Raw genomic sequence first — 144,179 nt, forward strand, 5'->3', positions numbered from 1 at the left:
GACCAGACGCACGATGAAGGGACTCTTGTTTGTACTTGCGTGTTGTAGAACTTTAGGTGCGGTAATAGAACTGTTGGGAGAAACACAGGTATATGTATGCACGTTCGATGGTTCTATTGGCATCTGCTGGAACTACTCACTCGGACTCTTTTCTTGTGTGTGGTTCTAAGCTACTATATTGGAGCGTATACTCGTACTGAAACCATTATACACTAAGAATCAGCGTCGTCTCTCTAATCTTACTTCTATGCAGCTTGTGCCAGGTGCAGCAGCCTGATTCTGCTCCTTCTGGCGGCACCCGGGAGAGGCATCGAAGAAGAATTTTGGGAATATATTATAATACCTTTGAGAAATTTTCAGTAAAACATAATTGATTGATGCGTCAAATGACAGTCTCACTTATTCAAACTACATCGACAGGAGGTGCAGAGCAAGTAAACAATGATGAGATGAAAGGCGGAGAGGTTTGACGTGACTCTGTCCTGCCACACCACAAAGGGGAAGGAAAGAAAAGACGCAGGCAGAACAAACGGAGGCTGATAATATCATAATGCAGATAATTTTATGAGACGACCTGCACTTAACGCCTGGCACTCGTCTCACGTAGAACTGACACGTAGCACACGGAGTCATGAATTAGACACACACACACACCAATGCACATCAGTTGCACACACTTCAAAGATTGGCCTCCACAAAAACACACAACTTGGAGCACAGCTTTCGCAGCGCTGACGCAAATCTTACTCTGGGCGTCTTAACGGAAGCGTGTTAGTGAGACGTAATATTCTATTTTTTCTGAAGAGCAACATTTTTCTAAAAGCCACCAACGACGAACGTCATCTCTTAACCGCCATTTACTGCGCGTAAGAAACGCACCAGCGAGTGAGCAGAAGCCGTTCAAAATACTCGAATGCGGTCACTGGCTTTCTTTGCTGCAAGCTAAGAGACCTGATACCCAGCAAAAATTTAAGCAATAGTTTTATGGGTACCTGCGCGTGCACGCAATGCAGGCAACGCAGGTAACGATGTTGCTCGCAGCGATGGACGACCAGCACCCTGTGATCACATCCGCAGAGCATGCATTTGTCCTTGCAACAATTAGACAACCCCGTTGGGCCTGTGATTTCATAGAAATTGCCAAGCAACGACACCGCGGTGCCCCTGAAGTCCTTAGTCTGGAACGGAAGCAATGCCTTTAGTTAATACGTCTCATCCCACCTACCGATAGGCCGGCCTCCTATACACTCCCATATACCCACACATTCGCAAAAGGAGTCCTGTACACCCGGCTCCCTAAAGCGTGCTACTTCAGAACGTCTTCACGAAGAGACGAGGTGTCGCTACCGCACAGCGTCTGGGTTGTGAAGATTGTCTACCTTAGTTGACGGGAGCGCACGCTGAGATCTGTCTGTACAGTATAAAAAAGGCCACGCTTAAATATATCCTTACAACCAGTTTTAGGCGTGGCGCGCATGTTTAGGCACGAATCGTGTTTTCAACATCTCGTCACCGAAAATACGGGTGAGCGTCTGTCCTCCTAGGGTCAGAACAAATCATTATGGTCGGTTCAAGCTGTCTCCAAGCATGAGGCATCAGCCTAAGCGTGGCGATCGCGAAACACATGCTTAGATTTGCACCACAGTCTTCCCCGCCAAGCTTTATTCGGTCGACGCTCCCGCCGCCTTCAGCTGAACACGCGAAGCGTTTGTTCAGACAGAAACAGCTCAGGCGACTCTCCCGTTTTATTAATTCGAATGTGCTAGAAGCAAGCGTTCCTTGACAGATGGAGTTGCTTTCAAACGTATGTACTTAGTTCTGTCACATTTCCTCACGAAGCTCACGTCAGGCAACATCTGTGGCGCTCCGAGCAGACGGTGCAAGAATAGCCATTGGTTTATGTTTGAGGGTTTAACGTTCCAAAGCGAATGAGGCTATCAGGGACGCCGTAGCAAAGGGCTCCGGAAATTTTGACCACCTGGGGTTCTTTAACGTGCTGTGACATCGAACACGGGCCCTTAGAATTTCGTCTCCATCGTAATCTGACCGCCATGGCCGAGATCGTACCCGCGCCTCTCGGCTCAGCAGCCGAGTGCCATAACCGCTTAGCCATCAATGCGGCGCAGGAATAGCAATTGTGACTGCGCTGAGTGCATGCGCGATACTGCGCATAGTACGCGCGCATGCGCGCTTGGTGTACGTACTGCGGCCATTCTCCCAATCATGGGCGGTTGGAGTATCCTTGCAAGTAGAATGCATTTGTGTGCCTGCCACTGTTGTGCATAACGCAAACTCCTATTGGTTTTTTTTATTCCCTTTGTATCGGTTTGTAAGACTTCGCAGCAGGGTTCAGAAAAGTAATTGCTAAGGGCTGTGTGTGCCTCTCTTACACGTTGTCGGCCGCCCGGGACAAGCCGAGAGAAGGAGCGCCGGCATAGGAGGAGGAGGAGGGAGATGTCGCTACTCTTAGTTTATTTAGGGGTTTAAGATTGGCGCTGGTGCAGCACTCCCGGCGTGCCGCTGCTCCTGGAGTGCCGGGGTTCGAGCCGCGGATGCCTCCTCTGTCTTATTTTACAAATACGCGCATACAGCCGTGACATCCGTCGCGGTTGACTGTTGCGTGGCGGGGCGCTGGCACTATCACCTGCATCGCCGTCTTTGTCCTCTGCTGCTCCCACTTCCGTACAGCTCACCTGCCGCGTTGCGCTTCCTCCTATATGCGCGCGCTCCCCATGCAAACGTGTTTCGCATGTGTTCTTTCACTTTTTAGAGCGCAGCTCTTAGGCGCCCGTTTCTGCGTTTCGCGGCGTCGCCGTCGCCGTTGTCCGTTGTAACCAGCCGTGGACACTATTTAAGCTGCGAAAACAATGTAGCGGGAGTTTAGAAAGGAGAACGTAAACGCGCAACCTCTTCCCCTCCTTAGGAACCGGCGCGCCTGTGGGCGGCGCAGCTGTGCATAGCAACCGTGACATCACACAGCAGCGGTAGAACGAGCGCGCGCGCGTGGGTAGTGGCAGCTACACCGACGCTCCTTCTCCAGACGTCCAGATGGACAGTTAGGAGGGGGACAAGAGATTGGGGTGGAGGGAAAGAGAGCGGGAGCCGGTTAATAGAGGGGACAAAAAATTGCCGATGATTACGTTACTTCCTAATGCGAATATTGAGCGTAGTTCATCAGCTGTTAAAGCTTTTCGATAGATTGAGGAAAAGAATTCGACCAAGACATGCATGTACGATTACAGACAACTTGTTATTTTTCACACATATTCCTTCTTCAAGAAACACTCCTCTAACATTATTGCTTGTCATGAAGGAAGCTTTGTGGTCGGAGAAATAGATGGGTATATGCTCGACTTACTGCAACAAAGCTTGGTTCTCAAAGACGACGTCTGCGCAAGTATTTCGCGAGGTTGTCACAGCTGTGGCAGCCGTTACGAGCGAGACGAAGGGGATGTTCTTCCGCATAAGTGGCAAGAAATTCCCGCTTGTCTTTATATCTATATTAAAGTCCCCACTGCGGCGGCGCGAACGGCCGCGTCTTCTCGGCGGCGGCGCTTAGCCTGTGTCTCAGTGACGCGCACTCCTGGATCATCTCGACGGCGGCGACGGGAAGCTTCCGCTTCGGCAGCATGCACCTCTGGATTCTGGTGGCGACGGCTCTGGGCCTGTGCTCTGGCAGCTCGTTTAGCAGCAGCGGCAGACAAAGAACTTCCGCCGGTTGCCTTGCTCATAGTTCGCAAAGAACTTGCAGAGAGTAAACAATTTATATAGCTATGCGGCTATATAGCTATATAGCTATGAGGCGGCTATGCGTTTCTGCTCGGGCGGTTTTCACATAATTTCGCGCATTTGCTGCGTGCGTTCCCAGACGCCCTTAGAGCGTGGGGGTGGGGGTACCGGTCTTGGACACAAAGGAGATGCGCCAAACTCAGCCTGGCTTGCTCAGCGGAGGCTACCTATCAAGAAACGAGAGGTTTTTGGTCAGTTGGTGCCCAGCTTCCGCCGGTCGCAAGCCAGAGAATGAGTCGGAGGCAAAGGTTCACAAAACAATGTTTATACAGCCGTGAGACGATGCAGAGGATTTCAAAATCACTAGTAAGAGCCCATACAAAGTGATTAACAAAACAATGCAACTCGTACAAAGATACACTTGAGATAGAGTACAATACGAAAGAATTATTGCACTTAAAGTGCATTACCACAGGAGATAGAGGCAAACAAAGAAAACAATTTGCTCACTGAAGCTGAAATGGCGGCTCGGGCTGGCAACGCCCTTCATATACAGGCTCGTTCCACGTCTGTCTGTTCTTCGTGCCAAGGCAGGCATGCCCAAACACACAGTATCGGTTGTGCAGTCTCCTTCTTCTGGCGCTGGGCGCGCGTCCTCATTGTTCAAAGACCGGGAGTGGCTTCGACGAGCATCTGGAACTTTCTGTATAGGCGTCGCCGCTGTCGTGCGAGTGAAGAGGTGGAGAGCATCTGTTAGCGCACGCAAAGGCTGCGCCCTCTCTGTCAACATCGCGTACTCATGGGAGAGCGGGCAGCTACACAAGCAAGGCTAGTCGCTCTCCAGGGGTTCGTTCTCCCCAGTTTTACGACGCGCGCCGGCGAGAGCCATCCGCACGGCGCTGTTTTTTTGTTTGTTGCTAAGGAGGGGACGAGGTTGCGCTTTTACCCTCTCCTGGTTACAACGGACAACGAGAACGGCGACGGCGACGCCGCGAAACGCAGAAACGGGCGCCTAAGTGCTGCGCTCTAAAACAGCCATTAGGGTGTCAGAATTTTCCGCGGTCCACGTGTCTGACCAGAGCTTGAGGACGGTGGTACGCATGCGGGTGCGCACTGACAAGGGCGACAGCCACGACGGCCGCAGGAGGCCGCACGCCGACGCCAGTGAGGCGGCCCAGTCTGCGAGGTCGTTGCCCCGGGTAGCACAATTTTGCGGGGACATGATACAGGAAGACAGGACGCTGAAGAGAAATGGCGGCATGAGTGCGCTTGATGTCTGAGACGCGTAACTCCTTCGTGGAAATAGAGTGAAGGGCCTGAATGAGAGAAAGGCAGCCAGAGTATACATGAAAGGGTAAAGGAGAGGGGGCGCGCCGGGAATAACAACAAGCCTCATGAAACGCAACAGCATCTGCGCAGACGGGACTAGAGGCTGTCTCGAGAAGAAACCGACCCACGTTCCGCAGCGCGCCAGAAGATGAGAATGCGACGTAAGCAGCACCCGCAGAGTGGGACCTATAAGAACCGTTCATGAATATATGAGGGCCGGGAAGGGAGGACTGAGAGGGAAAGTGAGAAGGAAGAAGACGAGTGAAGGCAAACGAGGAAGCCAGAGAGGGATGGTCGCACCAGTGATCAAAGCGAAGCAAGATATCAGAAGGTAGATAAGTGTGACCTCAAAGTTAACAGAATCTACACCGTTTAGAAGGTTATACTCCGCACAGAGGTGATCCAGTTCCAAGGGAAGACGGGGTACCCAGAGGAGTACCTGAAGCGCAGCTGAATGCCTCAACTCTATGACGCCATAGCTTTAATGGGCTAATGATGCCCCTATATGCTGAATTTGTCATTTTATACTTCACAGTCATAGGTTGTTGATAATCCTTACAACACTCCTCGCGCAGTGGTCAAGCGATATGCGTCACTTGCCTGGCATGGCAGGTGCTACCATTGATGGCGCTTGTGAGTCCTTGGTTGCTCATTCCAAGCAACCTCACGGTCACGAGAAGAAGCTTCCGTCAAATATCGGCGAAAAACGAGAAAGGGGCTTTTGTGCTGGCGCACGAAAAAGCTGGTTCAGTGTCGTTGGTTGTTCGTTTCTGCGTTTCGCGGCGTCCCCGGCCCTTGTCGTTGCCCGTTGTAACCAGGAGAGGGTAAAAGCGTAACCTCCTCCCCTGCTTATCAAGAAACAAAAAAAAAACACGCCGCGCGTATGGCTGCAGGGCAAAAGCCTCTCCTATGTCTCTCCAATTAACCCTGTTGTTCGCCAGTTGCGGCCACCGTATTCCCCTAAATTTCTTAATCTCATCCACCCACCTAACTTTCTGCCGCCCCCTGCTACGCTTGCCTTCTCTTGGAATCCGCTCTGTTACTCTTAAGAACCAGCGGTTATCTTGCCTTCGCATTACATGCCCTGCCCAAGCGCACTTCTTCCTTTTGATTTTAACTAGGATGTCATTAACCCGCGTCTGTTCTCTCACCCACACTGACCGCTTTCGATCTCTTAACGTTACATCTATCATTTTTCATTCCATAGCTCGCTGCGTTGTCCTTAACTTAAGCTGATCCCTCTTCATTGGCCTCCACCTTTCTGCCCAATAGGAGAGTACCAGTAAGATACAGCTGTTGTATACTTTTCTCTTGAGGGATATTGGTAAACTGCCATTCATTATCTGAGAGAACCTGCCAAATGCGCTCCACCCCATTCTTATTCTTCTAGTTATTTCTCTCTCATGATCGGGATCTGCTGTCACTACCTGCACTAAATAGACATATTCCCCTACTAATTCCAGCAACGCTCCACCAATTTCGAACTGCTGCTCTCTTGCTAGACTGTTGAATATTACTTTGGTTTTCCGCATGTTAATTTTTAGCCCCACCGTTCTGCTCTGCCTGTCTAATTCATTGATCATGCTTTGTAGGTCACGTCCTGAGTGACTTAACAGGGCAATATCATCAGCGAATTCCAGATTACTTAGGAACTCCATTACTTCTTGTCCCCAACTGTTCCCATTTCAGGCCATGGAATACCTCCTGTAAACAGGCAGTCAATAGCATAGGCGAGACCATGTCTCCCTGCCTGACGCCTTTCCTGATTGGAATTTTACTGCTGACTTTATGGAGAACTATGGTAGCTGTGCAATCGTTATAAATATATTCCAAAATTTTCACATAACACTCTTCTACATGCTGATTCAGCAATGCCTGCATGGCTCCTGACGTTTCTACTCAGTCGAATGCTTTCCCGTAATCGATTAACGCTATACGAGGTCTGTTAGAAGAGTATCCGACCTTTTGCCGAAGAAAAAAAACTGGCATAACTGGAGCGTTAGAAACCCAATCACCTTCAAAGTAGTCTCCTTGGGACTCCACACACTTCTCCCAGTGGTGCTGCCATTATTGGAAGTACTCTGAGAAGACCCCTTTCGGAATAGAATTTAGCTCAGCCGTCGTTGCAGCCATAATGTCCTCTCTTGTCTGAAATCCCGCTCCTTTCAATGGCCTCTTGATTTTGGGAAACAGCCAGAAGTCACAGGAGGCCATATCAGGAGGAGTATGAATTTAGTGCGAGGAATGTGCAGGAGCAATGTCATGATGGAAGCGCCAATTTTGTGTTGACCTCAACTTCGGCCTCTTGCGCCGCAGAGCACCACGCAGGCGATGAAGGACATCCCTGTAGTATTCTTTTGGTCAATGCTTACTTTGTGGGGTGCGTACGCGTGGTGTGCCACACAGAGGGAGTCAAAGAAAGCAGTCAGCATTACTCTGACATTGCTGCGCACTTGGCGGGCCTTATTTGGTCTTGGTGACGTGGAATGCTGCCATTGTAACGACTGGGATTTGGTTTCCGGGTCGTACCTGCACACCCAAGACTCGTCAACAGCGATTATGGTGTTGATGAAGCCGGGGTCACTGTTTGTGGAATCCAGCATATCCTGTGAGACTTCAACACGAAGCTGCTTTCGCTCCACCGTGCGCAGCTTCGGCGCGAATTTCGCTGCATCTTTCTCCATGGCCAAATTTTCGGTGATAATGGAATGTGCAGAAAAATTGGCGATGTCCACCTCTTCCACAATTTCTCGGATAGTCACACGACGGTCCCGCGTCACCCCAGCGTTCACTTCGGCAATGACCTGGTCATTTTTGCATGTTGATGGCCGACCGGAGCATGGCTCTCTCTGCACCGATGTGCGGCCGTCTTTAAAATAATTGTACCACTGCTTAATCTGTGTGCTGCTCATAGCATTCTCACCGAAAGCCGTCTGAATATTCTGAACGGTTTCCACTTGGCTGTCGCCTAGTTTCTGGCAAAATTTGAGGCAGTAGCGCTGCTCCTGTCGCTCCGCCATTTTCCTTGCAATAAAAAACCGACGAGAGCACTGCGCACTGCCTCACTCAAACGCTGCGTGCCAGTGACTAACGCTATCGGCAGGCGAGAAAAAATTTGTGCATGCGCACGAAGGTTCAAGGTAGGCTGGTGCTGGCGTGCTTGTTTCAAATCCATCAGGTGTTCGTAAAAAAAAATAAAGTCGGATACTTTTCTAACAGACCTCGTATATAGGGGCTGGTTATATTCTGCGCATCTCTCTATCACCTGATTGATAGCGTGAATGTGGTATTTCGTCGAGTATCCTTTACGAAAGCCTACCTGATCATTTGGTTGATTGACGATTATGGTTGTCCTGACTCCATTAGTGATTGCCTTAGCAAATATCTTGTAGGCAACGGACAATAAGCTGATCGGTCTGTAATTCTTGAAGTCCTTGACGACTCCTTTCTTATGAATAAAGATAATGTTAGCGTTTTTCCAAGCTCTGGGTACGCTCGAGGTCACAAGGCATTGCGCATACAAGATTGCTAGTTTTTCGAGCACAGTCTCTTCTCCATCCTTCAACAAATCTGCTGTTACCTGATCCTCACCAGCTGCTTTCCGCTTATGTAATGCTCTTAAGTCTTTCTTTACTTCCTCATTTACTACCAGGATGTCCCATTGTTGTGTTCTACTGCCTCTCGATTATTGCCTGTTTATTAAACTGGTGCAAATAGCAAGATGAAAATCACTCAGCAGCGGCAATATCTTTCTCGCACCTTCTCTCTTACAATCGAACATTTCTTAGCGCGTGTGAGTGATGGAAAGCAAGCTTTCTTACATTGGTAGCACACTAGGTAAGTTAGCAAAATTGAATGATATAGGTGCAAGGGTATCAAAAGCCTTCGTATTGAAAAGGCTGCTGGTATGCGAAACGCGCTGCTCCCGGGTTTATTGTACAACACGGTCCCGAATATCGTCATATCTGTAAACCCTATCGCTTATGCTCAGCTTATAATGTGACAACCGAAATTTGCGTTCGCCTGCTCTAGCCTTCGCTTCTTCACTCAGCCACTTGCAGTTTTGAAGAAAACTCTCCGTCAATCCATACTTTAGGTGAAGTCACGTCCTTCGATTTCAATGCGTTCTTTATTACGGAAATTTTGCTTCTGCAGTCTAAGAGCTTAATTATATCAGGGGTTGCTATCAGAGTTGCGCCTACCGTTAGGATGAAGGCGCTCAATTTCTCCCGCTTCAACCTTCACTGTGGATGGCAAAAAATTCCTTGGAGATTCTTTCCTTGTCTTCCCAGTTTTAGTTGCCAGCTCTGGTAAGCTCTTAATATCAAGTCATTTCCTCTACGGCGATTCATAATGTCATCTACTATGTCCGAAGGCCCACCGTGCAAAGTTGCGGGCTGCTCCTTATGAGGAGGTCACCTTCCTCCTTGCTCATTGAAGTTATTTCCCGTCAATCCCGTATTGTCGCTTTCTAGCCGCAGCATCTATATTCATAATCAAGTTACGATGTCTTGCAGGGCGACTTTCTTCCGGGGCTTATGCCATCGTCGCGCTCCTGCCAGAACGCCGTTGCCTTCCCCCGCTGCCGTGAGGTCGCCGTCCCTCTACAGACAGCGAGCTCCTCTCTCGTGCGATTCTCCACTGTCTCGGCTGGCTAGCAGCTCGAATACGCTTTGGATATGTCCTTGAATCCAGTAATCCGGCTGTAGTGTGGTCCCGCTCGCATGGCTGTTCCTGACAAGGCCCAACTCCGAAGACCTCTGGGGTGGGGAAGCGGACAGTCGTACTTGATGTAAGTGCAATGCAAGGAAGTGGCTCTCACTCTGCTGCGGTGGGATGAATGAATTTACACTTTGTTTCACTAGTTCGCTGTGATTTGAGCGCTAGGAGTACGCGGTGGCGGTCAGCGGCACAGCATTCACTTTTCGCGCTCGCGAGCCAATCACGCAGCTCTGGCTGGCGTCGCCTAGCTCTTGTATTTACTTCGCTGCTCAGAGGGTGTGAGAAGGCTCGAATTACATTTCCTCAATCTGAAGGCTTGTTTCTTCATTATTGCCTCTAAATACGTTCGACGCACAATTGAGAAGCCAATGGGGTGCGTTTTTTGCTGTGACTCGCTACCCTTATGTTTTTCGTCGTGCCAAATACACCCAGATTTGTAAAATGTTTTCTGCACATTCCGAAGCGGACCACATGCACTGCAATCTAGTCCAGAACTCTAAACGGGGCAGTGAAGCGATGATTGCTAGTAAGAGCGCCATTCGACAGTAACCTAGGGTGAAAGCGCACCGCTGGAGAAGTGGTGAGGGTCACTGCTCGGAAGCCTGACGGAGCAACGAGGACCGAGGATAATACACACAAAGCGCTGCTTTTTCTAATCTTTTATTAATACCAGAACGACTTGGCTCTGTGCTCACCTCAATGTTCGCTTTCGTTTCAGATTAAATTTATAGAGAAGACATTTCAATTGTCCACATAGCGGTTTCCCATTTTGAAAAATATTAGAGCGGGTATATCTCGGCGTAGCAGTGTTTTGGCATCCAAAAAAGTATTCAAGATTTCAGTGAGGGCCGCCTTTGCTCGATGCCCCATTACGAAGCAGTACAGAAAGCATTTAGCAGGCCTTGCAAAGGTCTTTGCAAATATACAAGGAAAGAATGCTGCTACATATTTGCGCATGTCCTTTCAACGCAATGCGAGCGCGTGCATCTCTTGTTATGCAAAAATTTTGATTGATGTCATTTTTCTTCCGCTATGCTTCCTTTACAAAGCTGCAGGAAATTTATCGCTATTGCAGCGAAAGCTTTCCTACGGGAACTCGTGCATCGATCGCCGGGTGCCTTGTTTTGACCTTCAGCTGAGTTAGAGGTCAAACCATGAAATACAGAACAATAAATACAATTAATATCCATGAATGGGAGTCGAACCAACGGCTGCGCGAACAGGTCCCCTATGAAGGGCGCCCAGCTAGACAACCAGGCTATCGCCGTTTTTTTCTTCCATGGTATTTATTCTACATGGTTATGCACAGGAAGGATGTGCGTGTGCGTGTGTGTCCGCGTGTGTGCGTGTGTGTGTGTGCGTGTGCGTGTGTGTCCGCGTGTGTGCGTGTGTGTCCGCGTGTGTGCGTGTGTGTGCGTGCGTGTGCGTGTGAGTGCGCGTGCGTGTGCGTGTGCGCGTGTGCGTGTGCGTGTGCGTGTGCGCGCGCGCGTGTGCGTGCGCGTGCGCGCGTGCGCGTGTGTGTGTGTGTGTGTGCGTGCGTGCGTGCGTGTTTGCAGAACACACACACTGTTTACAGAACACCTAGGGAGGTGCTACCTGGCACAAACTTGATAGAAATCATAACAGAAGTAAAAGGCCGGCAAGGATATACAGCACGTCAGGAGAGGAAACCTATCCGGTAAAAAGTCCAATCCTTTGTAAATATCCGTTACGTGCAGCAACATTCGGCTAAAATGAATTCTGAGCGAAACAACAGGTTCAACGTTGTGGTCTTGCATGCGCGTTTTCCAAAGGCCATGAAGTGCAATCAGAAGAATCATATCACAGGATTTTGGGTCAAGTTGGATAACATCAAGGTATCGCACACTGTAGGAATTCAGCAGAAAATCTTTCTGTAGCGTCTTCTGCAGCACATCTCTCGAGAAAATCGCGTCTTTGCAGTCTATAAAACAACGTTCCATAATTTCAGACACATTGCACTAGCGGCAGTTTACAGAAGACACAAAAATGTTTTTCCTGTCGAGCCACGTGTTGACAGGGAGAGTTTCGGTGTGTAATTTATAGAAAAATGTTTTGGTGTAAGGATAAATTGCCATTTTACCCGCCTCCTTTAAAACGTCATGACCCGTGAGCCCAAAGCAGACAGAACGATACAGTTGGGGCGGGAAGAACATCGTTATCAAAACCGTGCACAGATTTTTCCGCGAAACAGAATATAAGTACTCATTTGAAATCCCAACTGTCAAAAACCGCACGGAGGCGTAAACTTCATGCATAAAGCCTAGTAAACAAGGGCGTTGAGTAAAACTGGAAGAAGCTACTAAGCTCGGAAGTATAGTTATGAAGTTAACCTGTAAGAATGCTATATTAGTAGGATGGAAACAATCACGAAAAAAGAAAAAAAACGGGCAATCAACTGTCTCACAAACATTCAAATTAAGTGCGCATTACTGGAGAGAGCGGGTTCCGGCCGTCGAGTGTTATGCTCAGAGTTTTGTCCCGCATCGGCTTTCAATTTTTTGTCGGGCCCATGCTTGCAACACCTTTCTGGCAACAACAATTTATTACGCACTCCAGGTCCTTCACAGCGCCACCCATTACATACAGCGCTTCCATCGTATATTTGCGACGTTTATTTCGTCTTCTAAATTTGAGCCCATGCGGCGTGAGAGCATTTTAAGGCTTGTTTTTTGCAGGGGGACTCGGCCTGGAGCACCTGTATGTGAGACTAGGCTATCGCCGCAGCCAACGCGCCTCATGTTAGACTGCACCACGCTCTCGCGCTGTGCAATGCAGAGCGTTGTCTTCATCAACTTCCATCTGCTCCGTCCCGCGGCACTACCTGCTCGCCGTCGTCTTCCACGCAGCACAAATTCGCGCGTTCGCTCCGATTTGAATGTAGCGAGCATTCTCTGCAGTTTTTTCTACCGTCTGTGAGAGAACTAGCTCTCATATTGCAATATGATGGCGTACCAAATTTGCTCCTGATATTTTCTTTACACTGATGAGAAGGAGATTGCACACGTGTTAATAACGTTCTTTACAACATAATTGCATTTCCGGTGCCCATTAGAAGGGGAAATTTCTTCAGCTCAATGTGCGAAAGGTCGGAAATCTGCTCGGTCATCGTGACAATGGTGGGGCCACACGCCCGCGGTCCGATGCCTCGAGTAATGAGCATGTGCTGGCTTTAAATAAAAGTCATGTTTTAATCAGCCATGAATTAGGGACGTGTTCCGATTGAACACGGATCTTACTTGAGATTTTTCCGACACACCTTTGTTCTTTTTCTTTTTCCTCCGTTTTTTTCTTTCTTAGGCTCACGCTTTTAAAATTTGTTGTATTTACCTAGTCGTGCCAGCATCGACTCTTGCACACGCGCCGTAAAGACGACGGCGCAGAAGGCAAAGAAGATTGCCTCGTGTCGTTCGTTGCACCCGCTCTTCTCTTCCAGCTGTCCGACTGTGGTCAAAGGCTCTTTCGTCGATGGGACGCGGCCACGCTGTATGTGTCTGCCTAACGCCGCTAGATCAGCCAATGGCTCGCAGACTTCGCGCGGCTGAAGAGAGTCGTGAGCACAACGTGGTTATCTGGCCGTTCCTGAACAAGGAGTCAACCACTGCGACGGCACAGGCGGTGACACCACGACCAGCGCGTTGTCATCTTGGCGGTCGCAGGTCTCCGAGCTTGCCCAACACCCGTTCTCTGCCCGGGGCAACCACCCCAGACTCAGGGCACTCGGCGCTGGCGATGGATGGCACCAGCCCGCTCCAGGAAAAGGACCGCGGACCCCATGAGAAATATCCCCCCGCAACTGGACCCATCCCGGCAGAGCCGTTTACCAACCTCCCAGTCACCGCCACGGTAAGGCGTTTTCGAAAATATCTTTCCTAAGTTCCTGCCAATAGACTCCTTGGCTGACATCATACTTCGTCTTAACCAGGATACGCACTGCATATCTGAGAATGACCAGCAAGCTTGCTAAGGTAGCACTCTTAAAGGTTAATTTTCACTTTTTTCTTGAAGCGAGAGTTTCACACAACAAAAAACGCAGACCATTTAGCATCGCTATGCGCGGAATATCTTGCAGTATAGCGTTAGTTTCTTGAAGTACTTAAGCTCCTTCCCAGTTAAAGGCATTTGACTTGAAGGCCTTTATTTCGGAGGTGTCTACTTTGAAACCATACACACAGGCCTTCACTGAGGTGAACGCCTGATAGGTGTACATACCTGGCATATTGCAAACCGCCTGCCTGCCAAACAGCAGGCTTCAGGGACATAAGTAGGTACGTACTGTACGTAAGCATGCCCGAAATCGGAAATACACCGAATAGTTCTACTGCACTAAAATTAGAGGGGCACTTAAGCTCCGCCTTCAGAGTATATATGCGGAATTAGAGATTCTCTACTTAACATTCAGAGATCCGCGGTGGTCCTCATTCCTCTTCTGGCACAGTGGCCGAGCGGTGAAGCGACGCGCCACTGCACTTCGATGGAACATGCTGCCACTCCAGGAGATTGTTCAACACCGAGTGCTCTTTCCGAGCAACCTCTCGCGACCAGTTTGTTCGAAATCCGGCGGCCAACTTGTGATAACACAACACGACCGCGTGACCTAGCTTAACCACCTCCCACCTAGGTTGCCTCTCTGGGGATTTTTGGCGGATTTTTCGATCGTGATCAGTGACACCGACTGCAGACGCCGACGCGAACAACGGACAGCAACGACGAGCCGCCGTATATGCGACACAGGCGCGTTAACGCTATCTGGATAAAAGGGGCGCGTACGAAATTATTATATGAACCATTAGATGGCATCTTCTTCTGAAGAATGCCACCTTATTGAGAAGTACCTGTCTCATAAATCACAAAACTCTACCGACGCTGGTTTGCCGTCTATAAACTACGAATTGTGCAATTGGACGTGGGTGCTTTTCGCCTACCTTAAGTTACCCGTTAAAGTATTATTTGCAGAGGTAGCTGTATAAATCGCCTCAACATTTTTATTGCAGTCCATAAGCAAGTTATGGCCCGCAACCTTTTTCTGGCGTAAACCATTGTTTGGGGCTGTTCAAATCATCGTGTGGATGTTGGCGGCCATGCTCAGGATGGCGTTGGCGTGGCCGACCTCCACCACCACGACACTACTGGAGGTGCACCGGTCTGGAGAGCGCATTCGACGGCGGTGCTCTTAGGACGGGCCTTTGCGGGGCTGCTGCTGCTGTGGCCTCTTCGGTGCGATTTTGTGAGTATCGTTGAACACGCGCATCCACACTGCGTCCGAATCTAACAGGTGGCTGCATACAGCTCCTAGCGTAGTTTCAAGAACTATGAAAGGGTACAGCAATGGCGGCTCTCGCCGTCAGGCAGTGAGACGAAAATCCTTGCCGCTGATTTATCTGCCTCAAACGTGCCAAAGAGGAGTGTGCTGCCAGTTAGGAAACACCTAGAGGGACATTTAGTTTGTGGGTTTATTTACAAGATATGAGACCGGAGAATATCAGCATGCGCTTTCTTACCTATTTCAACTTTTCGATGATTTCGCTAGCGACATGAAAGCCGCTTTTATTTCCAAAATAGTTTACTTTCTTCCCTACATTTGCGTATGGTCGATGCCAGAGAAAAACAGCGCGGCAGTCTGTGACATCCTGCTACACGGTAGTGGCGAAGGCGGTGGCCTCCTTCTATCTTATCCTCACATTATCTTGCGGCTGCAGCAATTGCGGACAGGTAGAGAATCCGCCTCGAGTGCAACATGACCGCGGTTCGAATCCCGGTTCAGCCAAATTTCTAGCAGATTTCAAAAAAAAAATTCTCTCCGTGTCGATAGAACGGCATAGCCAGGCCAGGGGTGCGACCTCTGCTCGGTGCCCAGAGTTGACAACGCCCTAACTCACCAGCGCAGGGTTTGGCCACGCCATGCTGGCGTAGTACTCGGACTCAACCTTCTGTTAACAATCCAATTCACGCTCGGCGATCAGTCCCTAGCGGCTGCGCAGGAACTGACCAAGGCGGCGGTCAGAGCCGTGATGCAGCGGAGGTGATACTCGTAAGAATCTCGGGCTCCAGGCAGGGCGTCGTTGGAAACTGAAACTCGCAACGTTAAATGCGAGAACGTTATCCAGGGAGGCTAGCCTAGCAGTGCTGTTCGAGGAACTAGCGGGTATTAATTGAGGTGTCAGAAGGGTTAGTGAGGTTACAACAGTTGACGCGTACAGGGTACTAAGGGGTGGGCACCCAGTCTGCATTCATGGATGAGTGGAGAAACTAGAACTAGGTGTGGGATTCATTATCAATCAATATATAACTGGAAACAAAAATTAGTTCTTTCGTATTAACAAGAGGGTGGCAGCTATTGAAATTTGGCTTATAAGAGGTGAAAGCTGACGATGGCGCAGGCCTACGCGCGTACAGACGCGGCTAAAAAAGACTAGCACACATGACGAAACACCAGAGCACCGGAATGACAACGCGTGGTTCTGCGGGTGGCGAAGAGGCTGATAACGAGAGTGCCGGGCCGTTCCCATTCTGCTGTATTAGGGGGGTTCAGTGGACTGCCACGGACCAGCAAAATTACTGGCTAAAAGCAGCGCTATCATCAATTGTTCCCTCGAGTTCCTTTTGACAGATCATCGCGGACATAAAAAAAACACTAATAAAAAGAAGCCATCTTTGCCCATGACAACCCAGCCAAAATAAATTCTGACAACCGTCAGAATTCGCGCGCGGTGACGTCACGACAATTTGGACCAATCGGAAACGCGGACAAATACGCCTTGCTCGTTGGTAAATTTGTTTTTGAGGAAAGGAAATGTATCTCTCTCATACCTCGGTGGACACCTAAACCTCGCCGTAACGGGAAGGGAGGAAGATGGGAGTGAACGAAGACACCGTATTCACTAGATGCACCTTTGTTCATTCGAAACCATCGAGCTGGCATGGCGGAGTGGTAGCGTGCTCGACTCGCACTCCGGAGACCGGGGTTCGATTCCCAAGCTCGGCTAATTTCTTACTCGGCTTTATTTATTTATCTGGTCTGACTAGAAAGGTTAATTGGACTAATTGGTTAAGTAAGCAATTAACTAAACTCAGTCAAACTTACTTGGAGCATCACTATACGATCCCTTTAATTGGTCGCATGGTTAGTTGCCAAAGTAAAATTGGCCCCGTTTGAAATTCGCGCACTGTGACGTCACAACCGTTTCGACCAATTGAAAAGCGTGACATTCCTGTCGACAGCTCCTGCTTACAACGATGAGGCATTAAAGGCTTCCGCCGTAATAAAAATAAGCCATCTTTACCCATGATAACCCAGCCAAAATAAATGCCGCATGCACAGTCACGTAGCCTCGGCACTTCAACGCTCGGGCGGTGGCACGCTTGATAAAGCTTACTTCCTGCCGTCCCCCACCCCCCCCCCCCCCCCGGCAGCAAACATGGAAATGGCCCGATAGGCAGGTCTGCGGACCGCAGCGCCGCGTGGTGAGATATCCCAATTCTGATCGCCAGTGATCTGCGCTAATATTTTTTGGTCGCGACTGTACGTGCAGCCACGATGTCCAGGTCGCTGAAAGCTTCTATGAAGACGTTGTATCGCCAATGAACAAAGTAAAATCACAGCATACGGTATTAATGAGGGACTTCAATGTGATGGTAGGCAAGAAGCAGACCAAAGACCAGACGGTTCGCGACTATGGCATAGGCTCTAGGAATATCTGTGGGGAGCTGTTAGTAGAGTCCGCATAGGGAAATAATTTACGGATTATGAATACCTTCTGCAAGCGAGACAACATAAAGTGGACGTGGAAGAGCCCCAAAGGTGAGAATAAAAATGAAATAGCCTTGTACTCTGCGCTCACTCTGGCACCGTGCATAATGTGAAGGTCATCGGGAAGGTGCGTTGTAGCGACCACGCAAGAGTTAGCGGCCAGCGTTACAGATGTGGAGAGCAGATATTCGCCTTTAACTGAGGAAGAATACCTTAATCTTTAAACAACGAACGAGAATTCACACCTACCGTTAGAGTGCGCAGTAGAAATAGATGGTATGATGGTTCCAGGGATACCGGCAAGGTCTCTTAGACAAATATCTGATTAGGAAACTCCATATCATGAAAGCGTCTAACCCTACAGAGAAAATAGAACCAGCAGAGGTCTCAAGTTAATAAATATTTGCTATGTAGCCGACATAACGAAGTTTTATAACGAGAGAATGAAGAATACTCCAAAGAACGCAAAAGCTGTTAAGAGAAAATTGCATATGCAAAAGCCAGATGTATGCGATAAGAGAAAAAGGGTAATATCATTAGCAATACTGATAAGATAGATAAAGTAGCCAAAGAGATCTATACACCCCAGGTGGTCGAAGTTTCCGGACCTGTTCACTACGGCGCCCCTGATAGCATTAGTCGCTTTGGGACGTTGAACCCCCATAAACCTGAACAAATGTACAGAGTAGCCAAAGAGACCAGACCGTGAATAAATGAGGCGCAGGCGAACAGCAATCGGGCGTCCCGAAAGCAATGAAAGAGGAAGTAAAAATGACTTAGGACCACGGCAATGTGGGAAAGCATCTGGTGGGGATCAGTGTTTACAAAGGGAATCGCTAATAGAGTCAACAGAATCTTAGACTTCAATCAACCCAGTGATCAGGGAGGCTTTCGTTAAGGATGCTCGAGTATAGCCCATATGCACGCTGCCAATCAGGTCATACAGAAATGCACCGAACGCAACCAGCCCCCGTATATAGCGTTCATAGATTAAGAGAAAGCATATCATATATCAGATCATATCAGAATATATCATATATCAGATCATATCAGAATATATCATATATCAGATCATATCAGAATCATATCAGAAAACCTACGTTGGCTACATTGGTAACGTGATTTCGTAGCGCCATCATCAATCTGCACACCGGATTGTGAGCACACTGTACACCGTAGCAGGCGACAGTTAAATTAATGATTGGCCGCGAGAAGTTGCTCTGGACGAGCAGCCTGGGTCGCACAGGCCCCACCAGTGGCAGCACCTGCCATCGCAGGGCATTGAAGCATCGCTTAATCACTGCACTACTCCGCCAAGAGTGATTTGGGGATTCGCAGTGATCTTTGAGTGTAAAGTAGAGAATGCAGTTCCCCATAAGCAATTCCGCATTTATGTCATTAAGGTGGATCTGAGGTGTTTCCTCCAATTTTTCAAAATTTTCGCTCGAAAGCACTCCTTCAGACGTACCCACCTCGAGCAAGAATCTTGTGTTGTGCGATCAAATTAACTTGGGTAAGCTCGGGAAATATCGGTGGAGCGCCACGCCAGCTGTAGCCAATGGAAGGAGCGCGTGGCACCAGCTGCTTCTAGAGTGGAGAGAGGACGATGAATATCAAGAAACGCGGTTGTGTGTACAGCCGCCCAGATTTTTAATAATATAGCGCGAGCGGCGACCCAACTGCTGGTCACCGGCTTATAATGGCGATAAGCGTGCAACAAGGCGAGAGTTGGCGCACGCGCGCGAAGGCAGAGCGTCGTCTGCTACGCTGTTCCGAGTACGAGGACACACGCCCTGCCGCAATATCAGTTCGCGAGATGACGCCAAGCCGTAGACCGCAAGCGCATGATTAATATGTGGGACTGCATGAGACGTGATTTCTTTATCTCTTTTTTTTTGCCTATTACGGGGGGCCAGCCTGGCGATGAAAAGTTATGATAAGAAAAAATAAAAGGAAAGAAACTCTCACATATTAATCATGCGCGTGCGCTCTATGGCTTGGCGGGATCTTGCTAACTGATATTTTGGCAGTGTCCTTGCTGAAGAGGAAGAGAAGGCGTGCAACATGGACTAATATAACCATACACATGCAATTTTCGTTCTTGTACTAACCAAGTGTATACAGTCAGAACTTGTGATACATCAAGAGACCTATAGATAGCCGCCACAAATAAGCTTTCTTCTGGGTGTAATCCGTGTCAAGTGAAAACTGAGGAATCAGATGCACTGAAATCGCGTTCCATGTATCGATTAGGAGACGTCCTTTTCCCAATAGGTGGACCCCCACGAATGCTGCAACGACATACCAATGTTGCAAAATTCAGTCCTTAGCATATATAGAAATCAAAGCGCGCTTTCCAGTAGGTCATCAGCTATCCAGTGCAGATGTTAGAGTGGTGCTCTGAGTAGGCCGTGGAGCTAGAGACAGCTTTTTCCGTTCATCATGAACACAACTACGGAAGAAATGAAAGGTCCCGAAAGCCGTTTCTTATCGCCCTTTCTCTTTACTGATTTGCGTCTTCCCGCTCGATGCCTTTATTCTTACCGAAAGGACCTCCTAGGTTCCGCAACACCTGCCGTAGACACTTAACTTACGACTGCGCATTTTTTCCGAGATTTGTATTGAGGCCAGACATTACACGAAAAAGCAGCATTCTTCTGAGCTGTTCAGACTACATTGAAACCCACACTTATGTACTCCAATTGCGAGACGACCGCTTTATAAGACTAGGCACCTTCTCTAGAGAAATTCTGAAACATATGGCGCCCAGTGGGAATAGAGCACGAGAAAAAAAATTCGCTGTGGTTTGACCAATTGCCATCTCGAGTGGAATTGCGGAAGAAACGGCGCGGCAGTCGAAGTGGCGGCGGCGCCTTTGAGTCACCCGCGTAGCGGCGGAGTCGGCGGTGGCCCCAGCGCCGCAGCTGTGCGCCGTGTGACGTCACTCCTCCTGGAAAATGCACTACTGGGGCAGCAGCGATGACACCTCTGAGTCACCCACGCAGCAGAGGAGTCGGCGGCGGCTCCGCGCTCCTCTGACGTCAATCGCTCCTCGTGCTTACGCAGCTGGGGCTCTCCGGGGCTCCGTGAAAACGCTCACACTTAGCGTAGTGTTGCTTTCGCAACAAAAGGCTGGTAGTAAAATCTGCTGCACCCACTGGTCATGTCTAAGCTTTTCCGAATAGAGCATCAAAGCGTAAACGTGTGTATAGCGATGAGGTGTAGCCCTCGACCGTAACTAAAAATGAATTGGCAAAGTGATTTTTGAAGAAAGGAAATGGCGCAGTATCTGTCTCACATATCTCAGTGGACACCTGAACAGCAACATAGGGGAATGGAGGAAGGTGGGAGGGAAAGAAAAAGGTACTGTAGTGGAGGTCTCCGGAGTAATTTCGAGGATCTTTAACGTGCACTGACACCGCACAGCACCCGGGCGCCTCTCGCGTTCCGCCTCCATCCAAACTAGGCTGACGCGGTCGGGTTCGGACCCGGGTTCTCCGGCTGGGTAGACGAGCGCCTTAACCACTGAGACACCGCGGCGGGTCCGCAACTGCGCTTTTTCATAATACAACATTTTGGGCGAGTTGGTTACCTACATTCATTATTACAGCGCACAGACGGCACGGAAGAAGGGGACACAACAGCGCTGAAGGCCCAAGACTTCAAGCGGCCCGCGCACGCCCGGCGCGAATACCACAGCACCCGTCATTACGAGCCCGAACAGGCGACGCCGCCTTTGATGGGCAAAGCGCCCGGAGCCCGCCGGCAGCCCAAGGCGGATAAGCCGCTTCCTCAAAAGGGTCAATGCAAAGAGCCCGCCGGGAACAACCGACGCATCAGCCCTTCGGACGACGCCTGCGCAAGGGGTCAACAGCAACCTGCCAGAGGCGGTTGTCATTCGGCCGGTCGCAACCGAAATCGCTCCAACCGCCAATCCAACGGCCAGAACCAGTGGAATAAGGACAGGGCGAGACCAGACAATCCGGACGGTGGAAATCGCGGCGGGGGTGTGGCCGCTCACCGCAATCCGGGCACTTACGGCTGCCAAAAGGCGACCGGAGCTTCCAGACTGACAAGCCCAGCCGACACAAAAGCAGCGACGCCTCTGCCGCCCCTGCCACCGTCTCGAGGACGTCACTACAACAACAAGCAGAATGCAGGAGGCGAACAAACGCAGGCCCGGAGGCAGTTCTCTATCACCAGGCCGGGTCCTCAACCGGTAACCCCTCCCGCCGCAGCAGCGACCGCTGCTCCTAGGGCGGCAACAGCCTGCAACAGCACCAACAGGTCTCCGACGCATAAGAATAAGGGCCCGGCCTCTGGCGATCCTCAATGCCCATCGCGAAGGTCCTGCCGACAGCAACACCAACAGAAGCAGCGGTCAGACTACAACCATCCCCTCAACAGCCGGGTTAACGCTCTGGCGGCGGAGACGTCTCCGCGGCAGGGCTCCCGCGATGGTCAGCGTTCTGCACGCGGGGGTGTGGCCGACGCTTCGCCCGAGTTCAAGTTAGTACTAATCTAACGGCGGTCCCATGACAGTCGCTTGACTTTGGGACCCTCGCCTGTATACTGAATTTATGTAACCAATATGTACCCAATAAATTCTTATCTTAAAAAAATCTATCGCTAGGAACCACCTCAGGTATGTCGACGTGCGTAAACTGTGACGCATCAGCTGTGATGGGTGATGACATTGTGATGATCTTTTTATGACACGAGGGCGGCTGTAACTGAAGAGCTGCTGGGAGAAGGCTGACGGTCAACCGGTGCCTCCAAGATATATTAGGTAGGTGAATTTTTGTTTTTCGTTCTCGCCCTGTTCCGCTAGTTATGCAGTAGGAACAAGACCGATGCCTCGCAGTTGTGTAAAACCTGCAAAGAAAACGCATAACGTATGCAGATTTTATAAAATAGGTTGGGTTAAACGCCAAGTTGCAAAGCAGAGAGAACAGGAAGAAGAAAAAAAAGACTTAAATGGTGTGCAGGGATTAACAGCGGTTAATCATTGTTAAAAGCTTTTGCAACATCGCTGTGTGGTATTTTACTTCGCTGTAGTGAGCTAAGTCGCACTGTATTTAAGTGGAGGCTTCATAGTTCCACGTATCATCGTAGCGTCCGTTCGTTCGCGCTCAAGGCCGCAGCAGCGGGCCGTTATCATTTTTAAGGCGAAAGCCTTTAATGTCTCATCGTTGCAAGCGGCAGTTGTCGACATAAATGTCACGCTTTTCAATTGGTCGAAACGGTCGTGACGTCACAGTGCGCGAATTTCAAACGGGGCCAATTGTACTTTGGTTAGTAACCATGCAACCAACTGAAGGGATCATATAGTGATGCTACAAGTAAGTGAGACTGAGCTTAGTTAAGTGCTTAGTTACCCAATTAGTTTCAATAACTTTTCTAGTCAAGCCATATAAATAAATAAAACCGAGTAGGAAATTGGTCGAGCTCGGAAATCGAACCCCGGTCTTCGGAGTGCCAGACGAGCATGCTATCCACTCCGCCACGCCAGCTCGATTGTTTGGAAAGAACAATTGCGCGTCTAGTGAATACTGTGTCCTCACTCACTCCCATCATCCTCCCTTCCCTTCCGGCGAGGTTTGTGTGTCCACCGAGATTTGAGAAACAGATACATTTCCTTTCCTAAGAAACCAATTTACCGACGAGCGAGGCGTATAGAACCGAATGGGCGATGGCCTTCTATGGACTCCCTGGCAGCGTTGCCGGACGCTGTCGCGTTCCATTCTTAGAGGCAAAGCTTAACATCTTAACCACACATCAGTGACCGCACTTTAAGCAAAAAGTGCACTCCCCCACCCCCTGAATTTTGACGGGTGCCCACCGAGATATGCGAGACAGTTACTGCGTGATTTCCTTTTCTCAAATACAATATTCATATCGTTCATTACGGGCCATCTTTGTCTTTCTTCTTTCACTCCCACTTCCTCCACGGTACAGTTCGGGTGTCCACGGAGATGACAGAGAATTACTGCGCCATTTCCTTTCCTCAAAAAGCGTTGCGTTCAAAGGGCAAGGCATCGCGCCAAACGGGTGGTGGCGTTCCATGGACTACCTGGCAGCGCTACAACACGCTGTCGCGTTCCACTCCTAAGGGCGAAGCTTAAGCGTCATTAATTAGCAGTTAATTAATATTCAGGCATTAATAAGTAATTAATCATTAATTACTGACTTGTCATCACTTAGTAATTGATACTCAATTACATGTGACGCCACCAGTGCCACAGAAGCAGTCAAAGTGGTGCGGAAAACGCTTTCGCCTCTACGCACTTAAGACAGTCGAAGTGCCCCCTGAATTTTTGTTCGTAAGGCAAGAACCGACTTGTCTAATCTCGATTGATCGCAGCGATGAAGAACTGCGTCTACGTTATTCCACGTTACTGACAAATTTTGACCTGTTATCTTGAAGTTTCTTTGCTGGTTTTATATTCAGCGATGCAGCGTGCGGCGGGCATTCGTAGTTCGACGACTGACGTGCACGTTTGTTGCTTTAGTTTTTTCGGGGGCAAGTCAGCCCAAATAAGGACCTTCATTTGCAAGTCCTCTTGCTGTCTTCCTGACCGGTGGACTGCCGTCACTGCAACATATCAATAGGAACGTATTTCCGCGAACATTTCTATTGCAAACTATGGAAGAGCACGTAGGCAGGAACACACCGAATCTCTCAGCCGTAAATTGCAGTGAATATAACTTTATATATGTATCCCAGTTACCTCCTTGAAGATTAAAAAACATATTAGAGATCTCTCTACTTTTCTGAAAAGCCCTGACCTCCTTCCTTTTTCCTCCATAAGTCTCGGCAACTGAAATTTTATATCCCACAGGTTAGTGGAAGCATTACGGTGCTCTTGGCTTTGACCATGTACCGGTGTTTCAGTGAGTATATTTTCAAAAATCTATTCAGCCATAGGCTTCTTTGGGGGAAAAAATATGGCTTTTGCCGCATATTGTTACCAGTGTTCGCTGACACCAGAATGCCTTTCTTCAAAAAGAGGCAAAAATAGGCCTATATTCAGATATAGGCATTTTGGGGCAAAATATGGCTTTTGTGGTGTAGTATTAGAGATTTTGCGGACACCAAAAATCCATCGAATCATTTGAAGAAGTAAGCTGGTTAACTAATTTTTAATAAATATCTTTTAACTAATGAAGTTAGGTGCCTAGTTGAAATGATATATATATAGCCTGTCGACAGTAATTGCCATAGCGTTTTCCAGAATTTCGAAAACACGATTATCCTTGGCGCTGTCGCGCAAGAAATGTCCGGTTTTCTTCTAGTTTCGTGCACTGGAGCGGTTCCTTTGCTTGCATGCTTTCGTAAGCGCATCTATATTCGCAGCATGCAGCCAGAATTTGTCGAGCCACCCTGCCTAGCGTAATCGCATTTTCTAAATTCTGAAAACTAATATGGGTGCTACTAACGAGCGGCTACATATCTCTAAATGCAACTAGGTGCCTAACTCTCGTAGTTTAAAGATTAATTATTGAAAAGTAGATAACCAGCTTACTACTTTAAACCAAGCACTGCTTTTGTGGTGTCCGCCAACACTGCCATATTTCCGCCTCAAAATGGGTATTCCTGAAAATTTTAGAGTGTTCACTGAAACACCCTGTATACACCTGCGTAAGAGCTGAAGCTCGTTAAAGGGGCTCGTAAAATGGCATAATGAAGTTGCAGTATGCAGCCTTGTTAAAGCCCACCGCTTCACTAATATTGACCAGCAAGAATTTTTACTTCGGTTTATAGAAGCTGAGTTTTCTGTAGTTAAAATCCTTTGTGAAAACCTACAGTCACTTTTTGCACATAGGCAGGTCGGCGCTCTTACGCCAGCCCAACCTGCCTGAGCGAAGCTTCCTGACCCGCAGGAATTACGCTGTTTATTGGTCGCAGCCGTGGTAGCTGGTTAACGTCTGAAAGAATCTCACCAATAGCCACCTCTCAAATTGATTACGCAGGTTCGAGCGACGGAGGAGGAAGCGGGCATGAAAAAGTCGCCGGGAAGAGCTCGGAAACTCGATAACGTGTAGAATCGTATTATTAATGCGAAGACAATTCTAGGCTATGTCGGCGTGGCCGTTTCACAAAAACGTGTCCGGAAACTGTGCCTGCAAAAAGTGTCCCCAGCAGTTGTGATGATCGCAAAAAAAAATATGTCGATAGGATGATTAGTTCATTATTAGAGATAAAAATGTCAAAAAAGCGCCGAAATAAGGGGGGCATCGATATAGTGAGTGGACGGGAAAGCCGCCCTAGACAGCCATAACAGTGGAAAAAGAGGCAATAGAACGAAAAAAAAATTCAAATGATTTTGAAATGTATTTCATCAGTGATAGTTAATCGAACAAAAAAGTTTCATTGACATAGATTATTCAGTCAATTATCAGAAAAACCGTGCATTTTTAAATAAGCTGGACGGGAATATAGAAAGTGAACGGGAAAGCAACCACGGTGTCAAATTTGAAAAATCGAAATCATGGATTAAGATAAAAGAAGGTATAGCCAGAGTAACTTAATCGATCCTTAAATAAAGTTTAAGATAACTACGCTAATAATATAGTTAAATTAATTATCAAACGATAAGAAGATTATCGCGAGAGGCAAAAAGAGGCGGCGAGGGCCGAGGAGGCGTCAATGCTTTCTCATTTTCAAATTGCGGGCTGCCACAGTTGTCTGTAATTTTTGGGTGGAGGCGGGGGGCTCAGGATTTTATGAGAGTACAATGCACTGATTGTGCTACTTGAAGTGCTCTCCTTGGAAGGTGTTTGAGAGCTGTTTTAAGGACCACGTCCCAATTTGAGAGCCAAAAAAAATAATTCGATTGAAAGTAACTTCGTTTCACGTGTGCAAGCATTTCCTCGCGTGGCACGATCTTCGGGGAGATACCGGATCCGCGACAGCTGCCCGTGACACGCTGTACAACCATGCCGAAGACGCATCGCTCTGTTCGAAATGGAACTGCAAGCACTGGGTGGTTTCGCTATCATGTCATTAGAGTGAAATGCCAAAGACATGCCATGCGTTGGCACAAGAAAGGATAAAAACGTTAAAACCATCAAACCGCAAAATCAAGACACATGTGGGAGCAAGCGAGCGCTACGCTTCCCTTCAGCCAGGCGCCGCCTGTCGGCGCTGCTGGTGATGCGACATGGCCGCGCAGTGGAGGCAAGGTGTCGCTGAATGATGGCGTTGATCGCATTGAAGCCTCAGGGGAAGGTATTTCCAAACTAGCGTCCCCGACTTGTAAGCCTAATCCTGATTGGTACCGGTTCACTAAATCAGAATACCCTCGGAATAAAATGAAGGTTAGACTAATTTGCGCAATGCCCATGGGAGCGAAGTTGCAGGTCGAATGCAGGCTAGGACAGAACTGTGGAGCGCGAACAACCATGTAAATCTCGCGCGAAGCACTATTCGAAAAGAATGCGGGCAATTGGGCACAGTTAAGACATTGTGTTAAGACTGTCCAGTTTAACACTAATATTTGCAAAAATATGAAAAACCTACATTCTTTATTACAGCGCAAAGACGGCACAGACCAATGAGGGGACACAACAGCGCCGAAATAGGGAGGACGTCGATATAGTCAGGTATGTTCATTAAACACCTATGGTATGTACAGGAGAGCTGTCATTCTAAGCCAGCAAACCCGACGCGCTCGGACAGTCAGTGCCTTCAATTGCATCCTCGCCAGCTCAAGCTTTTGCTCCGTCCGCAGTAAAATAGCTTTCTGTCATGTTTCACACAAGGACAGTTCGTGGAAAATTGTCAGTGCGCTAAATACGAGTCTGTGGGCACAGCGATAAACTTAAAATTAAGGGACACCGATCTGAACCAAACTCCCGTCACATCAGAAGTAGCAGCATATACCCTGGTTGCCAGCTGATGCAGGTGACACGAATGGCTCCAGTCAGGCAGTCAGGCGGCCTTGGGGGTGTGCAAACATGCACCGCGTTCACTGCGACGTCCGCCGGCGAAAAATGGTCAGGTTGGTTTTCTCCCAAAGCCCATTGAGGGACATGGAGCGCCGTCGCGACCCATCGTCCGGCAGATCGTCGCCGGCACCTACGGGCGAAGCGTCGGCCACACCCCCGCGTGCAGAACGCTGAAAAGCGCAGGAGCCCTGCCGCGGAGACGTGTCCGGCGCCAGACCTTTAACCCGGCTGTTGCGGGGAGCGTTGTAGTGAGACCACTGCTTCTGTTGGTGTTGCTGTCGACGGGACCTTCGCAATGGGCACGGATGATCCCCAGTGGCCGGGCCCTTATTCTTATGCGTCGGAGACCTGTTGGTGTTGTTGCAGGCTGTTGCCGCCCTAGGGGCAGCGGTCGCTGCTGCGGCGGGAGGGGTTACCGGTTGAGGACCCGGCCTGGTGTTAGAGAACTGCCTCCGGGCCTGCGTTTCTCCGCCTCCTGTATTCTGCTTGTTGTTGTAGTGACGTCCTCGAGACGGTGGCGGAGGCGGCGGAGGCGGCGGAGGCGTCGCTGCTTTTGTGTCGGTTGGGCTTGTCAGTCTGGAAGCTCCGGTCGCCTTTTGGCAGCCGTAAGTGCCCGGATTGCGGTGAGCGGCCACACCCCCACCGCGATTTCCACCGTCCGGATTGTCTGGTCTCGCCCTGTCCTTATTCCACAGGTTGTGGCCGTTGGATTGGCGGATGGAGCGATTTCGGTTGCGACCGGCCGAATGACAACCGCCTCTGGCAGGTTGCTGTTGACCCCTTGCGCAGGCGTCGTCCGAAGGGCTGATGCGTGGGTTGTTCCCGGCGGGCTCTTTGCATTGATCCTTTTCAGGAAGCGGACTATCCGTCTTGGGCTGCCGGCCGGCTCCGGGCGCTTTGCCCATCAAAGGCGGCGTTGCCTGTTCGGGCTCGTAACGACGGGTGCTGTGGTATGCACGCCGGGCGTGCGCGGGCCGCTTGAAGTCTTGGGCCTTCAGCGCTGTTGTCCCCTTCTTCTGTGCCGTCCTCTCGCTGTAATAATGAATGTAGGTAACCAACTCGCCCAAAATGTTGTATTATGAAAAACCGCAGTAACGGACCCGCCGCGGTGTCTCAGTGGTTAAGGCGCTCGTCTACCCAGCCGAAAAACCCGGGTCCGAACCCGACCGCGTCAGCCTAGTTTGGATGGAGGCGGAACGCGAAAGGCGCCCGGGTGCTGTGCGGTGTCAGTGCACGTTAAAGATCCTCGAAATGACTCCGGAGACCTCCACTACAGTACCTTTTTCTTTCACTCCCACCTTCCTCCATTCCCCTACGTTGCTGTTCAGGTGTCCACTGAGCTATGTGAGACAGATACTGCGTCATTTCCTTTCTTCAAAAATCACTTTGCCAATTCATTTTTAGTTACGGTTGAGGGCTCAACCTCATCGCCATACACACGTTTACGCTTGGATTCTCTATTCGGAAAACCTTAGACATGACCAGTGGGTGCAGCACATTTTACTAGCAGCCTTTTGTTGCGAAAGCAACAGTACGCTAAGTGTGAGCGATTTCACGGAGCCCCGCAGAGCCCCATCCGCGCAAGCGCGAGGAGCGATTGACGTCAGAGGAGCGCGGAGCCGCCGCCGACTCCTCTGCTGCGTGGGTGACTCAGAGGTGTCATCGCTGTTGCGCGAGCAGTGCATTCTCCAGGAGGAGTGACGTCACACGGCGCACAGCTGCGGCGCTGGGTCCACCGCCGACTCCTCCGCTACGCGGGTGACTCAGAGGCGCCACCGCCACTGCGACTGCCGCGCCGTTGCTTCCGCAATTCCACTCGGGATGGCAATTGGTTAAACCACAGCGAATTTTTTTTCTCGTGCTCTATTCCCGCTGGTCGCCATACGTTTCAGAATTTCTCTAGAGAGGGTGCCTAGTCTTATAAAGCGGTCGTCTCGCAATTGGAGTACGTAAGTGTGGGTTTCAATGTAGTCTGAACAGCTCAGAAGAAGAATGCTGCTTTTTCGTGTAATGTCTGGCCCCAATACAAATCTCGGAAAAAATGCGCAGTCCTAAGTTAAGTGTCTACGGCAGGTGTTGCGGAACCTAGGCGGTCCTTTCGGTAAGAATAAAGGCATCGAACGGGAAGACGCAAATCACTAAAGAGAAAGGACGATAAGAAACGGCTTTCGGGACCTTTCATTTCTTCCGTAGTTGTGATCATGATGAACGGAAAAAGCTGGCTGTAGCTCCACGGCCTACTCAGACCACCGCTCAAACATCTGCACAGGATAGCTGATGACCTGCAGAAAAGCGCGCTTTGAATTCTATGTATGCTAATGACTGAATTTTGCAACATTGGTATGTCGTTTCAGCATTCGTGGGAGTCCTCCTGTTGGGAAAAGGACGTCACCTAATCGATACATGGAACGCGATTCAGTACTTCTGATCCCTCAGTTTTCACTTGACACGGATTACGCCAAGAAGAAAGCTTATTTGTGGCGGCTATCTATAGGTCCCTCGATGTATCACAAGTTCTGACTGTATACACTTGGTTAGTACAAGAATGAAAATGGCATGCTTATGGTTATATTAGTCCATGTTGCACGCCTTCTTTTGCTCTTCAGCTCTTCCTTTTTGTTATTAAGCTGCTCTAGCTGAACGCGAAGATATCGCCATGATTCTGAACGAGAACAGCAGCGTGCATGCTCCTTTTCGTATCGTTGGATATTTTCGTGAAGACCTGCATGCAAGCCCCAGTTAAACGAGGACGCCAGAACAAAGGCGAATATGGACATTTACTCACCTAATAGCAGCGCAGAGAATCGCTGCAGCAATCCAGAAATAGCCAGCACGGAGAGCACTGTGGCCAGAGGCGCCCTCAGTGCCGGCACAGGGCACCAAAGTAGCCGTGATGATGGTGGCTCGCTGTCACAGCCCACTGGGAGATGCATGGAAAGAAAGACAGGCGTCTTACCCCTGACAAAAGGCCAGGACGGAGCTTGGTCGCTGGCTGCAACAAAAAAAAAAGTGGTACGGTTTTACATGCGTTCTAAAGGGGGGGAGGGGGGGGGGTGCAAGAACGTACCTGGATGCCTAGGATGTTAAATGAAGCCCTTCACAAATATCCTCCAAGAAGAATTTTTGAAATTAGTTTCGTGGAAGCTGGGCTATCTGTAGTCAATATGCATTGCTGGATCTTCGCCCCTTTCCATCGACTCTGGTCCGTTTTTGCGCTCTGAAATGACGGCGCTCCTCCGCCGGCCCCACTGACTCAGCCCCTCCGGCGGTTGCGTGAATTTGGCATGGCGACAAATCACAGCAGTCCGCTGCTGACGTAACGAGCGCGGCATGACGCGTTGCGTGTGGCTTGGGGCAAAAACCAGAAACCGATGGTAGCCGCGAGGCGCGGCAGCTGAAGTATTAGAAATGTATAATAGATTATCGGCTCGCCTTTGAGGTTATGTATGCGGCATGAATGCTCGGTAGCCTGTATTGTACATAATGCAAGCATTTTATAGCCAACCTCAAAGACCCTTTTCAGGTAACCTTTAACGTAGTTAAGCCTAGTAGACATGCGAGAGCATACGTTCATTCTAAATCTGCTCTATCTGTCTGGTACCAGCATGTACAGCCGCCCTGATTTTTAATAATATGGCGTGATCGTCGACCGAACTGCTGGTCAGCGCCTTATAATGGCGATAAGCGTGCAACAAGGTGAGAGTTCGCGCGCGGGCACGAACGCAGAGCGTCGTCTGCTACGCTGTTCCGAGCACGAGGACACTGCCACAATATCAGTTAGCAAGATCCCGCCAAGCCATAGAGCGCATGCGCATGATTAATATGTGGGAATTTCTTTCCTTGTATTTTTTCTTATCATAACTTTTAATCGCCAGGCTGGCCTCCCATAATAGGTAAAAAAAAAGAGAGAGAAAGAAATCACGTCTCATGCAGTCGCACATATTAATCATGCGTATGCGCTCTACGGCTTGGCGGCATCTCGCAAACTGATATTGCGGCAGGGCGTGTGGCCTCGTGCTCGGAACAGCGTAGCAGACGACGCTCTGCCTTCGTGCGCGTGCGCCAACTCTCGCCTTTTTGCACACTTATCGCCTTTATAAGGCGGTGACCAGCAGTTGTCTCGCCACTCGCGCTATATTTTTAAAAAATTGGCCGGCTGTACACACAACCGCGTTTCTTGACATTCATCGTCCTCTCTCCACTCTAGAAGCAGCTAGTGCCACGCGCTCCTTCCATTGGCTACAGCTGGCGTGGCGCTCCACCGATATTTCCCGAGCTTACCCAAGTTAATTTGATCGCACAACACAAGATTCTTGCTCGAGGTGGGTACGTCTGAAGGAGTGCTTTCGAGCTAAAATTTTGAAAAATTGGAGGAAACACCTCAGATCCGCCTTAATGACATAAATGCGGAATTGCTTATGGGGAACTGCATTCTCTACTTTACACTCAAAGTTCACTGCGAGTCCTCAAATCACTCTTGGCGGAGTAGTGCAGTGATTAAGCGATGCGTCAATGCCCTGCCATGGCAGGTGCTGCCACTGGTGGGGCATGTGCGACCAAGGCTGCTCGTCCAGAGCAACTCCTCGCGGCCAATCATTAATTTAACTGTCGCCTGCTATGGTGTACAGTTTGCTCACAATGCGGTGTGCAGATTGTGATGGCGCTACGAAATCACGTTACCAACGTACGACAACGTTACCAAGTACGTTACCAATCACGTTACCAAGGTAGACAACGAATTATTGCCCACAACACCTATGGCATCGACGATGACGACGCCGTATTTTCTGCATGACGAAAAGTTTAACGCTATCGCCTTGAAAGATAAGATAAAACCCGCATTGGAAACTCTGCAGTGAACAGACTAATGCAACGCCAACACATGGCCGCTCGGGGTCAAGAACGAGCGAAGATCGCCACGGCAAATCGTGCGGCGCTCACATTCAGTGCGCAGGCGACGCCTGTGTGAATGCAGTGTCATGATGGATAGTTAGTGTGAAAACGATCCACTGTAGCCTCGTTCTCAGATTCATATTCATTAGCGGCATGCAACGAGCTTTTTCGCCGACAGCAAATGTTCCGTAGTAATAGGCCTTTCATGCAGGTTTTACCTTCGAAAGTTCGCCGCAGCGAAAAGAATTTGCTTGCTTTTCACGTCGAATTCAAATTGTGAGCGAGCCGCAACGGGATGCTCTTTACGAAAAGGGCACCGGTTGGTGAATTGCAATATTAAATAATGGGGACTCAAGTAGTAGAGTTTCGGGCAATTGTGTTCGCGCTCGGCCGGCATTTTTATATAGGACTATTGTTTCAAGGGCAAATGTGCAGCCGAAGCGAAGCGAATACGCAGTCTATTCACGGCTCACCACTATAGGTGACGGCATCTACACGCTAAAGTCTTTGAACAAGGTTATGGGAAAAAAAAACGCCGTGGCGGTGGGCGGGTTGTCGACTATTGCCTATGCAGGGATGGCTACACTCCCAAAGCCAGAGACCTATGCTGGGACGGGTACGTTCCCAAAGTCAGGACAACTCACGACATCCGCGGTCCTTGTTCTGGAGCAGGGTGGTGCCTGCCGTCACCAGCGCTTTGTGCCCGTTGTTTCCATATGTGTAAACGGACACAGGACAGGCGCTGGACGAGCTCGGAGAAGGCCCACCGCTAAGATCAAGTTACCGCGCTGGTCGTTGTGTGACCACCCCTGCCTTTGCAGTGTCCGGCTCCGTGTTCAGCGACGCCCAGCCATTCCCGTTGCAATGAGGGGCTTGTTCAGCGGTGCCGGGTTCGCGAGCCATGGCTTCAACGAACGGCCGGCGGCCCAGGAGTACAATATGGCCATGTCTCATTGACGAAAGGTTTTTTTTTGTATGAATCGAACAACCGGAATAGGAGAGCGCATGCAACGAACACCACGAGGTATTCTTCTTTGCCTTCTACTTCCTGTCCTCTCTGGCGCGTGGGCAAGAAACAATGCTGACAATAGGTGGCATGTGCAGGAACATCCACAAAATTTGTATACATGCTTGACCTATAGACGAATCTAGAGATCGAAAAAAAATTAAAAGAAAACAGTACAGCGATCTCATTCACGAGACTGGAAAAACCAAAAACCCATGTATCACCGCAATGAATCACTTACTTCATGTGAAAAGCTTATTAAACAGACGCTTAATCTATGCCATTTTATTTCTAGAAACGGGTTCCCGCTTTCACACCACGTCTATTTGTTAATGGATTCACGCGGTGTCAGCTTTGTTGATCGTTGCAAGGACTTGAATCTGCGTGCATCAGTTAATTCTATGTGCGGCTTATCAATGAGAAAGTATAGCGAGGTAATGAGGCTGCGTGTTCGCTAAAGGCGCAGAAGTGCGCCCGCCTATCAGTAAAAGCATTGGTTTTTTACCTAATTTAGGCGAAGCAGGGCTTCTTTATATTCAATGAAGTTTGTTTTCTGCAGCTTGAACCAACGCCGCGAATGGTTGTTCCTTCTTCAATACAGCACCCAAGCCACGACGCTTACGCCAAACCTTAGCTCCCTCCAGCACTCGACCTGAAAAGCTGACTCCGCAGGAGGTAGGGCGCTCCGTGTCTCCTTGCCTGTAATAGATCTGAAGGGCACTCTCGCTTATTCGAAGGGAGCGAGTGCTTTCCGCTTCGCTTTCATTTCCCAGTTACGGGTTCGGCCTCCTGCCTAAGGTGATCACAATGTACATCGCAGTCGAATTCCCTTCTGGCATTGTCGGGTCCGTTGCCTAAGTAAGAGAACCTTTTCGTCTTCCCCTCATTGATGGAAAGTCTTTATTGTTCTTCACTTTAGGAACGATTACGCCAGGAAATTGGAGCTCGTTGTGGTATAATTTTTCATGTCCGATTTCCTTCTTGCAGATCAGCATTATATGAGCATTGCTATATGAGTCTTGTGCTGTAGAAGCAGCGCCTGCTCTATTTTTACAATGCCTACCGAGTACGGCCCATCCGACTGTCCAGTCGCTTTTTCTATCCTCCTTTCCTACTCTCCCCCACGGGCTAGTCTTCGCGCCTGCTCTGCAAGTGTGGGGGAGAGTGGAATCTCAGTGGCTACTGGTGACGGATAGCGGACGAAGACAATATTTGCAACGTTCTCTGTTTCGCCGTGAGGCGGCGCTTTGCACTTTGCATTTCTCATGGTCAGCAGGCTGCCTGTCAGGTATGGACGCGTCATAGAGCGCGCCGTTCGTGGTGCTGGTGATCATGGAGCCGCTGTAGGCGCTGGCTTAAAAAGGAGTCACTGAGAGTGCAGTGCAGCGAAATTGGCATTGCAACGGCGGAAGGATGTGGCGGCTTGTTCGAATGATGTTCGTCTTTTAGCTGCAACGCGTAAATATTCTGGGAGAGGTACTAAAATTGCTTGGCGCAAACGTGAAATTATAAGTTAAGGGGAGGCAAATGGGAGGATGAAATAAAGAAGGACCCGCCGCGGTGGCTCAGTGGTTACGGCGCTCGGGTGCTGACCCGAAAGACGCGGGTTCGATCCCGGCCGCGGCGGTCGAACTTCGATGGAGGCGAAATTCTAGAGGCCCGTGTATTGTGCTATGTCTGTGCACGTGAAAGAACCGCAGGTAGTCGAAATTTCCGGAGCCCTTCACTACGGCGTCTCATAGCCTGAGTCGCTTTGGGACCCCATAAACGAAACCAAACCAGTTATTTCCACTAATGCACCAATTCGTACGGAGCTGCAGTGATTGCACAACTATCCTATACAAATACTTGGTGAAATTGTTGTCTATTTTACAGCACACTAGCACGACAGAAAGGCAAGAAATATTAACTGTTGTGAAAGACGTTTCCGTTCTTAGTCACACCCTCTGTCGCAGACGCACGTTAGACAAGAAATAGTAGCACTTAAGGCTCGTAAATAGGCTGGTTTCTTAATGGGTAGCGACTAAGTTGGTCGGTTTATGGGGCTTAACGACCCAAAAGTGAAGGCTATGAGAGACGCCGTAGTGGAGGGCTCCGGAAATTTCGACCACCTGGGGTTCTTTAACGTGCACTGACATCGCACAGTACACGGGCCTCTAGAATTTCTCCTCCAAAGAAATTCAACCGCCGCGGCTGGGATCAAACCCGCGACTTTGGGGTCAGCAGCCGAGCACCATAACCACTGAGCCACCGCGGCGGCGTAACGACTAGGCTTTGTGCTGCACCATCTTGGGCATCCGCAGGTTTCTGAGCTATGTAGTTATGTCTCGATTTAGTGTAGCTTACATCTCTTCAAATGAAATGAGAGGCGATTTCCAACGTCATCCATTTACAGTCAGAGAAAAGATGTCGGAGTATATATATAGAAAAAATTCCCGAATTTTCGGTTCTTTATCCTCGGTTCTTCTGAAACAATTGTCTGCAGTGTATTCTGTTTTCTCCTAGCTCACTGCAACATGGATAGGTGTTGACGATGCATTAAGACGGCTGTGAAAAAGCGAAATTTTAATCCTTATTCATTTTAATAAATTCATTTGCTTGTCTGGAACTCATTCTCCTATCATAGATAACAGCATGCTTGACAAGGTAATCTAGGGTCCAAAAGAGAACGTGACCACTAAGGGAGTAATTAGGCGTTGACAATCACCCAAGCGTAGCCATATGATTACAACGGAACGCAACCCAGCCGTCTCAGCAGCTTCGCAGTTGAAGGTAATTTTATCCTGGTTTGGGGGATCGAGCGCGGGATCACCGCCTGTCCAGGGTAGCCGCTCTGCTAACGTAGATAATAAAGACGGCTAGCAGGTATGGTAGGACGCGACCGAATTGAAGAACAAACCGAAACGCGAACAGCGCGAACACAGTGTATGGAGGGGCAACCCCCAACATAGCGTAGATTTCAGTTAGGGAATAATTACTCCACACCATCAACCTGATCGCACCCATAAGGTTACATAGGAACTTTGGGAGATTGCCCCGCATATATGCACTACAAAAGCGTCGAATAACACTTCAAATCGCGTGCAAAGCCGTAAGAAATACTGAAGGAAATGTCGGAGATCAATTTTTATATAACCTCCTGGACTTTCGAGCCTCGTGTCTCAGCCAGCTGCATTTGCAAATGCGCACGTGAGCTGAAGGCTCCTGTAGGACACTCAGCCGCCCTGCTTCGTTGAGGTGGCGAATGTTGAAGGTTTCACCAGTTTCCCTCGCTGCGACCGGCACCATGCTGTGCTATTTCGTATTGCTTATAACTGTACGTAATGAGATGTGTGAATTCATCGGTTAAAAGCAGACGCAGAACGTAGCCGCCCCTGCAACGTTACTCACGCATTCAAACCGGCCAGACTGCAGCAGCAGACGGAAAGACCCCAGCCTGGAAGCATTCGGCCAAAGACGCCCCAAGGCTGCTGCGCGGCCACCCAGTGTTTGGCGGTGGCAATCGGCCCAGACGACGTCGGCATCAGCAGAGCCACCGCGGCCCATAGGGAGATGCGTGAAGCCCAAAAGGGATTTTTTGCCTTCAGAAGAGTCTGTGGGCCAGGCAGTGGCCGTTGGCTGCAAGAGAAAGGTTAACAGGCGATGCATGTATTGAAAACTGTACCACACATGTTCCAACGGGGTGCTCTGAACAAAAGAGAAAAGGACCGTGTCCCGGAAAAAATTTCGTATCTCTTTGACCGCCTGCCTGTGTTTCTCGACGATATTTTCTGTTATAAAAACAGCATGTACTTGTCAATCAGGTGGAAGCCTTACGTTAGTGGTCACGCAGTCCGTAGTGCTTCGTATGATGGCCTTCACACAAGGATGTTCTTTTTATATCGCTGCTGGCTCAAAGGAAAACGTGCAACGTAGCTGCGCCGTGTTGGGCTAGGTTGCAACATTTCACATGTTCAGAAATGCGGTATGGTACGTGGAATTTAATTTTCCAAAGCGACACATGGGCAGTGAGGGACACAGTATTCATGATACCTCCGGCTTTATTTAGATCACCTGCAATTCTTTAACGGGCTTTCGCATCGCGCAGATGTTTTTGCAGTTCGCGGCCATCGAAATACGTCCGGCGCCGCCGACATCGAAACCGTGGCTAGAGGATCAGCAGCAGAACGCCAAAGCCACATGAGGCACTGCAGCTGGCAGAAACGCGGCGTATTGACTAGTAGGTGTGTACAGCTGCCTCGGCCAAGTTAGCGGGTACTTATCAAAGCAGCATCGAAAATACATCACCGTGGTGGTCGCTGGGAAGTCGGCTAGCGGTTCTGCCGGGCTGGATGCTCCCAGGTGCAGGTGCTTCCCGCGGCATCCGTGATCCTTGCAACTTCCGGCAACCAGAGACGAGAGCCCCGTGAGTGCAGTCGCGGAACTGGAGCAATGAACGTCTTTGCGGGGACTCGGAGACCGGGGGCTGCCAGCGTGAAGACGGCCAGCTGGTCGTGCTGTGGCCAACCATGCCGTTGTAGAAGCCCGCGTCTTGTGTAGAGCCGGCCAGACATCGAAGAGGCAAGCAGGAACCTCCTCCGCCGCACCTATGCTGCGGGCCATGCGTTGAAGGAACAGCGGCATATGCGTGCTCCGTGGCGTGGCTACGTCTCTTTTACGAAAGGGCCTTTGGTCTGAATCAACAGCTCTAACTGGAAAGCGGGTGCGGCACGCGCCCCACGACGAAATCTTCTTTGCCTTCTGCTGCGAGTTTTGCCGCGTGTGCAAGAAACAATGCTGCCAAAGGTAGCATATGCTGGTGCAGCAACGAATTTTAAGACCAGGGGACCTAGAGCGAAAAAGCCGCGGATAAGAAATTAACAAACAGCTGAAGAGGGAAAAATTGGAAGAAATAAAATGCCCTTTTTAGAATGTGTCGCTAATTTCATTAAGACGTTATCGCGTCCGCGCTGCTAGGACAAGGCGCTGCTAGGACAAGGCGACAAGCGAGACATCACATCACAGCCATCTCGACATACGTCTTCGGCATATCGGCGTCGATCGGGTTTTATGCGCACTCCAGCTGCGCGCGCATGTGGCGCCATCTGCCAGTCCTCCCGCTCAAGAGTTGCTTGGGCTACAGGTCCAGGCGACTGGGCAGTTTCACGACGCGTCGGTTTCTTGCCATGACCATCTGTGATTGCAGATTCTGGAGGTGACAGCTGGTGACGACTGTCCTTTAGACGAATTAAAAAAACATCGCTTTTATTTCTCCTCCAGCCCCTAGTTCGTTTTTGTCTCGTTTTGAGTGTTCGCATTCTGGTTCTTTTTCTCGCGTTTCATTTGCTACTGATATTGCGTACTTTGCAAGCAGCTCCGCAAAACAAAATTTCAATGAAGGAAGCAGCCCGCTGATCTCGCTTCATGCTGGGTTGTCTGCGCTCCGCCCGTGTCGTTACGGGGTCGGACTGCACCCTTGATCACAGCAGGGGCAACGCAGACGACAAGCGAACCTACGAGGTGGACGCGGCTTAGACGGAACGGAATGCCTGAGAGGCGCACACTGTGCAGTATTATAACTTGGTCCTGCGAATATGGGAGGTAAACGACGAAATCTTCTGCCGTTGACTGTAAGCCAGGATATGACAAAGGAAAGTTGTTCGCTCTGCAGTGGAGCGTCGTTACCTCACAGATGCTGCATGTACCAAGCTGAGTTCAGGAAGTTTTATAACTACGCACAGTATCAGGATGTTGTGCGAGGTCAGGTGAACGGAATTATTCCAGCGCCCCCCACTATGCTCGCTCTCTCTTAGCTCATCCGCAAATACCCGGCGTTAAACCCGACATACCTCTCCCTTATTCTGATGAAGTACTAATACTCACTACAACGCTGTCAATGGAACACACGAGAAAAAAGTGAATGAACAAACGCGGAACAGGTTTGCACTGGGAAAGCGCTCAACGCGGGAAGTGAGCTCTATGGAGTCGGAAGAAGCAGAGTACTAACGCGGCGACACAAATGATGGCGCCAACGCACCGCCACGCGGCAGGCAACCGCGATGCATGCCACGACGCATGCGTGCATTTGCAAACTAAGGGAAAGGAAGCGTCCCCACCGGGAATCCCGGCACGGCCGGATCAGTGGCATGGCTATAGTGGTGTACCAGAGCCAAGGATAAATCCAAGCGCCATGTACTAAATGCCCTCTCCACAAGCTCTCTCCGATGTAGCAAATCTGAGCCCTTCTTATGAGCGGAGTCGGTGCTCCTACCTGCCTCCGTGGACAGGGGTGTCGACCTTTAGGCGTGGAGGAAGCTTGTCACGGTAATTTCTGCAAAGGATCGAAGATTTTTAGAAAAAATTGAGTTTAGCACTCTAGTGTGCCGTCCTCGTCTTGACCCCTCTGTTGTTTTGTACCACTACAAAAGTTAACATTGTCTGCATTATTAATTGCATTTGGCTTGTCAGAGCTTCAAACGCTCTCAAGCAGTTCTTTCTTGGCACTTGATAGATTGAGATCTAAAAAGAAAAGGAGAGAGAGAGAAAATAATTTTAATGAGAGGAAAAGGCGGAGAGGTCGGCCGGTGGTAACATGGCCGTGGCCTGCTACTCCAAACTGGGGAAAGCGAACGTGAGGAAAGGGAAAGGGCGAATGAAGGTTGATGATGGCATAATACAATGAGTTTCATAGGTGATGTACACGCACAACACACACTGGCTCGTATTCGCATCGCGTTGAGGAGACGCACGTGAAATTCATGTCTTGAACACATACCGACGCATGTCATTAACAGATACTGCTGTAGGGGCTCCATGGAAACACATCTGTGCACTCTCACGCATGTCAGACCGTAAACCGAGTAAGCCGTGTTAACTCCGTAAACTGTGTAGGTAGTGCACAGAGAGTCACAGACGGGTATCTAGGCCTGTTTCACATAAAAACTTGAGCACGGCCTTCGTCACACAGCACCAGTCAGCACGTTCCGCCGTGGCGCCTAGAATAGATTCTTCAGAGAGAGGGGTAGAGTCCAGTTGTCTCACCCTCGCTTCCAATGTTCTCTACTCATCAGTGTAGTTCGGGCACTCGCAAAAAACATGCCCAATATTTTATGAAGTGTGGCACTGTACGAAATTTTTGGGTTAGTTTCATTTCCCATATTGTGAAGGTAGTGTTTGCTGTACGCAACGCCAAGCCGTAACCGGTGGAATAAAGTCCCTTGACATAGCCTTACCATAGAGGGGACATGAAATCGTGATCCGGCGTCAAGAGATGCGGTCCTGTTGATGGCTCGAATCGTTCTAGTGCAACTGCATTGCGGCTTGCACGAATTGAGCCAGCAAGGCTCCAATGCCTGATCTGGAAAAGGCTAGCCGAGCCTCGGCATCAGCACGCTCGTTTTCCGCTATGCCTCAATAGCTCGGTATGCACTGAAGATTTATGATATACCGGCGATGAAAATCCTCAGCTGACTAAAGCCTCTTGAACCAGCGGCTCGCGTGTCCTTGTTTTAACATAAGTTTGTATGACCTGTAATGCCGATCTCGAGTCGCAGAACATCGTCCATCGGTGCGCTGACACCAACATAACGTACGGCTTCTCGTATGGCTGCGAATTCGGCTTCCGTAGATGACGTTTTATGGATTAGCCTGAAACAATGACATAACAAATTTCTTGGAACTATCACCACTGCAATGGAAGAGGTGGTAGTCCCGGATCCGTCCACAAAAAAACATGCTGGGAGTGACCATAAATAGATGCAATGTACGACAACGCCAGCTGTATCAGACCGACTGTTTGGATGTGCGTCTTCTTTTTATCCCTGGAATGGTTGTACGTATGTACGGTTTCGGTACTGCCCAAAGTGCCACCTCCGCAATCTGGTGTGGCATGTAGTTCGAAGGCGCCGCATTCCACTGCACCCTGAAGGCTTTGGAAAAGGCTGAATCTGGACACATAGCACTAATATTTTTCAGGGGGTGGCGACGATGCCTGCTCAAATGTCCCAAACACATACGAAGTGGCTCCTGTAGAAAATAAATTAGGGCTGGGCAGGCGCGGGCCTCGTAAAATACGCCCCATGTAGAAGTTTTGCGTGGCAAACCCAAGAAGACTCTTAAACAACGAGTCTGCGCGCTGTCAAGCGCTCGCAGGCCTGATAGTGTGACACCCGAGAGAACGGGTGCACTGTATCTGAGAAGACTGACTACCAGCGCCTGGTACACGTGAAGTAAATATCGCTCAGAGTTATCCCCGGACTCCTCTGCCATACAGCGCACAGTGATCGTAAAGCTGTCGAGTTTTTTCTTGAGATAAGAAATGTGCTTCGTCCGGGACTGGTTATGGTCTATCGTAAGACCTAAGAATTTGTGATGTGTTACTTATGTAACAATTTGTCCCCCGATTGTGGCCGCATCACGCAGAAAATGGCCGGCTGCATTACGCGGTCTCAAAACTATTCTAACGGATGCTTATACGTCTTAAATACTTTTGAGATCGGATTTGTTACTGAGTTAGGTGCATACTAAACGATGTGCTGTGTTATGTGTGATTTTATTCCGCCATTTTTTTTTAATTTTGCATGACGCGGTCGTCTTCTGCTTTCGTCTTGTGTCTCTCTCACCCCGCAAGTGTAGTACTGTGCAACGTGCAATGCTCCCTCGGCGGTGTATTCAGCGGTTGCTGCGAGTTGCTAGAGGAATGCCATTAATGCTCCCTGTGCCCGCTGAAAACTGAGAGTGGATTGTCAACTTCTAGCTGTACAAATTAATGCGATAACATTACAATTGCCGTCAAACCGATACCATGCCGTTTTCGCTTTTGTCACAGGATTCGCTGATTGGTGGAGCTACGTTGTATGACCTTGTGACGTCATCCCAATGTGGCCACTCAAACAAGTGATAACCTAGCCACCGTGTTGTAAGCAACCTCCCAACGTGACAGGCGGCAATTGTATTCATAATTCTTCGACAGATGTCACGTGACCTTCTGATGCCATCAAAACCTTCCCTCCGGGCTGTGAATAACCTAATAATGTACAGCAACCTAAAGGAAAAATCAAAAATAAAAGAAGTCATATATGGAAATCCCGCCAGCGTGAAAACACAGGTATTACCTGCTACTGCAGCTAGAAGCACAAATATGATAAATGTATGGGCCAAAATTGCAATACACAAACACGCACATACACACGCACACTACCACACGTGCACCAACACACGCGTGCAGTGCGCGTACACGGATACACACCCAGGTTGCAAAAGAAGCTGCTATAAATGTGAAATCAAATGCTATACTACCCCATTTCTTTCAGCCGCCGCGGTGGCTCAGTGGTTATGGTGCTCGACTGCTGACCAAAAGACGTGGGTTTGATCCCGGCCGCGGCGGCTAGAATTTCTTTGGAGGAGAAATTCTAGAGGCCCTTGTACTGTGCGATGTCAGTGCACGTTAAAGAACCACAGGTGGTTGAAATTTCCGGAGCCCTTCACTACGGCGTCTCTCATAGCCTCGCTTTGGGACGTTAAACCCCATACACCAAACCAAACTAAAACCATTTGGTTACTGGGCAGTTGGATATGCATGTCACAATTCAAAAAATAAGGCGCTGCAAAACACACGAGATAAGATAGGACAACCATTGTTTATTATTTTGAACATTGATTTTGACAATTCTTTTGAAGCCAATGTTTTTAGGGTTTTAAGTGTGAATTTTTAATTTTAACTATGCCGTGGCCTAGTTATTACACATGAGCTACCAGGGAGAATAGAGCTGCAGTTTTTATACTTAGAAACTTGCATTCCAGGTGGACCATTTATGCAGGGACTACTACCCCGGAACCTGCAAGGAACTGTTACTCTTCGGCTCGGGGCTTTCTAAAATTGCGAAGCAGGCGATCGGATCTTTGTGCTCCCAGTCTGCGCTCTCCGTGTCCTGTTAGTACCAAATGCAGGCTACTGTGAATGATCGTTATGACCGACTTTTGTACGCTGGCTTCCCTTTGGTGGTGTTAACTGCAATAGCCGAAACCCTCCTCCAGAAAACGATGCGCGGCACTCCACCAAAAACGTGTTAAGATGGGCGCACAACAGTGAAGCCTGAAGTTATGCCGTATGTGCACAGAGTGTCGCACAATCTAAAGAAAGTTGCGAACAGGCACAAGGTACCTTTGGTGTTTTCACCACCAATGCGCTCGCGAGATTGATACTTCATTCCTGCGCCACGGAAGTGCCTGGCTGCAAGACAAAAACATAGCACTGAGCCTACATCCGGTACGTGGTGGGAGTGCTGTAATGCACTGTATTATCTTTTTTTCGGCCCCCTTACAGAATGCCCAATGGGCCTGTAAGGTATTTCAAATAAATAAATAATAATATCTCCATGAGTTGCGGAATGTCGTATATTAGACAAAGAGGGTGGGGCATTAGTGACCCCGTTAGGGAGTACGGCAGTAGTGCAGAGAATGAGAGAAAAAATACGCTAATTTTGTCCAGCACATTGCCACTAGTAAGTGGGAGGCTCGGCTTGAGGAAGCGAGGATTCTCAGCAGGAGCAAGAGCGAAAAGTTGAGAATTTAGCTTGAGGAGTTTCACAACAACAAAATGCTGATATGTGCGTAAGCGATCCGTCAAGTAACCTGTATATGGCGGAATTTGATTTTCTGTGCCAATACCCTAGTGCAGTTCGATAAGGGGTGTCTTCTGATAAGCATCGAAGGAAATGATTGCGGACGGTTCTGCGTTTTTTAGATGCATGTAGCTCGATCTCCGAATAGACAGTTGGAAGTTGACGCCTCTATCGTCGTCCAGTCTCGTATCGTGTACTTTGCTGAGCCTTATAGTTTGAAGTGTAAAAGGTGATACTTTTTATCGGTAGCATCAAAATATTTAGACTAAATGATTGTACTAAAAATACAGAAATTCAAAAAAGGGAAACGAAATCAAGCTTCTATAATCTGGAAGCAGGAGTTCCCTGTATCATTCTTAGGTACGCAGGAATACGGTTTCGAAAGTATAAACGCATTGCACGAGAGTACAGAAACATAATCATCATCAGACAGACTACGCACGAACCAGATGTTCGTGCCAGCTGTACCACCTGTGCCAGCTGCGGCCACCCTATGCCCCGCACACTTAATCTCATCCGCACACCTAGCTTTCTGCCACCCCCTGCTGCGCTTGCCATCTCTTGGGATAAAGATAGCTACTCTGCCCTTAATGACCATTGGTTATCTGTCCCGCCGTGGTACCTCAGTGATAACGGCACTCGGCTGCTGGCCCGAAGGATGCAGGTTCGATCCGGGCAGTAGCAATAGAATTTCGATGGAGGCAAAATTCTAGACGCCCGTGCACTGTGCGATGTCAGTGCACGTTAAAGAACCCCAGGTGGCCAAAATTTTCGGCGACCTTCACCACGGCGTTTCCTTATAGCCTGACTCACTTTGTGGACGTTAAACCCCAATAAACCAAAACAACTGTTGGTTACCTCTAATTTGAATTACAAGCCTGCCCAAGCCCATTCTTTCCTCTTGATTTACACTAGGACGTCATTAACTCGCATTTGTTCCCTGACGCACTCTGCCCTCTTCTCTCGTAACGCTACACCTTTCATTTTTCTTTCCATAGCTTGCTGCGTTGTTCTCAACTGCAGTTGACCTTTTTCATTATGGCCCACGTTACTTACCCATAGATGACTACCGGTAAGGTACAGCTGTCGTATATTGCTCTGAGGAGAGATATTGGTAAACTGCCATCTATGATCTGCAAAGTGCCGCTCAGAATACATTTATAGAAAAGCAAAACAGAAGAAAAAGGTAACACTGCACGCACAGGAAATAAAATTTGGCCTCTGAATGGGATTCGTCTTCGGTCACTGCTGTCTTCTCGCCTATGGCCTTCTAGCACAGTTGGTATAAATAAATTTTGCCCATGCCATCCCCGTTCTACGAGTGCGATAAGGCTATGTGATTCCACATGGCTGCGAAAAAAAGTTTATCAAGCAGAAACGCTTTTCCTCTCCGCGGGACACGGCTGCTAGAATGCGAAGCGTGTCTCAATGCTGGCGCCGTGTAGTCCGCATCTAGTAGCGCTGACAGTGCAGCCCTAACTCTTGCCGATCCACGGAGCATCAGTGAAAGGGTTTCAATAGCACCGCCACGTCAAGGGAAAGCAATTTCATCCAGACGACCGCGAAGGCTACGTCTTAGGCATGTCGCAAGTAGACGCCTATAGCTCACATCTTTTACGGCAAAGGCGAAGAAGTGTAATGACATAGGCGAAGAAAAAAGCCCCTTAAAGCTCTATACTCAGTCGCATGGACAAAGTGATGCTCCACCAGTGTCTCGAGAACATGCACGTCGTAATGAATGACTGGACGAAACCTGCTGCGGCAACAAAAGAAGGCGCTTCAACACAAAAGTGTGTCGTGGTCTCTATAAGCGAGAAACCAAAACCGCACTTTGAGAAAAGTAGATGGGCTGAAAACACCCGCTTTTGTTGAGCAACTTGGTCAGACCATCCGTGGCATCAAAAAACCCACTGTAAACCCAACACTTGAAAGCGCAGGCGATCGAGAGGATTCACATCGTGGACAGGGTGCAGCACTCCAGAACAATCACAAAGTCATGACATCTGTTGCAGTTCCTGAAAACAGCTATTTGTAACAAGAAGCTAGAGCTACCTCGAAAGGCCGCAAAGTATGTCTAATTCTTTACAAGCCTAGTATAGACATGCAGCGTTATGGTGTAAAAAGGCAATATTTTTACGCCTTTCCATAACAAGTCGAGTTATCCTGAACTTACTATCCCGCTTTTTCGCATGCTAAGAATTCCAGCCGGAGGTGACAAGTTGCCGAATGCAACTCCAATACTTTAGCGTGAGGGTATCGGCAACCATCTTTATTTTATTTTATTTTCTGTCAGTTTTTATCTGACGGCCATCAGTAATCAGACGTTCATATGATTGCCACTGAGGTTAAAGCGGGCTCCATATTTTAAGTCCAGGTCGTTGTGTCAACTGTCAGAAGTGTTTTAAAGAGTGCTACGGTGGTTGAGCTCCTCTGAACTCAGCGGACGGGTACTTTCACAGCCTTGCTACTTGCCCACTACAAAGCAGAGTGTGGTAGCTATTAAATCATGAACAGTCAAGTGTTGCTGAAGATGCACAAAAGATGGTAGTGTGCCTGTCCACTGAGAAATACCGGGGCAAAAATGCAGGCGGAAACGTACGTGAAAGACTACAATGGTACCGAAATTGTGCATGCTTCATTCTCATCTTGAAAAAACTAACTTCTGACAGAAAGTCAGACACTCTTTGGGATGCTGTAGCGTTTCTCCTAATCCTTACCTATTTTCTTTGTTATTCATATCCGCCCATCTCAATTTGCGAAGCTCCGGTTCGCACAAAATGTGTGTCGTACGTGTAACTGCACGTGCCGTCTATTCAGAACACCGGTTCATCAAGGAAGTCTGCTAGGCAGCAAAGGCCATTGGGATCTTGAAATGGGGAAATTACCCGCATGATTTTAATGAATTTTCTATCATGGTCAGCAAAGATTTTTTTCCTTCTCCTCCGCAGATGGCAAAGAAGATTCCCTCGTGGTGTTCGTCGAGTTGCTCCCTTTTTCTGATCCCATCCCTGTTCTGCTACATGCAATCCAGAAAATGAACCACCTGGTCATGGCCAAACCCCTTGAGGGTATGCACCGCTATATTTCGACGTCAACAGAAAACATAGCAGCTCCCGCTTGCCTGTTCGAGCTGTCCGATTCCGGGCAGAGGCTCTTTCGCCGATGGGAAGCGGCCACGTTGTATGTATCTGCGTACCACCGTTCAATCCCATGGTAGGTAGCCTCAGCGCCGAGAAAGATGTTCTGAACTAGATAGTGGGTTACTGGCCTTCGCTGAAAGGCACTATGCAATGTATTAAAAGTAACTTTTAAAGGTTTACAATGATTAGAAATGATGCCAAGAAGCATTCACACCAAGTATGAGTCTTCGGAACTGAGCCGGCAATTCATTATGAATTTTTTAAACCGCGCTTTTTAAATTCGCGGGCAGATTGGTGTCTTCGTAGTCATCGACTTCGAAACCAAAGTCGGGAAAATAGACGTGGCCGCGGCGGCTTAATTTCGATGAAGGCGAAATTCTTGAGGCCCGTGGGCTGGGCGATGTTAGTGCTCGTTAAAGAACCCCAGGTGGTCGAAATTTCCGGAGCCCTTAACTACGGCGTCTCTCATAGCCTCAGACGCTTAGGGAAGTGAAACCCCAATAAGCCAAACCAAACATCCATCTGTGCAGACTCGTCACCGACCTCCTAGCTAATAGCATTAAGAGTATTCGCTATCATTCTTATACAAGCACTACAGCTGCGTACGAATATGTGCATTAATGAGAATTACTACAATAAACGCCATAAAAAAGTGCCACCATGAAAAGGAAAGCTTCTTGCAATTGAATAATATGAAATCAAAGCTTTCGTACATTTAAAGGCAAGACGTCCCACGAGGGTCAAATTACCGCAGATCTTGAGAAGAAAGGCAAGGTTCTTGCTGCTATTCTCTATCATTGATGACTTCCACAGTCCCAGACGCATCGAACAAAGCTGATATTGCCACCGTCCGACCAATCAGTGGCGCCGTACCACGGCCGAACTGTTTAAGCAGGGACTTGCCAAGCCTTGGGCATTCGAGGTGATCGAAGATCGTCTTCTTCCTCGCTCGAGCTGCCTGCTGGCTGGCACGCCCACCTCGTCTAATTAGAACCTGGGCTATTTCTTCACCCGTTTGTCGGTGACATATTTGGTGGAGGTGCTGGGTAAAGTCCCATGTACTCGGATTGCGAGGACACTCCCGACACCTGTTCTCCACGCGTGGACACAACACCCGTCCACAAAGCGAGCCGCCGTCTGCGAGGCCTACAACCGGAGTTCAGCCAACTGTCAGCGCCGGTAAGAGCGGTAGGAGCAATGACCTCAACCGTGGCTAGCCAGACGACTCAGCATTCCGGGAATTCCCCGCCATTCGTCCTACACGCACCTCGGTCGCCGCCGCCGTTCCACGGGGACAGGTTCGAGGACGTAGAAGACTGGTTGGCCAGCTTTGACCGTGTGGCGGGCTTCAACGAATGGGACGGCGAGCGCAAATTGCGCAATGTCTACTTTGCGCTGCAGGACTCAGCCAAATCATGGTTCGAAAATCACGAAGCCTCCTTTACCACCTGGGAAGTGTTTCATCGAGAACTCCTAGCGACGTTTACCACCAACGAAAGAAAAGAAAAGGCTGAAATCGCTCTGCACTCGAGGTCCCAGCAGTCCAACGAGAGCGTCGCGATGTTCGTCGAGGACATGACGCGTCTGTTCAATCGGGCCGACCCTGCTATGCCAGAGGCGAAGAAGGTGCGCCACTTAATGCGCGGCGTAAAAGAACAGCCATTTGCCGGACTTGTCCGTGACCCGCCAAGAACAGTGGCCGACTTCACAAGGGAGGCAACGAGTATCAAGCGCTCTCTGCAGGAACGGGGCGCGCACTACGGACGTGAGGCTACTGTAGCAGCCGCTTCCCAGTACACGCCTACGTCGCTGCCCGCCGAGGAGCTTCGGGAGCTTGTAAGAAGAGTTGTGCGCGAGGAATTGGCGAAACTTCGCTTGGAAGCTCCACAGGCCAGTGTCGCTGCCGTAACGGACGTAGTCCGTGACGAAATCCGACGAGCTGTGCAGCCGCCCCCAGCTCCACACCCGGCGCCCTCTGTTATGACGTACAGCGAGGCACTACGAAGTCCTGGGCCAGTGATGCAAGCCTTTTCCCCAGTCGTTCCCATGCCAGTGCCATCTCTGCAGTACCCGAGCGCAGCAGTACCATCTGTGCCGCAGGAGTACAGCCCCCCCCCCCCCCCCCATGAGCAAAGCGCACGTGCGGCGTACGCCAAAAAATCGGCCGCTCTGTTACCACTGCGGGGAGCCCGGCCACATCCTCCGCCACTGCCCCTACCGCAGAATGGGTTTAAGAGGGTTTTCACCTGACGCACCTCGACCGCGCTACGGTCAAAGACCACGGGATATCGAGCTGTACCTGGCTGATAACGTGCAGTCCTCGACCTCGCCGCGGCGCCAGTCCAGATCGCCATCCCCAAGGCGGTTCTCTTCGGCCGGCCGCCCATCGACCTCTGGCCAGTTCAGAGGTGCGTGCCCTCGTCGGGAAAACTGAAGACGGCGTCCTCCGGGGGTAGGGCCGCCGCTACTGGACCGTGTCAAGAGCCTCCATTCGAAGATTCGCCGCGACGCTCCGACCAACCACGACCTGACCCGACGACCTCAACGACGCGCTGCGACCGACTGGTTTCTGCCGAAATTCCGGTATCCGCTGACAACCACGACGTTACTGCACTGGTGGATACCGGCGCCGATTTTTCTGTAATGAGCAGTCGGTTAGCCATGGCCCTGAGGAAGGTACTGACCCCTTGGTCTGGGCCGCAGATCCGGACAGCTGGTGGCCACGTCGTAACTCCGATCGGTGTCTGCACTTCGCGAATCCATATCCGCGGAGTTACTTTCCCTGGTTGCTTTGCTGTGTTACCCGAGTGCTCCAAGGACCTCATACTCGGTTTGGATTTTCTTCAAGAGTACGGTGCCGTTATCAATCTACAGGAGCTCATCGTGTCGTTTTCCACCCAAGGCCCTGTCGACGACGATACCGAGCCACGCAGGGCTAAGCTATGAGTCTGTGTCGACCAGGTAGTAATCCCGACAAGAGCCAGCATGTTTGTTACCGTAGAGTGCGATAACAGCCCCAGCACTCGTGGCATCGCTGATACCAACATCTCGCTGCTCCTTGGTCGGCAAGTCTGTGTAGCTCGCGGAATTATTGAATTGAACAGTTGGTTCTGAACCTCAGTGTTTGCCTGGCAAAACAGCTATTGCGTATTTCGAAGAAATTTGTGAATTCGCGGGACAGCACGCGTTGTCCGAAATCCCGGCATCAGTGGAGGCACCGACCACTCCAATAAAGACCGACGTCAACCCGAACCTCTCGTCTCATCAGAAACGCAGCCTGGAGAGCATTATAGACTCTTTCCGCGACTGTTTTGCCTCGACCTCTAAAGTTAGGCAGACTCCGCTCACAAAGCATCGCATTATTGTTGACGCAAACCAGCGACCGTTATACCAGCCGCCTTATCGGGTCTCTTCGAAGGAACGTGACGCTATTCGCTGACAAGTTCAAGAAATGCTCCAGGACGACGTGATACAGCCGTCGACGAGCCCGTGGGCATCGCCTGTTGTTCTTGTGGCGAAGAAGGATGGTACCCTACGGTTCTGTATTGATTACAGGCATCTCAACAAAGTCACCAAAAAGGACGTTTATCCTCTGCCGCAGATTGATGACTCCCTGGACAGGCTACGCCACGCCACGTATTTATCGTCACTGGATTTACGTAGTGGCTATTGGCAGATCGAGGTGGATGAGCGCGACCGGGAAAAGACCGCCTTTATTACACGGGATGGTCTGTACGAATTCCGGATGCTCCCTTTCGGACTGTACTCGGCTCCTGCCACCTTCCAGAGAATGATGGACACCGTGCTTGCCGACCTAAAATGGCAGTCCTACCTCGTCTACCTGGATGACGTTGTCATCTTCTCCGCTACGTTCGAAGAGCACCTGAGGCGCCTGCGCGCCGTGTTCGCCGCAATTCGTTCGGCCGGTCTTTCCCTCAAGCCCGAAAAGTGTCACTTCACTTTCCAGGAGTTGAAGTTTCTGGGCCACATCGTGAGCGCTAAGGGAGTAAGCCCTGATCCCGTTAAGACAGCTGCCGTCGCTGCTTTTCCCATGCCAACCGATAAGCGAAGTGTGCGCCGCTTCCTGGGCCTCTGCGCCTATTATCGGCGTTTTGTGCGGAACTTCTCCCAGATTGCTGAGCCCCTCATCCGCCTCATGAAAGATGCCGAACCGTTCTTCTGGGGCCAGGAGCAACAACAGGCCTTCGAAGACCTCCGTAGTCGTCTGCAAAGTACGCCCATCCTTGGCCACTTCAACGAGTCAGCCGACACTGAACTGCACACAGACGCCAGCAACATCGGCCTCGATGCGGTCCTTGTGCAGTGGCAGGATGGTCTCGAACGCGTAATCGCATACGCAAGCCGCACCTTGTCACGCTCGGAAGCAAACTATTCCACTACTGAAAAAGAATGCCTGGCAATTGTGTGGGCAGTGACCAAATTTCGCCCATATTTATACGGCCGCCCGTTTCGAGTTGTCAGTGATCACCATTCGCTGTGCTGGCTAGCGAACCTGAAAGACCCCTCGGCGCGGCTTGCACGCTGGAGCCTTCGTCTTCAAGAGTTCGATGTCACCATCGTTTATAAGTCCGGTAGGAAGCACAGTGATGCCGGCTGTCTATCTCGTGCCCCTGTCGAGGACAACCGAGCTGATCCCGACGACGATTCTGTGTTTCTCGGCGCCATCTCTACGTCCGTCCTCACTCAACACCAAAGAGACGACAGTGAACTCCGGCCTCTCATTGAGTATCTTGAAGGAAGCGCAGAGTCGCCCCCGCGACTCTTCTCACGTGGTCTGTCGTCATTCTGTTTGCGCGATGGCGTTCTGTATAAGAAAAACTACCGCCCGACGGAAGCTGTCTATCTGCTCGTCGTACCTGCGGCTTTCGCGAAGAAGTCCTGCAGGCGTGCCATGAAGACCCATCTTCTGGTCACCTGGGTTTTTCTCGCACTTTGGCGCGGATACGCCAAAAGTACTACTGGCCCAGGGTTGCGGCAGTTGTACAGCGTTACGTCCGAACTTGCCGCGAGTTCCAACGTCGCAAGACGCCACCGACTAAGACAGCCTGACTACTACAGCCCATTGATCCGCCACAAGACCCCTTCCACCAAGTCGGCATGGACTTACTCAGCCCCTTTCCGCAGTCCTCGCTGGGGAACCGCTACATTGTGGTGGCCACCGACTACCTCAGCCGGTACTGTGAAACTAAAGCTCTTCCCCGTGGTACCGCTGACGAAATTGCGAACTTCTTCGTTCAAAACATTGTGCTTCGTCATGGTGCCCCCATCGTCGTTATAACTGACAGGGGAACGGCGTTCACCTCGGCCCTCACACAGGAGGTTATGCGCCTTAGCGGCACGAGTCACCGAAAAACAACCGCTTACCACCCTCAAACGAACGGACTCACTGAACGGGTCAACAAGACGATCACCGACATGATCTCCATGTATGTTGACGCAGACCACCGCAACTGGGATGCCACACTCTCTTACGTCACTTTCGCCTATAACACTGCACTACAAGAAACGACGAGTTTCACTCCATTTCGTTTAGTGCATGGTCGCGAAGCCACCACCATGCTGGACGCAATGTTGCTTCCAACTAGTACTACCTCAACTGTTGTGGGTGCTGGCCACCTCGTTCGTCACGCCGAGGCCGCCTGCCAACTCGCTCGACAGCGCATCCGGCCCCAGCAAACCCACGACGCTCGCCGCTATAACTTCCACCACAGAGCTGTTAGTTACCAGCCCGGCGAACAAGTCTGGGTTTGGAGCCCGATCCGCATGCGTGGACGCTCCGAAAAGCTTCTGCGCCGATATTTTGGCCCCTACGAGGTACTCCGCCAAGTAAGTGAGGTGAACTATGAAGTCCTTCCCCAAGGAACAGTTCGCTCCTCCAGACGGCCGACCTCCGAAGTTGTCCATGTCGCACGGATGAAGCCATACCACGCCCGCTAGCGCTTGAGGCGTGTCTACACCTGCCGCCGGACACATGCAGCGTTCCTTCTCTTCGTGCTGCCCATTGCTGCGGCACCGAGTCGGTGCCCTTCAGAGAGGGGGAGCAGTGCCACCGTCCGACCAATCAGTGGCGCCGTACCGCGGCCGAACTGTTTAAGCAGGGACTTGCCAAGCCTTGGGCATTCGAGGTGATCGAAGATCGTCTTCTTCCTCGCTCGACCTGCCTGCTGGATGGCACGCCCACGTCGTCTAATTAGAACCCGGGCTATTTCTTACCCGTTTGTCGGTGACAATATAATGCTGATCTGTAAGAAGGGAATCAGACATTAAAAATTATACAACAACGACCTCTATTTCCCTTAAGTAATCGTTCCTAAAATAGCAGCAACAAAGGCCTTCATTCAATCGAGGGAACAGGAAAAGGTACTCTAACTTCGAAGGGCAAGGGACCGGACGACGCTCGTAAACAATTCAACTCAGAAGAGGTGCTTGATCGACTTAGGCAGCAAGCGCAACCCGCACCTGAGAAAAGAAAGATTAGCGGAAAGTTATCGCTCCCCTCGAGGAAACAAATGTCCTACAGAGCTATACAGGCAAGGAGACACGGAATTCCCTATATGCTGCGGACTCGGTCGTTTCATAACCACCCCGAAAACTCACCTCTCACATGACTCATTGACTCTCTAAGTGACTCACTGCAGTAATACACGGGCTTTTGTTTTTCCATAATTTTCAATATGAGCGATCTTCTATTTTCTTAATTTTTGTTCCCTCCATTTTTCTATAGGTCTAGCGCGTATAGAGACTTTGATGTATGTTCTTGCACGTGACGCCTGTAGTCAGCATTGTTTCTTTCGCCCGAGCCGTAGAGAACAGGGAGCAGAAGACAAAGAAGATTCCCTCGCGGTTTTCGTTTCATGCGCTCTGCTGTTCCAGTAGTTCGATTCAGGCCAAAGGACGTTTTGTCGATGGGACGTCGCCACGTTGTACCGCTGGGCCTTCCGCCGTACGTTCATCTCATGGCTGGCAAACGCGGCACGGCTGAAGAGGCCCTTGTCCGCACCGTGGATGCCTGGTCGTCACTGAACAAGGATCCAACTTCTACAACGGCAGCGGCGGCCACAGCCCGTCTACGGCGTTGGCTTCACCTTTGTGGTCGCCGGTCTCCAAGCTCATCTAATGCCAGTACCCTGTCCGGTTCAGCTGCCGAAAACGCGAGGCACAAGGCGCTGGTGACGGGAGGCACCAAACTGCTCCAGGACAAGGACCGCCGATATCGTGAGTAACCCTCGCATGGGAGTACACCCAACCTGATGCGATAGCCCACATCCCATTTACCGCCACGCCGATGTATTGTACAAAAGCTCTCTTCTTAATTTGGGAATAGATGCCGTCGCCTATAAGGGTCATTCGTGAATACACCGCATTAAAGGAAAGGGATAATGAAGCGGTTTTCGAATCAGCTAACCTTCTAGGGTTTTGAAGTAGTGCCGTTTCTGACCATGTGTGTGAAGTTACTTTTTGGATTTTGGCTAAAACAGTTGCGTACTCAGCAGTTGAAAGCGCTATGTTGAAATCTCCCGCGACCCGCGCGAGCGCAGGAGAGGAGAACAGCGGAGAGGTAAACCTCGTCCATGTTGGCCAACGTAACATCACATTGAGGAGCTGGGGATGCTTCGACGCACCCGAGCGAGCTTTCAGCGAGCGTTGCTTGTCGTGCTGCGTGCGTTGTTGCCCGTATTCCGTGTTTTTTGACGTACAAAGCGTGTCAGTCGACCTTCAGGATAAGGTTCAACACGAGCTCTGTGTCTGTGTCCACGAACAATTATTGCCGCAACTAGGTCGTCTTGCACTGTTTTTCACAAGGTTATAAGCTCGCAGCGCACTCGCTCGATGCTGTAACGAGGGAGAATTCAAGCGGAACAAACAACCGTACTCTGCTCAAATCACTTTCGTCGGAGCGGCTGTATGCAGGACTTGTCCTTAATGGGATCTCTAGAGATTTCTTTCAAAAATGAACGGCTGAACCATTAGATAGTTCCTTCGATTTTCTCGCGTACGAGATGCGTGTTACCATTGCCATGAAGCGCCTCTTCTAGAAGTAGAAACATGCTCACTTAGCCCCTGCAGAACCTTTTGTAGAGGCTCAAGCATGCGCCGCTCTCCTTAGTTTAGGCGTGGCCAGACCGCCTCAGGCGTGCTAAACGAGGCTCGGTTAGAGACTAGCCTCGGTTAGACGCGTCCAAGCATGCAAGCAAATCACGCAAATCACGCAAAGCAAGCAAAGCAAGCAAAGCAAGCAAAGCAAGCAAAGCGAAGCAAAGCGAAGAAAAGCGAAGGAAAGCGAAGGAAAGCGAAGCAAAGGGAAGCAAAGCGAAGCAAAGAGAGCAAGCGAGCAATCCGCGAAGCTATTCATATGCAGCATGTCGTTTAAATGTAGGTAAGCAATTAAAATGAAAGCGTTCGACAAAGGTCTGTCTGATCTCGGATGCAAATTTAAGAGAGAAAAGAACGCCAACAAATGTTTAGCAAAAAAAAAAAAAAACACGATGTTTCTTGTTGCACGCAGCTTGGCTTTTAAACACACATATAGTTGACGACCAGGTCACTGAAGCTAAACTGCAGATCTAGGTAGAGCGAACGTTTTCGAGGGAGCGATTAATATTTCCCGTTATTTTCCCAACGTGCCACGACTGAAGCAGCAACCTTGTGCGCGTGTTTGGCTTTGTTTCCAGCGCACAATGACTGCGTCACTATCCTGTGGTCGCATGCCTCGCAGTGCTAGGCGACTGCACTTCACTAATTTGACGTCAGGTTTGTGTTGCTTCATTGTTTCCTTAAAATACTTTTTTGCCCCAACCTACAACACCGGGTACTGAGAACATGATTTTTAGTGCTAACGCCTTCGGTATTTTCTTTAGGATGGCGCTCTGTCGGACGATCCAGGAGGCGTCCGGTGGTGTGTATTGTTTGCACCCCTTTCTTTCAGAGAATACGAGCGGAGATTGTGCTGGTACCTTTTACGCATGGCCTTCATACGCGTCTTTCACGCTATCGTATGCTTGTGTTAGGCGTAGAATTTTTCGATTGCGTTTTTTTCTGCTTCAGGTGATACTTGGAATGAATAAACTGTATGTGGGATGCTTTTCTTTGGAAGTCAGTGAAAAACTAGTCGCCGTGTTCACTTTTACAATACCACGGAATGCTGTGATCTGCACTCAACGCAGCGCCGGGTCCATATCGGCAGCTTCTCCAGTCCTCAATGTGTCGTCACGACCTCTTGACCAATCAGAGGCGGCGGGGCGCCACACGGTGTGCCCCGCGCCGTAGACCCCGTGTTTGTGCTAAAAGTGGCTGTTCGTGCTTCTTTTTGCCTTATTTCGATGAGATATTCCAGTATACACAATGAAACACGCTGCTAGCAGCCCGATTTAAAGAAAAAGTGTTTAGTGTCCCTTTAATGAATCCGATCGGCAAGATGCCTGCCTACCACCCTCTTACCATGCTCGATAACACCAGCCAAAAGAAGTGAAGGCCCATCGCCTGACCGAGCATACTATTCGGCTCAGCGCGAGTGCAACCGCGTCTCGGACCATCGAAACATAATGGGGCTCTTCGTTAAGCATAGCCATACATTAACCAAGTTTAACCATGCCAAATGCAGCTATCGCTACATATAACCTGGCATAGCCGACCTAAGCCACAGCCAATTTTTTTACTATGCATTCCCGAACCGGTACCGTTTGCGTAAAGAGCACGCCATTATGCCTCGATCACACTTTGAATACGACAGATTTTTTTTTACAGCGGCAAACTTTCGAACGTAACACCTACTTGAAAGGTCGGTCAATAGGGAACAGTTTTTAACGGCAAAAATGATCGTTGCATGCCGCTAATGAATATCCATCTGAGAGCGAGGTGTCTCTCAATACTTTTCCCCGTAACCGTCTCTCAAAACATTGAATTCACACAGCTGCCACCGGCGCACTGAATGTGTGCGCCGCAAAATTTCCGCGGTGAACTTCGCTCGCTCTTGTCCCCGAACGACTATCTGTAGACGATCCATTAGTTTGTTCTCTGCAGAGTTTCCAATGCAGGTTTTATCTTTTAAGGCAGTAGCGTTAATACTTCCGTCCGGCAGCAAATACTGCGTCATCGTTGACAAGCCGGAAAAGCAAGCAATAGGGTGGTTACACTGGTCACATGATTTTGTAACGTCATCACAATCTTCCCACCGGATCGTGAGCTTACTGCCCAGCGCTGCAGGCGACAGTTAATTTATTGTTTGGTCGCGAGAAGTTGCTCGTGACGAGCAATCTGTGTCGCACAAGCCCCACCGGTGGAGCACCTGCCATCGCAGGTGACTGGCGCATCGCTCAATCACTGCACTACTGCGTCAAGAGTGTCATAAGGAGTCGCAGTGATCTCTCAGTGTAAAGTGGAGAATGCAATTCCCCATATACAATTGCGCATATATGCCATTAAGGCGCAGCTGAAGTGTCTCCTATAGTTTTTTATACTTTTAGTGCGAAAGCAGTGCTCCAGACGTACCAACCTCGAGCAAAAATCTTGTTTTATGGTATCAGGGCAACTTGACTAAGCTCGGAAAGGTTCGGAGGAGCGCCACGCCAGCTGTAGCCGATGGGAGGAGGCCGTCGAGCCGGCTGCCGCCACAGTGGAGAGAGGACGATGAGGATCGAGAAACGCGGTTGTGTGCCGATGCAGGTGCTAGATACAAGATTTGAAGTACGAAGGCATGCTTTCGCACGTCTACTAGGGTGTTTGAGGTTGGCTATAAAATGCTTGCATTATGTACATTACAGGGGATCGAGCGTTTATGCCGCGTGTATTACCTCAAAAGCGAGCCGCTAATGTACAATGCAATTTTATTAACTTCCGCATCCGTATCTGGCAGCGACAAGCGGTATCGAGCTTTTGCCCCATTCCGCACGCAAGGGGTCACGCAGCGCTCGTTACGTCAGCTTCATACTGCTATGATTGAGTCACCATGCCATGTTCCCGCAACTGAAGGAGGGGCTGAGTGATTGGGGCCGGCGCAGGAGCGATATTTCAGCGCGCAAAAACGTACGACAGGAGACGGATAGGCTCGAAGACGCGGCTATTCAAATTTTGACTACATCAGATGACTCTACTTAGACAACAAAAATGCATTAAAATATTCTTGCTCGAGGATATTTGTGAAACGGCCTCTTGTAATATCCTAGACATACCGCAACAATATTGAGAGCCCCTTTCAGAGCCTCTTTAAAACCGTACCACATTTTTTTGCTGCAGCCAGCCACCAAGGCCGGTCCTGTCGTCTTTTCTGGAGTAAAACACCGCTTTTTTGTTCCATCCGTCTCCTTGCAGGCTGCCACAGCTCGAGTGACGACGACGTCGGAGAAACCGGGTACCACCATCACCACCGCTACGCTGGCGCCTCATACCAGCACCGAGGGCACGTCTGGCCGCGGTGCTATCCGTAATCGCTTTTTCGGGATTGCTGCAGCGATTCTCTGCGCTGCTGTTAGGTGAGTAAAGGGCTATAGGCACCTTCATTCTGGCGTCCAATTTTAATTGGATCTTGCATGCAGGTCGTAACCAATATGTACAATAAATAATAATCATGGCGAAACATCCGCGTTAATCTGCGCTCGCCACGGTTGCCAGGGCAGCTTAATAACTAAAAAGAAGAGCTGAACAGCAGGTTGAACAAGACGTGCGACATGAACCAATACAACCATAAACGTGCTGCATTTAATTTTTGTAATTACCACGTGTATACAGTCAGAACTCGCGGAACATCGAGGGATCTAACAGTACCCGCTACAAATACGCTTTCATCTGAGGATAATCAATGTCCAACGAAAATTATGGATAAAAACTACTCATATAGCGTTCCTTGTGTCTATTTGTATGACGTTATTTCCAGTCCAGGAGGAAGCCCACGAATACTGCAACGACCATACCATTGCCGCAAATTTTCGTCCTCAGTATATATAAATCACGGCTAGGTTTTCTATAGGCCATCAGCTGCCCAGTGAAGATGTTTACTAGGAGCACTGAGTAGGCTGCGGAGTTAGCGCCAGCTGCTCCTTTTCTGGGTACACGGCGATGGAAGAAATATGGAAGAAATGAAAGATGCCGAAAGTCGTTTCCTCGCGTCATTTCTCATCACTGATTCGACTCTTTTCGTTCTATTCCTTTGGTTTTTTGCACAAAGGACCGCCTAGGTTCTGCATCGCCTGCCGTAAACACTTGAGTGGGGGCCGAACTTTCTTTTTTAGGTTGGTATTCGGGCCAGCCCTTACACCAAAAAGAAGCATTTTTCTTCTCAGCTGTTCAGACTACATTGAAACCCACAATTTCTTACCCGGACTGGGATACAAGTACTATAAGACGAATAAACGCGTGTGTGGTGCACTCTCTCTAGAGAAAGTCTGAAACATATGGAGACAGGTGGGAACTCAGCACAAGAAGTAAGCCTCCTAGTGTAGTCTACTGCATCCACGGGTCATGTCTAAGCTAATCCGAATATAGGATTAAAGCGGAGACATGTGCGTGTAGCGATGGGGTTTAGCGATCTACCTAAATTAAGCTTTTTCATATTTTGTGAATCAGTTTTGTTGACGTGGACTGGCCTAACATAATGTTTTAAATTTGCTCGAGTGTCCGTATTCTGTTCAACTAGTGCTTCGTCTCTGCTATCCGTGCTGGTCGCTGCTCAGCGGTTCTGTCGTTAACCCGCCATTCCACTCTCTCCTCACTGCTGTGGACTTCCGGAAATCTGTCTGACCTTTATTTTATTCTGAGGGCATTCTAATTCGGTTTTCCGGCACCAATTAATATTAGGCTTACAAGTCAGGGAGGCTAGTTTCAAAATTGATTCCTGTGAGGCTTCAGTGCGAAGAACGCTAGATCTAGCAACACCTTGCCACCACTGCGCGACCATGTCGCATCACCAGCAGCGCCGGCAGGCGGCGCTTGGCTGAAGGGAAACATAGCGATCGCTTGTTTCCAAATGTATCTTGCTTTTGGGCTAAAAGGGATCGTTGTAACGTTTTTGTCCTTATTGGTGGCAACACACAGCATGTCGCTGGTATTTCAGTCCAATGGCGTGATAGAGGAACCACCGAGAGGTTGAAGTTACATTTCGAACAGAGCGATGCGTCTTCGGCATGGTTGTTCCGCGTGTCACCGGCAGCTGTCGAGTGTCCGGTAGCTCCCCGAAGATCGCGCCATGCCACGAAAATCATGCACACATGAAACATACCTACTTTGAATTGAATTATTTTGGGGCTATCGGCTCTCAAATTCCGGAAGTGGTCGTTAAAACGGCTCTCAAAGACATTTCAAGGACAGCACATCAACTCGCACAATCACTGCACTGTGTTGTCATGAAATCCCCTGCCAAATAATACACCTATGCACGCAACAGAGGACCCACCACCACGCGCATAAGTTTCCGAGCGCTTCCTGGCGACTTTTTCATGCTAACACCCTCCTCCGTCGCTCGCACCAGCGCATATGAGTTGAGAGGTGGCTATTGGTTAGACTCTTTCAGACATCAGGCAGCTACCATGGCTGCAACCAATAAGCCGCGTAGCTCCGGCGGGTGAGGAAGCTTCGCTCCCGGAGGTGGGCGGCGAGGGAGCACCGATCTGCCAATGTGTAAAAAGCGACGAGAGGGGAGTGAAAGGCGCGAAGACGCTGAAATTCAAAATTTGACGGCATATATGCATTTTTACAAAACAAATTAAAATTCTTGGTTGACAATATTCGTGAAGCGGCGTGCTTTAACATCCCCGGCATACCGACTTCATTAGAGCCCCTTTCAAAGCCCCTTCAATTAGCGAATTTCAGTTCTTACGCAACTGTATTCCGAGTGTTTCATTAAACACCACATAATTTTCTAAAATAGGCATTTTGGGTCAAAAGCATGGCTTTTGCGGCTTAGTATTGTCAGTGTTCACGGACACCCATAAACCGGCGAATCCTGTTAAGTAGTCAGCTGCTCAAGTGATATATAGTAATCTTGTTTTTAACTAGGAGAGTTAGGCGCCTAGTTCAAATCATAGATTTGTAGGCGGTCGTTAGTGGCAGCCGTATCAGTTTTTAGAATTTCGAAAACAAAGTTATCCTCGCCGCTGTGCCTCGACAAAATCTAGCCGTATACTGGGTGCATACCTAGGCTTTCAAAAGCATGCAAGCAAAGCAACCCCTCCAGTGCAGGTAATCGGTAGAAAAAGCCAAAGTTTGTCGAGCCTCAGCGCCAATGGAAACCGTGTTTTCGAAATTCTAAAAATTCCTGTAGCTATTGCTAACGACAAAACTACAAATTTCTAATTGCAACGTGGCGCCTAACTAAACTATTTTAAAAGATTATTACTATAATTTAGTAAACCTGCATTTTTTTCCGCCAACACTTATAACACAGCGTCGCAAAAGCGATATTTTTGCCACAAAGTATCTATTTTTGAAAATAGGCATGCTGGTGTCCGTGAACACTGGTAACACTATGCTCCAAAATAAATATTTATTTCGCAAAAAAGCCTATGGTTGAAGATTTCTGAATGCATTCACTGACACACTCGGTATATGGTATATGATCACAGCCAAGAGCACCGTAATGCTTCCACGAACCTGTGTGATATGAAATTTCAGTTCCCGGTGCAAGGAATGCAGGAAAAAGGAAGGAAGTCACGGACATTTTAGAAAGTAGAGAGATCTCTAATTTATTTTTAGACTTCAGAGAGACAACTGGGCCAACCATGTAAAGTCATACTATTTGCGGACTACTTCTGAGAGCATCGGAGTAGTTCCGCCTACATGCTGTTGTAATTTGCACTAGAAGCGTTAGCGGAAACACGTTCCAATGTAGGCTTCACTGAAATACGGCGCGACATCGCGCTCTGGAGCGAAGTAGCATACCGCAGGCGTTGTTGCCAGAGCTTTTAGCAATGATTGACGTTTTACCTCTTTTAGTCACTCTACACCATTTCAGTCACATTTTTTAGTCTTTTTGCTCCACTCCCTGCTTTAAAACATTGCGTCTGACTCAACTTATTTAATAGGTCCTGCATTCACCGCGCGTCTTCTTTGCACGTCTTGCACATCAGCGAGTTATGGGGCTAGTTGCTACTGCATAACGTGCGAAACAGGGCGAGAACTAAAAAGGAGATTAACCTACGTAACACATCTTGGAGACGTCCGTTGACGATCAACCTTCTTCTATCAGCTCTTTCGTCACAGATACACTTGCGCCATAAAAACATCATCACACACCGCAGCTGATGCTTCGCCGTTTATGCACGTTGTGGAAGCTGAGGTGGTTCCTTGCGACTGTTTTTCTAGGACTGTGGCAGGCTAGAGCCTCATAGGAAAAAGCGGGCAGCATTCGAGTACGGAATCAATTCAAAACAGTTACTATTGCCTCTCTCGCTGTATACAACGCCAAGACATCAAGTATTTTCGCATACCATCTGCTCCACTGGAATGGACGCTTGAACAATTTTACAGTGAGAACCTACGTCGTATCTATGTCGTATGTCTAACGTTAGCGTTCTTTTTTTATTTTATGCAGTTTGCGATCCTTCCTGCTGGTGGCCTCACCTTGTTCCTTAAGAGGCCGGTGACTGGAATGGAGCCACGACGGCTCCTTTGAGAAATTTTCAGTAGTAAAGCATTTATTATTGCGTCAAAGGATAGTCTCGCTTATTGCATCTCTACTGACACAAATTGTCACGCTCTGGCCTTTGTATCCCTCTCTTGCTAGCGTTCTTTAAACACCAGCAGCACTTTTTTCTTCAAAGCAAGAATTCTTCTGAAAGCCACCGAACACAAGCCTCATGATTTAACCGCCTTTTTCCTAGCATGCGAAACGTGCAGGCGATCTGGGGAAGACCAGTAACTCCTTAGAGGTGTGATATGCGCGTTTTGAGAGCTACATTTGCGGCGTACCGTTGAATCTATCTTTTTGGTGCCTGCACACGCTGTCATTGAGGGAAATGAGTGCGCTCAGTGCGAAGCCTGTCCAACACCACTTACGCCGACATACACGCCGAACGCACCTACGACTTTATATGGCGCGAATGCGCGCTTATTTGATGTAGATTTTCATACAAATTCAAAGTTGGGTGGCATATTGCCCTTTAAATCCTCTGCGAGAAGCGGGAGGAAGCCTGCGGTAAGGTAGCTCGTCTCAATCTGCCGATATCTTGTTCGCAAATGCGTAGAATGCTGTGTGGAAGTAATATTAAAACACGCCTCCGAAGTCTTCACAGTAGGTCATATTGTTGGGCTTTCGTGTTCGCGAATAACTTCAACTGTTCTCCTCCTTCTCCTCCTCTTTTCTGTTCGCGTTTCATTTGAGACTGTTGGTAAGGAATAAGAGATCGACAACTGTGTCTATAATAATTGATATAAGCTCGGTAAACGAGAAGGAGAAACTCTGTATGGATTTCTATATTAAGTAAAACTGCGGCGTCATCTTTAGAAACAACGGCACTGGCGAAAAGATTCTGGTTGGAAGGCACAATTGATATTTACAACTAAATGTTGAGGGGAAAAGTACAGGTCTCGAGAACGGCGGCAGATATATTGCTGTAGATCAGGTTGCAACGCGGGAAGAGTACTGTCATAATGCGAGCCTTCCACTGGCTGCAGCTTCCTCGACGCTTCTCCGAACTAACCCGATCTTATCCGAGTTACTCTGATCACACAAGACCAGATACTGCCTCGGAGTTGCTACGTCTGGAATTGTGCTTTCACAGTAAAAATTAAAAAAAATTGGAGGAGACACTTAAGCTCCGGCTTAAGAATATCCCCCAATAGAGTTAATGGTTTCATGTCTATGGCGGAATTGGTCATTCTCAACTTTACATTTATAGTCGCTGGGCATTCTCATCCTCTCCTGGTGCAGTGGTGCAGCGCTTAAGAGATGCATGTGCATTTGCATGTTGAAAAAAACAGCGCGAAAATAGCGTGAAAGAAAGCTGACGCGCACGATGGTCCCCTTTCTTCTGTCGTCGTCTTTTTTTTCGCTGTTTTTTCCGACAAGCAACGACTCCAACTGGCCCAGTTTTGCATCTTTAGTCTTGTGCGACGCAGGCTGTTCTTCCCGAGCAACCTCTCGCGACTAATCATTCATTTAATTGGCACCTGCCAAAGTAGACAGTTTGCTCGCAATACCGCGGGTAGGTCACGCTCCACAAGATCACGTTATCTCGGTGCCCAACCGTCGTTGATGCAGCGGCCGGAGCAACCGCCCACTCCGAATACGAGGGTCAAATAATCGCCAACGCCGACGCCGGACAATATTTTTCCGACATGGACGTACTAACGCTTTCGCGTTAAAAACGGTTTCAGAATTGGTTTCACATTAATAATACCGCTGAAGGAGAAATATATCGCGCATCGCTTTTTTTTGTCTTAACGGCTATGGTGATTTCTTTGGAGGCAAAATGCTTGAGGCCCGCGCACTGTGCGATGTCAGTGCATCTTGAATCCCAGGTGGTCGAAGTTATCCGGGGTCTCCGCTGCTGCGTGTCCCACAGGATGAGTCGCTTTGAACACAAACCTAATTATTAAACCCACTTGTTTATAGTCTTCTTCTTAAACGAATGACTTGCTGAGCCAAATGGACAGCTCCATTTGAGTACAGAAATATTTTCTGCGCAGATATGGTTTTCGCACTCACGTGATTTCTGGGAAACATTTTTTCGTGCATTTTACGTCTGTGGACCATTTTTCCTGAGTCCTATGGGGCTTTTAATATTCTTAGATTTATCTTTGCGAGTGCGGTTTTATAATTTGAATTATTAAGGTGCAGGAGGCTTCACTTGGCCTACTGTTAGGAGGATTTCTTTCAATGCCGCCGCGGTGGCTCAGTGGTTATGGTGCTCGGCTGCTGACCCGAAAGACGCGGATTCGATCTCGGCCGCGGCGGTTGAATTTCTTTGGAGGAGAAATTCTAGAGGCCCGTGTACTGTGCGATGTCAGTGTACGTTAAAGAACCCCATGTGGTCGAAATTTCCGGAGCCCTCCACTACGGCGTCTCTCATAGCCTGAGTCGCTTTGGGACGTTAAGCCCCATAAACCATAAACCATCAACCATCTTTCAATGCCTACCTCCCTCTCTAGATAATAGGTTTTCGCAACTGTTGCTTTAGTATCTATCTCGCAGCAAGATACTGTACACCCTAGACGGACATACGTCAGAGGTCCATAAGGGTGCAAGCGTACACCAAGTCCGGTCTTAGTATTGATCTATACTGAGGTGACCGTTAAGCACATCAGAGGAACCAAAAAGGCTGCAGTGAACCGAGCAAACACGCAAAAAAAATGTCCTCAACAACTAACTCGCAAGCAGATCACGTCCTTCATAGTAGTAGTAGTGGAGGACTTTATTCAGGCGCAACACTTACGTGCCTAGGACTTGGATGACCTACTCATGTGCTAGCCATTGCATAGGCTGTGCAGCATGTGTTAGCAATTGTGCGCGTGGATACCTGTGTGACGACCCCCGCATACTCCGAGAGTCCGTACAGGACGGAGAGGCAAACAGATATCGTTATACTGAGGTGGAACAAAAGATATATATTAAAGGATACATATTGTCACGTTGTAGTGACGGCAATCCAGCGGTCAGGAAGACACCAAAAAGTCTTGTAAACGAAGCTCTTCATTTGGGCTGACTTGCGCCCGCAAAAGAACTGAATCACTCGGCGGCGGCGTAAGCAACAAACATGCTCGTCAGTCGTTGAACTACGAATGCCCGCTGCTCGCGGCATCGTTCAATTTAAAGCCGGCAAGGAAACTTCGAGATAACATGCCGAGATCATCTAGAGTAATCAGGAAACACGTAGATGCAGCTCGGCATAGCTGTGATCAATCGAGATTAGTCCGGTCGCTTCTCGCGTCACGAACAAAAATGATAACACCCCTTACCTGCGGCCTTGCGCGAACGAACAGACACTACAATGATACGTGGCAATATAAACAAACACGTGATGCACAGGCTGACATTCTCAAGATCACATGCCGCTGCGTTGGCGCCGTAGCCTTCGACAGAAGGAGAGAAGGGACTGCGGAGTTCACCTTGTTTGCTGAGGCTCCGCTTCTCCCAGGTATCTTGGACGCTTGGGTGCCCAAGGACCGAGAGCCAGCGGTATCTTCTCGAGCCTTCCTTGTTACCCCACTAACTTTCCTTTGCGTTTTTCTCCCCTATATCCGGGTGTCACGGGTTCGGTGACTACGCGACGTTATCACCGAGTCCTGACAATGAGGGGGTGGCCTTTTGATGCCCGGCGTAGCCGGTAAGCAAATGTAGTGAATGAGACCGAGGCGTGTTAAGAGGTAACAACAACAAAACAACGTTTATAGTTTCGATTGAAGAATGAGGTATAGCATTCACAGACACGTATTGGACATTCTACAAAACAGCTGCGAAAAACAAATAGCAGTTAATACACTGGATTAAGTTATACATTGAATATCCTTACAAAGGTCAGAAGACAAATGAGAGGCTAATTAGCTACAGTCGATCAAGGTTCAGAAGGGGAACAAACATACAGTCAACCGGGAAGCGCGGCTGCAGTCCATCCACAAACACGCAGTCAGTGCGGCCCCCGAAGGTGGCGTCCTTCCAGAGCAGCTTGCGGTTTCGAGCATGCGGTGCGGCGGCTCGGAGACCCGGGAGTTCGCGGCGGCAGCGTCTCCACCGACGAGCGGACTGAAGTTTGTGTCCATACGGCCCCCTTTTAAAGTCCTCGGGCGCTAGCGGGCATGGCACTCGCAGAGCCACAGAGTCGGCGTCGAAAAAGGGAAGATGTCGCCGGAAGATGCCGCCCCACTAAGGGAAGATGTCGCCGGAGATAGCGGCCCCTCGGAGACGGGAGCGCAGTGTCACACTGGCTCACCTTCCCAAAAAAGTGTTCTCCGAACATTTGAGGTCGATATAATGAAGCCGCTTTAAGCAGTCTTGCAGCGGTACGATGTGTCCGAAAGCACAGTTTCACTACACGTAGCTTTCTCGCACAACACCAAGGCCCGGAAGTCATAACTGGCTTAGAACTGCACTGAACTTCTCGTACAGACAAACGCAAGAAACCTAGCACCAAAGCCCCTCGCTTCAGTCTCAACTGGAAGACATCAACATCACCATCAACATTAACATTTGCCAAGTATGTTACATAACAGTTCATACTCTCCTTTGAAGTTATTACTTCATGGAAACGAACATCACTGGCAACTTCATTGTCTTCTGAAGAAATTGTGCATAGTTATTTTAGCGATAGCTGCACTACGCCCGCTGCTCCGCGAGGTCAGCGTGGCTGCGCGCTCAGCCGTGGCTCCACCGCTCCGCCAGCTCTGCGCATGTGCGGAGTGATGTCATAGCCAGCAGCTGATGTGCGTGCCGCGCGCCTTGTCGCTGCGCCGACGGCGGAGCAGATGCCTCCCACCTCGTCGGTTGTGCGCATGCGCGGAGTGACGTCACCTGCACGCAGCTGGCATGCGCTTGGCCCGCCGAGCGTCAATATTAAGGCCCATCTCTATGGGCGCATCCGAGGCGCACGAGCGCAGAGCCTTCGCGTACCAGCGTACGCCGGAGTCGGTATGTGCATGCGCGACGCGCAGACGCGAGCTGGTGCTGGCGCTTGCAAATATCTGTCCATTTCAGATATTTGCGCCTCGCTCGCGCCGGCGCCTGAAGTGGCCGCTGGTTTGCGGGCGGTGTAACCAATCAGAAAACGCAGTTCTCTCGGCATCCGGTACGGCCCTTCGCGCCGTTTGCTTCGCCGAGCCGAGCTGAACGCGGTAGCAGCGACAGGCCATCGAGTTGCGCATCTTTTCCGACGCTTGTCGCTGTGCGGCGCTGGGCGCGTAAGCGCTGCGCTGGTGCGCTTCGGATGTGTCCATGGAGATGGGCCTTTACGCTAACATTTCGAGCCTACAGCGTGGCGTCTCCGTGACCACCGTGGCGGCCCCGTGGCTTATCACGTGGTTGGTCACGAGGTACGGAGCAGCTGCCGACGACGCGGCGCGCCGGCGAAACCGAGTTGGGAAGGAGTGGAGAGGGAGAGAGGGGGAGAGAGTGCATCCGCGTCCAGGGATGAAGATGAAGAAGGAACGCCCAGCAAAACGGAGCGGCGAAAGACTGACTTTGCAATTCGACTCAGCGAGTTACACTCGGCCAGCTGTACCTATGGCGTCACTCCAGGTTTAACTTGAGCTGAACCACCGCCTATATCTTTGTTTCAAGATAACGCAGAATTAACCATTTCAGAACTCCGCTTGGTAGACGCTATTAGTCTGATTTAAATCTACGCTTTCTTAGCTGATGTCGCCATTCACAAGTCGTACAGGGTAGATCTGTGCCCCTTTGTGCGCTTTGGGAGTCAATGGTGCCCGTAGGCTGGGCCACCCCACGTGGTACCTGCGCGGCAACCTTGTGCGCTTGGTCTGCCATCAACGTATGAAATATTTCAGCTGGAATTGCTGCCGTAACCCCTGGCACCTGCCGGACAAATGAAGGCCAGGGCGTTTCATGCGAACTATAGGCGCGCTCCACATCAGTGCCCTCCGGGTTTAGATCTTGGCTGTCACCTCGCTCATTTGGCGAATACTTAGCTGGAGCCAATATGAGGCGATTTGCATGCCTCATGATCACGCATAGGTTCCCGTGTCAGGTTTTGAAGAGGTTAGTGAAGAAAGCTTCTCAACAAGCTCACATAGTCCTCTCCACTTTGTCTAGATCTCCCTAGCTAACCCTGTCTGCCCCCGGCAGTTCTCGATGTACAGGGTGTCCCCCACATAGAACGACGCGTCTCCGGCATCGGGACCCTGCACCTCTTTCTATCTCTTCGTCGCTTTCGTTAAGGTCACTCTTGCTGTGTCACTTGCAACCTGCAACCGTGATTCGAGCTCTACCATATTGTCGCCCAGTCAGGCGGATGGGACGCGACGGGGACACATGGGGTCTTCACTGGACTGGCCTGGAGGCCAGTCTTCCTCCTCCGCATAGGAGGAAGAATGGCGTGTCACCCATGCTTGCGAGTTCTGCTGAAGTCTATGCAAACATTGCCCAGCGGAGCCATAAGTCAGAGTCACGCTTGCCGCGCGAGATAAAATGCGACAGGAACCCGGTCATGGTTTCGTTTAGTTGCCCACAACACCGTTGCAGGCAGGAGGGTACAGTGCTGTCTGCTTCTTATTTATCTTAAGAAGCTCGCATACTCTACTCACGGCTGCGACTCGAAGTTGGTTCCTCGGACTGTTAAGAGCTGCCTCGGAGGTCCTTGTCTACAAACGCTCGCGCAACCGTTTCTGCCTTTTGGTCTGGGATTGCCACCGCTTCATTCCATTTCTATAGGTGATCTACAAACATACAATATACTTCATTAACACTTCTTTTTGGGCTAGTTGGTGCATACTTGAATTAAAGAAAAAATAGTGCCCAGCCATGCACACCACAAGATAGGAACGAGGACGAGACACTACCGCTCTCGCGACAGGAATCGTACTTTACGCAGTTCTCCAGAAGAAGCACCGTTCCACCCGCTTGCACGTCTTCGCAACCCCGAAATGGCCGGCGCAGGGCACGTCGTGAAACACACGAAGAACCATTTATGTCCACTCCCTAGGCATGGCGACCCTCTCCCAAGTGGTTGGCTCTGGTCTCCATTTCCTCGTTGGGCGCTTGCGCCTAAACGGGGTTCAGTCTTTGCTAATCCAGTAGCCTAGTTGTTCCGGGTAAGATGATGTTCACTCTATGTTTTCAATGATTCGCTGAGGTTGAAATTTTTGCGCTGCTCCGAGCACAACTCTGCGGGGGGAATTATAGAGGCAATATCGCGTACAGCTGACACGTTAACTTCGCTGTTTAGCGCATCAGCATTCAAGTGCTCTCTACCTGACTACTCTCTGCCTCAAAGGAATTTTCTTGCAGCTGTAAATTGTATCTAGCCTGCCTTGAGCTGGAGTCTGTGACACTGATCACCCGTGTAGAGGATGACAGTCGGTGACTAGCTTGAACAGGCAGCCGAAACTACAGCACCTAAAGTGCTATACTGCCCACACAGCCGCGAGGCACTCCCTCCCCGTGGCTCCGTACTTCTGCTCTGCGGGCCTCAGCTGTCGGCTATCAAAAGCTACAGGGTGCTCTCTACCCTCGATAGCCTACGAAACCACGGCGTCATCTACGAACTCTGAAGCACACTCTCCAGTCCTCTGTTGCCAGAGTATTGCGTATCGCATATTACTGCAAGGAATAAAATCGCAAATAAGACCAATGGATAGCGCCGTGAAGGATATTTCACGAACGCACTTCACCTTGCACCATTTTTCGTGCATTAGCCTCCTGCACATTAAAGAGAATTTTACGCTTTTATAATCATCAGCGTGCCCAAAGGAGTCGGCTTACCTTCGATTGTTTGGGCTGCAAAAAAAGCATTTTTTCCCTCTTAAGTGAACGTAATTTTCTGTCTCGTCCTCTTGCCTCTACCTGTTTACACACACCTTGAACGCTTATCGCTACAAATGGAGCTGTAGGTGTGCGCTCGGTTTGTCTCCTGCTGCCTCCACTCCATGCACTGTCTTGTTCATTAGCCCTAGAAATTTGCCAGCATTTTTTAAGTGAGTGCTTTGATAAACTATGTAGCCAGTATTCTTCGCTTCCCATCACAATAGCGCCTGACTGCGGAGCGGGCATAGAGTTTCGACCATAATTAGTTCCTTTCAGCTGGTACACTTTGTCGCTCACTTATACTGCACCTCAATTGCTTCAACAGAATTCTGGAACCTTGGAATTTCTCTTCTGAGTGTTGACGTTGCATCTCGGCATAAAAATGGCTGTGGTTTAGCTCTGCAGGGTTAAACCTGTAGTGACGCGAAAGCTACAGCTGGCCGACTTGAACTCACTCAGTCGAATTGCAAAGTCAATCTTTCGCCGCTGAGTTTAGCTGCACGTTCCTTCTTCATCTTCGTCCTTGGACGTGGGTTCGCTCTCTCCCCCTTTGCACTCCTCCCCCACTCGATAGCGCGCCGTCGGCAGCTGCTCCGCACCACGTGACCATGCACGTGACCAGCATCTGATGACGAATGCCGAAATCTGTGTTGAGTGCTTGCACCGAGCTGCATTTTAACATGGCCGAGATCCACTCACGGTTGCTCCTGCGTGTGAACAGTGACAGTGCACCACACGCACATGGCTACAGCTTGCATAAAAATATATAGGCATACTTTTACTGTGAACTTGTGAGTGTATAACTGAGCACATCGACTTCTGCATTCTTCAGTGTTATGTACGCGTGATTTTGTTAATGCTGTCGTTAGTAGTTCGTCCTTCTTTCTAGATCAGTAATCAGGGAAGCAAGTGGTATATTCAGCGCCTGACCATCTCCGTAACTATTTATAAATTGGATAAGCCCCTTCGCCATCCCCACAAACGTCTAGGCAACATGAATAAAAACAAGCTCAGCTAACAAGAAGCTGGTACCTGCGCTCAATCTTCGTCTCCGTACCCGACCGAGTTCGGTAGTACATTTAAATGACCGTAGCAGACCGTGTCTCTGGTTTTCTTTAACTATTCATTAATGCAAGAACCATATGGGTCAACAGTCAGAGGATCCAGCGTTCACCGAATATACACAAGAAACGAACCGAAACTCTCACGTGACCTCCTGACGTCATCGGCAGTGCCTACAGCACCACGAAAGGAAGAAAAATAAAATTTCTTCCATGGTCAGTGCGGAAGCCAAGATCGCAGCGAACGGACCAGCTTTGCATGGTCACTGAATTATAGTACTACGCCATCACCGCAGCACCAGACTGTGGCACTAGTGGGCTGGCCACGATACTTCTCGATGATATGCGTTTGGGTTAAAAGGGGATAGCAAGCCTCGCATTTCTTACAGTGAATTACAAAGTTAGAACCTGCTGTCTAGACTGGCGAGTTGGCGTGCTCTTGCAATCTGAAATTAATGCACCTCCCGGTTTTGTGCGGGCTTAAACCATCCATAGAGTGCCAGAAAACAGACAAGTTGGTCTCGGCATGAGCAGTATATGACAGTCGGCTTGTGATGTGCCTCTATCGTCGAATTGCGCAAGGTGTTGCCATCCCGTAGTGGCGCATATATCTTTAGCGGGCACTGCCATCGCTCAGAACGCCGGCGCCTTTCTCTTTTTCCCTCCATATTACATCTACGTAGATCTCTGAAGACTGAGCACCTTCCGTTGCCAGGCCGAACTTTCCGGCGAATAACCGTGCTAAATGTGCTACAGACGTGGTTTCGGCCACGTCCGCGCGCACATACTTCGTGAGACAGAGGAGGCAGAGGCCTGCGGCGACAAAGGTAGAGTGTGCTACTGTTACGCAAGCCCAATCGCTTGATAGTTGTAACTTGAAGTGATGCGACATTACGGTGGAACAAACACAAGGGGACAGATCAGGGCGAGTCCCCGCAGCACAGAAGTAATCTCTTCCCGACGTTGTCCTGTAACTACTATTGCATGCTAATAAACTTCGGAAGCCCATTCAGCTAAGAGCGAAAGATTGGCTGTCCGTCTGCAAGTTCTGAGAACCCCAGCTGAGACATGTCCTTTATGAGGCTCCTTAGGTGCCTGGAGTCGCAGGTATAGAAGGCAACTGCTAAATAACCAGCAGCATGAAGTTTCACATCCACGCTCAATACATTTAACACTTTTAAGTTTAAAAAATGTGTCGCCCTTTCACCCACCATTTTTAGAGACATTTCCAGCAGTCAACGCCACATGGCACATAAAACCATTCCTCAGGAATGGGAGGAGGGCTGCGGTAAGTTAGTGCTTGCTATTCTGGCAGTTTACTCTTCGAATGTGCGGAAACCTCCCTTTGGAAGTGTTAATGGACCCTGCTTGAGTTCTCCACAAAGGTAATATTTTTGGCCTTTCCCTCGCTAAATTCCCCTTCCACTTCATGCTGCTGGTGCACAGTAAGATATAGAGACAATTACAACAAGTATTTGGATGAGACTGTTATGGAAGCACTACAGCTGCGTACTAATTTGTGTATTAGTGAAAATAACTACACTAGCAACCATAAAAAACTCCGTGAAAAGAAGAGCTTGTTGTAAGTGAAGAATAAAAAATCAATGTTTCGTGCGTTGAAAAGGCAAATACTTCCAATCTTGCAGCCACTCTGTATGACTGATGACTTCCACAGTACCAGACGCATAGAACAATACTGATATATAACTGACCTGTAAGAAGGGAGTCGGGTATGAAATTAACCAGAACAAGATCCAATTTCTTTATCGAACTGTTCCTAAAATAAGCGCAGCAAAGGCCCTCACTCAATGGAAGAAACAGGAAAAGGTACTCTAACTTCGGCAAAGGACCCGACAACGCTCGAAGAGAATTCAGCTCAGAAGTGGTGTGCGATCGCCTCAGGCAAGAAGCCGAACCCTTACGTTAGAAAAGAAAGATGAGTGGAAACCTCTCGCTCCCTTCGACCAAGTGAGTGTGCTATACAGAGCTACAGGAAAGAAGACACGGGATGCCCGACATGCTGTAGACTCAGCAATTCAGGTCGAACGCTCGACAGAGCTAATATAAGAATTAAGTTCTGCGGATTCGGAGCAGTATGGAAAAATGAAGAACCATTAGCGGCCCTGGTTCCAGCTGCAGAATACATTAATTATTAAATACAAAGAAGCGCTGTTTCGCCTAAAGGACGCAAGAAACAGTGATTCTAATAAAAGGTGGTTGCACGCCTGCACCTTTAAGGAACACAGCTTCATTACTTTGCTGCTTTTTTTTTCAATAATAGCTCGCGCATGGCAGTAACTGATGCACGAAATGTAAAGACCTTGCAATGATCAACAAACATGGCATCGCGCTAATCAACTAAGCAATAGACTTCGTGTGCCGGTACGAATCCGTTTCAAGCGGCAAAATGGCACAGATTAAGCGGCCGTTTCTTAAGGACCCCGAAAAGCCATTTCTCACGTCAAGTAACTGATTCATTCCGGCTATACAAATTGGTTTTTGTTTTTTCCAATTTTTCAATATGACCTCCCTTCGGTTGTTTTAATTTTTTTTTCAATCCCTCCAATTTTGTATTGGTATGGCGCGTATACAAACATTCTTGACCGATCCTGCACGTGCCAGCTATTGTCAGCATTGTTTCTTTCCCCCGCGCCGTAGAGAACGGGGAGTAGAATTCAAAGAAGATTCTTCCGTGGTGTTCGTTGCATGCGCTCTCCTATTACGGTTGTTCATTTCACCCCAAAAGATCGTTCGTCGATGAGGCGTCGCCACGTTGTACGCCTGGGCCTTCCGCCGTTAGTTCATCTCATGGCTCGCAAACAGGGCGCCGCTGAAGAGGCCGCTGTCCGCACCGGGGATACGTGGCCGTCGCTGAAGAAGGATCCAGCTTCTGAAGCGGCAGCGGCGGCCACAGCCTGTCTACCGCGTAGGCTTCATCTTGGTGGTCGCCGGTCTCCAAGCTCGTCTAATGCCAGTACCCTGACCGGTTCAGCTGCCGAAAACACGAGGCACAAGGCGCTGGTGACGGGAGGCACCAAACTGCTCCAGGACAAGGACCGCGGACGTGGTGAGTAACCCTCGCGTGGGAGTACACCCATCCCGAGGCGATAGCCCCCATTCCACTTAGCGCCACGCCGATGTATTGTCCAAAAGCTCTTTTCTTAGTTTGGGGAATTTATGCCGTCGCCTGTAATGGTCAGTCGTCGTGAATACGCCGCTTTAATCAATATGCTTGGCAAGCTGGCTGCCTAGCACCCTCTTTGGCTCAGTTGCACATTTGCCCTTGAAGCAAGGGTCCCATATAATGATGGCGGCCAGGAGTGAAAAGAATTGGCTCAGACTACACTACCTGTGCTCCCTTTTTATTATTAACATTCACGAACCGGTACCCTTTTTGTAAAGAGCGCACCGTTATGGCCCGTTCACACTTTGAATTCGACGTGACGAGCATGAGCATTCTTTTCTCTGCTGCGAACTTTCGGGCGTAAAACCTGCATAAAAGATCTATTAGTACGGAACAGTCTCTATCTGCGAAGAAGCTCGTTGCATGCTGCTAATTATTATGAGTAGAGACCGGATTTTAGGCAAATGCCTATTTTTTCAATGCTTCGTAGGCGCACCATTTTTACATATGAGCACGAATTAGGTGTTCACAATATGTTTAATACTCTTTTTATAGTGCCTATAAATGCCTATTTTGGGTGTCAGTGCCTATAAATGCCTATTTCCGACGTCGGTGCCTAAAAATGCCCTATTTTACAGAAAAAAGGCCTGAAATACGCTGTGATTTTGCTTTCAGATTCTGTCTGCTTTCGAATCCATTTCGGTTTTGAGTAGAACACACACGTGGCAACATTAGATGACCTCGTCAGTTGGCTGTGGGGAACACTGCACCTGCGCCGGCTGTGTACACAATACCAACCACTTCAGCCGAAAATATCGAAGCAACCTTTTTCCTATTTTCTGCCATTTTATCGAGGCAGCTTGTTGATGACTTTGGTTGTTAAAGCGGTAGTCTACCAGATGGCACCACATTTCGGAAAGTATACGGAGTATACTGATTAAAATTTCCACCTGGGTAACTTGCCTTATTTTCGTTCCTTGTGCCCCAGCCGCATGCCATCTTCATCAAACGGCATTTGGCGGTAATCTTGTTGGAGCAGGCCACACGAGACAGTCGTGCGTGCATACGAAAACGCATTCGTGCACTCAAATCATAGAGTAAATGACTCAAACAATGTTTATTTCTAAATACATGGCCTCCTGTTAAGGTGTTCATTGTTTCTACTTTTGTACATGACAAGGGAATTGTTTGTTTCGAAGTATACCAAAGTGTTTTAAAAGGGTTGGTAACCGTCCATTTTGCTCTGCTGAAGCATTTGTATTGTACAAAAAGTTGCGCGACAGCCTTAAAAAAAAACGGCTTCTGATGTTCGCACCTTACTTAAGGTTCCAAATCATTCCTGCTGTGTTTTTGCTTTATTTCACGGCAGATATTGCGCGCTGAAGTTCGGAACTGTGTACACTTTTGATAAAGTTTATAGTGCCTATTTTTCTCCGTTAGGTGCCTAAAATGTAATTTTATCCGCATATTTATGGCGCCTAAAACGTGGTTTTTAGTGCCTAAAAATCCGGCCTCTAATTATGAGTCTGAGAACGGGGTTTCACTCAATTCTTTTAACCGTAACCATCTATCAAGACGCCGCATTCGCACTGGCGTCATCGGGGCTCTGACTGTGAGCGCCGGAGGATTTCGACGTGGTGAACTTTGCTCGTTCTTGCCCCCAAACAGGCTTTCTTTGACGTTTCATTAGGATGTTCACTGCAGAGTTCCCAATGCGGGTTTTATGTGACCTTTTAAGGCGACAGCGTTAATACTTCCTCCCTGCAAAAAATACCGCGTCGTCATTGCCGCCGCCATCGGTGTTGTGGCCACCAATTCGGCGGAGAAGAAATCTAGATTGCCTACATTGGTCACGTAATTTTGTAGCGTCATCACAATCTGCCCACCGGATAGTGAGCAAACTGTACAGCGTGGCAGGTGGCAGTTATATTAATGATTGGCCGCGAGAAGTTGTTCGGTACAAGCAACCTGGGCTGCACAGGCCCCACCGGTGGCAACGCCTGCCATGGCGGGTCATTTGCGCATCGCTTAATCACTGCACTGCTTCACCAGGAGGGACATCAGGACTCGCAGTGATCTCTAAGTGTAAAGTCGAGACTGCAATTAATCATACGCAATTCCGCATATATGCAATTAAGGCCTAGCTGAAGTATTTCCTCCTGTTTTTTAAACCTTTAGTGCGAAAGTACTCCTCCAGACGTACTAACCTCGTGCAAGAATCTTGTTTTGTTGGATCAGGGTAACTTAGTAAGTTCACGAAAGCTCGGAGAAGCGCCACGCTAGCTGTAGCTATTGGAAGCATGGCGTCGCGCCAGCTGCCGCCAGAGTGGAGAGAGGACCATGAGGATCGTGAAACGTGGTTGTGTGCTCATGCAGGAGTCAGGCAGTTTGTCACCCTCAGCCTGCAGTACCACCAGCGGCAGCTTCACTTCAAGCCTGCGCTGGAAGTAAAATTAGACCATCATCTTGCAAAACGCCGGCTGACATCCCAAGCTCTCGATAGCGTCCCTGTCAGTCTTTCTCGCAACAGTGTTTGCACAACTGATCTGGGGATGTCCTGCCCTATGCAGAAGCATCGTGCTTCCACCTCTCCCTATGAGTCCTCTGCCCCCAGGTCAAGACTAAAACAGGGCCTTCTAAAGTATTTTACAAGTCTGATATGCCACAAGATGCTGTTTCAGCCTCTATTCTCGAATAATCATCGTGGATGGTGTAAAGGTTCTCCAATAGAATGAAATGGCCATTCTAGTGCATCGTCTCTAGCAGATTTAAAACATCTTTTATCTTCCCGTAACCCAGACATAGTGCTCCTACGAGAAACTTGGCTCTCCTCTGTAAAATCATTTTCGTTAAAAATGTTTCGTGTTTTTCGAGTGTACCGCATAAATGGTAGGGGCGGTAATTGAATGACCCTGATTTCTTCAAAACTGTGTCACCAGACATCAATAAATAAAAAGTAATGATTTCTGACTGCTCCCTATTCGCTGTAGATCTAACTATACCGCACTGTGCAACTGTCACAGTTGCTAACGTATATTTTCCAGCAGGAGTATACAGAACAGACCATCTGACACCTTACTTGGTAACTACATTAGGGTGATCATTGCTGGGGACTTCAACTCGCATCACGTTGTCCGCGGTACCTACACTGACTCTCATGGTCAGATGTTATGGGCATGGACGTCGGCAAATGATGTTCTCTGCCGCAATTCTCAGGCGATAACCTTCATGGGTAGAAACTGGAGTTAAGCTCTCGATTTGTCTTTGGCAGCAGGTGGGGTAGGCCTAAGGGCACGGTCCACAGTTGACATTCGTACGTATAATGACCACTTGCCATTATGTTCACCTTCTTGGTGAGCCCACCTCGTGATCATGGTTCCGACCGAAAGCTAGTTAACCTTGCAGCCTACAAACCTTCTTTGCGCGCCTCCCTTACATCTGAGCTTCGTTCCTGCAGGAACGACAGGGGTCAGCGAATGTTTTTTTTTTGCACTTTTGAAGGATACGGAGATTTCCCAGTTCATTGTGCGGTCTGCTGTTAGTAATAAATCGCCATCCCCATGGTGGAACGCTGTGTGAGACAGCCTTCCGCCGCAGGAAAGCAGCATGAACGAGCCTTTCGCATATCCAGAGCCCTGCTAATTGGATCAACTACAAATTTTTCTCGGCCTCGTTTAAAAGAACTATAGCAAAGGAAAAAGATGACAACTATCAAAATATAAATACGGATTTGTCAAGCGCACATAATAGGAAGCCTTTGTATAATTTTGTACAGGGGAATGTAAACTTCTGAGCCATGCAGTTAACAAGCTTGGTTGTGCTGTCTCCCCATGAGGTAAAAGATGAGAGCGAATCGCACGTGAGCTCGCATTATATTTTCAGGAGTATTGCAGAGTCCCTCTGTTCGCCCCCTACCCCTGTTCACTCTATGTTGCGGTTGACAAATTAGAGCTACTAACTATAGTTTGTTCGATGAAATCCTCGGCTCCGAGTTGGGATGGTGTCATGGTCGGCATGATGAAGGGTCCTAGCTCAAGAGTTCACTCAGGGGCTCCTCGATCTGGTCAATGCATCATGGAAAGCTTCAGGGCTGCCGCACTTCTGGAAGGTAGCCAAACTAGTATTACTCCTAAAAGATTCAATAAGAGCATTGCAGTTTGATAATATTCGGCCAATAGCTTTAACACCAAATTTGGCAAAGTTCATAGAAAGAATTGTGCACAGCCGTCTATCAAAGCATTATTCAGAAATCAACGCATTGCATCCTGCCCAGATTGGCTTTTGCCGCGGATGCTCAATATAGTCTGCCCATATCGATTTACAGAGCAGAATCCGCCTTACTATGCGAAACAACGAAGTATCAGCGTTAGTGATCCTTCACATTGCTAAAGCATGTGACAGTGTTTGATCCTTCGATCCTTCTCGCCAAACTGTCAATGTTACACGCGCCGTAGTACATTTATGCGTGGATCCGTGAATTTCAGCAGGACGGTAGTTCTTTTGCATTCACGGCGCCTTCACATCAGACACCTAAGCCCAGACCAGGGGTGTGCCACAGGGTCCTGTGCTTTCGCGGTTTCTTTTCAATATGCTGATGTGTGACATTTCCGTGCATCCTGACGTTACAGTTTATGTTTATGCAGACGGCATAGCCTTCTTTGCCTCTGAAACAGTCGTTTATGCCCTGTATCGTTCTGTTCTCTGCAGGCATATCTCAATGTACTCGAGGTTTGGCTTTATAACGTTAATTTGGTATTAAATATGCAGAAAAGCAGTGTGTTAGGTTTTCAGTCCGACATTCCATTATACATATCGTTACACTATCGCTCGGACAACATACTACAGATGGAATCTTAGGTACCTAGGCGATATGACGCCTATGTGGATTGCCGGCCCCACATCAGGACTAACGTTCAGAAAGGTGAGCGTGCACTCTGTAGGCTACTACGAGGAAGTAATAAGAAATTGGTCCTGCGTCGGGACATGCTCCTGCTTATTTACGAAGTATATGTCAGACCCATTTAGGAATTTGGCTGCATACTCTGTTCGTAAATACAAGCTTCAGCCGTTGGTGCTGTTCGAACGGCGCGTACCGCGCCTCTGCCTAGGTCTCGCTCAGTTTCACCACAGTTCTGTACCTGAAGGCTCATATTCCCGCCCTCAGCTCCCGTTTGCACCTTTCAACTCTCAGGACTTTCTTGCAGGCATTGTAGTCTGCTCCTGGTGTCTCTCTCTCTCAATAGTCATTGGCCAAGGTTCCGCCTCCCTCAAATTGTTTTTGCTCAAAACCTTTTATCGAACATTGGTGTAGATCTCAGTTTTGTGCGTAGAGTAGGTTCTGCAGCGTCCCCTGTGGATGTTGCTTTTGATTCTATTTTTCCAGCTAATCCAAGGCATATATCTGCCTGCCAGGGCATTAACTGGTCTCCTCTCTCACCACCTTGGTACTTTCCCACACCACATTATGATTGCTACAGATGCGTCCGGGGCTAGCCAGAAGGCAGCAGTTGGTATTTTTTCAGAGTATCTCTCTCGGAACTATTCTGTACGAGTCCCAGATTACACACCCATACTTCTAGCTGAGTTTAAGGCTCTTGTGCTGATGCTTAAAAAATTCCAACCACTGTCTCCCAGGGGATATTCCTCTCAGATTGTCCGTTTTGCTGGCGCTGGAGTCCGCACGGGAAGCTCTTTTGAGCCGCTCACCAAAATCTTTCATTCCTGGATGGGTGAAAGAGGTGCGCTTCGTTTGGATCCCAGGTCACTGCGCTATTTTTCAAAACGATGCAGCAGACTTCTTGGCAAAATCAGCTCTCAATGCACCTGTCGCCTGTCCTTTTCGGAATATTTCGTTTTCAGCGTTTTCAGTATATAACCGCTATGTGCAACGATCAATTGCTCTCTACCGTTGACTACCATCATCAGCGTTGACTACCATCAACGCTGGTTAAATCCCGGGAGTTTGAGGTAGCGATGACTCTTATGCAGTGCAGGATCCCCCGCTTAAATCTTTACTTATGCAGATGCGGGTTCAGTCCCCAAACATTTGCGCGACTTGTGGAGACGTAGACACGCTGGACCATTTCCTAATCTCTTGCCGGAGGTTTCTACATCAGAGAAGGACGCATCTAGAAATTCCCATTACTATGTTGGGACTCACTTTGTCGGTCCCGCTTCTTCTCTCCTTCGGTGCTAACACCGGAGATCTGCATTGCATCAAGTTTGCGAATACGTCCACAAAACAGATTTCCTATCGGCAGATTTCCTTGCTAATTGTATCCAAAATGTCCGCATTTAACAAAATCTTTCAGCAATTTTTCATGTATTCAATTCTCTTTCTCGCCCGTTTATTTTTTATTTTTCATTTTTTTTAATTTCCTCCATTATTATTCTGAATTCTTACCCAGAGCTAAACCCTTAGTTTGGCTCCAATTTACCCTCTTCTTCTGGCTCTCCTCACTGAACCCTTGCTTATCCCCGTCGTGGGTACGTGCCATACCACTAAGATAACAACAACATGGAGGTGCCAGAAATAAGAGGCGAAGTGTGAACGCATGCTTTCGCACGTCTACTAGGTTTAACTACGTTAAAGAGTACCCGAAAAGGGTGTTTTAGGTTGGGTATAAAATGCTTGCATTATGTAGAGCGCAGGTGACCGAACGTTTATGCAGCGTATATGATCTCAAAGGCGAGCCGATAACCTACAATACATTTTTAAAAACTTCAGCTTCTGTGCCTCGCGGCGACCGGCGGTTTCTGACTTTTGCTCCAACCGCACGCAATGCTTCATGCGGCATTCGTTACGTCAACAGCAGACTGCTATGATTGGGTCACCATGCCAACTCCCCTAATCGATGGAGAGGCTGAGCGAGTGATGCCAGCGGAGAAGTGCCGACATTTCAGCGCGCAAAAACGAACGAGAGGAGATGGAAAGTCGCGAAGACGCGGCTATTGAAATTTTAACTAGAGATAACTCAGCTTGCATAAAACGCATTAAAAAATGTTTGCTGGAGTACATTTGTGAATCAGTTTCATTTAACATCCTAGGCATACAGTAACATTATTGAGAGCCCCTTTCAGAGCCTCTTTAAAACCGCACCACATTGTTTTTTGCCGCAGCCAGCGACCAATTCCTGCCTTGGCGCCCTGTCCGGGGTAAAACGCAGCTTTTCCGCTCCACGCATTTCATTGCGGGCTGTGACAGCTCCAGTGACGACGACGACGGAGGAGCCGGGCACCATCACCACCACAACTGTGCTGGCGCCCTATGCGGGCACCGAGGGCACGTCGGGCCGCGGTGCTATTCGTTCTGGATTTTTCTGGATGGCTGCAGCGATCCTCTGCACGGCTATTAGGTGAGTAAAGGTCCATAGGCGCTTAAATCTTTGTCCACATTTAAGTGGCTCTTGCATGCAGGTCGTAACGAAAATACGCAAAAGCAACGTGTATGATGCTGCTTTGCCGTTAAGCATTGTGGCGAAACAATGGCGTTGTTTTGCGCTCTCCACAATCGCCAAGGCACATTTATAACTAAACCGAACAGCCGACGAGCAAGCTAAGCCGACAAGACATGCGACATGGACCAATAGAACCATAAACATGCGCCATTTTATTTTTGTACTAACCACGTGTATACAGTAAGTGCTTCCGAAACACCGAGGGATCTGGAAATGTCCGCCGCGAATGAGCTTTCATCTTAGTGCAATCCATCTGAAGCGGAAACAGGCGGGTCAGAAATGCTGAAATTGCTTTCTATGCATCGATTACGTATAAATCATGGCTAGGTTTTCTGCAGGGTGTCAGCTGCCCCGAGCAGATGTTTAGTCGGAGCACTGAGTACGCTGAGGAGCTAGAGTCAGCTGTTCCTGTTCATAGTGCACGGCGACTGCGAACACAGGCATGGAAGAAATGAAAGATGCCGAAAGCCGTTTCGTCACGTCGTTTCTCTTCCCTGATCGGGCTTTTTCAGTTCGATGCCCTTATTTTTTGCACAAAAGACTGCCTACGTTCCGCAACAACTGCCGTAAACACTTGAGTGAAGGCGGCAGTTTTTTTTTCCCGAGATTTGTGTTTGGGCCGCCCCTTACACCAAAAAGTGGCATTTTTCTTCTAAGCTATCCAGACTACAGTGAAACCCACAATTCCGTACCCCGATTGCGAGAAGAGCCGTATAATCAGAATTAATGCGTGGCCGATGAGCCCTCTCTAGAGATAACGAAATGAGTCTGGAACATATGGCTACCGGTAGGAACCGAGCACAAGAAATAAGGCTGCTAGTGAAGTCTGCTGCACCCACGTGTCATGCCTAAGCTATTTCGATTAAAGCAGTGAAGAACGGTCGATGCGACGGTTCGTGAACTGATGTTTACATACAATATTTACAAGACTTTTTACAAGAGATGTAGTACAAGGGCCATGAGAACAACGGGCAGGACAAGGCCCTGCGGAGAGCGTCTCTCTGGCACGATGGTCTGCTGCCCGTCTGCTGCTCCGTCTCAGAGCGGCTGTCTTCTTATAGCCACCGATGACCGTTGCGTTCCTCTGCACCAGGCGTTCCTCTGCTCCGATAAGGTCACGCCACAGGCCACCGCTCGGATTGGCTCGATCCGACGCTAGTGAGGAGGAGGAGGAGGAGGTGGAGGAGGAAGGGTCTACGCCGGCGAGCCAGGATGACTCTTGAAGCCGTGCCATGGCGGCGAGTCCGTGCTTGCTTTGCGCGACGGCGGGCCCACGGCTCTGGTTCCTTGACAGGCCAGCGGAATGAGGGTTCAGGCACAACAACATCAACTCGCACAATCACTAAGTGTGTTTTCATGAAATTCGCAGCCAAATAATACCCTTGTGCACGCAACACAGGACCCATTATCAGGCGCGAAAGTTGGCGAGCCATTTCCGGTGACTTTTTCATGCTCGTAGCTTCCTCCGTCGCTCGCACCAGCGTATATAAGTTGAGAGGTGGCTATTGGTTAGACTCTTTCTGACGTCAGGCAGCTACCATGGCTGCGACCATGATATTTGTGAAGCGGCGGGCTTTAACATACCTGCACACTGCAACTTCATTAGACCCCTTTCAGAACCCCTTTAACAAGCTTCAGCTCTTACGCGAGTGTATAGCGAGTGTTTCAGTGAACACTCTAAAATTTTCAAGAATACCCTTTTTGGGACAAAAGAATGGCTTTTGCGGCTTAGTATTATGAGTATTGGCTTACACCAAAAAACGTCAGAGGCCACTGCGGAAACCACATTGCAGCAATGCGAAAACTTTGACGCCGGCTCGCCGCCTCTAATTGGCCCTCTTTGCCTCTAGTTGCGCCTCTTTGCCTCTATGTCGGTTGCGTGTGATAATCGAATCACATAATTCACATTAAAACACAGTTCATGCACCTTATTATATAATTAATATGCATGTAATTCACAGTTACTTATTTCACCCTTAATTCACTTAGCGTGGCTTTTTGGGCTTGTTGGTACATAGTTCCAATACACTGTAGCGCAGCAAAAGACGAGGACACAAGAGACGAGAAACGAAAGCTCGTGCTGTTCGTTTCTCGTCTCTTGTGTCCTCGTCTTTTGCTGCGCTACAGTGTATTGTAATTCTCTTAAATCAAAACTTTGACACAATTCATTCACATTTAATTCATTTAATTCACATCAATTTCATTATATCATTACATTTGGAATTGGTTCATTTATTTCACAACTTAATTCGCAACTGATTTATCCTAATTCTCCTTTAATTCATTCCAATATACCATCAAGTCCCATTATACTCACATTAATCTACCTTAATTTTAAATTAAGTCGCCTTAATTCACGCTAATGCACTTTAAATCACCTTCATTTACTGCTGCCGTTTCTATAATTTGTTATTCTTGATTAGGTTTTGAGTAACTCCAAAGCACCCATTGTTTCACTTCGTTATTCATTTCGGACAATCAAATTTCGCGCCCTGCGCTGGCCAAGGCCACTTTTCCGGTCACGTGGGCCAATCTCGTGGTACATCACATGGTGTGTCATGTGGCACCACGCTTCCGGCGATTCAAATTTCGCGCAGCACCCGGCCCGACCACGCCTTCTTTTGACACTGTTTTGGCTCTAATTAATTAAATATTGTTCCGATCGGCACCAAATTTTTGACGCTGCATAATCACATCATCCTCATTCGATTGTAACCACATTTGAAACGATATCTCTTTACTGTTTCCCACAATCGCTGTGGACACGCTTTCGATGGCAGAAAGCCGCCGACATAGCCTAGTAAAGCTTTCGCATTAAAAACCGGCGAATCAAATGAAGTAGTAAGCTCGTTATGTAGTTATGAATAATTATCTTTTTAACTTAGAGAGTTCGGCGCCCAGTTACAATTAGTAATTTGTATCCGGCCGTTAGTAACAGCCTTATTAGTGTTAACAATTTCGAAAATGCGATTACCCTCGCCGCTGTGGCTCGACAAACTCTGGCTGCGTCGTGCGAATATGCATGCGCTTCCGAAAGCCTGCTGGCGAAGCAACCGCTCCACTGCACGTAACTAGTCGAAAAAGCAAAATTTTTCCAGCCACAACGCCACGGGTAATCGTGTTTTCGAAATTCTAAAAAACGCTATTGCAATTACTAACAACATGCCACCAATCTCTAATTGCAACTAGACTCTTAACTCCGATAGTTCAAAGCATCGTTATTAAAAATTAGTTATTCAGATTATTGCTTAAATCGATTCGCCAGTTATTTGCCGTCCACCAACACACAATAATACGCCGCAAAAACCATATTTTCTCCCCAAAATGCCTTTTTTTTTAAATATATGCATTCTGCCGTCTGCGAACAATGGTAATGCTATGCTGCCAAAGCCATATTTGTTGTCCCAAAAAGCCTATGGTTACAGATTTTTGAGTGTTCGCTGAAACACTGGTTTATGGTACACGGTCGAACTGCAAAGCTTCCGCTAAGCCTTGGGATATTAAATTTCTGTTGCCGAGGCATGAAACGAAGAAAAAAAGAGCAGGTCATGGATTTTTTAGCAAAGTGTAGAGACCTCTAATGTATTTGTAAACCTGAAAGAGATAACGGGGCTACCCATTATTAAGATCGACGTCAACAAGCCTAGCCGGGTGGCCGCCAGCACGCCTGCTTCTACTGTGTATGGCTGCGAGCAACTTGAGTGTGATTACTTTCGGGCCTGCCGCCATGGACCGCACGCACGAAGAGGACCCAGGTGACAGCTGACTTCAATTATCGAGTTTGCCCGGTTGGAGTGCAGGACCAAAACCAGCCCCCCTTTCCGAAAGGTCTGCACGTGTAGAACGCCGCTGCCGCCGCCTCGGGGAGACGAATGTTATCTTCCCCATTTGCCGTGACCATGCCAGGGAGCAAAGGGCCTCGTTTCCTGTTGCTCTTTGGCGTGCCAAGCACCGCGACAAGCTGGCGGGCATCATCTCCGACCCTCGCGAACATCTCCAAGCACGGGGAACCACTTCCGGCCTTTTCGTGACGTCGCGTTCCGGCCTCGAGCGGCGGGTGACATTTGAGGATCAACAGATGTCGGTGACCCGCAGAAACCTTCGGCTGGCCGGGGGCCATCACCTACCGCAGTCGACGCTACCTCGACGACAACCTTCTTTCCCTCAGACTCAACATGTGACGGGGGCGTGGCCCTAAGTGCAGTGGTGTGTTTATGCGCATAAGTTTGTGTTGTTTGTGATCTGGGCCCCTCCCACCCCGGCGTGGGCGTCCTCAACCTAGGGAATTTAGGGAAGGCGAACAGTATAAAAGTTGACAACGAATGCGGCAGATCAGCCTCATTTTGAGCCTCACTAAAGCCTCACTTCAACTTCACTTCAGTGTCACTTCTAACCACCATTTTGTAAAAATTGCAATAAACCCTCTTGTAATCTTCCTCCCATCACTTAACTCTTTGACTCTTTAACTCCTGTCCTGGTGGTGGTGGGAACGGGTGTCGAAGCTTGACCGCCGTCCCGTCAAGCAGCGAGCAGCAGCAGCGAGCTAGCAACGACCCCGAACCCCCCCCCCCCCCATACCCAACACCATCTAAAGTCATGCTATTAGCAGACTACTGCTGAGAGTTTCGGAGTAGTTCGGCCTGCGTGCTGTTCTATAGTTTGCACTACAAGTGTTAGCTGAAGCACGTTCCTATGTAGCCTCCACTGAAATACGGTGCGACATCGTGCTCTGGAGCGAAATACCATACCGCAGAGAGTTGTCACCAAAACTTTTAACAGGGACTAACGTTTTAGCTATTTTACTCCCTGCACGCCTTTTCAGCTTCTTCTTTTTTTCTTATTACTGCACTGTGTTTTCCAACCTTGCACCATACACAACCCATTAAATAGGCCCTGCATGCATCGACGTTTCCTTTCCGCGTTTTACACCACTGCGAGACATCGCGCTGGTTGCCGCTGCATAACGTACGAAACAGGCTGAGACCAAGAGCACAATTTCACCTACATAACTCCCGAGACCTCTTTTGACCATCAACCTTGTTTAGGCCCTCTTTCGTAACAGCTCCCCTTGCGCCATAAAAAAGATCATTACGTCGCCACCACCCCTCACAGCTGATCCGTCGCAGTTTACTCCCGTCGACCTAGCTCAGATTGTTCCTTGCGATTGTTTTGCCGGGACTACAGCAGGAATTAGCTTCATCGTTCCTATCGCCTCTCTCGCTGTATGCAACGAAAAGACATCAAGTATTTTCACATACCATCCTCTCCACTGAAACTGATGCTTGAAAATTATGCAGTGACAATCAAAGTCCTATACATGTCGTATGTCTAATGTAGGCGTTTTTTTTTTCTTTTATGCAGTGTGCGGCTGTTCCTGCTGATGGCCTTATCTTGTTCCCGAAGAGGCCCGGGACCGTAAAGGAGCCATGGCGGCTCCTTTGAGAAATTTTCAGTATTAAATCTTTGAGTAATGCGTCAAATGATAGTCTCGCTTATTGAATCTATATTGAAACATATTATCACGGTCTAGCCTTTTGTATCCAACTCGTGCTAGTGGTTTTTGAACCACCAGTCACATTTTTTCTTCAAAGCAAGAATTCCTCCGAAAGCCCCCAAAAAAAGAAGCCTCATTATTTAGCCGCGTTTTTCCGAGCATACTAAATGTAGAGGGGCTGGGGGAAAGCCGTCAACTGCATAGCGGTGAGATGTGCACGTTTTTAGAACTCCAGCTAAGGACTAGAGTTTAAACAATCTCGAGTGCCTGCACACGCTATCGTTAAAGTCAACAAGTGGGCTCATAGCAAAGCGTGTCCAGCGCCACCTATGAACACGTCCGCGCCCTACTCATCTGCCACTCCATACAGCGAATTGATGATAGATTTTCATACAATTTCCCAAGCAGCATTGTGATATTGCACTTTGAATTCTGCGCGAGAAGCAGGAGGAAGGCGGCGCTAAGGTAGCGCGTATCAGTCTGCGGGTTTGCTGTTCGAACGTCCGAAGAATGCTTTGTGGAAGTAATAATGAAACACGACTGTGTAGTCTTCACACACCGTAATATTGGTGTGCTGTCGTGTTCGCGAATAGCTTGCCTTGTTTTCCTCCTCTTCCTACTGTTCGCATTTTATTTGACGCTGGGGGTAAGGAGCAAGATCGGCAACAATGCCATTCGCAATTTAGACAAGTTCGCTAAACGAGGACGAGAAACTCTGCATGGATTTGTATATTAAGTAAAACTACAACACGATCGTTTCAAAGAATTTCGACGGAGGAAAATATTCGGGTTATTAGTAACGGACAATTGACATTTACAACTAAAATGTTGAGGGGGGAAACTGGAGATTCCGTGAACAGCGGCAGAGATATTGCTCTAGATCAGGTTGCAACGCGGCGAGAATGCCGACATAATGACAGCCTTCCATTGGCTGAAGCTTCCTCAACGCTTCTTTGCACTAACCCGATCTTACCCGAGGTACTCTGATCACACAAGACATGATTCTGCCCGGAGTTGCTACGTCCGGAGCAGTGCTTCCACAGTAAAAATTTGAACAATTGTAGGAGACACTTCAGCACTGCCTTAAGAATATGACCAGATAGCGTTAATTGGTTGGGGAGTATATGTGCGGAATTAGACATTTGCTACTTTAGATTTATAGTCACTGGATACCCTCATGCGCTCCTGGCGCAGTGGTGCAGCGGTTAAGCGATGCGCCACTGCACTGCGATGGCCGGCCGTGCCACCAGTGGTGCTTGTGCGACTGCCAGAATAGACAGGTACTAGGTACCTGTGTATTCAAGCATTATTTTTGTCACTAGTCGAAAATAATGTTTGATGAGGCGCGTGTCCAAGGTCGGGCCCAAGGGGTCCTTATCTCGTCCTTCTCTCCCATACGCACGCAAATTTTATTGCGAAAGCAATACTGCTTGCACTTTTCTGTCATCGATGGTCGTGGCGCCTCCTTACACAGTGGTGCGTCACGTGACCGTGTGACGTCGCGACAGACCGAGAGACGAGGCCACAGCTCGCGCCATCGATGGTGGAGGTACAGCCTTACACGCCAGCTGCGCCGCTCCACCACGTGACCACGTGACGTCACGACAGACCGAGAGCCGGGGCCCCAGCTCGCGCCGATGGTGGAGGTACAGCATTACACGCCGGCTGCGCCGCTGCCGAGAGAGGGCGCTCGCTAGAGCGGGATAAAAACGGGGGGGGGGGGGGGGGGGGGCTGCAGCTGCGCTCCTCTCAGTGCTCTAGGTCGGATGAAGTGTACAAGGCGAGGCTGGAACGATCTGCTGCGGCCAAGCGACGGCGCCGCGCCGAAGAAACAGACGAAGAACGGGAAGAACGGCTAGATAAACAACGTGCGTATGCAGCAGCCTGACGAGCACGCCGGTCAACATCGCTTGATACGGGTGCATCTACAAGTGCAGGGCCAAGTTTAATGAGTGGTGTTTATCTTTCCTCATATCTTTCAACTCTCTTCTATCTGCACGTGGCAGCGGTGGTGGAGTCCCTCAGGGCAGTGTGCTAGGACCATTGTTATTTTTAATTTATGTTAACGACTTGATTGATGTTATTCATGGTAATGTGTCCATTCGGTTATACGCGGATGATTGTGTTATCTTCAAGTAAATTGTGTCCCATGATGATCATTATGTGTTGCAGAGATACCTTGCAGAAATTACTGACTGGTGTTCCAATTGGGGAATGGAGCTCAATGCAGAAAAAACTGTACTTTTACGTGTAACAAGAAAAAAATCTGCTAGCATTTTTCCGTACCAACTTGGAAATAGAACTGTCCTCGAAGTCGACAAATACAAATGCCTTGGCGTTACTCTTAACAATAAGCTTACATGGTGAACACATATCTCGGATGTTTGCACAGCTGCGCTAAAAAAATTGTGGTTCTTAACGAGAAAGCTTAAAACGCGCCTGTAAGGACTAAAATGTTAGCCTACAATGCAATAGTGAGATCGAAGTTAGCATATCCTTCCGAACTCTGGGACCCGCATACCATGAAAGACACAAAAGAACCCGAGCGAGTACAGAGAAAAGCAGTGAGATTTATATACGGGAAATATGCCAGGAAGGATTCACCTTCAATAATGTTACGAAATAGAATACAGACACTCGAAATACGCAGAAAAATTAATCGTCTTGTACTACAACATAACACTCTTTCTGGAAAAAATATGACGCTACCAGCTTCCGTATGTCGGCATTCTACGAGGAGAACACGACACAGTCATGAGTATTTGCTTGCACCGATCTTCGCGAAAACAAACGCTTACAAGTGCAGTTTTTTCCCTCGAACGGGTAACGAGTGGAATTCACTTCCCATTAGTGTATTTCAGTCTAACGATTTCATGGCTGCATTGCAAAATCATTTTTGTGCAAGTTAGCGATGTTGCCGCTCTCATTTGTGCTTTTTTTGTGCATTATTTTCATTTCATGTTGCATTCTATAAGCTTTCCTGTGCTTTCTTTTTCTGTTTGTGATATGCCCCTCCTGCTTGGGCCAAAGTATTGGCCTGCAGTATTACTAAATAAAAAAAGAAACGGATGAAGTTGCTTTCGCAATCTGGGCTTAACCAAGCTGGCCTCTGCCAATTTTTTTAGCGGTGCTCTTGTTGGGCTCCTCCTCCCCCACTTCCGCTTTCCGCTGAGATACTAGAAATTACTGCGGGCCTCTTTCTGCAAAAATTGCTATTTCTGTCCACGGTACATGTGCAGACGCGTAACTCCTCCATGCCTGTCTACTTGGATGCGGCTTTTGTAGCGGGTGACTGTCGTCGGAAGTAACGTGTTCGTGTAAAACCTGCTTCACATGCAAGCGAAAGTGGGACCACCAATTGCCGCTTTTAATTGCCATTGCGTCATTGCGTCGCTGTTGCTAGGGGGCTATTGCTTGTTCAGCTGTTGAGGGCCTACCTTGAGGTACCTTAGGAAACGACAGGAGTGTAACCTTTTAAGCTTCCTTACGGGCGTGCACCCGCAGGTCCCCTGGCCATACCGAAAGACACATGGACAAGGCAGGTAGAGGTGTCTCCAACGCTGCGTGAGAGTCCTGAGGAGTTCTTACGTGCGCTCCGTGAAAGCTTAGCAAGGGCAGCTGAGGTAATGCCGGACCGCCAGCATGGAAACTACGCTTCTTACTACAACCGAAAAGCAAAACCTTTAGACCAGGTAGCTATTTTTCAGGCAGAACCGGTGAGCAAGGAGCGCACCAAATGGCCCGGGCCAGCAATGGTTGTAGGCAAAGAGCGCTACTATTCCTATCTGGTGGAACACGATAAGAAGGTGCAGCGAGGCGTGCAGCACGCTAACAAACCTAAGCCTTAAGTGCCGCTAACATGAGGAGTTCGGAGTAGTTTAATAAGCACGCACACAACCTCAGGAAGGGTGCGTTGGGCTGTCAGACATATTTAAAGGCGCCACCGCGCATTTACAGGACACTAGATCCAATCAGGTAATGGAAATGTTGCAACCATATCCAGACATCTTACGAGAACAGGTGAAGATCTCTGGTGTAGACGAGCATCGTATATCTCTGCAAGAAGCATTCGTGGAAAACACCTCTGAGATATTGAACTCCGAAAGCCCTGAAGTATGAGGTCATCCGACAAGTGAACGAGCTTCTTGGCATAGGACTCGTTTATCCGAACGAAAGGGAGTTCGCACAGACAATGTTGTCTCAAAAAAAAGAGGGCTGTGCGAGGATGTGCGTCCTTTATGGCAGCATTAACGACGTTACCGTGAATGAGGCGCTCCCCACTGCGCTCTCATAGGAGTTCAGTTTCACTGTCGGGCGCACGAACTTCATTAGCTTACTTAAATTGAAGCGCGGTTACTGGCAGGTTCGATTGGAAATAGACAGGCAAATGTACACGGCATTTGTCACGCGTGATTGCCAGCTTTAAGGCGGAAGCCTTTAATGCCTCATCATTGTAAGCAGGGGTTGTCGACAGAAATGTCACGCTTTTCAATTGGTCGAAATCCTCGTGACGTCACAGTGCAAGAATTTCAAACTGGGCCAATTGTACTTTGGCTAGTAACCATGCAACCAATTAAAGGGGTGGTATAGTGGTGCTCCAAGTAAGTGGGACAAAGTTTAGTTAATAAGTTAATTAACCAATTAGCCTAATTAACCTTTCCAGTCAGACCGGACAAACAAATAAACTCGAGTAGGAAATTAATCGAGTTGGCGAGTTGAACCAGGGCCTCCGGAGTTCGAGACCAGCACGCTAACCACTCCGCCATGCCAGCTCGATGGTTTGGAACGAGCAAAGGCGCGTCTAACTAATATGATGTCTTCGTTCTCTCTCATCTTCCTCCCTTCCCTTACGGCGAGGTTCAGGTGACCACCGAGATATGCGCGAGAGATAGATTTCCTTTCCTCAAAAATCCATTTACACTCCAGCAAGGCTTACAGCCGAACGGGCGATGGCGTTCTGTGGACTCCCTGGCAGCGTTGCAAGACGCTGTCCCGGTCCACTCTTAGAGGCCAAGCTTAACGTCTTAACCACACATCAGCGACAAGCAGCAACACCGCGCTTAAGGCTTTCGCCTCACCGCACTTTAGGTCAACAAAGTGCACCCCACAATTTTTCCCGGAGGGTGATACCTTTCGGGCTCAGAAACACGGCGGCGACTTTTCAGCCCGTTATGATTGAGGTTTTGAGGGGTTGTCGCCAATACGCCTGCGCTTACTTAGACGATATTGCCGTATTCTCGATTTCGTGGGATGATCACCTGCGGTATCAGCACGTCGTCTTGGAACTGCTGTACCAGGCGGGCATGACGATGGCGTCAGCTAAGTGCCAGTTTGTTTAGCCCTCCTTGGATACCTTAGAAATGTAACAGGCTCAGGCAGCCACACACCACAACCTAGAAAGGTAGCCGCGATTAAAAAAGTGGAGCGTCTAGTCACAAGAAAGCAGGTCAGGAGTGTGCTGGGGTTGTGCGGTTACTACGGCGAATACGTACCGCATTTCGCGCAGGTCGCTTTGCTATTGACTAAGTTGACTGCGAAACGCATCTGAACCACTGTACCTTGGAGCAACGAACAGGCAACTTCTTCCGAAGCTTTGAAGAGCGCTTTATGCAGGGCTACGACCCTCGCCACGGCCTGCGCTGACAAGCCCTACTGGCTCTTCACGGACGCTTTCGAAGCAGCGGCAAGAGCCTGCCGGCCGCAAATTGCTGATGAGGCCACGCAGACAGTCTGCGCGACGATCTAAAGAGAGGCTTTTGCAGTCGTATGGCCCTGAGGGCGCTTCAATAACTGGCTTTTTGGCGCTCAGGTGAATGTAGTTTCTGACCATAACACTCTTGCGTACCTGACCATTGATACTCCAAGTACGTGCGAAAATCATTCGATCGGGACTTGCCCGTTCACGTTTTAAAGTTATCGTCACCCATCGCAAAGCATATCCAACAATTCTGGACAATAGCATTTTATTGCGAAAGCAATACTACGCTCAAGAACGGCTTTTCGCGTAGCGGCGGCCGGTAGGCACTTTTGGCCCTTAGAATGACCTCTGACGTCATACAAGGGTGAGAGATGGGCTACCAAGTCGAGTCGTCACGCAGCGGCGGCCGGTAGCCACGCGTGACATTTAGAATGACCTCTGACGTGATGCCATGCCTAGTGACGTCTTAGCGTGACGTCATACCAGGGTGAGAGATGTGCTACCAAGTCGAGTCGTCGCGCAGCGGCGGCCGGTAGCCACGCGTGATATTTAGGATGACCTCTGACGTCATGCCATGCCTAGTGACGTCATAGCGTGACGTCATACCAGGGTGAGAGATGGGCTACCAAGTCGAGTCGTCGCGCAGCGGCGGCCGGTAGACACGCGTGACCTGTAGACGCGGCGCACTGCGTTCCTTCTGTTGGAGGCGCTCCGCATTTGCTTTCGCAGCCCACCAGGCTTAACCAAAGCTAAGCCCCCGCCAATTTTTGAACAGGAACCAGTTTATAAACGCAATTTTTTTATATATTGTAAGGTTTCACTATAACAATCAATATATCCGCGTATCTGCCGTCGGCAGGCTTGCTTTTTTTGCTATTAATTTTTTTTCTGTCGTGAAAAGTGTACTGCACTGGTTTTCTATGGCCATCTAAGCTGCTCGTTGCGAGTGAGGGAAGCACTCTAAAAGAAAGATTTTGCTGTACACCGGAAGAATGCACCATTGCCTTCAATATTTCCAGACAATACACTACAATATTCCAATATTCAAAAGTTTTGGACAGGAATGTTGGACATGGTAAAGCGCATGATAATGGGGACGCCCTGCCAATATAAGTGAACAGTGATTGGGCTGCCCATTAATCCAGTAAGCGTATTAAAGGTTACTTGTCTCCGACTGCAGGCGCATGTCATGAGAAGTTTGTCGCAGTGAAGTCACCTGACGTCGCTGTGGGGGTGGAGCGCGAACCACCTCGGTTCCAGTGTGCATGCGCGTGCTGTGAGCCACAAAGTTCGCATGTGAGACGCGGAGGTAGGATGCCTGCGAAATTATGAACTCGGAATTCGGCCCATCTGTGAACTTTCTCGTGTTATCCGCACAACGTTGTGCCACCATGTTTTATGTACCTTGCTTTGCCGCCGTGCCTTCTTACTCTTTCCTCCATGAGTGCTATATTGTTGTATTTTGCAGGATGCCCCTAGTTACAGATGTCATCTAACGTTAACTGTGGTCAGTAAATTGGAGCTAACTGAAGTGTTCGTCATACCTAATACATCTAATTGTCCTGAGTCAAACGTTTTGAATCAGCTCTCGATATATGCAGGATATACCGATCGAAGCAGAAATTGCGCGGTCTTCTCTGAAATCTTTTTCAATGGCGTTCTCTTGCTCTTCCTTTGCAAACTTCAGTCACTGCGCAGTCTGTGTAGGCATTTTTATTTACATGAGTTTTTTTTATTTACTACATACGTCATGCCTGCACGACTGATCAACATACAACTGACTGGAAAACTTTTCGTAATACTTGAGGTTACATACAGGGATGTGTTGTATTACACAAACTTCCTTGTAGCCTGAAAAATATTCCCGCCATTTTATCGCTTGAGGTCCTCTCCATCATTCACGCCACTCAAAATTTTCATTCTCTCCCATATGCGCCTCATTATACCCTCTACGCTGACCCCAAGGCGTCATCTGTGACATCCAATCTGAAACACGGCCAGTCATTCAAATGCTTTCATCTGAACATAAGATCAATCAAATATAAAAAATTAGGTCTGGATTTACTTCTTGATGAGCTAAATGAGTCACTAGATTGTGTATTGCTAACTGAGACATGGTCAACGGACAGCACCGACGTTTATAGACTTGCTGGGTATGAATCTTGTTACTTAAATCGCTCCTCTGGAAGGGGTGGCGGAATTTGCATTTTGATAAACAAAATGTACGAATATGAACTGCTTGAAAATTTTTCCATCGTTACAGATGATTATGAAATTGTATCTGTTCTTGTTCACAACAATTTGTTGGTAGTTTGTTACCGTCCTCCACATGGAAAGATGGCGCCTTTCTTTGACTACTTAGAAACGCTGTTCTCCTTTGTTGATATTAATCGTTATAGTATTATATTTGGTGGTGATATTAACATAAATATGATGAATGCTTCTTTGCAAACTAACTTTTCTGTTTTGTTGAACACGCATGGTATTAGGAACACTATTGATATGCCGACGAGAGTGACAGAAAGTTCATCCTCATTAATTGATGTGTTCCTTACTAATATTGACGCATGTAGAATCAAAGCGGGTGTACTTACGTCAGATCTCAGTGATCATTTGCCTATATTTTTGTGCGCCAAAAGTCAGTTCAGCAAAAATAAAGCACGACATACATATTTCGTTCAACATATGACACACTGCAACCTTTCCAAGTTTTATAGCAAAGTTTCACGCACTTCGTGGGATCAAGTTTTTGGTAGCGAAGATGCGAACGTTGCTTATGACACATTCATGAAAATACTGAAACCAATCTATGAGGAGAGTTTCCCTTTAGTAGCAAGGAAGAACGGTAGAAAAATCCGAAAACCATGGGTTAACGCAGAACTTTCCGCGAGGATTAGAAAAAAGAATAACTTGTACCACCAATTTGTCAAAAGCAAAGACAAAAAAATACTACTAGAATTTAAAGCTTTCCGTAATCGTCTAGATAAAGATATAAAAAAAGCGAGACGTGAATATTTAGACAATGTATTTATGCCTGCAGCAGGACAAATGGATGCAGTTTGGCGTAGACTGAACTCGATGCTAAATTACAAGATAGGAACTGAAAAAGTGTGTAAGATAAAAAGACATGATGCTGAGTTAACAGGAGAAACCCTCGCGAACGCATTCAACCAACATTTTGTTCAAGGTAACACCGCAATTTGCTCCAATGACCTAGCAAACTTTCCGCGTAATGATAACTCGGTGTTTCTGACTCCAGTAAGTGAAACAGAAACTGCAAGCATAATTCTGAATTTAAGAAATAGCAGTGCCAAAGACGTAGATGGAATTCAGGTAAAACCAATCAAACACGTTGCACATTTTCTTGCTCCATGCTTAATGCATGTACTTAATTTATGCTTTCAGCAGGCCATATTTCCGCCCAAAATGCAGGTCGCTCGAGTAAGCGTGCTATATAAGAAAGGTGACAAAAATGATATGGGAAATTATCGGCCCATATCGATTCTCCCGGTCTTTTCCAAAGTCTTTGAAAAAGCTATTTTAAACCGATTGACAGCATTTCAAGAAAAACACAAATTGCTAGCTAGTAGCCAGTGCGGTTTCCGCAAAGAATTTAGCACTGAACTTGCCCTCTTGACGCAGAAAGAACACATTTTAAGTGGTTTGGAGAAAGGTAAGCTAGTCTTGGGCCTTTACGTTGACTTCTCGAAAGCATTCGACACTATCAGCCACGCAATACTTATTAGGAAGTTAGAACATTATGGCATTCGCGGAAAGGCCGGTGTTCTTATGGAATCCTACCTTAAACATCGTACCCAAATTGTAGCCATTGGTGATTCTTTATCAGATGCACTTCATGTTTCCCAGGGTGTGCCGCAAGGCAGCATCCTGGGCCCCTTTTTGTTCAATTTGTACGTGAATGATGTTTACGGTATCGCTCCATCCGCTACTTTTGTGAATTATGCGGATGATACAAGCGTGTTTTTCACAGGAGAATCAAGTGATCACCTAATAGCTGCAGCAAATGTAGCGCTTGCTAAGCTTGATGAATGGAGCCAAAAAAATAGCTTGAAGATTAATGCTGATAAAACTAAAGCAGTTTTGTATCATACTAGGAACAAAAACATAGACACACAAAACACAATTACACTACGGTCAACTCCTGTAGAGATTGTGTCTAGTTTTAAAACTCTGGGTGTCATTTTTCAAAACACAATGTCATGGGATGCCCACATAGATTATATTACAAAAAAACTATCACAAATAGTAGGCATGGTTTCGCGAAATCGCCATGTATTCCCTCGCCACATTCGGATGCTGATTTATAATGGTCTTTTCTCCCCTAGACTTAATTATTGTCACTTGGTATGGGCATCGACTACTAAATCTAATATAGACAGAGTGCTAATTCTCCAAAAAAAGTTTTTAAGAGCTGTCGAAAACGTACCAATGCACTACCACACACATCAATTACTTAAAAATTACAATGTAATTCCAGTAACAAAATCCTATGACTACCGGCTTTGCAAGTTGTTCAAACCAGAAACTAAATGTAACAATTGTACTATTCAGAACATAGCTCAGCTAGAAAATAATGTAGATTCATACCAGACGCGTCATTTTGAACAATGGAAGGTTAACACAAGTAGAACTACATGCGGTCTACAAATGCTGCAAAACAAGTTACCCCGCTTACTAAACAGTTTGCAAGCTAAAAATATCCAACTCGACAAAGTAACTTTCAAAGCACTGCGCGATCTTTTCAAAACGAAGTAAAACGAGATTTTGTGTCTATAATATTTCCCCATGAATGTATTAAAAATGTGAGTACGTGTTAGACTGAAATGTAGTAACAGTATATGTGTTTTAGCGTTTTTCTTGTAATATGTTGTTTTTTCACTTTTTTTTCTTTACATGTTGTGATAAAATATGCTGTATATAAACTTTTTTTTACGACATTCCGTTAACTGCCAATGAAAGGAGGCCTGCGGCCCTGTCAAGCTGGCTTCTGGCAGCTTTTTCTGCAGGCTTCCTGCATCATGTAATGTGATGTGAATAAACTTCTTCTTCTTCTTCTTCATCTATCCACAGACATCCAGGCCACACTTTCCTCAGAGTAGCCTTGCCCCGTCTTCCTCAGTTAGGTCCCCCTGGGTACTCCGTGATTGACGGAAATAAGCTGCTAACCAGCTTGCCCGTGAAAACACTTAACCGCGCACCACTTAATCCCGGGCGGGGGCCTCAGGGACCGGGTCAAGGCTGTTTGCTCTCATCCTGGTTCTCTGTGCCAGAGGCCCACGCCCTCCGACAGATACAGCCGTACGCAAATGTCCCACCTACACGGCTTTATGTCTACAATTTCCATTGCGTTCCTTCCTGTACCAACTGGGCTGACCCTTATGCCAACACCTCCTCTTTCTTTACTTTCCTCCCTGGTTGGTCTGCAGTCGGGTTTCTTTCCCACTTTCTCCCACATTGTGCGGACCTGGTTAGACTGGTTTGGGACTAGGACGATGAAGAAAAATGCTTGCTACTACAAAAGACAATCGAAGTCTTAGACATGTAATTGTTGCGCCCAAATAAGGTCATCTATTCTACTGGTACGACGGATGGTATCTACTTCCGACTCCGTAGTCGAGGATAAATTCATTTTTTTATTTGTTCGCTTAACTAAAGCTTTTTTTTTGTTCGTCTAGTGTTCTTAACGATTAGCTCAGTATCGATGGATACTACGGTCGCACTTAATGTGCGCGTGCACTTTTGTGGGCTGCCTTCTTATGTGCCCGGAGGGCAAACAGTATCGTGGTCTGAAATTTAAATTAATTCAAAAGACGCGCGAAGCTAGTGTCACACAAATGGAGGTGGGCATTGAAATAAACCCCCTCGATAGTTGGCGTAAAATTATGAGTGCAGTTTGTAACATCTTCACTCGTAAAGATAAATCTAAAAATATTGCCACACTGCTGGCACTCTGCCGACGCCACCCGCTTTTCTGCTGCGTTTGTCGGTGACAATATTAATAGCGCCATACCAATCACGGAAAATTATCGACAGACGTAAAATACGAGAAACAACATTGCACATAAATCACATCAAAGCAAAAACCATATCTGTGCAGAACGCGTTACTGTATTCAACTGAATGTGTCTGTTTTGCTATGCTAGTCATTAATACAGGAAGAAGAGATATAAAAGAACTGGGTTAATAGTTAGTTCAAGGTTTAAAGAGACTCAGGCTATTAAGAGTGCTGTTGCGGGGGGCCCCGGATAATTTCGACCACGTGAGGCACTTTACCGTGCACGGACATCGCACAGTAGACGGGCCTAAAGCATTTATTTGCCCTCCAACGAAAAGCCAATAAGTAGACTTGGAGACAAAAAACTCAGTGGGAAATATACGGTACCTTTTTGTGGTTCTAATAATTATGAAATCAGTAGTGCAATTATTCTTAACGCCGGAGCGTTAGTACCCCATGTCAGAAAAAATTGTCCACCGTCGGAGTCAGCGTTGGTGACTATTTGAAGCCTCGCAGCTGGAGCGGCCGGTGTCTCCGGCCGCTCCGGCAGCCTAGCTGGGCCACCTTGGTCACATGACTTTGTCGCGTCATCACAACCTGCCTACAAGATTCTGAGCCAACTTTTCATCGTGGCAGGGGCAAATTAAATTAAAGATTGGTCACAAGAAGTCGCGCGGAACGACCAACCTGGGTCGCACAAGCCCCACTGGTGGTAGCGCCGGCCATCGCAGGGCAGTGGTCCATCGCTTAACTGAGGCACCACTGCGCCGGGAGTGCATGATGGCTCCCAAAGGCTATAAATGCAATGTACAGAATGACCAATTCCGCATATACGAATATTAACAAATTCCCGCTATAGCGTCACATCCTTAAGGCACAGCGTAAGGGTCCCTTCCAGTTTATATCTGAAAAATAGGTGCTTAGAAATATACGAAAGTACAACGACATGCAGCCGGTGGGATCCGAATCCACGACCCTCGTATGTTGCCTACAGTGCCTTTACCAACCGGTGTCGAATCTTCTACTTTCGAGTATAATTACCTTGCATGAAACCTGATCTCGAGAGAGTTAATGCAACAGCGCCACCCTCGACCTGACGACAGACACGGAAGTTTCTGTAATACCGCACGTGCCAAGTGAGAACTTGTCGAACGGCGACGGCAGCAGCTATGTGAGAACCCTATTGTCACGTTGTAGTGACGGCAGTCCAGCGGTCAGGAAGACACCAGAAATACTTGCAAACGAAGCTCTTTATTTGGGATGACTTGCGCCCGCAAAAGAACTGAATCACTCGGTGGCGGCGTAAGCAACAAGCGTGCTCGTCAATCGTCGATCTACGAATGTCCGCCGCTCGCGGCATCGCTCAATTTAAAGGCGGCAAGGAAACTTCCAGATAACAGGACAAGATCATCTACAGTAATCTAGAAAAACCTAGATGCAGCCTTTCATGGCTGCGATCAACAGAGATTAGTCTGGTCGCTTCTCGCGTCAAGAACAAAAGTGATAACAACCCTTTCCTGCAGCCTTGAGTGTGAACGAACAAACACTACAATGATACGTGGCGTTACCCCCCTTCCAAAGAAGCATCGTCTCGATGCTTTAAAATGAAAATAAACACGGAGAATGAAAACTTCGAGTCCTTTAGCGTTCATAATATGGCTTCAGGCGTACGACATGTACGACTTCCGGGCGTGTGCGGCGTCGCTGAGATGCTGTCGTGCCGTCGGGGATGACTTCATAGTCGAGGTCACCGATGCGACGGACAACCCTGTACGGGCCAAAGTAGCGTCGCAGCAACTTTTCACTCAATCCACGGCGGCGAACTGGCGTCCATATCCAAACACGATCACCTGGCCTGTAATGCGTGTCTCGTCGACGCAGATTGTAGCGTCGGCCGTCGATGTGCTGCTGGTCTTGAATGCGAAGCCGCGCAAGTCTTCGGGCTTCCTCGGCGCGATGAAGGTAGGCGGCGACGTCAAGGTTGTCTTCGTCGGAAACGTGCGGGAGCATTGCGTCGAGTGTTGTCGTGGGCTTCCTGCCCTATACCAGCTGGAATGGGGTAACCCTGGTTGTCTCCTGGACGGCAATATTATAGGCGAAGATCACGTAGGGCAGAATGGAGTCCCACGTCTTGTGTTCGGCGTCGATGTACATGGAGAGCATGTCTGCGATGGTCTTGTTCAGACGCTCTGTGAGTCCGTTGGTTTGTGGATGATAGGCAGTGGTCCTCCGATGGCTTGTCTGGCTGTGGTTTAAAATGGCTTGCGTCAGCTCCGCTGTAAACGCCGTTCCTCTGTCTGTGATGAGCACTTCCGGGGCGCCGTGTCGCAGGAGAATTTGTTCGACAAAAAATTTTGCGACTTCTGTTGCGGTACCACTAGGCAACGCTTTTGCTTCGGCGTAGCGGGTCATGTAGTCGGTGGCCACAATGATCCACTTGTTACCTGATGACGAAGTCGGAAAGGGGCCGAGGAGGTCCATCCCCATTTGCTGAAAGGGCTTAGTTGGCGGTGGTATGGGGTTCAGGAGTCCGGCTGGTCTAGTCGGAGGCGTTTTGCGCTGCTGACACTCACGGCACGTTTTCACGTAATGGGAAACGTCGGTAGCTAGCCGAGGCCAATAGTACTTCTCCTGGATGCGGTGCAACGTCCGAGCAATCCCGAGATTCCCCGCAGTCGGTTCATCATGACATGCCTGCATAATTTCTTGCTTGAGATTTTTGGGCACGACAAGAAGATGCTCTGTCCTGTTGGGCGCGAAGTTCTTCTTCAGGAGGACATTATTGTAAAAGACGAAGGACGACAGTTGGCGCTTGAACACTCGGGGAGGCGATGCGGTCTTGCCTTGCAGGTAATCAACTAGGCTTCGCAACTCAGGATCCGAGCGCTGCTTCTGCGGGAAACTGCTGGCGCTTATCGGTCCTAAGAAAGCGTCGCCGTCTTCCTCTTCCGGTGCTGCGTCGACGGGGGCTCACGACAAGCAGTCTGCGTCGGAATGCTTGCGGCCAGATTTGTAGACTACAGTTATGTCGAATTCTTGAAGACGCAGGCTCCAACGAGCAAGGCGGCCGGAGGGTTCTTTCAAATTGGCTAGCCAGCACAGAGCATGGTGATCGCTCACAACCTTGAATTGTCGACCGTACAGGTAGGGGCGAAATTTCGACGTGACCCAAATAATGGCGAAACATTCTTTCCTGGTGGTCGAATAGTTGGCCTCGGCTTTCGACAGTGAACGGCTAGCGTACGCGATAACTTTCTCCTGTCTTCCATTTTTCTGAACGAGGACCGCTCCTAAGCCCACACTGCTTGCATCGGTATGGATTTCAGTTTCGGCGTTTTCATCAAAGTGCCCGAGCACAGGAGGGCACTGTAAGCGGCGCTTCAGCTCTTTGAAAGCTTCCTCTTGCGGCCTTTCCCATTTAAAAGGCACGTCAGCCTTGGAAAGTTGGGTCAAAGGTTCAGCGATGCGCGAAAAGTCCTTAACGAATCGCCGGTAATAAGCGCACAATCCAAGGAATCGGCGTATAGCTTTCTTGTCATTAGGCTGTGGAAACTCTGCGATCGCAGCCGTCTTCTGAGGGTCTGGGCGAACTCCATCCTTGCTTACGACGTGGCCAGGGAACAGCAGCTCCTCGTAGGCAAAGTGGCACTTCTCTGGTTTCAGTGTTAGTCCTGAAGACTTGATTGTTTCCAGCACTATCTGAAGCCTTCTGAGATGGTCTTGAAAGCCTGAGGAGAAGAGAACAACGTCATCTAACTAGACTAGACAAATTTTCCACTTCAAGCCTGCGAGCACCGTATCCATTACTCGCTGGAACGTCGCTGGGGCAGAGCAGAGGCCGAATGGCATCACCTTGAACTCGAAGAGTCCGTCTGGTGTGATGAACGCAGTCTTCTCGCGATCTCTTTCGTCGACTTCAATTTGCCAGTAGGCGCTACAAACACTATAATGATACGTGGCACTATTAAGCTGCATATGGCATCAAGGCTGCCAATTGAGAGGCCCCCGCTATCTATTAAGCCCGCAAGAGTAGGGCAACGAATGACATCTGCCATAACGGGCTCCTCATTTCTCTGCCTTTGTCAGCTCAAAAAATTATGGCCAATTTATTTTTTGTCCGACTGCGCTCTTTCATTGTACCAGTACAATATGGTATTTCCGAAATTGCAAATGTTTTCTTTTGTAGTTGCCGTCAACTTTGTTTTATATCTTCTGGATAGCAATTGCTTAATATTTTCCTTAGCCATCTCTCCACCTTTAGGCTTCGGAGCTACAAAATACGCTCCAAATAAATATATTATGACCAGTGTGCAGAGAGCTGTGGGGTAAATAACTTATTTTCTTATTTCCCTCTCGCTGTCACATTGCCCCGCATTATGTCAGCATTCTCCCAGTGTTACAACCTCAACTACAATATATTCGCCGCTGTACACGCGATCTGCAGTTCGTAAATGTCATATGATGTCCTTTACTTCTAACCAGAATCTGTTTCGCCGGTGCAACAGTTTCGAAGGTTGACGCCGTAGTTTTACTATGCTCGCTTACCGAACTTATCAAAATTGCTAATGCCATTGTTGCCATTAGTGGTCTCGTACTACTTAACATCAGCGAAAAATGAAACGAGGAAAGCTGGAAGAGGAAGAGAGCAGGGCAGATTATTCTCGAACAGAAGAGAACAACAGCACTATTTGCTATGGAGGCTACACACGCGGTTTCTATTAAAACTTCCGTTAAGCATTCTCCTTCCCTTCGAAAAGGAAGATCGAGATGCACTAGCTGACCACAGCCTTGCCCCCACCCCTCACAGAGGATTTGAAGGGGAATACGGCAGCGCTGCTTGGGAATTTCTATGAAAATTTAGGGTCCAGTGGGAGCACATTTTTTGTGCCATAAAGTGTTAAAGGCGTTAGGCGCGGATGTGGCCACACGTGGCGCTGGTCATGCTTCTCTATAAGCTCACTCGTTGCCTTGAATGCCAGCGTGTGCAAGCGCCCCAAGAGTTTGTATACATGGCATTCCTCGGTTCGGCTCCTCAAAACGTTTAGATCAGACCACCATGCGGTTAACTTTAAGGGCTTCGGCCTATTCTCCTGCACATTTCGTATGCGCGGGACACGGGAGTTAGATTTTGAGGTCGGTGTTTAGTGGCTTTCGAAGTAAATGTTCCTGCAAGAAGGAATTTACTTGTTGTTCAAAAACTGGTAATAAAAGCGCGATGAAAGGCCAAGCCAGTGCTAATTTGTGTCAATGTTCATGAAATAAGCATGACTACCATTTGACGCATAATTCAATTATTTACTACTGAAAATTTCTCAAAGGGACCCGCCAAGGATCCCTTACGGTCTCGGGCCTCTTCGGGAAAAACGTCAGGCCATCAGCAGGAACTCCGGCACACTCTATAAAAGAACAAAACGATAACGTTAGATATTCGACATATATACGACGTAGGTTCTCGCTGTAAAATTGCTCAACCATCAGTTTCATGGGAGCGGATGGTATGTGCAAGCTATTTCAGGCCTTTGCCTCATACAGCGAAAGAGGAGACAGTAACAGTTTGCACAGGTTCCCTATTTAAACGCTGCGTGCCTCTCTTTATGAAGCTCAGCGCTGCTACAGGCTCTAGGAACAGCAGGCTCTAGGAACCACCTCAAATAGGCCAACGTGCTCAAACTGCGACGCCCCAGCTACGCTGGATGATGACGATGGTATAATCTTTTCACGGCGCAAGGGCAGCTGTGATCAAAGAGCGCCTAGAAGAATGTTGATTGTCAGCACCGGTCAGGAAGATGTGTTACAAAAGTCAATTTCTGGGCCGCCGCGGCGGCTCAGTGGTTATGGTGCTCGGCTGCTGCCCCGAAAGACGCGGGTTCGACCCGGCCGCGGCGGCTGAATTTCTTTGGAGGAGAAATTCGAGGCCCGTGTACTGTGCGATGTCAGTGCACGTTAAAGAACCCCAGGGGGTCGAAATTTCCGGAGCCCTCCACTACGGCGTCTCTCATAGCCTTAGTCGCTTTGGGACGTTAAACCCCATAAACCAACCAAAAGTCAATTTCTTGTTTTATTGCGAAAGCAATACTACACAAGGTCTAAAGCTCGTCGCTTGGTCCGTGGACCCCCGTGCTCCTCGAGGAGCCGCCACCGCGCCTAACAGATGGTGTGACGTCAGCCTCTCTGTTGCTATGGCGACGCGTGACGTCAGCTTTATCTCTCCTCCGAAGTAACGCGCACCCTCGGCACTGCACGTCACGTTGGCCAAAGCGGGACCCTGTATACTGCGACGCCGCTTGACCACCGACGTCTTCGGCGGCTACGGCGCGCTCTAACGTTGCTGGCGTCGAAACGGAACATGTGTCTATTCTGTGCCGGGTACGGCGAAGCCGCGAACCCAGAATGCATCGCACGCGTCGTCTGCGGAGCGCGTAGCCGCTACTCGGAGGCAGCAGGCCGGACGAATGGATTTCTGGGCATGCGCGCCGCTTGTCGCTCGATGCTGTCTCGCGTCCACTCGGCTGGAGCATAGGGGGGCGAATTTCAGCCCGCCGCAGCGTTGCCAACGTGACGTGTCGACCACATCTGCCGCGCTTGTGCGCGCCTAGAACATAGGAGCATAACAGCCATCACGCCGCAGCGGTCGCCAGTTGCGCATGCGCAGTAGCGGCGCATAGCTAGCGTGCCGGTGCCGCCGCCCCGCGCTCTCCATCGCCTCCTTCTATTCGTTGCTTTCGCAACCCTCCAGGCTTAACGAGGGCTAAACCACTGCCAACTGTCTTTGGTTCTCTCGTTGTTTCGTTCCTTCTGCGGTAGCAACTAAACCGACACATCGCTCTTGTGTAAAACCTGCAAAGAGAACACACGACGAATGCATGGCGTATTAAATAAGCTGCGTGAGAAGCAAATTTGCAGTCTACAGTGCGATAAAGAGAACTAAAGAAAAAATGAAGAGAAAAAGAAATAAGCAGCGTTCGCGAGTGTGTTGTGTGCTTCTTCACTACGAACGTATTTCTTCGCTGCAGTTACCATACCAGAAAGCGACCAACTAGCCCATACGCTCGTTTTATTGAAACTGAAATGGTGTACCGGGACTATAAGGACCAAAAGATCAATCATTGTTAAAAGCTTTGAGAAGATACCTCTGCGATATGCTCCGTCGCTCCCGAGCGCGATGTCGCACCGTATTTTAGTGGAGGCTGATTAGGAACGTTGATCAGCTAACACTTCTAGTGCAAACCAGGGAGCAGCATGTAGGCAGAACTACTCTAACAGTCTCAGCGGTAGTCTGCAAAGTGTACACTGTGTTTACGTGTGCAACCCAGGTGAAGCTTTGGGTTTTATAAATCTATTCAAAGGCTTCCTACTCAACTAAAAAGACCATGACCTCCTTCTTTTTCCTCCATTCTATGCCTCGGAAACCGAAATTTAATGTCCCAAATGTAAGCGGAAGCTTTGCGCTGCTCTTGGCTTTCACCATATACCATATTAAGAGTGCTTCAACTAAGTCATAACAATTTTTTTTTAAATTGGACTTTTCACTTAAAAGAGCGGTTCGTTTGGCATAGCATTGTTAGCTTTGTAGTACATCACAATACAAGCAAGATAAGCTGACCAGATGGCGGGTTATCTAAGATTGAATAGCGAATTTTTTAACTATTATTGCTAGGCTGCTTAACAATTTAAAGGCGTGCAGCCCACCGTAATATTCAAACCAATTTTTTTTTAATTTCGAGAACGCGGTTACCCTTGGCGGTGTGGCCCAATGAATTCTGGCTTTTTCGGCACGTTACATAAGTACACTACGGAGTTTGCTTTGCCTGCAAGCTTCCTGAAAACGCGTGTATATTGGCCAGGTGTAGCCATTGTAGCCACAGCGCCGATTTTAACGGCGTTTTTTAAATTCTAAAAAAAGACCTCTATATTATTTACGGTGCGCTACGCACCTCTAAAATCTCAAAGGACTATAAACAGAAAACTTTATTTGCGTGTTTTCTTGTTTCAAACGATGCGTAAGACACTCGCATACATGAAGCACATTGTGGTATTCGTGTCTGACTGAAAAATAATTTATAATTTAATTTCTTCTTGACGCTGTTTCGGTCTCGGTTTCATCAGTCGAACGATGACATTGGCGCGTAGTTCGTGCTTAGGTCACATAAGGCATAAAAAATCGGCTATATAATTACTGAGAGGTCATGTTTTTTTATTCCAGGTCTTGGAAGAGGCTGGAATAAATGTCGTAGCGAATTAAAACTACATATAAGCGATTATATTACAGCTTTTCTCGTGGATGCTGTGAACAAAACATTAACTTGACGTCAAAGTCATCGGTCGGTCGGTGAAACCGAACAGCATGAGAAAAGAGATTCAATTGTAAATTATTTGGCTGTTTTATGCAAATACCACCCAGTAATTGATGTACTCTAATGTTTAACGCATCGTTTAACAGAAAAAAGCGCGCAATAAGATTAGGTGTCTATAGTCCTTTAAGGAGCCCCACGGTAATAGTTAAAAAGTTAGTTATTCAATATCAGTTAAACTCTCTGCTGGTTAGCTCATCTTAGATGTATTTTGCTCGACTACAAAGCTCAAAAGGCGATGCAGCAAAAAGCCCTCTTTTAACTAAGAAAGCCTATTTTGAAACATGCAAGGTTGTAGGAGAAACACCTCTATACGCTCGCGTAAGAGTTGAGCTCATTAAGGACCGCTACTCCAAACTGAGAGCCGACAACATGAAAAATATAACTCAAAGGAAACTAATTACGTTTCGCTTTTGGAAGCTTTTATTAACGTTGCACGTTCCGCGAGGAGCTACCAGACGGTGACAGCTACCCGTGACACGCGGTACGACCGTGGCAAAGGCGCATCGCTCTGTTCGGACTATGACTGGATCTGCAACCATTAGGAGGTTTTTCTATTATGTCATTGGGCTGAAATGCCAAAGATATGTCATGCGTTGGCACCAGAAATGGCAAAAACGTTGCAGCGATCGCTTGCAGCTCAAAAGCAAGATACAAGTGGAAACGAGCGAGACCTACGCTTCCCTTCAGCTAGGCGATGTCTGCCTACGTGCCTGGTGATGCGGATTGGTCTCGCAGCGCTGACACGGTGTTCATAGATGTATCGTGCTTCGCACTGAAGCCTCAGAGAAAGGTAGTTTGGAGCTAGCGCCGCTCATTATAAAAGGCTTAATCATAATTCGTAGCCGCCGACCACCGACCAGCACAGGTCGCACGCACGAAACACTATTCGAACAAAATACCGACGATTGGGTCTGGTTGGAACATTATGTTAACGCTGTTCAACAAAATTATTTCCAACTACCTGAAAAACCGCCATTACGGTTGGGTGCTAAACGGCATAACTATACGCACATGCCTATGTTTTGATTATCAAATCGGAATAGCTTAGACATGATCCGTGGATGTAGCAGACTTCACTCGCAGTCTTGTTTCTTGTGGTCGATTCCCACTGGTCGCCACATATTTCAGACTTTCAGACCGTTATCTATAGAGTGTGTTCACTAGGCACGTATTTAGTTCGCTTATGATACAGGTCATCCACGCAGTTGTGGGTTTCACTGTAGTCTGAGCTGCTGGGGAGATAACTGCCAGTTTTTTGTGCAAGGGCTGGTGGAAACACAAATCTCGTAAAGAAAATGCAGCCCTCACTCAATTGTTTTCGGCAGGTGTCACGGAACTAGGTGGTTCTTTGTGCATAAAGTAAAGGCATTGAAAGGAAACCGGTCAATCAGGTGAAGAGAAACGACGCAAGGAAAGAACTTTCGACGCATTTCATTTGTTTTATATGTGTTCCCAGTCACCGGAACCCCTGAACAGGAACAGCTGGCTCGAGCTCCTCAGCCTACTCAGCGCCCAGACTAACCACCCTCAGTGAGCAGCTTATGCCCTGCGGAAAATGTAGCCTTGCTTTATATATACAGGTACCACATTTTACAACAATTTCATGGTCGTTGTACTGTTCGTCTGAGTCCTCCTGCAGTGCAGAGCAACGTTAATGGAACTAAACTAAGTTGCCAAACTCTCCGCCTTCTCCATGCGGCTGAAGCGGCCCGCCAATTTTAGCGCGAGGGGGCGCTGCCGTTGAAACAGGCTCCCGCTGGCCGCCGCTAGCAGACGCCGCAGGCCCGGCCGCCCAGCGTCGTAGCGTGCAGCTTTCGGGAATGTTGAGTAACTGGCGTCCCAAATATCGCACTTACCGGTGTTTATCGTAAAGACACCAGTCAGTTCTGAACCCTGTGCGGCGAGTATGATACAAATCTTTGCTGCAGCAACTCGAGTGATAGATCATCGCTGCCTAGCCAATGCTACCGTTGGCTGAAATTGCGAGCGGTCATGATTTTCGAAAGCCGCGGGGTTATAAGAGTTTCTTCACCAAAGTAGCATATTAGACATCACTTTAAAGGTGGAGATCAGATCATCGCAAGGCTCATCGTAAGTTCACTTACCAGCTTATCTAAACGCGAATGTCTGCCTGCTACTGTGCGCGCACGTCGTAGAGTGCTTTCGCGACGCGATTGCTGTTGTGATCGTTGTCTTTGCGCTACGTGCGCTTGCATGCAGAGTTTCAGGTGCTGTATCCGCCATACCGACGTGCTGTGTGCCGGGCTGCACGAGCGGTTACAGAAACAACAAGACTGCGAGGCATTTTTCGCGGCTCCTCGGGACGCGGATCTCCGTGCGGCATGGGATCGAGCCATTCCCCGTGTTGACAGAAAACTCTCCGACAAATCACGTGTGTGCGACCTTCATTTTCACGAAGAAGACATACTGAAGACGTGCACCCATGTTATTAATGGGGAAGAAGCAGAAATCGAGAGGAGTAAGTGGAGCCTCGTCGAGGGATGCGTGCGCAAAATGTGTTGGGAATAAAATGTAAAAGTATCTCTCTATTTGTGTCCAGCTGTAGTGCACTGCGTGAAGGATTGAAAAATATTGTTGGAACGGTAGCGCACGCTAGGAACAATACACGGAGAGCGGTAAACTCAAAATACTGAAATTTCTTGCCTGGAGCTGGCGTCAGGCATCGTCGCTGTTGCAGGGAAAGAGAAACTGACGACTCAGGAACCCAAGCAAGTTCACTGCCTTCGCAGCTCGGGTTGTGAGCAGCCCGCGGAGTCATTCACGAAGTGAACGCTGTGCGTAAAATCTGCTTATTTCGCAAAACTGCACCACAGAAATCGTAGGTACTTGTGGTCTGCTTTCGAGTGCCATAAATGCGGGGCTTTGCGCTCTAAAGCTGTTGTAAATTTATGTTTAAAACACACGTTGCACCAATGCCTGCCATACATTCGCGTTTAGATAAGCTGGTAAGTGAACTTATGATGAGCCTTGCGATGATCTGATCTCCACCTTTAAAGTAGAATATGCTACTTTGGTGAAGAAACTCTTATAACCACGCTCCTTTCAAAATGGAAATGAAGATCGCACACACGTGATTTGTCGGAGAGTTTTCTGTCAACACGGGTAACAAAGGGAATGGCTCGATCCCATGCCGCACGGAGATCCGCGTCACGAGGAGCTGCGAAAAAATGCCTCGCAGTCTTGTTGTTTCTGTAACCGCTCGTGCAGCCCGGCGCAGAGCACGTCGGCATGGCAGATACAGCACCTGAAACTCTGCATGCAAGCGCACGTAGCACAAAGACAACGATCACAGCAGCAATCGCGTCGCGAAAGCACTCTACGACATGCGCGCAGTACAGCAACTGATCGGACCGGCTCAAGCCTGGTAAAACTGCAGCGCCAATCAAAGCAGCCAGTGGTGGCGGCGCCGCGAAACCGCTCTCGGTTTGGCAACTGAGTTTATTTTCATGAACGTTGGTACAGAGAACGTCTTATGCCATCGAAACATGAAAGGGGATTTCATTACTACTTTTTCGCCATCATGCAGTTTCCGCTTGAAACCAATTAAACTCACAAGGAAGCCAATTTGTTGCGCCTATTGGCAGAGCCCTCGGTGTTCCGCTGGTTCTTACTTTAAACATGTGCTTAGTCCAAAAATAAATGGGGCACATTTATGATTGTATTGATTCAAGTTACACGTCTTCTTGGCTTAGCTTGCTCTTGGGCTTAGTTACTAAGCTGCCCTGGCGATAGCGGAGAGCACGCCTTCACAGCAAGCATCAGCATGCATGTCCCTTTTCGTATTTATTTCGTCAATAACCGCATGGAAGCGTGATTTAGAAACGGATGCAGAATGAAGGCGCCTACGGAACTTCACTCACGTAATAACGCCGCTTAGAATCGCCGCAGCAAACCGGAAAAACTCAGTCTGGATTCCGCTGCGACCGGACGCACCCTCGGTGCGGGTATAGACCGCCAGCACATCGGCGATGGGGGTGGTGCTACTCCCGTCAACTTCTTGGCCTGTGGAGCTGTCACAGCGCTTATGAAGATCCGTGGATCAGAAAAGCGACGTTTTATTCCAGTCAAGGCGGCGGGACAGAGCTTCGTCGCTGCCTGCAGCAGGGAAAAAAAAGATAAGACCGTTATTGCACCCTCTACAGCGAACACACTAATGGAACGTCCGCAGATAGCCGCTCTGGGTCTGGACGGAAAAATATAGCAACCGGGCTATTGCGGCGGCGCTCACACTGGGCGCGCCGGCGTCACCAGTGCGAATGCGGTGCTTAGAACGGTGGTGAAGGGGGAAGGGTTGAGGAAAAATGCCTCTCCCGTAACCGAGAGTAGAGTAAGCATGAAATGTTTACAGGCCTAACACAGGCTCCATTGCTCGGCTTAAGCAGCTGTGACGGTGGCGGCATTGAAATCCAGGACGATGCAGAAGCGTACGCGGACACGACGAGACGCAGGCCTGACAAGAATGTATATGCAGCGCGTTCGAATACTCCGTGAGCGTGTATACATCTGCCTGCCAGAGGGGGAAAAGGCTTGAAGGCCAAGTGGCCGGTCTTTTACATGCGTGAGTGTGGGACCGCAGCGCCATCCTTGGGGAGGGAGCGAAAGTTTTCCGCCGAAAGCCCTTCTCGCCATCGAGCTCCCCTCTTTCTCTAAGCGGATTTCTCTCAAAGCCTCTAACAGATCACGTATGACAACGAAGTGTATTGTTATTAGAAATCGGAAAAATATAATTCCGTGCATTATCAAATGCACAGCTCGACTGATATCTTGATAAACATTGAGAAGACACTGGCAGCAGTTATTTTTTGTGACTCGTTCGGAGAGCAACCGGCGCTTGTATGCCGGTCCCGTAGGAAGGCTTAGAGAGACTCGTTGAATCTCGTTCAGTCTCGTACGGTGCCCGGATGTTCTCGTTTCAGAGCCCGGATGAGTGGAATTCAGTGCCCGGATGAGTGGAATGCAGTGCCCGGGTGAGTGGATTTCAGTGCCCGGATGATGGCTCTCGGTCTCGGCGTTACGTCACCACAATGCCGACAACGGGAGCTAAAAGCATTTAATGCTTAAAATTCGCTCTCAGATTCGTATTTGTTAGCTGGATGCAGTGAGCGAAAGAATGCGACCGCTCTTCACGTGTAATTCCGCCGTGTGAACGAGTGTTAACAGGGTGCTCTTAGTTACAAATATCTACCCGCCAGTCAGTGGAGACGTCAAAGAATGGGAATTCAAGCAGTGGAGTTTGAGGAAACGCTATTAGTCCAGCCCGCCAATGTTATATCACACTGCTGCTTCAAGTGCAAATATGAGCCGAAAATGGCGCAAGGCAGCCAGCTCGCAGGTTATATGCTACAGATCTAAGCCACAGCACCGTTGCCGACGAAGACGCGATAGCCACCGCAATAGAATATGCACTCCACACTGAAAATCTCGTTACGATCATGAGCGATTTCAAATAAGCCTGCAAAGCCACCCTTGAGAAGAGTCTTTGCAGGGGCGCAGCTCAACCACTCCCAGTACGCACTCCGGCCACAGCATCCTGTGGATTCCGGGACGCGAGGGCCTCCCAGCTAACGAGGTGGCCGAACGGACAGCTCGAGGTCGTACTTTCCGTACCCGGTCACCGCCCAACTCCGAACCCACCATACGCCAAACGTCAGGAGAAATTATCGAGTTGGATAGACTCTGTCGCAAGAAATTTGCCCCTCCCCACAAGCCCTCAGTAAACAGAAGCCACAGTTTGGGGAAACTTGCAGGCACGGACATTCCCCAAGCTTACGCAATACATAAATATTTGGTCAGACAAATATTCTACAGACGACTACAAGGCCTGTTGATATACAGCTACTCTCCTCCACATGGTCTGGAACTGTCCAGCGCAACTCGAACTCTATAACAACACTAGTCAGCTACCAGCAGTGAGAGACAAAGTTGGGTCACTAAGAGCTGGCGTTACAGCGTCAGTTCACTCACCCAGCCTGGCGAGCAGCCTTCGTCAACAGGACTCCTGACCTGGGATGTCAGCCCGATTAACACAAAAAGTTCAATTAAGTTCACTACTGCTACAACTACTACTGCTACTACATTAATGTGGTGTATTCCAAACAGACCACCTTGGTGACGCCAAGTATCCCCCGAACTAAGGAAAGAAGTTTTTGGAAATACATCACCGTGGTGGTAGCTGGGATGTCGGCTAACGCCTCTGCCAGGATAAGTGCTCTCCCATGTGACTGATGTTCCCGACATCCGCGGACCTTGTCCTGGAGTCCGCTGGTGCCTTCCGTCAGCAGCGTCGAGTGCCCCGTGTTTGCGGCAGCTGAACCAGACAGAGGGCAGGCGCTGGACAAGCTCGAAGACCAGCGACCGCCAAGAAGAAGCCGGCTTGCTAGTCGCAGTGTAAATGACCCTGCCTTTGCGGTAGCCGGTTCCTTGTGCAGCGACAGCCAGCCATCCCCGCTGCAATCATGAACCTCCTCAGCGGTGCCGAGTCTGCGCTCCATGTGGTCAACGAACGGCGAAAGCCCGAAGCGTACAACTTCACAACGTCCCATCGACGAAAGAGACTTTGCCCTAAATCGAACAACCAGAATACAAGAGCGCATCCAACGAACACCACGAGAGAATCTTCTTTGCCTTCTGCTCCTTGTTCTCCACGGCGCGTGTGCAAGAAGCAATGCTGTCAATAGGTGGCACGTGCCGGAACGAGGAACAAATTTTGTACATGTCAGACGTAGAGAAAAAAATAGAGGGAACGAGAAAATTTTAAAATACACAAAAGCTGTCATGTTGGAAAAATTGAAAAACTAAAAGCATCGTATCACCGCTTGAATCACTAACTTGATTTGAGGACTGACTTCTTCCTGGTACTTATGGAAGGGCCGCTAAGTTTGGGCTATTCTACTGCTTGAAACAGATGTGGCCGCTTGCTCTTCACGTCTATTTTTACTGAATTCGCGCGATTTCATGTTTTTTGATCATTGCCAGTGATTGACTTTTCGTGCATCAATTACTGTCTTATGGGGCTTATTAGTTCACAAGTAGCAGAGTAATGAAGCAGTGTGTGCGCTAAAGGAGCAGAAGTGCGCCCGCCTATCAGTTTTAGCACTGTTCTAGAGCGGAAGCTCTACTCCTCGCATGAAAAATCTCAAGGCCATGTCGTCTGAAAATCAAGAATGTCCTTTAAGTGGCGGAGGGGAGAGGGGGGGGGGGGAGTAAAACGTAATTCTACGCTCACCTCGCAGTTTTGTTGAATCACGTGACTTGCCGTTCATCTGATAAGATAATAAAAACCTCTAAGCGTTGCTTGACGCTCGCAGATAGCCATGGAGGAGTCACGTGCAGGAAGCAGTGAATCAAGAATCAAGAAGTCTTTATTGAGTAACTCAAACAAAATGTATACACAGATATTTGGACCGATAGCCAATGAGGCTAGTAAGCGGTCCAATACAAAATAACATATAGGACAGCAATCACAAACACATTGAAGAAAAACTAACTTTGTAGCCTTGCTTCCATTCCCAAAAAATGTTTCTTGCATGTCAGTTTGAAATTCCTAGCTTGCCTTATTTCAATTGGCAACGAGTTCCAAATTTTCGCTCCTGTAAATTCTATTCGTCTTTCTCCGTACGCATTATGGCAAATAGGAAGGTTAAAATTGCCATGGCTGGCTTGTCTAGTGTTGTGGACGGGAATACTGAATGCACCAAGAGGTAAGGGGTAGTTGGTATTTATAATATTATTAACCATAAGAGCTATTTTGTAATCGCGTAAGGTTGTGAATGACATGATTTGCATTGCGTCAAAAATGTTATTGTTAGAACTATTCGAAGAAGGTAATCCAATGGTTTTCAAGGCACGTTTTTGTAGTCTTAGCAATGGTGATAAATACGTTTTGTATGTGATTCCCCATGATTCACTGCAATAACTGAGATGACTGTGACATAATGAAAAATACAGTGATCTAAGAATACCAGGTGGAAAGTGCCGCCGTGCCTTAGCCAAGGTAAAACAACCGTACGCAACCTTTTTACACACACTGTGCACCTGTTCCTTCCAAGACAAGTGGCAGTCAAACATGACCCCTAAATATTTAAAAGAAGACACACTATCAATATCATTGTTGTCAACACATATAGAAAAATCACTTGATTCAATACACTTTGCACAGTGCTTCGGCTGTGTATCCTAGACGGCGGATTGAATCGGATTATTCTTATGATCAAGAATGTCGACGGGCCGCGTTGGCGAACGAGGGAGCCAGGAAACTTTAAACCACAGCCAACCGTGTCTGACCATCCTTATTCGAGCTTCGGCTCTGTAAACTAGGTACTAGGTGCAGCCGGTTGAACAGATGGAACAGACGCAACGAATGGGCGACCTTTCTCTCATACAGCGGCGAATCGGAGATGGTGCGCTCGAGAGCTGTGGCAGTTCTGTGTTCATACCTTAGCTCCTTCCCGTACTCGACATGAAGTGCTGAGTCCATAGCAGGTAGTGAACTCTGGCTCTCCCGGCCGGTAGCAGTTCTAAAGGGCACCCTCACTTGCTCGAGGAGGGCGGGAGCTTTATTCTCATCTGCTTTTTCCCAGGTGTGGGTTCCGCTTCATGCCATAGGAGATGACGTTCCATTTATCGGTTAAATTCCATTCGATAGTTGTCAGGCCCGTTGTCGAGGTTGAGTATCTTTTCGTCTTGCCTTGTTTGATTGAAGCCGTTTGTTGATCGAAGCCGTTCGTTTCCCTGATTATAGTAATGATAGTTCGTTTTCTTCTGATTCCTTCTTCTGCTGTTGATGGTGTTGGTAATGACACCACTAAAATCGAGACTCAGCGAAATTTTGTGATGCGGAGATAAGATATTCTTTTTTTGAGTGTACACATTTATTTACAAAGTCAATTTACAGCACTGTCGTCATATGCGGCATCAACAAGACAATTTTCCATGTGGGCAGTCGGAAGTCAGAAGCTGGTAGGATCAGGTCATTTGCCTCCTACAACACATCAGGTCGGAGTCCCGTGGGATCTCCATCACCCTTGCCTCCCTCTTAACAGACCCCCGAGGTCAGACGCTAGCAGAATCAGTCCGTCTACCTCATGCTACGGGCTAGGCCGGAGTGCTAGCTCCTCCCGTTTTCGCCAAAAACACCTTCATAAATCAACTTCTCAAAATTTTCAAGACGCTTCGAATGACCATTCAATGGCACGCATTCTGTTACCGATAGCGGAGAGCTTTTAAAAGAGAGTTGACCAATCGCCGCGTCACACGCGTTACCTACATTTCCAACGAACTATATGCACATACCTACAGTGACACAAGTACAAAGTCATACAAGAAGACCGAAAGGGGTTGCCCACACAACCCATGCATTTCTCTCAAGCGCACCCTCTGCGGATTGTTGCCCTTGATTCGCGGAATATGGGCCCCGCAATTTTTTCCGAAATTAGGAAGGGTAGGGGACCCCACTCTGGCTTGCTGGTGTGGGCTAATTAACAATGGCATCCAGGCTCGCTGACCGCGCGTGCCGGGGGGAGGAGCTCGAAGATTTAGGCGGCTTTCCTCGAGTTTTCTGACGACCTTGTAACCCACCCTCCCGATTCATGGCCACGAAGACACCTACAACAAAAAGGAAATGCGGTTGTCGGTCACTGTCCGCTGTAGGTTACCTGCTGTTATTCACACCATCTACTGCAACTTGACCTTCTCCCACTGTTTTACGCGATAGCGTATACAGCTCGTTCGGTCTAAAAGCCATCGGCGTCGTAGGAGATTGTAGTTGTCGGCACCAGTCGTCGGAAGTATTCGGGGGCTGCGAAAAAGTCAGAGGGCACGCACACTCAATTAATAAAAAAAACGGGGTCTAGGCCGGGAATCAAACCAGGGCCTCTGGCGTTCGTGACCGGGACGCTTCTACTCCGCCTCGACGCTTCTTTTTTTTTCTCTATAGCATGGAAGTACACTCACCCTGACCGGGTTCATGTCCGATTTAAAAAAGGTCGCATCACGCAACCGGTTATACACATTCACACTGGCATCCAGCTCTCACTTTGTCAGCACATCAAAATTCCTGGAGTAACACGCATACATCAAGGAAAGCAGTCAGACAGGAGGTCGATCCTGCGCAATATATACCCCCCCCCCCCCCCCAACATAGCACACTGCTCTCTGAACAGAAACTTCGATTAACGTGGCGGCTCTGCGTGGCATTCTATCATGCGGCTGTTCCACAGGATAAACAGTCCTATGAGCACTAAAAGATCGCATGGAACTTTAGCACCTTCTACTGCAGGCAAAAATCTTATAGTATAGGGCGTAATCTTAATGTCCTTTTTTACAGCCCGTTGAAGAATATCCCCAAAAAAACAAAGCATCACGACAAAACACAAACCAATGATCCATAGTTCCTGGCTGCTCGCACAAACGACAGTTTACAGAACATGGCATAAAAAGTCCCCTCTTCATGAAGCCACGTTTTGACATGTAAAGTTGACGTGTGAAGTTGAAAAAAAGGACTTTGAGGTCGCTTTAAAACACACCCGTTCCACCTACTTTGATACACTGTTCTCTAGAAAGGACAGGTAAGGCTGCCAATACATCGGTATAAGAAGCAGCGTATCAAAAATTTTCTTTACCTGCCTTCAGAATAGATTGCATAGGGACTCTAAGGGAAACCATACACCCATCAAGTGAAATTTGTAGGCGACTTCTTTGAGAAAACTCCACAAAGGCCTCTCACGGTTATGACCAGTGGGCGAAAACAGAATGCGCAAATGAGCACTTAATATTCTATTAAACACAGCTAGGAGGCAGGGCTGGTTTGCTATTTGAAAAAAGGAAAGCTTTGAAACACGCTTATGAACAAACAAGCGCTGAAGACCAGCTCCACCAGCCTCCAGAAGGAGAAACAAATTGTCTCGACGTATAGATGCTAGCTGAGGGTGCCACACAAAAGTGGCAAAAACTCTATGAATTGCTTCCACTTTTTCCTTGAACACTGAAACACCTGCATCACATATATAAGTCTCGAAACCAAGATTTTGCATACGTATGTTCCAGCAAACACAGACACCTCGCCGCCTATCCAAACTGGATGATACCCGCCAAGACGGATCGACGTCTGAACATGAGTAAAGGTGCGTCTAGTGAATGCACGAGTTTCTTAGAAAGGTATTTTCTAGATCTGTACTGGGGCGTACATGAGTAATTATGAGCATGTAAATTGCGTATGTCGAAATAAAGAGACTACTATGTCTTTCCGGTAAATTTCCTCCGTGCTTGGCCGGCAGTCGTAGCGCCATCTTGGGGCACCCACTGACCACCCCCCTCCCTCATGCACGGCGCTAGCCCAGCAGATGGCCCACGCGTAGGTGAGATTTCTGCGTCGGAGTAGTGTCGTTCCTTTCGGAACAGGTGTGATGGAACCGCAGCCGTCTACGAGTGCTTGTGTGCAGTAGCACCTGTGCTGCAAATGCGCATATAGAGCGTCGGAGTAGTGAAACAACCTAAACAGTCGCAATAGCAATAGATGAAGAGTCAAATAACCTAAACACACGCATCAGTAGCAGAAAGTCCAATGACCTATACAGTGGCGGCACCATCAGTTGACTCACTAAAGAGCTAGCGCTATCGCTTCAACGCATATGCACAGCATAGGAATTCTCCAACGTTTTTTCTCTCTTCAACGTATCAAAACTTTCATTTCATATCCTTCAAAAACATCGCTTCTTTCCACGGTGGCAATTTTTATATGATTTTTACTGCAGTTATTTTGTGTAACATGAAAATTCGTATGCAGCTGTTTGGCTTGTATAACTATCCTATCCAAAATACTTGATGGTATTGTTATCTCTATCTCTTATTACGCACCCAAAGCGTCAAATGAACCGACATGACAGAAAGGCAAATACCAGCTGTTCTGAAGGACACAAGCTGGGACCATTGACACTTCCAAAGGGGGGTTCCACACCTTCGAAGTGCCAATTACCACAATGATTTTCCGCAGCCCCCCTTCGCTACCTCGTGGAAGATTTCATGCGCCTTCTAGCGTCGGTTCCTTGAAAGATTTATGAAAATCAGGGGTCCACAGGCCCCATGTGTTTTACCAATGAAATTTGAAATGAATTCATCGTGTATGTGATCCTTCGCGCTGCTGCCAGTTACGCTGTAACCACACATTGAATTCGCTGCCTGCCACTCCAGGCACCAAACGTATCATGCACAGTCTTTGCCAAAAGTAACCAAGCAACAAGTTCTTGCTTCTCAAACGTATAACGGAGCATTTACAGCAGCCCTAAGGACCGAACGGTGCCATAATATGAGGACAAGGTCTCACCTTCCTTTACACAGAATCGGAGCTTAAGGGCTGCCATGAGTGCTTCGCTACGCGGCTAAGAAACAAACCACTTGTGCCGGGTTACTTTTGGCAAAGACTGTACATGACATGTCAAAGCTGGGGTTCACAAAAAGTGCAGATAAGACCACTGATGCCGTGCAGTCAGCTTAGCGGGCTTCCGCGTGCTCGCATGCATTCGAAGTGGCGAGGGGACGCCGTGCAAAGATTACTCCTTTGTGTTGCGGGGACTTTTGACTGCTGCTGATCCTGCTGTGTGTTAGAGGATCAGAGCTAGAGTCCTGCGTTGTGTTGTCAAAACTGCAGTCGACAGTGTGTACGCTTTGAGGGAGTTTTGCCCTGCGGAAGGGCTTGCTTTTTCCTCACGCTTGAGTGAAAGGCCGTTGCGCTAGGGCGCGGTTCGAGCCGCGTTGGCCGAAGGGTACCACCTTTAGCAGACTGCGAGATCGTTCAAAACTGGGCTTCGCCCGCAAGGGGCGCAGTATGGTTTACGGAGCTTCTCCCAAACGTACACCCCTGAAGAAAGCCGAGTGCCAGGCCGGGCGACGCTTGTATACCCATTTTTACCGGGGGTGTCCGGCGGTGGATTTTGAACCAACCACCTCCCGAAGCCGGGACGGGCGCTAATTCTGCTCAGGCACAACTATCCAGTGAGGGCGCATGCGTCGCAGCAATCACTAGCGCCGCAGAGGGTGTGACTGTCGCGTCCACTGCGGGAATAGGTCTTACCTCCTCGGCCTCCGAAAGTGAACGCGTGTGGATGTATCAGCGCTTCTCCGCTCTTGGCGGGCAGGGCAAAGCCACGTGGGAACATATCCTGCAAACTCGCACCGTCCGCCCTCGAAGTATTTCCCGTCACTGCCATAGCGTGGTCGAACACTGGCACATACCCCTGTTATGAGTCGGACGATCCCAATTCCTTGGCGTATTTTGTTGCTAAGCGGCGTTAAATTTCTAGCAGCCATAATTTTTTTCTTCCGTGTCAGCATATAACGCATTGCTCCTCTGGTCAAGAGCACAGCACGCCGCCGTCGGCGTGTGCTCGGTAGCGTGCGCGACCATGGGATTGTGTCGCCGGTTTGATCTCTCAGCAGTGGATAAGCGGGGAAAACGTAACCATCCTCTTGCTCCAGCCTGAGTGCGTTTCTTAGCATTTCGAGAAAATTTTGTTTTTGAGATAAATTGTTATGCCTAGCGACTCGCAAACTGATAGCAAATAGACGGAACAACACGCAGATGCAGCTGATTCATCTCCGACATGGTAAAATACGTGAGGCTTCTACTTCACAAATTAGTAAATTGTATATTACTGTAAATTTCCCAATGGAGAAAACGGTAGGCTGCAAAACATATATCGCAGTGCCGAGACTCTTCCGCAGCACCTGGAGGCCCCCAACTGGACCTGGAGCACACTGTGTAGGAGAGAAAAATGTAATGTCAGGGATATGATGTAAGCCCTCAATGTACGAAGCAATTTCAGAAAAACAAATTTGATGCCTGTAATATTTGATGCGTCTCTTTTTTATCCAGAGCGTAAGAGGAGACAGTAGCAGTTCGCATCTATTCGCTACTTATACGCTGACGTTTTCCCACTGCCGTACTTCCTACTGACTGTATAGGAAGTGATCAGGCTGCAATCGTGGTAAAACAAATCGCAAGCAACCGCCTCAGTTTTCACCCTGCTGCAAATGTGACTCATCGCCTGTGGTTCATGACGAAAATGTGATCTCATTCATGGCACAAGGACAGTTGGCCTGAAAAAGTGCTTAAACACTAATAACAATCAGTAAAGACCTCCAAGATTTGTTAGATGGGTGATTTGCCGAAAACCTGAAATGAAGCAGTGTGTTGTGGGCAGGGGGTAAAACGTTGAGTGCGATTGAAGCGCTTCGCGAGGGTTTGCACTATGATGAAAAAAACTCAAATATTCTACAGCGCCTAAAAATACTAAGAGGTAAATCGTTCTTCAAAGCTGTAGATGCTGTCTTGCGTTTTGTTCGCAGTTTCAGTGCGTGATGCCACGGGGTTGCTTCCCGAGCGCGCCAGCCACATTTCAGTGTGGGCTACATGCGGAAGCTGTTCTACTGAGACTTTTAAACGAAACAAAAGAACACCCCGTGGGCGGAATTTCGAACTCAGAAAAAGTTACTATGATTTTACGTGGGTAGCCGAGGCGTCACTTTGCAACCAAAAATGCATTACTGAGCTTTCTACTTTGCAAAAAGTAATCCCCTGCCGCCTAGCTCTCCCCCGAAATATCTATTTTTGACACGCTAGTATAACTCTTACCGGCGCTCAAGGTCAGGATCAAATGGCATTTGCTGAAACTAGACGGTCCTTTATACTAAAGATATTGTAACTAAAAGTAATTTTTTATTTACATTTATCATTTTTTATAAAACATGGCCGACACTAAGTGCAAGCAGAGTGGGCCTACAAGAGTGTGAAATCACAAAGAGGGAACGTTGCAAAAAAAAGGCACAAATAGCACCAAATGCCTGGACCTCAAGGGGCCGTGTTTAGTAACCACATCCGAGTCAGTTATTGGGCCCGAGAATAGCCATTGAATTCGAAAGGCACAAGGAAACGGCTTCGACTAGTTTAGTTTGTTTCAACTGTGTGTAAACTAGACACATGGACTATTGACAGCTGGGGTGCGATTACGAGTTTATGTCTCAATTTTGAGAATGTGACGTCAAAATGACGACACCGCGAGACGCTGAACGCGGAATCAACCAATAAGCAGCGAGGTTGCGGTGGCTAGTAGCAGGGCTCCACCCAGGAAGCATTTAGTTGCCCAATAAGGGACCGTATGCTAACGTTTACCTTTCAACACGCCGTTAATAAAATGAAAAATGTTTTACTTTCCTAGCAAACTATGTTTCAAACTTAACAACATGAAGCAAAACAAGAAGCGTCCTTAGTTTTGAAATTAAGTTTGCTCTTCAGTCAATTTTGCTGCCGCGAGGGTGCACTGACGCTGGTAAAGCGTCGGCTAGATGGCGTGAGCTGCTGCCCGATTCAAAGGAATCAGCCTTATCCCTCCACCCACATATTCACCCATCGTAAACATTGCAGCCAGAAAAAAATCAGCTGATTCGACGTCTGTCCTTTTTGTTTTTACACATTACGTACAATCAAGGTACTGTGCGAACGTCTTCAGTGCGCGAAAAAATCTATTTAAAGGCAGTGATTGCTAAAAGTCTGCCGAGATCAATTTGCAAGGAGCGATTGGTTCAAAAACCGGCGAAGGCAGCTTTAAGGCAAGTTCACACTGCCGAGTCACAAACGTCACGCGACCGATTTCTGTCAATTAGTTAAGGTTCCCAAAGCACATGTAAAGCGAGGAGGTAGCGTAACAAATCTATTTAAGCCTGTCGCGCGACCTCCGCGACTCTCCAGTGTGAACTCACCTAGCCTGCTATTGATGGCAAATGTGCTCTAAGGGTTATGCGGGGTTCTATTTATTTTTGTTCAGAAAATACCAAACGACCATGAATAATCACACTGCTGCAACTGCCGACATACGGGAGCAGACCGGTGCAGCTGCTGGGAGCTTGCAATCTCACTGCGGGAATAAAGAGCCGGCACACCCGGTCACTGCGGCAACAATCACTCTTCCGCCTCGTAACCAACTCATGCCGCCTGCTTCGGGTTAAGCACTTGATATTCGTGTTGGTGTTGTTGCCGTTCCGTTCGGACGATGCTCGCATCACACCGCCGGGGATACTGTGGTGGCGAAAGTTTATGCGAAGGAAGTCCTCCTTCGCCGCCGCCTTGTCTTGGGGGTCTCGCCGGAAAGCCCGGACCTTCTACGACTTAACTTTGACAGTGGTCTCCGCAACTCACTGCAAACATTTGCTCCCAGTCGGCTGGGCTACGCCGACGTTTACTTCATTTCCTACGGTGTCTTGGAACCCAACGGCGGCGAAGGCGCGCACAGCACTTGCCGCTCTACTGACCGCGCACTCACCCACACACCTCCAAGTTCAACGGTGAGTTCGTCGCACAGCCATTGTGCTCCTTCCTATGTCAAAACGGCTAAACAACTCGTCCGGCACGTCAAAACCGCCTTCATGCACCCTCTTACACGGTTGCTCGCGCGGCCACCGGCGATGTAAACAACCGCCATTTTCTGTCTCAAGTGGTGTGAGACCACTCGTTCCAGTCCCGAAAAATCGTCTCAATCGGCTCCCATAATTACGTAAGCAACGTCAACACTTCTCCACCTTTATGACGTCGGCCGGTGACGCAAAAAATCAATATGGCCGCTGGTCACGGCCGACCCATAGGAACGGGGCAAATGAGACGCTTTTTGAGACACGTTTCGATTGAGACGATTTTGAGCGACTCGTAATCGCGCCCCTGATGTAGCACGCACAAGTACATTAAGTTCTAATTTTTGCTCATTGATGTCGCCATTGTTATATGTCACTGAAACGCGATTTCGTGCATTTCCTACTCCAGCACTTTATGCTTCAAACCCATTCCGCTCACCTTACCTAATTCACCGCGGCTGTTGGCCAGCTTCCATTTTCGTACTAACTGCAGGTATAACATCTAAACTCGCTTAATATCTTGAGCTATAAAGCCCGATATATTACGTCAGCTCTGATGTTATACTTTCAGTTAGGGCAAAAATGGGAGGGGGCATGTTTCTCGTTGCACTTGTTTATGTCGCACAATTTCTCGGCTTGGCCTCCTTTGCTTAACCCAGCCGGTCTGGCGGCCCTGAGCAGCGCAAGTTAAGGCGAAGGTGTCACCTGCCTGCATGACGGCAGGCCGCAGCAGCATGCGAGTTCGCTTTCCTACTTCTTGAAACTCTGCGTTACGAATTGCGTAGAGGCAATGGTTATATGCGGAGGTACAGTGTAGCGAGGTCGTGAAGCGTGGCTCACGCATAGGCACCGAAAAATATTCATGAGCTCTAGTTTGGGCTAATTGGTTCATGATTCACAAAAGAAATGGCGCGAAATACAGGGACAAAAGGGAAACATACACGACAGGACCAGCGCCACTTCTTTCGTATATTTCTTTTACAATGGGCCCTTTACCTTCTCGAAGCTCTCGCACCGAACCTGCAATTGTATGTGTAAATCTCATCGCTGGCTCACCTGCCAGTCCCGAGCTGTTTCTTACTGCGTGAAAAGGAAACTGGTTTCCTTGGAAGTTCAGTCTCTATATGGTGTTTTGCAGCCATCCTGGAGCCACGTCAGGCGTGTCTCAAGTATTGGTACTTGAAGTACTCGTAAAGTACTCAAGTCTCAGTACTGGCGGCAATTCCGAATGTTTTCAGACTGGCTTAGGCTCCTAGATGTACTCGGAAAAGAATCCGTGAAAGGAAAAAGGCGCTTTCAGGAGTTGAAGCGGCGCTGGTCCTGTCGTTGTGTGTTTCTCTTTTGTCCCTGTAATCCCCACCGTTTTCTTTGTGAATCATGAGCCAAGTAGCCCAAACTAGATTTCTTCTTGAATATATTTCTTCTATAATGGGCCCTTTCCTTTTTCGAAGATCTCGCACCGAACTTGCCATTGTCTCTGTCAACCTCATCGCTGTGTCTACGTGCCAGTACCGACTCGTTTCGTACTGCTTGAAAAGGAAACGGGTTCCCTTGAATGTTAAGTCTCTATTTGGTGTTTCGGGGCCATCCTGGGGCCATGCCAGGCGTGTCTGCAACGTACTCAAGTCTCATTATTGCGGGCAATTCCGAATGTTTTAAGACTGGCTTCGTCTCCTTGTTCTACTCAGAAAAAAATCCCTGAAAGGAAAAAGGCGCTTTCAGGAGTTGAAGTGGCGCTGGTCCTGCCGTGTATGTTACTCTTTTGTCCTCGTATTTCGCACCGTTTTCTTGGTAAATCATAAACCAAGTAGACCAAACTGGAGTTCATCTTGAATATATTTCTTCTATAATGATCCCTTTACTTTTTCGAAGCTCTCACACAGAACCTGCCATTGTCTGTGTTAACCTCATCGGTGTTTCAAAGCAGCCCTCCCGAGTCGTTTCGTACTGCTTGAAAAGGAAACGGGTTCCCTTGGAAGTTCAGTCTCTATTTGGTGTTTTGGGGCCATCCTGGGGTCACGTCAGACGTGTGTGCAAAATACTCAACTCTGTGTATTGGCGGCAAGCCAAATATTTCAAGACTGGCTTCGTCTACTTGTCGTAACACAATGAACCCGTGAAAGAAAACAGACGTTTTCAGGACTTAAAGTTGCGCTGGTCCTGTCGTGTGCCGCGAATCTTTGTAGTGTATGTTAATCCTCCAAAGCTTCCGACGCGCCACTATGTCACTTTGTGATGCAAGGCGCGCCTGGATTTACCTCGATTGATCGCATCCAGGCGAAGCCGATTCTACGTTTTTCCAGAATGTTCTAATAACATTCGAAGCTTTATCTCGAAATCTCACCATCAGCTTTAAAAAGGGCATGGCCTAGAGCGGCGGGCATTCTGTTCGACGACCGCCGAGCTCGCGTATTGCTGCGCTACCGCCGAGTCGTACTCTTATATGCGGGCGCAAGTCAGCCCAAATGAAGAATTTCGTTTAGAAGCCATTGTCGCTTTTTTCCTATTTGCCGGACTGCAGTCATTAATACGGGACATCTGGTGAAGGTACTACCGGATGTCCCTGTCGCCCTTACCCATTGGGAGCCGTCAAAGCAGCCCGAGCCGTCTCGAAGAAGATCTCCAGAAAGGCACAGAAGCCGTCCTAACCGAAGAGGAAATGCGAAGCAGCCGTCGTCTCCACATCCGTTTACCTGAATACGGACTACTACCGGACCGCACGCGAGTAAAGAAGGACTCTTCAACGGCGACGTCAGCCATGGCTGCGACGCCAGGCCCCCTTATTTTGCACCAGCCCCGACTGCCGCCCATGTTCAACTCTTCACTGGGCGAGGATCCTGAAGAATGGCTGGAACAGTTTGAGCGTGCCACCGTGTTCAAAAGTTGGCACGACCAGAGCAGAGTGAGCCATGTTTTCTTCGCCTTGGAAGGACCAGCGAGAATTGGGTTCCAAAACCACGGAGCGTCTCTAGCGACTTCGAAATCATTCAAGTGGGAGTTCCTGAGGGCATTCACAAACATCATTAGGAAAGAGAGAGCTCAGCTGCTTCTAAAGTCACACATCCAGCACCCGGAAGAGATAGTGACCGCGTACGTAGAAAACATGAAGGTCCCTTTTTCGACGGATCGATCCTCATATGAAAGAAGATAAGGAGGTGGAGCTTCTGGTGCATCGTGCTAAAGAACCACTTTTCGTTGGTCTGGCCCGCAATCCACCCAAGACTGTCGCTCAATTCACCATCGAAGCAGCCACCATTGAGAAAACTTTGGAAGACCGAGCCCGCCATTTCGCTAGACAGCTTCAAGTGACCTCAACAAACTTTTCGATTATCGTAGCATTCGAAGGCAACCTGCGGGATGCCCTCCGCGAAATTGTACGGGAAGAGTTGTGTCGCCTATCACCATCTTCCAACCAGCCTCAAGTTGTGACCCTTGAAGATATTGTCCGCGAAGAAATGCAGAACGCGCTTGGCGCCCGGTAAATTTCGCCTCCAGCAGAAGCTTCAGCCTTCACCTACGCCGCTGCAGTACGCAGTCCTCAGCCCCAATGAAGGAGCCGAAGTCCGCCTCTTCGACGTGAACCAGCTCTTCACGAACGCCGCCCATGTGCCCCCGCGCGCCCAGCCTACCAACGACGCCCAAGCCCCAGGAAGTGTGACGCCTGGAGGACTTTCGACAACCGCCCGCTGTGCTTCCATTGCAGTGAAGTCGGTCATGGTCATCGTCACTGCCCGTACCACCGTATCGACCTTCGTGGCTTTGCAGTTGACGCGCTACGACCACGCTTCGGTCAACGTCCAAAATATATTGACGAGTACCTGCGTCGAGAGGAGTATGGGCCCAACCGCCTTTCGCGCTCACCATCGCCGTCAGTCTCACGTTTCGCGTTGCCACGCCGCAGCTACGCAGCCGTGCTACGAGGAAGGTCTCCCAGCCCTCGTAGGGGAAGTTAAAAGACAGCAACCTCTGCAGGTGAGGCTGCTCACGAACGAAACGCCGAAGATCCTTCAACGATCGTACCGCATGAGGACGCTGCCGCTGACACGCCGACGCCGCATACAATGACAACCTCGACGACGACGCGAACCGTCTTCAAAACTACGGCGCCACACAGAAGAGCTTCGACGATACGCCCTACTCACGATTCACATACGCGACGAAGCCGTCACCTGACGCCGAGAGGACGACGTGCAACGCAAGAGTCATTACATCCGATTTAGAAGTGGTTATCGAAGGCCGGAATGTTACTGCTCTAGTCGACATCGGAGGCGATTACTCGGGGATGCACTGCATGTTCGCTGCGCCGCTGATGAAAGTCGACCGCTTGGGACGGACTACAAATTCGCACCGAAGGGGGCCACCTCACTACGCCATCAGGACGATGCACAGCGCCAATGGCTGTGAAGGGACGTACCTATCCTGCGACCTTCGTTGTGCTAGGGCAATATTCCCGCAAAAGTGATCTTGAGCATGGATTTCCTTAATGAGCATCAGGTGATCATCGACCTGCGTTCAAAGCTAATCACACTTTCCACGGACGAGGCCATCCCTTACATGAGTACTAAGGAATATCGCGTTGCTCTGAGTGTCCTGGAAGAACAAGTGAGCGTCCCAATCCGATCAAGCGTTGTCCTCATCGTAGGTGTCACTGAAGTCAATAACACTGAAGCCATTATTCAGGGGAACATGCAGTTTCTTCTTGACCGAGGAATCGCGAGAGGCACTGCACATTTCCGCCGTGGCCATGTTGAAGTACTACTGACTAACTTCAGCAAAGAATACCGGCACGTTAACAGGGAAACGGCGATTGGTTTCTTTCACGAAATATTCAGCGTACGAGACTTCTTCGCCTTCTCCGACCCATCCGTAGAAGATTCGGTTCACGAAGAGAACTCGCCCACTTTCGTCCTCAACCCAGCCTTGCCCAGGAATAGAGAAGTTCAGATCCGCAATCTGCTTCGAAGATATTGCGAGTGCTTTTCGTCACCGCCGAAGTTCTTTCAACCGGCGATTGCCAAGCATCACATTATAACCGACCAGCATACCTGACTTCTTCATCAGAGCCTCTACCGAGAGTCGCCGCCAGAACGACAAGCCATCCTAGACCAAATGGAAGAAATGCTTCGCGACGACGTCATCCAAGCTTGAAAGAGCCCCTGGCTGCACCGGTTGTTCTAGTGATAAAGAAAGACTGCGCACTTCGAGTCTGCTTTGATTGCCGCCGCTTGAACAGCATCAGGACGTCTACCCCCTCCCCCGTAACGACGACACACTGCACCGGCTCTTCAGCGCTGACTATTTCTCACCAATGGACCTCAAGAACGGCTGCTGGCAAATTGAGGTTGATGAAAGAGGTCGCGAGAAAACCGCATTCTTGACTCCAGATGGGCTGTTTTAATTCAAGGAGATGCTGTTTGGTGTCTGTTCCGCACAAGCGACATTTCAGCGAGTAATGGATACAGTGCTAGCAGGCCTGAAGCGACAGATTTGTGTGGTATATTTAGATGACGTCATGTCTTCACCTCGAACTTTGAAGAGCACCTAAAGAGGCTTCGAACAGTACTAGACGCAATAAAATCATCTAGCCTAACCTTGAAAGCAGAGAAGTGCCACTTTGCCTCTGAAGAGTGCTGCTTCTAGACCACATCGTTAGAAGGAGGGAGTACGCCAAGACCCACAGAAAACAGCTACTATCGCACTGTTCCCACAGCCGGCCGATAAGAAAGATTTGTGCAGATCTCTCGCACTGTGCGCGTATTACTGACGATTTGTCAAGAACTTTTCGCGCATCGCCGAGCCACTGAACTGCATGAAAAAGGCAGACGTGTCATTTAAAAGGAAAGCGCCTCAAGTGGAAGCTTTCAAGGAACTTCAGCATCATTTACAGTCCCCACCAATCCTCGCACATTTTGATGAACACGACAAGACTGAAATTCGTATCAATGCAAGTAGCGTTCGCCTAAGCGCTGTCCTCGTAAAGAAAACTGACGCACTGGAGAAGGTAATGGCATACGCTAGCCGTTCCCTGTCCAAGGCCGAGGCTAACTATTCCACAACTGAGAAGGAATGCCTTCCTATCATCTGGGCTACGTCGAAATTCCGCCGCTCCCTGTACGTACGACCTTTCAAGATGGTTAGCGATCACCACGCACTGTGCTGCCTTGCCAATTTGAAGGACCCCTCCGGCCGCCTCGCTCGATGGAGCCTACACCTTCAATAGTTTGACGTCACCGTCTTCTGCAAGTCCGGACGCAAGCACTCTGACGCCGACTGCCTGTCATGAAGCCCTGTAGAAGCCCCACCTCCGGAAGACGATGTGGACGCCTTCCTGGGACCCATCAGCTCCAGCTCTTTTGCACAGCAGCAACGCCCGGACCCGGACCTAAAACTCCTCATACAGTACTTGGAAGGCAAGGTTTCTTCACCTCCCTCCTGGTTCAAGCGAGGATTGTCTTCGATCTGTCTACAGAATGATGTCCTCAGGAAGAGCTTTGCACCTAACAAAACAGCCTACCTCTTCGCTGTACCTGCAAGTCTGCGCAAAGAAATTCTTCAGACTTCAAACGACGAGCCGACAGCTGGACATATCGGGTTTTACTCGCACACCTGCCACATTCAAGATAAGTATTACTGACCCCGACTGTCTGCCGATCTCGCGGATTATGTGAAAGCCTGCCGAGAATGTCAGCGACGAAAGACCTCTCGAAACCGACCAGCAGCATTTTTGAACCCCATTGAACACCCCTAAAAGCCCTTTCAGCAGATCAGCATGCACTTGCTTGTCTCTTTTCCGAAGTCAACGTCTGGAAATAAGTGGATCATTATAGCGGCCGACAACCTGACCCGCTACGCCGAGCAAAAGCTCTACCGAACAGAACAGCAGCAGAAGTTGCCAAATTTTTCGTGTGGTGCATTATTTTGCGACACTGCGCCCTCGGTGTGCTCATAGCGGAAAAAGGAACACGACGGAACTGACGCAAGCCACTTTGCATTAGAGCCAAACCAGCCACCGGAGGACATACCATCCGCAGATCAAGTGACTGACAGAGCGCCGGAACAAAACCATCGCCGATATGCTCGCCATGTATGTATATGCCGATCACAAGACCTGGGACTTCATCCTGCCTGACATCGTCTTCGCCTACAACCCTGCAGTGCAGGAGGCCAAGCAGATGACGCCTTTTAGGCTCGCTCATGGCAGGAAGGCCACCACCATGCTAGACGTCATGCTGACCAACGTTATCGAGGAAGATAACGTCAACGTCGCCGCCTACTTTCAAGGCGCAGAGGAAGCCCGAAGGCTTGCCCGATTAAGGATCGAAGGCCACCACCGAACCGGCGCCACACGCTACAACCTACGAATACGCAATCCGGAATAAAAGCGAGGAGACCGAGTCTTGTTTGGACGCCCATTCGCCGCCGCAGATTGAGTTGAAAGCTTTTCCGCCGATATTTCGGTCTGTACAAAGTTCTTAGACGGCTAGGTGAATTGGACTATGAAGTCGTCCTTGACCAAATAGCTGCAGCACAGCTACGCCGTGTACGATCAGAAGTTGTCCATGTCATCCGTCTAAAGCCCTATTATGCGCGCTAAAGGACGCTGTGTTTTCACACTACGTGTATATTGTTTCACAATCCGTTCTTAATTGCTTGTACTCGCTTTATTTTCTAAAGCATTGGGTTGATACTACTTTCAGAGGGGAGTAATGCCGCGAATCTGTGGCATTTGTTCATTCTCCAAAGCTGCCGACATGCCGCTTTATCGCTTTGTTTGTGATGTAAGACGCTCCTAGATTTATCTCGGTTGATCGCATCCAGGCGGAGCCGATTCTACATTGTTCCAGAATGTTCTAGTTACTTTCCAAGTTTTACCTCGAAAGTTCGCTATAAGCTTTAAAAAGGGCATGGCCGAGTGCGGCGGGCATTCTGTTCTACGACTGCCAAGCTAGCCTGCTGCTACGCCGCCGGGTCGTTCAGGTCTTTACGGGCGCAAGTGAACCCAAATAAAAAGTTTCGTTTAGAAGCCATTCTCGCTGTTTTCCTCTTCGCCGGACTGCAGTCACGAACACGTGACACGTGTATGTTTCTCTTTTATTCCCGTATTTCGTACCGTTCTCTTTGTGAAACATAAACCAACTAGCCAAAACTAGAGTTCTTCAATATGTTTCTTCTACCATGGGTCCTTTACTTCTTCGAAGCTCGCACTGGACCTGCCATTGTCTGTCTCAACCTCATCGCTGTGTCTACGTGCTAATCCGGAGTCGTTTCGTACTGCTTGAAAAGCAAACTGTTTCCCCTGGATGTTCTGTCTCTCTTTGGTATTTTGTAGCCATCCTGGGGCAAAGTCAGGCCTGTCTGCAAAAAAAATCTAGTCTCGGTATTTGCGGCAAGTCCAAATGTTTCGTCTCCTTGTCGTACTCGCAAAGAACCCGTGAAATAAAACAAGCGCATTCAGCAGTTGAAGTGGTGCTCGTCCTGTAGTGTATGTTTCTCTTTTTCTCCCCGTATTTCGCGCCGTTTTCCTTCCTAATCGCACTCAAACGCCGGCGCAGCTCTTCAGAAAAATCGCTGTCATATTGCACCCCACCCACCATGCTCCTAAGACCAATGAGCCAACAGAATTAACGGTGGTGGTGATTGTGATAGGCTCCGTCAATGTCAGCGCAACTGCCACTACCTACACTGGAGGGCCAAACCGATGTTTTAATCCAGAGAAGAAGCCGGGACATGCCTTAGTCGCTGGCTGCCACGAGAAAGTTAAGAGGCAATTTGTGTGGCAACACCTGTGACGAACAAATTGATCGAACTTTCACTGATGGCCGTTCAGCGCCAAAAGTAAGTGAAGTTCGATGCTGCAATGCTCCTCCTTAATAATAACGAACTCCAGTGTCACGGTGCGACGTACTGAAAATTTGGTTTTGAAGTAGTAAAAGGGGCAGTAACTGCGTCGCATCTCGATGGTCACCTCAACCGCGCCGTGATGGAAGCGAGGAAGGCGGCAGTAAAAGAAGAGCGAAGGCTTATTGGGGTTTAAAGTCGTAAAGCTACTCAGGCTATCAGGGACGCCCAATTCAGGGGATACGCAAATTTCAACTACCTGGGGTTCTTTTAACATGCACTGACTTCGAAAAGCACATGGGCCTCTTGAATTTTGCCTCCATCGAAGTGGGACCACCGTGGCCGGGATCGAAACACCGTCTTTTGTTGCTGCAGCCGAGCAAAACAAGAGAGAAAGCGCCATGAGTGAGCACAGTTTGCTGAGGCCCAAATGCTGCGACGCTTGTAACGGACTCTGCAGTGCGATGGCTCGAATGCAGAACGGTGCCAGGTGGTAGTGGACGACGGAGTGCATGGAGGCTTCCCCCTGCATTTATGTTAGTTCCCGGCGGGCAAATAATTTTCCCGGTAACGACAGAGCATTTAACACGGTTCTTCGCTGCAAAAGTTCGCCGGCAGGGACGGAAGCCGTTAGGTCTTCGGAGGCAAATGCCCTTGGATGACCGTACCATAGCGGCGTGCTCTTAATAGACCTAATATTGGGGTGAAACGCGAAAGGCGACGGGGTGCTGCGCGATGTCAGTCGCGTTAAAGATCCCATGCTTGTCGCAATTAATCCAGAGCCCTCCATTATACAACTGCTCCTAGCCCATGCGCCGCGCTGGGACGGTAACCCGCTAGCGGAATCCGATGACCCAGGCTCATCGTAAGCTGTCATTTCTGCCTCATGTTGAGTGCAGCTCATTGTCTGTTTCCTGGCACTCTGTGTACGCACCCTCGCACGCAACCTGTGGATACGGTTAAGGTGTCCTCTGAGATTTTATTGCAACATTTTCTTTGCGCAAAAAATGCAGTTGCGGAGTTCAATGCTGCGTTGAGGAGGTGCGACAAAGAGAAGTGCAGGACGGATGTTTACGACAAGTGTGCGCCGTACGATCCTCTCAGGTTCGCCAAGCCGGCGCAAGCCGGCGCATTCTCTATTCCGGAGCTAATGTCGAAAGCGTGTTGATACCCACGGTGAACGTGCAAGACCGCACGGTTAGCAGTGGTGTTGGCTCATAAAGTAGGGAAGATCAATGGCCTAAGGATACAAGTACAAAAACACAATATAGGCGCAGTCAGTGCGAAAATAAGGCTCTGGATCTTAGTGTTCCTGGGCGCCAGCCACTCACTGTAGCTAATGCATATTTTCCCTACAGGTGTGCATGACAATCCACCTGTAGACTCGTTTTTATCTAGTTTCAGGACATAAGTTTTAAATGCTGGGGACTTAACTCGAATCATGATTGGGGGGGGGGGGGATTATAACTTATTGCTACGGCACATCCTTGTTTGACTCGGCTCGTGGCAATGACCTCATCTGCCTAAATGATGTCTGCGCACATCTGTCCGAGGCCAGCCTCGCTCTGCATTAGGCCTCGCATTTTCCTATCCTTGAATAACTGTTTCCTCTTGGGCGCCAGTCAACCCTTCCTCCAAAGGCGATAACCTTCCCATCACCTTCCAGGTTGCCTGCCAGTTGACCACTACCAACAGCCACCGAAGCTCCTTCGGAAATTGTAAAATCTTTAAAAAATTCCCTCAAATCAGGTCCTCAAGCATTACTTCATTCCGAAAGTAGAGACAAGGCCACCCGCATTTCTTCAGTTTTGTACACAGGTCGAAAGAACTCTGAGCTTTTGGTTCAGGCAAATAAAAACACATTGGAATGCGGAGTGCACACGGGAGTATTGGCGCCGGAAATCAGCATAGAAGAAATTAAATCACCAAATCTGATGTTTTTTGGGGTGTATGGGGAATGTTTTGAGCACCTGTCAGTCGCCGCCAGTACCTTGGCCAATCGCCCTGAAATGGGTACTCGCCATTATCTTCGTTACGACCATAAATACTACGCAGTCAATCGACGGCAACCGAATTGCCAGCCACACGAGAGGCCGCCCGTTATATTGGTCACTAGTCAGCGCACCAATGGAATATACTCTGCGACTCGAGATCAGCATTGCACGTCATACAAACTTACGTTAAACCTAGGACGTGCAAGCAGCTGGTTTAAGAGATTGTGCTTTTGTAAGTTAAGGCTTTTCACTGCGGTTTATCATAAAGCTCCAGTGGATACCGAGCCATTGCGGCATTGTGGCAAAAGAGCGTGCCGATGCCGAGGCTCGGCCAGCACATGATGATAGTTCTTTCAAGATAGCCTTTTCATGATCTGGCATTGGATCTGGCGCATTTAATGCAAGCCGCAATGCAGTTGCACTAGAATGATTCAGGCCATCAACAGGGCCACATCTCTAAGCTTGACGCCGGCTCACGATTTCTTCTGCCGTCTAGTGTAATGCAACGCCAGGGGACTTTCTTCCACCGGTTACGGCTTAGCGTTGCCTACCCCAAACACTACGTTCACGAGATCGGAATAGAAACTCACCCTAATTTCGTACACTGCCACACTCGCGAGACTATTGGACACCTTTGCGAGTGCCCAAATTACACTGATGAGAGGAGAACATTGACAGCGACCGTGAGACAACTGGACTCTCGCCCTCTCTCTGAAGAAACTCTTCTATGCACCAGGGCAGAACGTTCCGACTGGTGGTGTGTGACGAAGGCGCTACTCAAGCTTTTATGTGCAACAGGCCTGGATACCAGTCTGTGACCCCCTGTGAACTACCTACGGTTTACACAGTTTACACGGATTAAAATTGTATTTTCATGGAGCATCTACCACCAGTATGTGTTAATGATATGTGTCGGTGTGTGTGTTCAATACTTGAGCTTCACATGCGTCTCCTCTCCGCGATGAGAGTGCCAGCCAGTGAGTGTGTGTGTGGATATCCCATGTGAAATTTATTGTACTATGCCATCATCAACCTTCATTAGCAATTTCCCTTTCCTCTCCTTCCCAATTCCCCAGAGTGGAACAGCAGGCCAGGGCCATGTTACCACCGGCCGACCTCTCCTCCTTTTTCTCTCAATAAAATTCCTTTCTCTCCATCTCTAATACCCGAAAACTGGATCGATTATAAGTTCATTGACGCTGCATTTAAGCGTACCGTATCTCGTGCACAATAGGAGTACGATACTGACCATTACGAGTTTCTTTCGAAATCAGGTAATCGGCGATCTTTATAAAATTACCTAAAAACAACGAAAATTATCCCAACCGCAATGAAGAGCGTCCATAGAAAATACTCAGGCTGAAATTGTTACGTCTTTACATGACATAGGCAGGGGTCCTGAGCGTTTCTTTACGGGTCATCCTTCTCCTCCAAGATGTGTAAGCACATCGGACGATTTCGAGGAGGTCACCCTCACTGAGCTCTCGCAAACTGTGTCTTGCCTTTCCCCTGCAGCCCCTGTCCCTGATGGTGTCACTTCGATCAATGAAATATACTTGGAGAAATCTCCCGACGACTTATTGGCGCCAGTACATTACTCTCATAAAGACGCACGAACTCCAGATGAGTGGCGTCTAGTGTAGGTCGTCCCTTTCATTAAAAAGCAGGGTTAAGGTTATGTCTATCGTTATATAAGCCCGATTTCTTTCCCTTCGAATTTCATAAGTTAATTAAAAGGGTTTTTCATGGCCTAATCATGTCAATAATTTCAGATAATGGGCTATTGAATCCTTGCCAAATAGATTTCAGCAAAGGTGATCTATATGGTGTGTCAATATTGACCTCAAGAGATGCATGCAGTTAGCTAGTCGCCGAAAGCAATACGCCTCACTTGTTACTCTAGATGTGACGCTAATCTTCTCACGCTTGTTACGCTAATCAAAACATCCTGAACACAGGGCGTATAGATGATTCCCATTTGAGTCACCAATCTAACATCTTCTCATTCGTTCTTAAGTTAAATCTCCCAATCTGCATTCCTTCAGTTACTGATTTGGTTATTATTTCCTTATTCGAAAAACGTTTTTGAGCATCCGTCAGTCGCCGCCTGAGTCACAGCAAATGCAGCGCAGTAGGTGCGCACTATTAACGCCTTGAGGACCCCCAATAGCAACTACTTGTCACAAATTAAGCGGCCGTTTCAAGCGCACTCCGAAAAAGTCCGCCCTGAAATGAAGTTACTGATTCATTGCGATGATACATGGGTTTTGGCTTTAACACTTGCGTCAACATGACCGTTTCTTTATTTTGTTTATTTTTTCGTTTCCATCAGTTTTTGTCAAGGTCTGGCGTGCAAAAAATTTCTTGCATATTTCTACACCTGCGACTGATTGTCTCTTTGGGTCTTGCACACGCGCCATAGATAGCACGAAGCAGAAGACAAAGACAATTACCTCGTGCTGTTCGTTGCATCCGCTGTTCCATTCCAGTAGTTTGATTCAGGCAAAAGCCATTGCCTTCCAATGTTCGTTCACCCCATGTTTCGCAAACACGGCTCAGCTGCAGAGGCTTCTGAGTGCAACGTGGATGGCTGGCCGCCACTGCACAAGCCAGTTGCAGCAACGCCAGGGGCGGTCACACCGCGACTAGCGCTCCGGGTTCACCTTGGCGACCGCTGTTCTCCGAGCTCTCCAAGCGCCCTTATTAACTACGGTTCAGCTGCCTCAGTTACGGAGCACTCAGCGCTGGTGATGGAAGGCAGCACCCTGCTCAAGAACAAGGAACGCGGGTGTCGCGAGCAGCAATCACACGGGTGTGCACCCATCCCGGCAAAGACGTCAGCCTACATCCGTGCTACCGTCACGGTGATGTATTTTCCAAAAGCATCTTTGCTGAGTTTGTGGAATAGATGCTATCACCGTGGTGGTCACTTGCGAATACACAACATTAATGAATGTGACCGGCAAGCTGGCTGCCTTCCGCCTGTTGGCCTCAATTGTACGTTTGCCCTTGAAGCAACAGACCTATGCCGACAGGGAGCGAAGAGAATTACCTCAAAAACCACTACCTGACTTCTCATTCTCAAACAATCCCACTCAATGACCGGTACCATTAAGTAACTAAGAGCACGCCGTTATCCCTCATACACACGGAGGTATTTGACGAGAAGAGCGAGCGCAATCTTTCTCTGCGGCGAACTTGCGGACGTAAAAAACCTGCTTGAAAAGTAGATTTGTACGCAACTGTTTCTGTAGACTAAAAACCTGGTTGCATGCCGGTGAGCAGCGAATAAATACGAATCTGAGAACGAGGTTTCACTCAAACTTTTCCCCATCACCACCTCTCAAATCATTTCATTCGCCCAGGTGACGTGTCTCACCGAATGTGAGTGGCGCATAATTTCGGCGTGGGCGAACATCACTCGCTCTTGCCCCGAACGGCCATCTGAGGCCGTTCCATTAGTCTATTCGCGGTAGAGGGTGCAATAAGGGCCACTGTTCTATTTTTTACTTTTTGCTGCAGCAAGCGACCAAGGCCTGTCCCGCCATCTTGCCTGGGGTGAAACGCCGGTTTTGCGCTCCACGCATCTCCACGTTGGCTGTGACAGCTTCAGTAACGACGTCGACAGTGCCCAAAGCCACCACCACGATGCTGGCGCCCTTATTAGGTATCGAGAGCCCATCCCGCCGCAGCGGTCTGCGCACAGGAATTTTCGGTGTTGGCGCGGCGATCACCTGCGACGCTTTACGTGAGTAACATTCAGTAGGTGCCTTCATTCTGCGTCCAATTTGAACTGACGCTTGCATGTAGCTGGTAACGAAGGAATTCAGTACGGAGAAGAACACTATGGTGTTTCTTGCTGTAATGCAGGGCGGAGAAACATTTGCGTTATTTCCCTCTCCTTTATGCTGCAAGGGCAGCTTGTTAGCTTAACACAAGAGAAAGCTAAACGGAGAAAACTTGCGATATGAACCAATACAACCCTAAATATCCCCAAGTCGTTTTTGCACTGACCACGGCACGTGAAAATTCGTGAGGACGAGGGTAAGAGAGAGAATACATGATGAATTGAGGGCAAGGGAGAAAAGACATCATGATTTTGAGGTCGAGGAGAGCAAGATGCATGCTCTAAACGCGAGGTTGAAGGCCCGAACAGTACTCCGGGCTAACGTTTGTTGTCTGTGCAGCCCGTTAAGGATTGCCGTGGAAGACGTAGTTTGTGCAGCCAGGGTGTACAGGTGGCGAACACTAAAGGCGGGAAGCCTCACTCCTCCGTAGTCGTGCCCTTGTTCTAAATAAAACATAGAAAAGAACCGCGATCCAACAGCCACAGCTAGGTATTAAGGGAAAGGAAAAACGCAAGAAACGGCGAAGGGGGAACTAAAGTCCTAAAACCGTCGGCACACTTGGCAAACGAAAACTTACGTAGTCCGAAACAACACAGCGAGCGGACTGCACATTTTGTGTAAAAGTTCGCGTTGATGAAAAAATCTGTGGTGACGCGTGGCAATCATTGCAACGTCGTGATAAAAATTTGGCTATGTCTGCTTGAAAAAACGCGCTTAAAATGATTGTTGATGATTTAATGGCTGTGCCTGGTTGGACCCATCGCGGCGCGGATGGAGCGTCTCTCCTAGTGACCATGTTTGCGCCACGGCGCCGCCGCCGCTGGTTATGCAACAGTTCTCGCCATTCGGCCTCTTGAAAGGAAGCTGTGTGTGCTGCGACAACAGAGCTCGTATCAGTGTTATTGGAAGCGACTCTTGTTGGAAGAAATTCCCCGTAACAAGTATTAAGGTTAGATAATGCAACGATGTTGTAACCGTTTGTTTGCTGACCCAGCACCAAGTGGCGAGAGCAGAGAGGGCAACGCTTTCTTCAACTGTGCAAGATTGTTTACATTATGTTACGAAGTGGTCACCAGGTGCGCCCAGGAAAAGCTTCAAACTCTCAAGCAGGCCGGAGTCCGCACCAAGCGGGATCCCCGTCAGCCTCCAACTATTCAAGAGTCTAACACACAAACTACAAATTTAGCACTTCGGAATCAGGCCAGAATCAGGCCAGAACGCGTCATTAAGCGAGGTCTCTGCCTACCGCTCTCAAAGAGGCCGGATTCGGCACCAAGCCGGATCACCTCCAGCCTCTGAGTCACGTATCTTTCGGTCACCGCAAAGCAATTCCCTCGCTCTCTTTCCGGCGCGCATTCCATTGATTTAGCGACAATTTCTCAATTTTAACTAATCACTGGTCTTCTCGCTCGGTCCCGAAGAAATTCAACATTACAAAAACAAGGCCAAATCACAACTGCTCAAGCGCCACTTCCACCAACCGGATTTAAGATACAGAAATGCCCACACGTCTGCGGCATCTCGGGTCCGCCAGCACCCAAGCACCGTGACTCAAGCCAAGCTTGAGTCACTGTGCTTGCAATGGCGTAGTCCTCCGGAAGAGTGTGACCGCGCGACCCGAAAGGGGATAAATTGCGGCCCCATCAAAACATTCCCTTTGCAGTTTGCGTGCTCTTCTCGTTTTCAAAACTGTATTCTGACTATCTCAGAATTCTGACTATCTGAGACTGTGTCTAAAATACTACGCCCTTATGAATTCACCAGAAATTTTCCCCTTGAAATCATCCTTATCATGGGTCACTCATATTAATTCAATATGCTCCCAGGCCTCACGCACTCTTGGTTATCTGCGACGGAACCTAACATCAGCACCACCTGAAATCAGACAACTAGCTTATCAGACATACGTACGCCCAAAGCTTGAATACGCCTCATCCATCTGGAACCCTTCACAAGCATACCTTACAAATGAATTAGAAGCCGTTCAAAATCGAGCTGCACGGTTTATCATGTCACAGTACTCGCGTGATAGTAGTGTCACTGCACTAAAACGAGCCCTTTCCCTCCCAAGTCTCCAATCACGTCGCATCGTATCACGCCTATGCCTACTTCATTCCTTTTTCTACCGCCCTATTAACAGGCATCCCTTGCTGCAGCCGCCATCAAGAATATCCCCTCGCCTAAACCACACTCATCCCATAGCTCCCATGAAAGGCCGCACATCAGCTATGAATGATTCATTCTTTCCAGATGCAATAGCCCGACGAAATGCCCTGCCTGATAATATTGCTTCTTGCACAGATCGAGCAATTTTCCGCACTGAATTAGCGAATCACCTGTGCCTTACCTGATGTATTCGGCTTCATCAAATAATCTGATCCTGTGTTACTGTGTACCACACTGTGTACCACGCTGACTAATCCTTTTATCTGAGTTTTGCAGGTTCACCCAGCGCTTCCCCCCCCCCCCCGTCGCAGCCCCTTCAAAGCCTTTTGTTCATTACACCCCCCCCCCCCCCCCCCCGGATATAAGTTGTTCCACTATTGCAGCCTAACGAATCATGATTCACCTCCCTCCTCTTCCTGACACGCATCCCCTCCCACACCACTTTCCTTCCCCACCCCCGGGGCCTTCCTCCTCGGAGCGAAGGCCCTATTTAATCCCTGCCGGTGATGAACGCTTTGCCCAGACGAAGACAAGTCCCCTTGTCGAAACGTTGGCTCTAGCAACCTGAGGTTTTCCCCTCCCTTGTTCATTTTGTGATCGCCAAGGACCATCTACCGCACCCTCTCTCTACCATGTCTCCTTTAATGGTTTTTATTGCTCTGTTTCGTTTCGTTGCTTTTTTGTTTTTGTTTTTGTTGAGCTGGTACCATATGCTGTTACACACTGTTCTTGCCCCCGCCTTATGTAATGCCCACGGGCCCTTAAGGCTTGAATAAATGAAATGAAATGAAATGAAGTACGCGACTTAGGAAACAAAAATTCAGGGGGGCACTTTGTTCACCTAAAGTGCGGTGAGGCGAAAGCCTTAAGTGCGGTGTTGCTGCTTGTGTCACTGATGCGTTGTTAAGATGTTACGCTTCGCCTCTAGGAGTGAAACGCGACAGCGTCTTGCAACTCTACCAGGGAGTACATAGAACGCCATCGCCCGTTCGGCTCTACTCCTTGCTCGTCGGTAAACTCGTTTTTGAGGAAAGGAAATGTATCTGCCTCGCATACCTCGGTGGACACCTAAACCTCGCCGTAACGCGAAGAGAGGAAGATGAGAGTGAACGAAGAAACCGAATTCACTAGAGGCGCCTTTGTTCATTCCAAACCATTGAGCTGGCATGGCGGAGTGGTTAGCATGCTCGTCTCGCACTCCGGAGACCGGGGTTCGATTCCCGAACTGGGCCAATTTCCTACTTGGTTTTATTTGTTTATATGGCATCACTAGAAGGGTTAATTAGGCTAATTGAGTAATTAAGCAGTTAACTAAACTCAGCCCCACTTACTTGGAGCATTACTATACGATCCCTTTAATTGATTTGCATGGTTACTAGCCAAAGTACAATTGACACCGTTCGAAATTCGCGCACTGTGACGTCACGACCGTTTTGACCAATTGAAAAGCGTGATATTTCTGTTGAAAACTCCTGCTTACGACGATGAGGCATTAAAGGCTTCCGCCTTAAAAAAGAAGCTGTAAACAACAAAGTAAACCGAGTAAGCCAGCACTGCAATGAAAAAGTCCGCGATATAACGCAGGGAAAATGCCAACGAAGCAAGCGACGCGCTCGCCCCGGAACCGCGCGCGACTTGCGTGAGAGTGCAAACCGGAGAAGCAAGAGCGCTGCGTTTATCCGCAGCCACGGTATAAGGATATGGGCGCACACGAGGCGAGTGAATTAGCTGCCTGACGAGCCAGTTGCGCGTTGCACGGCTTTTCGCGGCGCCCAAGTTGCCCAAGCCGTCAAAACATAGTGGAATATACAAGCTGTCGGACTTTCGAAAATAGCCGCGATCGGACGAGATGGAGCTGACCGAGCAGCGCACGCACTTAGCCTTCGTCTCGCTATCCTTGACCGTTTTTTTTTTCTTTCGACGTGGGGGCGCATCAGTTTTTTTTTGTGTGTGTCATTAGATTCGCATTATCACCTGATGTTTTTTGAACATCTTGAGGTTGATTGTTTAAGCTTACTAAAATGTGATTTTGGAACAACCGACTTTCTCGCCATTCATTTTCGCATTTTAAGACCACACACCGGAGACCCCTTATGCACGCACCACATTGCCTCTTAAAGCAGTTTCACAGTAGTATAGGTGCCACAACATGCCCAAGGCCATGTCGCCAGCCCGGTTACGGCCTCAAAAAGGGACGAAAGGGTGTCCTTAGGAGATGTGGCCCTTGGAGGGGTGCTGCGCGCCGTTCCATATACATGGAACGACCTGTGATTTCTGAAGTTGCATTCTTTACAACGCGACTTTCCAACGCGTTTACACACAATTTTCTAGTCAATAATTTGTGTGGTTTGGTACTGCGAATAATTTGAAATGTCTGGATTAGATATATCCAGGCTTGACGGTATTGAAAAGGTTGGACATATTGCGCTACGAAATTGCTTTATGAAGCGGCGTGCTAGCTATTGGGTATCATGATGTAAAAATAGCGCACAAGGAACGCATGGGATGGATAATAAACGACGCAGACAAGCGTTATTTTTTCCATTTTTTTCCCTCTGACTTGGTCTTTCGAGGAGGGACTGCGTGTGGTTGTTTTTGTTTTTATGTTTTCAAAGTGACTACCTTATATTGCCCGCGTCAGCAATAAACCTCAGTTGCGAGTCAGCGCTTGTCTGCGTCGTTTCCTACCCGTCACTTGTGTTCCTCGTGCGCTAATTTTACATCATGCACGTTATCCAACTTGCCCAACTTTCGGCTTTGCTTAGAGTTACTGGGTATCTCATATTTTTCTTCTGAGTTCTTAAGGCTACAGCAAAACCCACATTTGCGTACCCCTATTGTGAGATGACTGGCATTATACAACGAATTGATGTGCTCCTTGTGGACCCTGTGTATAGATAACGAAGTGAAAGTTTTTAATACGTTGGGAGCGGTTGTTTTCGACCGCAAGAAAAGAGGCTGCCAGGGAAGTCTCCTGCACGCCCAGTGGTCACGTCTACGCTATTCCCATTATAGCATCAAACTGGAGTCATGTGCGCATAGCGATGTGATTTAACACGGGAAGGTAGTCAGTTTTCTTGAAATCCAGAGTGTTAACAATGTGTTCAAAATAGATGCCATAGTCGATATTTTGTTCGGGTAGTGCTTTGCGC

Source organism: Amblyomma mixtum, chromosome 3, assembly GCF_055824585.1.
Source record: "Amblyomma mixtum isolate Tamu chromosome 3, ASM5582458v1, whole genome shotgun sequence".
NCBI lineage: Eukaryota > Metazoa > Arthropoda > Arachnida > Ixodida > Ixodidae > Amblyomma > Amblyomma mixtum.